Source organism: Canis lupus, chromosome X, assembly GCF_003254725.2.
Source record: "Canis lupus dingo isolate Sandy chromosome X, ASM325472v2, whole genome shotgun sequence".
NCBI classification, from domain to species: Eukaryota; Metazoa; Chordata; class Mammalia; order Carnivora; family Canidae; genus Canis; species Canis lupus.
In genome coordinates, this window is record NC_064281.1 from 20,711,932 (window position 1) to 20,856,110 (window position 144,179).

Here is a 144,179-nt window from a genome sequence, read left to right on the forward strand (position 1 = left end):
TTGGTTTTGTCTTTGGCCTTTAGAAGTCCGAATAGCCAAATACTTACTTCATGTTCATTTCTTGCATTCATGGACTTGTGTGAGATCACTGATTATCTGTTTGTATAGATTCCCATTAAAAACAATGAACATATAGCATCAGTAAAAGAAAAAAAGGATATCATTTGGGTTAATTATTAATATCTAGTGTTCTGTTTAATTTAGAGTATAGAATCTCGTTATATTGGATTGTTTTAGTTTCTTGGGGCTGTCCATAAAAAGTATACTGCATTGGGTGGCTTCAACAACAGATATTTATTGTGTTACAGTTTTGGAGGCTAGAAGTGTGAAATTAAGAGCTTGACAGGCATGGTTCTTTCTAAGGGCTGTGAGGGAGAATCTGTTTTATGGCTCTCTCCTGACTTCTGGAAGCCTTCAGCATGTAGATGGCATTTTTCCTAAGTCTTTACATTGTCTTCTCCCTGTGCCTGTCTCTGTGTCCAAAATTTTCCTTTTTTAGAAAAATAGCAGTTACATTGGATTAGGGCCCACTCTAATGAACTCATCTTAGTTTGATTATCTGTAAAGACCCTATTTCTTTTTTCCCCCAGTGTTTTATACATTTATTTGTGAGAGAGAGAGAGAGAGAGAGTGAGAGAGCGAGCATGAGCAAGGTGAAGGGCAGAGAAAGAAGCAGGCACCCCGCTGAGCAGGGAGCCCAATGTGGGGCTCAATCCCCAGACTCCAGGATCATGACCTGAGCCAAAGGCCGATGCCTAACCCACTGAACCACCCAGGTGCCCATGCCCCTATTTCTAAATAAGCTCACATTCACAGGTCATGAATTTTAGGACTGTAACACTTTTTGGGGGGCACAATTCAATTCATAACAGATATATTGACATATTTAAATTATATGATCAGTTGAAACTTAAATGTGTATTTGGTATAGCAAGAGTAAGATGTTACAATAATTAGTGATGGATGTAAATGATTAAGTTTTTTTTAAAGATTTGATTTATTCATTCATGACAGACAGCGAGAGAGAGAGGCAGAGACACAAGCAGAGAGAGAAGCAGGCTCCATGCAGGGAGCCCGATGTGGGACTTGATTCCGGGACTCCAGGATCACGCCCTGAGCCAAAGGCAGTGCTAAACTGCTGAGCCACCCAGGATCCCCGATGATTAAGTTTTTTTAAAAAATGATGAATTTTTGAACAAATGAACTATTAAGATCTTTCAAATAGTTAAACAGGGATATTGATAGATAATAGGAATAGTAAGAGTGTGAATCAGTAATTTTAGAGAGATTATTAAATACTTTTTGGAACAGTAGTATTTATAAACATGTAAATAAAAATACAAAGCAAAATAATAGAGATAAAATTATACCATCATGGTAATTTTATTGAAATGTTTGATCTACTAACACTCATGGCACTGAACAAAGTAATCTTTAAGAGTGACATAGGATATCATGGTCTTGTGGTTTCCTGGTGGACAAAGTACTTTCAAGGAATAGGTCTTTATTTGCTGTGTATTCCAAAAAGAGTATATCTTGTTCAGTACTATAAAATTTTTTAAAAAGATTTTATTTATTTATTCATGAGAGACACACAGAGAGAGGCAGAGACACAGGCAGAGGGAGAAGCAGGCTCCATGCAGGGACCCTGATGCGGAACTCGATCCGGGGACTCCAGGATCAGGACCTGAGCCAAAGTCAGACACTTAACCACTGAGCCACCCAGGCGTCCCCAGTACTATAAAATTTATATGCTGTTTGTGGTAGATTGAATAATTGGTCTTAGTTCTTCAGTATCTTTGCCATGGCCTCATGGAAGATTTCTTTCCTGCCCTTTGACTAGGTTTCACTATGTGACTTGTGTAAGTGAATGGGATGATATGATACAAGCAAAGATTTGAAATATGCTCCTATAATATAACTTTATCTCCCTTGACCTCTTGCTTTTAACCTTGAGAAGGATATGGTATGGAGCTTCTTGTCCAAGAAGGAAGAGGGGCGTGTGGAGCAGACCTGGACCTCACTCATAGCTTTGATTCACAGCTGAACCAAGTCCATATCAGTAAAACCAACCACCCTATAGATACATGAGCAAGAAATAAATGCTTATTGTTGAATGCCATTGAGATTTGTGTAGATGTCTGTTATGCAGCCTTGTCGTGGCAGTGGCTAATAGATATGTTATTATTGTAGAATATTTAAGTCTCAGTGATTGTATCTCTCATTGAAATAATCCAGCAAGATGAAGTCTTACCAGTTAGACCTGCCCTAGGATTGAACTTCTCAACCACTTGGTATTATCACTTACAGGTCACCACGGCCATCATGAGAAAACTTTATCTTTTGGAAAAAGGGAATGGTAACCTTACTTTTGAAACAGTATGACAATTTTTTTATTCTGGCTTTTTATACTTTTTCAAATGGTATCTCTTTAATAGGGGTGTCACTCTTTCAGAGAATGATCATCAGCTGTACATGAAAAGGTACATTTTCAAAAGATTGCTCAAATATACTTAGAAGTTGTTCAGAGTGTGGTGGATCTGCTGCTTTTTAGACTTTAGTAGCTTTTTGCTCTTCAAGAGCTCATCTTGATTACTTAAGGGTTGTGGTTTCCTTTTTTTTTTTTTTGCAAGAAACTGTTTCTGAGTAGAGCATAAAAGAAAAAAATGTGTTTTATTTCTTGTGATGCTTTAGTATGGGTTTGAACAACAAAATCTAGTCCTGCTAAAAGAAGGAAAAATGTTTTTAAAATCTATTTCAAATTCACAAGGAGTTGCATTATGAAATGTTCAGTCTCCCAAGTGACACAGGAGCTGTATCTTTTCCTGACAGGGCATTGATAAATGGTTCAAATACATGCAAACTGTTTAGTTTGCAAACTCATTCTGTATAGATGATAATTTTCCAATGTATTATGTTAAGATGATGAATCATACTGTTGTAGCAACACTTTTGGAATGGTGTTCTGAGCTGTTTAGACTTATTCAAGTATTTTAGTATATTAATTTTTTTAAAGATTTTATTTACATATTTGAGAGAAAGAGTGTGAAGTCATGGGCAGAGGAAGAAGCAGACTCCTCGCTGAGCAGGGAGCCTAATGTGGAGCTCTGTCCCTGGACTCTGGGATCATGACCCAAGCTGAAGGCAGACACCCAACTGACTGAGCCACCCAGGTGCCCCAGATCTATTATATTAATGTTTGAAAAGCAAGACATAAAAAAATGAAGGATGTAATTTATTTAACATGGGTGGGTTGTAGAATAAAAATTAAAAACAAAATTCCTTCATTGAAAGTATTATGTGTTGAATTGTGCCCCTCAAAAACATATGTTGAAGTCCGAATACTCAGTTCCTCAGAATGTGACCTTATTTGGAAGTAAGGTTGTTGCAGTTATAATTAGGGCCCTTCATCCAATATCACAGGTATTTTTAAAGAAGACAATATGAAGACACAGAGGAAGAATGGCATAGGATGTTAGAGGCAGGGATTGGAGTTATACAACTCAAATCAATGAGTGCCAAAGATTGCTGGTGACACTAGAAGCAAAGAGAAAGGCATGATAGAGCTTTCAAAAGAACACTGTCCTAATGACACCTTGATTTCAGACTTCCAGCCTCTGGAGCTGTGAGACAATAACTTCCCATTGTGTTAAGGCACCCAGTTTGGGATTTGTTAAGATAGCCTGAGGAAACTAATTCAATCAGTGTTTAGAATTAAAAAATAATCTCCAGGGGCATCTGGGTGGCTCAGTAGGTTAAGTCTCTGCCTTCAGCTCAGGTCGTGATCCCGGGGTCCAGGAATCGAGCCCCTCATCGGGCTCCCTGCTTAGTGGGGAGTCTGCTTCTCTCCCTCCATCTACTCCTTCCCCCGGGCTTGTGTTCTCTCTCTCTCTCAAATAAGTAATTAAAAATCTTTGAAAAAAAAAATAATCTCCCTTTTTGATAGGTGTCAGAGTACAAGGATAAAATAAAGACAGGATATAATACATATACTTATAAAAACAAATGAAAGCATCACAAAACCATATTTAGATAATACTTCTGAAGAATTTCTGTATACAAATAACACATAGCTATGAAATAGCTGATTCTCAAGCTTTAGAACAGAGGAGGAAGTAGGTAACACTAAATAAAGGTTCAATTCTTCTTCCTACTCCTCAGTTTAACCCAACAGGTAAGTAGCTTTTTTTTCCCCCTAGAATTTGACTTCCCTGCTTATGGCAAACAAGCCAGACACTACTCTTCTCTAGCTGTCTTCATTCACGTTCCTTCCTTATGCAAAGAAGTGATGACTATGAAAGCATGGTGCAGACTACCTAGTGATACAGGACTGGAAGCATAAGTAATTGATTTTCCATTCATTTTAATGGCATATTTAAGATACAGTGCTAAACATAAGAACTGCTTACAGAGCCAAAGCGTATAGTATAATCTTATTTGGGGGTAAATTATCTATTTTAGATAGATTTGGCAGGCCTGTGCCATAAAATGTAACAGTGATTATCTCCGTGTTTAGAACATGTGGTGATCTCAAGTTTCTTTTTTTGGCTTTGCTTCCCTGTAATTTCTCCCATAGCTATGTATGTGTTTTTAAATTTTTTGGTTTTAAATTTTAATTCTGGGTATAGTTAACATAGAGCATGGTATTAGTTTCAGTTGTACAATATAGTGATTCAACTTCATACAACACCCGGTGCTCATCATGACAAGTGCCCGCCTTCATCCCCAATACCAGTTTCACCCATTCCCCCACCCACACCCCCTCCGGTAACCAGCAATGTGTTCTCTATAGTTACGAGTCTATTTCTTGGTTTGTCTCCCTCTTTTTACCCCTTTGCTTGTTTGTTTTGTTTCTTAAATTCCACATATGAGTGAGATCATACGGCATTTGTCTTCTGACTTAATTTATCATTATACTCTCTGGCTCTATCCACGTCACTGCAAATAGCAAGATTCCTTTCTTTTTATGGCTGAATAATATTCCATTACTATATTCCAATTATATTTCATTGTTATATTCCAATTACACACACACACACACACACATAAAACTTCTTTATCCATTCATCTATCATTGGACACATAGGCAACTTCCATAATTTGGCTATTGTAAATAATTCAGTAATAACATAGGGTGCATGTATTTCTTTCAATTAGTGTTTTTGGGTAAATATGCAGTAGTGCAATTGCTGGATTGTAGAGTTGTTATATTTTTTTTTGTTTTTTTTTAAATTTTTTTTATTTATTTATGATAGTCACGGAGAGAGAGAGGCAGAGACATAGGCAGAGGGAGAAGCAGGCTCCATGCACCGGGAGCCCGATGTGGGATTCGATCCTGGGTCTCCAGGATCGCGCCCTGGGCCAAAAGCAGGTGCTAAACCACTGCGCCACCCAGGGATCCCTATTTTTGTTTTTTTGATGAAACTCCATACTGTTTTCCACAATGGCTGCACCAATTTGCATTTCCACCAACAGTTCGAGAGGGTTCCTTCTTCTCTATATCCTCGCTGACACTTGTTTCTTGTGTTATGGATTTTAGCCACTCTGACAGGTGTGAGGTGATATCTCATTGTAGTTTGATTTGCATTTCCCTGATGATGAGTGATATTGAGCATCTTTTAATGTCTGATGGCCATCTGTATGTCTTCTTGGGAGAAATGTCTGTCCATCTCTTCTGTCCATTTTTAATTGGATTGTTTGTTTTTTGAGTATTGAGTTATATCAGTTCTTTATATGTCTTGGATATTAACTCTTGATCAGATATGTCATTTGCAAATACCTTCTCCCATTCAATAGGTTGCTTTTTAGGTTTTGTTGGTTGTTTCCTTTGCTGTGCAGCTACTTTTTATTTTGATGTAGTCCCAATAGTTTATTTTTCCTTTTATTTCCCTTGCCTTAGAAGACATCTCTGGAAAAATGTTACTATGGCCAATGTCAGAGAGATTACTGCCCATGCTGTCTTCAAGAATTTTATGGGTTTCAGATCTCGCATTTAGGTCTTTAATCCATTTTTAGTTTATTTTTGTGTATGGTGAAAGAAAATAGTCCAGCTTCATTCTTTTGTATATGACTATCTAGTTTTTGCAACACCATTTGTTGAAGAGACTTTTTACCCATTGGATATTCATTCCTTTTTCAGTGATTAATTGGCCATATAATTGTGGGTTTATTTCTGTTTTTTTTTTGTTCTATTCCACTGATTTATGTGTCTATTTTTTAAAAAGACATTATTTATCTGAGAGAGAGGGGAAGAGAGAGAGAGAGAGAGAGAGAGAGAGAGAGAGAGAGAGAGAAGGGGCAGGGCAGAAGGAGAGGGAGAAGGAGGGAATATCAAGCAGATTCCCCACTGACCATGGAGCATGACATGGGGCTTAATCTCACAACACTGATATCATGACCTGAGCTGAAACCAAGAGTTGAACACTTAACTGACTGAACCACCCAGGTGCTCCTCTATGTGCCTATTTTTATGCCAGTACCATACTGTTTTAATTACTACCACTTTGTAATAAACTTAAAATCTGGAATTGTGATATCTCCAGTTTTGTTTTTCTTTTTCAAGATTGCTTTGAGTAGTCAAGGTCTTTTGTGGTTCTGTACAAATTTTAGAATTGTTCCAGTTCTGTGAAAAATGCTGTTGGTATTTTATAGGGATTGCGTTAAAAGTGTATATTGCTTTGGGCTGTATAGATGTTTTAACAATATTTGTTCTTCTAACCCATGAGCATGGAATGTCTTTCCATTTCTTTTCATCATCTTGAATTTCTTTCATCAGCGTTCTATGGTTTTCAGAGTATAGGTATTTCACCTCTTTGGTTAAGTTTATACCTAGGTATTTTATTGTTTTGGTGCAATTGTAAATGGGATTGTTTTCTTAATTTCACTTTCTGCTGCTTCACTATTAGTATATAGGAATGCAACAGATTTCCATACATTGATTTTGTATCCTGTGACTGTACTGAATTCATTTATCAGTTCTAGTAGTTTTTTGGTGGAGTCTTTGAGGTATTCTATATACAGTATTATGTCATCTGCAAATAGTGAGAGTTTTACTTCTTCCTTACCAATTTCAATGCTTTTTATTTCCTTATGTTGTTTGATTGCAGTGGCTAGGACTTCCAGTACTATGCTGAAGAGAAGTGATGAGAGTGGACATTCTTGTCTTGTTCCTGACCTTAGGGAGAAAGCTCTCAGTTTTTCATCTTTGAATATGTTGTTGGCTGTGGGGTTTTCATATAAGGTTTTTATTACATTGAGATATGGTCCCTCTAGATCTACTTTGTTGAGGGTTTTTATCATGAATGGATGTTGTGCTTTGTCAAATGCTTTTTCTGTACTTATTGAAATGACTGTGGTTTTTATCCTTTCTCTTATTGATGTGACATATCACGTTGATTGTTTTATGTATATTAAACCACTCTTGAAATCCAGGAATAAATCCCACTTGATTATGGTGTATAAGTTTTTAAATATATTGTCAGATTCAGTTTGCTAATTTTTTTTTCAGTTTGCTAATATTTTGTTGAAAATTTCTGCATCCATCTTCATGAGAGATATTGGCCTTTAGTTCTCTTTTTTTGCGGTGTCATTATCTGGGTTTGGTATCAAGTGATACTGGCCTCATAGAATGAATTTGGAAGTTTTCCTTCCTCTTGTATTTTTTGGAATAGTTTGAGAAGAAAGGCTATTAACCCTTCTTTATTTTTTTTCTTTTTTTTTAATTTATTTTTTATTGGTGTTCAATTTACTAACATATAGAATAACCCCCAGTGCCCGTCACCCATTCACTCCCACCCCCCGCCCTTCTCCCCTTCTACCACCCCTAGTTCGTTTCCCGGAGTTAGCAGTCTTTACGTTCTGTCTCCCTTTCTGATATTTCCCACACATTTCTTCTCCCTTCCCTTATATTCCCTTTCACTATTATTTAACTATAACAAAACACAAATCTAGCAAAAGGAAGAAAATAATAAAGATTAGACCAGAAATAAATAATATAGAAACTAAACACATGCACATACACACACAACAATAGAACAGATTGATGAAACCAAGAGTTTGTTCTTTGAAAAGATCAACAAAATTGATAAACCTCTAGCAAGACTCCTTAAGAAAAAAAGGAGAGAACCCAAATAAACAAAATTACAAATGAAAGAGGAGAAATAACTATCAATACCACAGAGATACAATTTTAACAGAATATTATGAGAACCTATATATCTCCAACAAATTGGACAACTTAGAATAAATGGATAAATTCCTAGAAACATATAACCTCTCAAAACTGAAGCAGAAAGAAATAGAAAATTCGAACAGACCAATCACCACCAATGAAACTGAATCAGTAATCAAAAAACTCCCAAAACACAAAAGTCCAGGACAAGCTGGCTTCACAGGCAAATTCCACCAAACATTTAAAGAAGGGTAACCCTTGTGTTTTGGGAGTTTTTTGATTACTGATTCAGTTTCATTGGTGGTGATTGGTCTGTTCGAATTTTCTATTTCTTTCTGCTTCAGTTTTGAGAGGTTATATGTTTCTAGGAATTTATCCATTTATTCTAAGTTGTCCAATTTGTTGGAGATATATAGGTTCTCATAATATTCTGTTAAAATTGTATCTCTGTGGTATTGATAGTTATTTCTCCTCTTTCATTTGTAATTTTGTTTATTTGGGTTCTCTCCTTTTTTTCTTAAGGAGTCTTGCTAGAGGTTTATCAATTTTGTTGATCTTTTCAAAGAACAAACTCTTGGTTTCATCAATCTGTTCTATTGTTGTGTGTGTATGTGCATGTGTTTAGTTTCTATATTATTTATTTCTGGTCTAATCTTTATTATTTTCTTCCTTTTGCTAGGTTTGTGTTTTGTTATAGTTAGTTCTTAATAAGTTATATAAGAAAAGGACCTTGGCGGAAAGTTGCTGAATTCTAAAGAGAAGATGTTTCAAGAATGGACCAAAGGAGGAGGAGGGGCAAGATGGCTGAAGAGTAGGGTCCCCAAATCACCTGTCCCCACCAAATTACCTAGATAACCTTCAAATCATCCTGAAAATCTACGAATTCGGCCTGAGGTTTAAAGAGAGACCAGCTGGAACGCTACAGTGAGAAGAGTTCGCGCTTCTATCAAGGTAGGAAGACGGGGGGAAAAGAAATAAAGAAACAAAAGGCATCCGAGGGGGAGGGGCCCCGCGAGGAGCCGGGCTGAGGCCGGGGCGAGTGTCCCCAGGACAGGAGAGCCCCGTCCCCGAGGAGCAGGAGCTGCACCGACCTTCCCGGGCGGAAAGGGGCTCGCGGGGAGTTAGAGCAGGACCCAGGAGGGCGGGGATGCCCTCGGGTTCCCTGGGACACTAACAGACACCTGCGCCCAGGAGAGTGCGCCATACCCCAAGGCCGAGCTCCCTAAAAGACTGTAGCGCGCACGGCGGGACCCGGAGCAGCTCGGAGGGGCTCGGGCAGAGGAAGAGGCTCCGCGGAGGGGGCTGCGCGGCCCGGGAGCGCGAATCCCACAGCGCAGGCCCCGGAGCACAGGGCGCTGGGACACAGCCCAGGATCCGGCCTCCCCCGGGACAGGCAGAGGCCGGGAGGGCCCAGGACAGCAAGGACGCTCCTGCCCCAGCTGAGCAGATCAGCGGCCCCGCCCGGAGCCTCCAGGCCCTGCAGACGGAGAGCTCCGGAGTTCCTGCGGGGGCTGAATCCAGGTTTCCAGAGCTGGCCCCGCCACTGGGGTTGTTCCTCCTGGGGCTTCATGGGGTACACAACCCCCACTGAGCCCTGCACCAGGCAGGGGCACAGCAGCTCCCCCAAGTGCTAACACCTGAAAATCAGCACAACAGGCCCCTCCCCCAGAAGACCAGCTAGACGGACAAGTTCCAGGGGAAGTCAAGGGACTTAAAGTATACAGAATCAGAAGATACTCCCCCGTGGTTTTTTTTTTTTCTTTTTGATTTCTGATTGCTTCCCCCACCCTTTTTTTCCCTTTCTTTCTTTTTCTTTCTCTTTTTCTTCTCTTTTTTCCTTTTTTTCCTTTTTTCTTTTTTCTTTTTCTCTTTTCTTTCCTTCTTTCTCTCCTCTCTTTTTCTCCTTTTCCCAATACAACTTGTTTTTGGCCACTCTGCACTGAGCAAAATGACTAGAAGGAAAACCTCACCTCAAAAGAAAGAATCAGAAACAGTCCTCTCTCCCACAGAGTTACAAAATCTGGATTACAATTCAGTGTCAGAAAGCCAATTCAGAAGCACTATTATACAGCTACTGGTGGCTCTAGAAAAAAGCATAAAGGACTCAAGAGACTTCATGACTGCAGAATTTAGATCCAATCAGGCAGAAATTAAAAATCAATTGAATGAGATGCAATCCAAACTAGAAGTCCTAACGACGAGGGTTAACGAGGTGGAAGAACGAGTGAGTGACATAGAAGACAAGTTGATGGCAAAGAGGGAAACTGAGGAAAAAAGAGACAAACAATTAAAAGATCATGAAGACAGATTAAGGGAAATAAACGACAGCCTGAGGAAGAAAAGCCTACGTTTAATTGGGGTTCCCGAGGGCGCCGAAAGGGCCAGAGGGCCAGAATATGTATTTGAACAAATCCTAGCTGAAAACTTTCCTAATCTGGGAAGGGAAACAGGCATTCAGATCCAGGAAATAGAGAGATCCCCCCCTAAAATCAATAAAAACTGTTCAACACCTCGACATTTAATAGTGAAGCTTGCAAATTCCAAAGATAAAGAGAAGATCCTTAAAGCAGCAAGAGACAAGAAATCCTGACTTTTATGGGGAGGAGTATTAGGGTAACAGCAGACCTCTCCACAGAGACCTGGCAGGCCAGAAAGGGCTGGCAGGATATATTCAGGGTCCTAAATGAGAAGAACATGCAACCAAGAATACTTTATCCAGCAAGGCTCTCATTCAAAATGGAAGGAGAGATAAAGAGCTTCCAAGACAGGAAGGAACTGAAAGAATATGTGACCTCCAAACCAGCTCTGCAAGAAATTTTAAGGGGGACTCTTAAAATTCCCCTTTAAGAAGAAGTTCAGTGGAACAATCCACAAAAACAAGGACTGAATAGATATCATGATGACACTAAACTCCTATCTGTCAATAGTAACTCTGAACGTGAACGGGCTTAATGACCCCATCAAAAGGCGCAGGGTTTCAGACTGGATAAAAAAGCAGGACCCATCTATTTGCTGTCTACAAGAGACTCATTTTAGACAGAAGGACACCTACAACCTGAAAATAAAAGGTTGGAGAACCATTTACCATTCCAGTGGTCTTCAAAAGAAAGCAGGGGTAGCCATCCTTATATCAGAAAAACTAAAATTTACCCCGAAGACTTTAGTGAGAGATGAAGAGGGACACTATCTCATACTTAGAGGATCTATCCAACAAGAGGACTTAACAATCCTCAATATATATGCCCCGAATGTGGGAGCTGCCAAATATTTAAACCAATTAATAGCCAAAGTGAAGAAATACTTAGATAATAATACACTTAGACTTGGTGACTTCAATTTAGCTCTTTCTACCCTCGATAGGTCTTCTAAGCACAACATCTCCAAAGAAATGAGAGCTTTATTTATTTTTTTTTATATTTTTTTATTTATTTATGACAGATACAGAGAGAGAGAGAGGCAGAGACACAGGCAGAGGGAGAAGCAGGCTCCATGCACCGGGAGCCCGATGTGGGATTCGATCCCGGGTCTCCAGGATCGCGCCCTGGGCCAAAGGCAGGCGCCAAACCGCTGCGCCACCCAGGGATCCAAGAAATGAGAGCTTTAAATGATACACTGGACCAGATGGATTTCACAGATACCTACAGAACTTTACATCCAAACTCAACTGAATACACATTCTTCTCAAGTGCACATGGAACTTTCTCCAGAATAGACCATATACTGGGTCACAAATCGGGTCAGAACCGATACCAAAAGATTGGGATCGTCCCCTGCATATTCTCAGACCATAATGCCTTGAAATTAGAACTAAATCACAACAAGAAGTTTGGAAGGACCTCAAACACGTGGAGGTTAAGGACCATCCTGCTAAAAGATGAAAGGGTCAACCAGGAAATTAAGGAAGAATTAAAAAGATTCATGGAAACTAATGAGAATGAAGATACAACCGTTCAAAATCTTTGGGATGCAGCAAAAGCAGTCCTAAGGGGGAAATACATCGCAATATAAGCATCCATTCAAAAACTGGAAAGAACTCAAATACAAAAGCTAACCTTACACATAAAGGAGCTAGAGAAAAAACAGCAGATAGATCCTACACCCAGCAGAAGAAGAGAGTTAATTAAAATTTGAGCAGAACTCAACGAAATCGAGACCAGAAGAACTGTGGAACAGATCTACAGAACCAGGAGTTGGTTCTTTGAAAGAATTAATAAGATAGATAAACCATTAGCCAACCTTATTAAAAAGAAGAGAGAGAAGACTCAAATTAATAAAATCATGAATGAGAAAGGAGAGATCACTACCAACACCAAGGAAATACAAACGATTTTAAAAACATATTATGAACAGCTATACGCCAATAAATTAGGCAATCTAGAAGAAATGGACACATTCCTGGAAAGCCACAAACTACCAAAACTGGAACAGGAAGAAATAGAAAACCTGATCAGGCCAATAACCAGGGAGGAAATTGAAGCAGTCATCAAAAACCTCCCAAGACACAAGAGCCCAGGGCCAGATGGCTTCCCAGGGGAATTCTATCAAACGTTTAAAGAAGAAATCATACCTATTCTACTAAAGCTGTTTGGAAAGATAGAAAGAGATGGAGTACTTCCAAATTCGTTCTATGAGGCCAGCATCACCTTAATTCCAAAACCAGACAAAGACCCCACCAAAAAGGAGAATTACAGACCAATATCCCTGATGAACATGGATGCAAAAATTCTCAACAAGATACTAGCCAATAGGATCCAACAGCACATTAAGAAAATTATTCACCATGACCAAGTAGGATTTATCCCCGGGACACAAGGCTGGTTCAACACTTGTAAAACAATCAATGTGATTCATCATATCAGCAAGAGAAAAACCAAGAACCATATGATCCTCTCATTAGATGCAGAGAAAGCATTTGACAAAATACAGCATCCATTCCTGATCAGAACTCTTCAGAGTGTAGGGATAGAGGGAACATTCCTCGACATCTTAAAAGCCATCTACGAAAAGCCCACAGCAAATATCATTCTCAATGGGGAAGCACTGGGAGCCTTTCCCCTAAGATCAGGAACAAGACAGGGATGTCCGCTCTCACCACTGCTGTTCAACATAGTACTGGAAGTCCTAGCCTCAGCAATCAGACAACAAAAAGACATTAAAGGCATTCAAATTGGCAAAGAAGAAGTCAAACTCTCCCTCTTCGCCGATGACATGATACTCTACATAGAAAACCCAAAAGCCTCCACCCCAAGATTGCTAGAACTCATACAGCAATTTGGTAGCGTGGCAGGATATGAAATCAATGCCCAGAAATCAGTGGCATTTCTATACACTAACAATGAGACTGAAGAAAGAGAAATGAAGGAGTCAATCCCATTTACAATTGCACCCAAAAGCATAAGATACCTAGGAATAAACCTCACCAAAGAGGTAAAGGATCTATACCCTAAAAACTGTAGAACACTTCTGAAAGAAATTGAGGAAGACACAAAGAGATGGAAAAATATTCCATGCTCATGGATTGGCAGAATTAATATTGTAAAAATGGCAATGTTACCCAGGGCAATTTACACGTTTAATGCAATCCCTATCAAAATACTATGGACTTTCTTCAGAGAGTTAGAACAAATTATTTTAAGATTTGTGTGGAATCAGAAAAGACCCCTAATAGCCAGGGGAATTTTAAAAAAGAAAACCATATCTGGGGGCATCACAATGCCAGATTTCAGGTTGTACTACAAAGCTGTGGTCATCAAGACAGTGTGGTACTGGCACAAAAACAGACACATAGATCAATGGAACAGAATAAAGAACCCAGAAGTGGACCCTGAACTTTATGGTCAACTAATATTCGATAAAGGAGGAAAGACTATCCATTGGAAGAAAGACAGTCTCTTCAATAAATGGTGCTGGGAAAATTGGACATCCACATGCAGAAGAATGAAACTAGACCACTCTTTCACCATACACAAAGATAAACTCAAAATGGATGAAAGATCTAAATGTGAGACAAGATTCCATCAAAATCCTAGAGGAGAACACAGGCAACACCCTATTTGAACTTGGCCACAGTAACTTCTTGCAAGATACATCCAGAAGGCAAAAGAAACAAAAGCAAAAATGAACTATTGGGACTTCATCAAGATAAGAAGCTTTTGCACAGCAAAGGATACAGTCAACAAAACTAAAAGACAACCTACAGAATGGGAGAAGATATTTGCAAATGACGTATCAGATAAAGGGCTAGTTTCCAAGATCTATAAAGAACTCATTAAACTCAACACCAAAGAAATAAACAATCCAATCATGAAATGGGCAAAAGACATGAAGAGAAATCTCACAGAGGAAGACATAGACATGGCCAACATGCACATGAGAAAATGCTCCACATCACTTGCCATCAGGGAAATACAAATCAAAACCACAATGAGATACCACCTCACACCAGTGAGAATGGGGAAAATTAACAAGGCAGGAAACAACAACTGTTGGAGAGGATGTGGAGAAAGGGGAACCCTCTTACACTGTTGGTGGGAATGTGAACTGGTGCAGCCACTCTGGAAAACCGTGTGGAGGTTCCTCAAAGAGTTAAAAATAGACCTGCCCTACGACCCAGCAATTGCACTGCTGGGGATTTACCCCAAAGATTCAGATGCAATGAAACGCCGGGACACCTGCACCCCAATGTTTCTAGCAGCAATGTCCACAGTAGCCAAACTGTGGAAGGAGCCTCGGTGTCCATCGAAAGATGAATGGATAAAGCAGATGTGGTTTATGTATACAATGGAATATTCCTCAGCCATTAGAAACGACAAATACCCACCATTTGCTTCAACGTGGATGGAACTGGAGGGTATTATGCTGAGTGAAGTAAGTCAATCGGAGAAGGACAAACAGTGTATGTTCTCATTCATTTGGGGAATATAAATAATAGTGAAAGGGAATATAAGGGAAGGGAGAAGAAATGTGTGGGAAATATCAGAAAGGGAGACAGAACGTAAAGACTCCTAACTCTGGGAAACGAACTAGGGGTGGTGGAAGGGGAGGAGGGCGGGGGGTGGGGTGAATGGGTGACGGGCACTGAAGGGGGCACTTGACGGGATGAGCACTGGGTGTTATTCTGTATGTTGGTAAATTGAACAGCAATACAAAATTAATTTATTTAAAAAAAAGAATGGACCAAAAATATCAGTATCTTATATTTGCAAAATACATTGGCTAACAGATGTAAATATACAGTTGATGAGTTTGGGTGCTGGCATGTAACTTAGGTCATCTGAGTAGAGTGATATCCTCTATGCCATGCAATAATAAAGGGCAAAAGTTGAGCCTTAGGGAGTCACATGGTAGGTCATGTGAAAGAAAGAAATAGGGTCTGAATAATATTATTTATATTTCTTTGTTCATCCAATATTTACACTTCCGTTATGTTGCTGTACTGGATGCTGGAGGTATTTTTAAGGAAATTAAAGATACAGTGGTTTGCAGTCTGGTTAGGGAAGCTAACATGGGCATGTGAATAAATTAGTCTCCTAGCTCCCTGTCTAATATCTCAGGACAGTCATCTCTCTTATGACGATTTACTTGTTATCTGTCTTCCCATTTGCACTGTAATTTCCATGAGGAATACATATGTGTTTCATTTATTTTGGTGTTCCTGGAGCTTGACTCTGATGTAGGCAGGCAGTAAACATTAGTTGTATGAATGAATGTGAGAGTTTAGGGAGGAAACTAATGCAGGCTGACATGATGGAGAACGCAGAAGGTCTTCTGAGGTCAGAAAAATGGCAGATGTTTCAACATAGACTTGACTCCCTTAAACCCAGAGACCTGTTGGAACCTGACCCCATGAAATGGTTCCCAGTATGTCAGGCAATCTGGACTTTACAGTGTCACCACTGAGATGGCGTCCCTCAAAAGAGTTCCTTTTTTTAGCTTGTGGATCTTCAGTTTGATAATTCTGCCATTTTCATTTCATTTCCTGAAAGTCAGGGTTGGCTTGTGAAAAGTTGTTAAAACAACATGCTAAATGTGAACTGTCAACCCTCACTCTAAACTTTCCCTGTTCAGAGCATCACATGAAGACTTCATTGGGTTTTATAGTGGCTTCTGATTTTGGTAGTCCATTGAAGAAGGGAGTTTGAAAGTTGTTGTATACTGTTAATGATCGTCCACCCATGTCCTGCCTGAAATACCATGATTGTTTATGAAAAGTATCTTTAATAAAGCTGGATACAGTTTGGCTTGGAAAAAATAAAAGAAAAAGAAAAATGGCAGATGTGATTAGGAAAGAGGGGTTTTAGGAATGGAAGGGGAAGAATAGAAGGAAACTGCTCTCTAGTTCCAAATAGAAGAATGAAGAGTCCAAATGATGGGGCTTTGAATTCTGGGTAATGGGGAGAGAAAACATGATTACAAAAAATACATTATGGGTTTTCTTAAAAAGGAGAAAAGGGAAGAAATAACCAATATTGTAAGTGACTAATTTCTTTAGGAGAGATTACTGTATGAATCATATTTGAAGAGTATGGTGAAATTTTAGATGCATATATAGTTAATGCTTCTTTAAAGTTCCAAGAATACTTGAAGGTATCAGATGTTCAGGATTCTATTGTAAACCGTTAATTAAAAAGAGTAAATCATGGGGATCCCTGGGTGGCTCAGCGGTTTGGCGCCTGTCTTTGGCCCAGGTCATGATCCTGGGGTCCTGCATCGGGCTCCTTGCGTGGAGCCTGCTTCTCCCTCTGCCTGTGTCCCTGTCTCTCTCTCTCTCTCTCTCATGAATAAATGAATAAAATCTTTAAAAAAATAAAAAAAATAAAAAGAGTAAATCAACTATATAATTAATAATGTGTTCTAATAGCTGGGAAATGTTGGGAAAGATTTAATATTTTAACTTGTTTTATCCCCTCAATAATCCTATTGTTATTCTCATTTTACATTTGAAGAAAGTGAGACACAAGGTTTGGATAACTTGCTCATAGTTATACAGGTAGTAAGAGATAGACCTGGGATTTCAATTTGGCCAGTTTGGCTTCAGAATCTGCAGATTTAACTAGTGAATTATGCCTCTCTATTTATACTGTACCTATAAGACCAATGGGTAGCAGCTGAAAATGTAATCATTAATTTAAACTATTATTTAAATCATGTATGTGAATTTGAGAAGGCCAGGACAGTCAAGGAGTGGATAAATACATTAAGATGATACTGTATATAAAATGATAGAGATTTTTACGTGAAGTAACATGTTCATTCTTACATATTTGCTTAGAGAAGCACTAATAGAAACATAATACAAACTATATATATACTTTTAATCTTTTTAATAGCCAGATTAAAAAAGGAACAGGTAAAATAATTTTGATATTTTATTTAACTAGATACATCCAATGTTTTATAATTTTCATATGTAAGCATACACAAATTATCAGTTATTTTATATTATTTTTTTCATACTAAGTCTTCAAAATCCAGTATGTACTTTATCCTTATAGCACATCTCAATTTGGACTGGCCATGTTTCACATGCCCAGTAGCCACAGGTAGCTGATGGCTGCTGTGTTGGACAATGTAAACTTAACAGGCTAAATGTCTTAGGAGTGGTGCTCTTTTTTTTTCTTTTTTTTTTAAATTCAATTAGCCAACATATAGTACATCACCAGTTTCAGATGTAGTGTTCAATAATTCATCAGTTGCATATAACACCCAGTGCTCATCACATCACATGCCCTCCTTAATGCCCATCACCAAGTTACCCTATCCCCCCACCCGCCTCCCCTCCAGCAACCCTCAGTTTGTTTCCCAGGAATCAAACTGGGTTTGATGGTTTTTCTCCCTCTCATGTTTTTCTCATGGTTTTTCTCCCTCTCTGATTTCTTCCTAGTTTCCCCTCCTTCCCTTATGATCCTCTGTGCTGTTTCTTATATTCCTCATGTGAGTGAAACCACATGATAAACTGTCTTTCTCTGATTGACTTATTTCACTCAGCATAATACCCTCAGGAGTATTATGTTTTTATTTCCACACACTGTTCTGACTTTCTTTGATTTTTGTTTGTTTGTTGTTGTTGTTTTGGTCTTTGGCATGTGCATCATATACTGTCATTTAGTTTGTGTAAAAGATTTGGTGGGCCTATTCCAATACCCTATGAAACCTCTTGTGTTAATAGCAGAGCCCAGGAATTCTGTGCTTCCTGCTGCTTTTGAAACTGTATAGATTTTGATTTTTTCTGTACAATGAATCTAATCTTGTTTTTTGATGGATCACTTTTTGGGGGTATACACAGATGAATCCCTAAGTACTCTCTTTTGTTTTGTGGCCTGGTTTTCTTTCTTGCAAGGGAGCCCATTTGGGGTAATGGATCACATTCACTGGTTTCTTTTTTTCCTTTCCAAAACACCTTAAAATCTAGTTCTACTTTCAGAGGGATTTCAGCAATATCAGTGTCTCTTCTGAAAGGTCCTTGGGGTCTAGGTACTTAAATTCTTTCCACTAGGCCCAAGGGACCAAACCCGAGGAGCAATTATTTTCTTCAAAACTGTTAACACTTCTGTGGTATCTATTTGCCAGAAGTTAGATTGAAGAACATTTAATGACTTAAAGCTGAACCATGAACAATGGTATGCAATCGTGATAGTAACAAATTACTAAAATAAAATCTGGCATTCCATGAACATTGTATTTGTATTGTATAGTTCTATTAGCCATCTACTAAACAAGAGATGTGGATTTATTTTAAATATATGTATTTAAAATATATATCATATTTTTATAAATATATTTATAAGTATATATATTGTGTATATAAAATATACAGAAAATATACACAAAGAAAACCTGGTAATTACATTTCTTCACTTAAATTTTATGAAATTTTTGGTAATTGGAAGCATTTCAGGTGATAAACTACATTAAATTAAGTAACAGAGAATTTAAGCAAATGTGGAAAGAATATTATTTGTAAAATTAATTTAATAAGACTTTTCTGGCCAGTTTCTTTTGCTGCAATGAGTGGCATTGACCTGGGAAGAAACTGTAGCAATGTCTTGGTCCATTAGAGGAGATAGGACTTTGCTTTGCCTGTTAACTACTGTAACAACTAAACAGAGTGTTGTCCCAAGGGAGTTAAAAGTGTATGATTTTCATACCAAATGACCACAAGTAACTGAAAACATTTCTTGGGATATCCTAACCCTCAGCTTTATTGAGTTTACACAGAATTTCGGGGTTAATCTTGCTACCCACTGGATGTCACTGTTGCTGCAGCAAAAATGTCAAGTATTCCAGCATTTTTTCAGTCCCCCAAAAGGCACAGAAGGAAGTGTCAATTAGAGATATCAGTGATAATGCTGTGAGATGGAATAGAGAAGACCAATAACTAGGTTTCAGGTTGATAATTAAAACGTTAGTTTGTATTATTCTTGACTTTCGCCACAATGACAGTCGATAAAACACTTTCATGTTGCTACTGGAGACTTTCGTGGAGTGACCCGGCGCGGTCTTTGATATCACGGTAGTGTTTTCATCATTTTGAAGCAGGGCAGATGTTTTTACATCTGTTCCTTACTGTCCCAGTGAGGGTTGAAAGGAGTCTTGCTTGATTGAGTCCCCTTAGATAAGGAATATGGAAATTATATTTTTAACCTCGCTGTGACTGGACTGCTAAATACCAAGTAGGAGAAAACATCTTTCTTTTGATTGTTTGTTTGTGAAAGCTTTCCACTCCGGTAGTGTAGAATTCATTCATATTACAGCTGTCAGATCTTCTTAGGAATTAAGAATACCTTCTGTTGTTATTTCCATTTTTCTCATTTGTTTACCTCTGGTCAGTTGAAATGCTGTCACTTAGTGGTGTACAAAAGACACAAAAGAGCATTGGTTCACAGAGAAGTTTTGGGTCTTGAAGTTTATGTATAGTTTTCAAAGAATGAGAAGAGTTCTATGGAGTTCACACACAGGAGAAGACTTGGATTTAAAATATTAGAATTGGAAACGAATATATTTGCCTTTATACCAGATGACGATCTTAACTGTGTGGTATTGACTTCAGCTCGCTTTCTAACCATGCCATATTGAAGTGATTCAGGGAGAGTATCACAATTACTGCTGAACTCCTTGGGAGCACGTTGTTTTCTGCTTCCTTTCAACATATCCAGTTCTCAGTCCGGTGCTGATTGTGTAAAAGGTCTTCAGTAACATTAGTTGCATTGCATTTGACAGCATGCTAAGGGAGGGGCTGTGAAGATAGACTAGTGGATGTTGCTTGCGGTATTGGGAGTTTACCATCCAGGTGAGAAGGCGTACTGACAAAAAACAGGAGACAAATCCTTTTATAGCAAGAGCATGTTATTTACTCGATTTGTTTGTAGGACTTATCTGTGTGTCCAGTCAGGGAGTGTTATAATTTAGAGAAACAACATGTGGAGAGGCAATTCTGGATGAAAACATCAAATTCATCTATTTAAAAATATATAATGTATTTTAAAATGCTGTCTTTGTTTATGCGGGCTTCTTAATTTATTGTCCTTGCTTGACTCTTGGAAGTGCTAAAGGGAGAGATGGATTGTTGAGAGTCTTACTTTTTGAAGGGAGGTCTGCAGACAGCAGCGCTGGCATCAGTCGAGAGCTTGTTAGAAAGGCACAGTATCAGGTCCTACTCAGACCTACTGAATCTGAATCTGCATTTTAACAAGATCCCTCTGCAGTTCATATGCTCATTAAAGTCTGAGAAGCACGGTTTGTGGGGATCCTTTATGTTAGCAATAGGTCAAGGAAGTGTGGAAGCCTTTTTCTAGAAGAGAATAGAGGTAGAGAAGAGTAAATACAGTGCTGTTTACTAGAGAATGATTAATGAGGGGAAAGTATGGGAATGTTGTTAGTGAAATTTTTACGAAACAATTTGGAAAAGGCTCACCAGTGCATTGAGGAAACTGTTCTAAATTGGCCAAGAAATGGAAAAAGTGAACAAGTTCAGACTGATCCTTGCCCCTCTCCAGCTGCTTGATTTCCATAGGGAGGCTGCTCTGTTGATTCTCCATTATCAAATGAGCCTTGGTTTTTCCCTTTTTCCCCTCTCAACCTTGGAGCAATCCTAGCTAGAATTTTGCTTCACTGCCAGATATTCTTTGGGAGCAGAGGTTGCTCACTTTATATAATAATATTTTACAACTTAACTTGCCTCTTCCCACAGATTACTTCCATAATGAGAAGACCAAGGACCTGTGGATTCTGCAGAACCTTCGTTTGACAAGGTACTGGTGAATGGTGATGCACAGATGGGCTGGGATGAGCTTAATTCATTATTACACACACACTACAGCTTTGTTTATTATTAATGACATGGCAGACATTTTCCTTAGCTCTGGAACTGAAAAAAGCAATAACCCCACCATAAGGGAGACAGGAATGGGAAGATAATAAATATTTATCACCAAATCTCTCTTTCCTAGCAACCACAAATGGAGGAGGAAATGAGCATCTAATTTTTTTGAGAGCCAGTGCCAGGAAAACAAAAGCTTTAAAAAAATTTCATTAATCAAGCAGATTGATTGCTGTGGGTTCTAGAAATCTCAATACAGTTTTTTAATGGAGGGAGATGCAATGATTGAGCACAGTTGAGACACTCTTGGATACCTGCAATCTTGGCCAGATGCCACTTGCAAAAATGACTGTCATCTATCAAGAGTATTAAATAATACAATCTGGTGGCTCTGTTCACAGAATAGTATTATTTTGTTTGTTTTTCTGAGCTAAATACACAGTATAGCAACAGAGTTATAAAATTGCATTGTCTCACACAGCATATGAGTTTGCATTTCAGAGAATTTACTAATACACTGGAATTGTGTTTTAAAGATTATGTCTAAGTCGAGATGTGTTATGCACTTTTTTTTTTTTGGCTTTTTTAAGTATGGTATAGTGTCCTTGAAAGAGTACAAGGTCTTCAAACTCTGTGAGGAGGACAACTCAGCTTCTCTAGGACCGGAAACCAATTTCCTCCATGTATGCATTTCACTGCCATTGTTTAATGCTAAATAGGAAAAGACAGAGCTAATATACGCTTCTAGTCCTATCACTGTAAGTAGTGATCCATGTGACTGAATAGATTCAAAGTCTGAGCCTCTGGGCCTCAGCTTCTTTGTTTGATAAATAAAGGGATTGAAAGAGAAACTTCTGGGGCACCTGGATGGCTCAGACAGTTAAGTGTCTGCCTTTGGCTTAAGTCATGATCCCAGGATCCTGGGATCTAGCCCCGCGTTGGCAGGGAGCCTGCTTCTCCCTCTCCCTCCACCCCGCACCTCGTGTGTGCATGTGTGCACTCTCTCTTTCTCTTTCTCTCTTAAGTAAATAAATAAAATCTTAAAAAAAAAAAACTCCTTGAGACCCCTTCTTGTAGTAGAACTCTGACCTTACAACTCCATGGCTAGCCTTGGTTTTCTTATCTGAATTCCGAGCCTTGGCCACCCATATAACTCCAGCATCAAGACCGTCACAAATATATATATATATATATATATATATATATATATATATATATATATATATGTTTTGTATTTGTGATGTATTTGTGATCTTACTCCTTTTTATCTTCTTTTTTATTCACCTGAGCTATATTTTATCTTTCTTTGATATTATTTGACTGATAAACCATGAAATGACTCTGGTTTGGCACGTCTCAGTGGATACATAACTTTAATGAAGCAAGCAGCACAAGTGTCCACTGACTTTGTTTTGTGGCCATTGTCTGTTGGGTGATGTTTATACCTGGTTCAGCCTGTGGAGCTACATCCTCCCTGAATGAGGAAGGAATCCTGAGGAAGTCATCTTACAGCTGCCTTCACAAAGGAGTAGGAAGACAAAAGGAACAATTGATAGAGAGGAGGGTGAAAACAAAATTCATTAGTTCTAACCATCTCTTGTTCAGCCTCTGTGACCTAATGCCCTTCCTAGGTGTTATATGTAGAAATGTCTTAACCTTGTGCAGTATTTGTCTTGGTGCACCGAAGACAAAGGTATATACTGCACACATTTTGTGTACCAGATTAGACATTCTCAGTATCTTGGATTCAATAATCATTGGGCCAGATTTCATGGGGTGAATGAACTACTCAGCACAGCAGATAATGCATTTCCCATTTTCCTAACTTTGTTCCTGACCATGATGATGCTATTTAATGCCCCGGAGATACAATTTACTAAATGATACACTAGTAGCCAGAACAAGTTAATAAACTTCTCCAAATGTCTACCTTCTACCCAGGAAGCAACTAATTCCTCATATTATCACCTCCAATATATTATAGAAATGTCAGTATGAGCATCACTATCAACACTTTGCTCTTACAGCTTCTTTGTTACACTATTGAGATAGGACTTCCTCTATCTGCAAAAGGGGCTCATTTGTAGAAAGAAGGCATATCTGCCTCTATGGATTGAGCTAGATTTCTAATTTGTAATAATGCATTTTTAAATGTCCTAACTCTTCTTGAATTTAGTACCATGAGAGAGTACTTAATGATATTATCCATGACGATCATTGGACCAAAATGCGCATCTTTAATAGTACATTTTCGTAGTTGGTAAATTTAAATGAGTTTATTCTCTAGCATTCATTCAAATACCTGTACAATTCTGGACCAGTATTCTGTGCAGCTCTTGCATTTTCAAGATTCATTTTCTAATCAGTGAAATCATTTACCTCTCTCAGATGCTAGGCTAGCAGTAATGGAGCTGAGAGAGTTGTTAACTATGACACTCTGCCTTTTATCTCATCTTTCTGGGAAAGGCAGGAAAAAAAATTGCCTTAGCCTCATCTTTTTTCACCCAAAGAGGAAACAGACACTAATCAACATTCATTTCTGCCCCCAAATTCAGCAACTCAGTCGTCCACAGTGTCATAGTGCTGTCTGTCACATGGGCTTCTAATCACGAAGTCTTCTTAAAAGAATGACCAGGAGCTTTGGTGTGTATAACAGGTGTGATCTGGTGCACTGCCCAGGACCATTTCACTTCTTCCTAAGGGAGGAATGATAACGATGGGCAAAGTGGTGGCATCTCTCTTTAAAATTCCCATCATACAGTGTGACTTAGAGCCTTGCAAAATACTAGACAGTATGCTCTGCTTTTACAGCGATAAAATCAATATGTTTGGAAAGATTTACATTTTCATCAAGGAAAGGAACATGGCAGATTTAGGCTTCCAGCAATTTATTGCATGTGACAATGTTGGCAGGAATGATTTAAGGAATTGAGAAATCACTGACCCTCTAAAATGCTTTAGGAGAGCAATATTAGAAAACTAGATGAGGTGATAATCTGTATTAATTTATAGTTGTCTAGCATTTTTTGAGAGTGCCATATAGAAGCCAAATTTTTATGCATGTCTCTTTTAAGTTATTTGCGCATTTGTGAAATGTAGAAATTGGGAAAGGCAGGACCATGAAATTGACAGTGTCTGTCTAACTCTATCTGAAGTCAGTTCCATCTTGTCTTGTCACATCTTTCACATTAAATCTGACTGTTCCCAAATATCTTTCACCAATTTCTAGTGGTAACCAAGGAAACACAGTAAAGGGGACCCATCTCTCTAAGGATTGGCTCACTAGAATTTCTACTTCTGTTAGAATTTCTGTCTTCTCATAATTTCTTATGGTTAGATTAAAAGTTTACTTTTGATTTTTACCTTTGGAAAGGCCACGAGAGGGTGTAAAAAATTATTGTTTTAAAATAATTTGATTTTGCCAAAGGGCTCCATGATCAGATTGATCATTATCTGACACTTTGAGAAGTTCAAGCAGTTGTTTATTATTCATCCTAATAGAAGGGACTAGAGACATGACTAATAGAAATCCACATATAGCCCACAGATTATTACAGTTTGTTTTTTCATGAAAAATTACAGCATTTCCATTTAAAATGTCTATTAATTAATTCTTTATTTGAGAGGGAGAGAGACAGAGACAGGGAACATGCAAGCCTGCAGGCATGAACAAAAGGGAGGGGCAAAGGGAGAGGGAGAGAATCTTAAGTGGAAAATATGCCCAGTGTGGAGCCTGATGTGGAGCTTGATCTTACGACCCCAAGGTCATCACCTCAGCTGAAAGATCAAGAGTCAGAGGCTTAACTGAGCCAGCCAGGTGCCCCTCATTTAAAATGTTTTAAATAAGAGGTCTGGACATCTACCCATACTTGCAACATCTTCTTTTTCCTCTGTTCTAGGTGAGGTGTCCCCTTTTGGAGTTTTATAGTGCTATATCCTCTCTGTTCCTAGTTCTTACTGTTGCTGTGTTTTTCATCTATTGATTATTGTCTGTCTATGCTTCATGAGGACAGGAACAGAGTCTGTTCCTGTTCATCATTGTGTTCCCTGTGGTCTTAAGCAGTGCGTGGTACTGAGTGGGCTATCACTCTTTTGACAAATGAATGGAATGAACATGGTACAGTCATCATATTTCATAACAGTCTTGTTTATGAAATAACAAGTTAAGACATCCTTTTTAGTAAAAAAATGTAATATGTCTTCCTTTGATTACAATATGATTACAGACATTTTGGAAAATATGAAAAAAGAAAACATGCAGGGATGGAGAAATTAATGTTTTGGTGTATATGCTTCTAGTAACTTTTCTTTATCTGTATTCACCCATATATAAGCATATTTCTTCGGTCCCACCACTATGCAAAATACTGTTGTAAACTGCTTTTCATTCTAATGGTATATTGTTTTCCCATTTTGAATTCTTTTTCTATCACATTATTTTATTGACTGTAAAGTGTTCCTTTAAATGGCTTTGCTATGATATATTTCATGAATTTCTCCATAATGGAATGTGGGTACCACAAAGTGTGGTGTGGAATGAACATTTAGTTTCTAATCCTGCTTGCTTTTTATATAAGAAAGAAATTAGACTTTGTTATTATTCAGTATACAAGTTGACATAGCTGCCTCCAATCAGTTCACATATGGGACGATTCTGAGTTCTGTTTGGCTAAGGGGATCCAGGAGGAAGGGAGAATCCCAAAGGGGCTTGATGGTGACTCACTCATTTGTTGTTTGAGTCTTTCATGGATTTCACTTGATTTGTGTCTTGTTCAGGGAATTATAGATTATATGTTAACCATATTATATATTAGCTTGTCTGTTGGCCTCCAAATGGACCAGTAGATTAGAAGAAATTTTACTAAGAAACTGAGGATTAAGAGACTACTCTGAAGGCAAGACTAAGCAAACCATAAGAAAATGGCAGAGTTGACTCTTATTTTTTGTGTGACTTCTTCCTTAGCCTCATTGTAGAGTGTGAACAATGATTCCTAATTAGATCTGACAGTAGACTACTTCCTACTATTTAAGTGCATGCACCCATTCACACACACACACACACACACACCCTATATCTTCAATATAAAGTCAATGGTTTGTTACCCAAAGGATGCAAAAATATAGATTTGAACGGGTACATGAACCCCGATGTTTATAACAGCATTATCAATAATAGCCAAACTATGGAGAAAGCCCAAATGTCCATCAACTGATGAATGGATAAAGAAGATGTGGGGTGTATATATATATATATACACACACACACATTTATATGCAGCATATAAATATACATAATGGAATATTACTAAGCCATCAAAAACAATGAAATCTTGCCATTTGCAACAACATGGATGGAGCTAGAGGGTATTATGCTAAGTGAAGTAAGTCAGTCAGAGAAAGACAAATACCATATGACCTTACTCATATGAGAAATTTAAGAAAGAAAACAGATGAACATATGGGAAGGGGGAAAAGATATAAAGGAGAGCGGGTAACAAGCCCTAAGAGACTCTTAACAATAGAGAACAAATTGAGGGTTGATGGGAAGGATGTGGGTGGGGAATGGGCTTGATAGGAGTTGGGTATTTTTAAAACGAATCTTTAGTTTTTTAAAGATTTAATATTCATTTTTAGAGAGAGAGAGAGAGCAGCAGAGGGAGAGAGAGAGAAAAATCCTCAAGCAGACTCCCTGCTGAGCATGGAGCTTGATGTGGAACTTGATTCCAGGATCCTGAGATCATGACCTGAGCTGAAATCAAAAGTCCGATGCTTAACCAACTGAACCACCCCGGCGCCCTGGGTGATGGGAATTAAAGAGAGTACTTGTTGTGATGAGCAATGGGTATTGTATGTAGGTGATGAATCACCGAATTTACTTCAGAAACCAATATTGCACTGTATGTTAACTACTAAAATTTAAATAAAGCCAATAACATCATCGTCTGAACACTATGTGAGAAAGTAACTGCTTTTTAAAAAACACATTTGTGTAATGGAGAGTGCATTTGGGAATGTTTCCTTCCTCATTGAGATTTTTGTCACTGAAAAGTAATTTCACACACATACACGCACACACACATTGGGGACAGAATTTTTCAACACCTTCAAAATTTTTTCAGAAGAGAATTTTGGTGGGACTTATAATAATAGTTTGCGAAAGATATAAAGATTTGGCACATCCTGAATAGTTTGCAAGAATAAGTGAATATCATTAAGGAAGGTAGAAATTTACTGGTCTATTTGCCCCTGAAGCCATTGTATATAATTGGTTATTGGGAATAGAAAGCAAGTATAATGATTTGGTAAGCATGGGCAATGATGCATTTCTTTCATTTCTAAGTACATATATGTATGATATGTCTTTAAAGTTTGGCTATTAAAACTAAGAATTATAATAAACTGAACTTAGAATCAGAACTTCATATTGCTACATTAGAGGGTGTTAAACTAAGACTTAAAAAGATGAAGCATATTCAATCATATCGCTTTTCCCAGAACAGTTATAGTATGATAATATTTTGGAGAGAGAAACAAGTTTTTGGTACCATTAAGAAATGACATAAAAATTACTTCAAAATATTGCTTTTACAATGTTTATCCCTTTTAAAATAATTTCTCTTTTGGAGAAAGCCATGATGTATATGACATTTTCAGTTCTACACATATGTTTATTATAAGTAAATTAAATTAACTTCAACCTACTGAAGATACTATATTATTTAATGATGAGTCTGCAATAAATATTTGGGATCACTTCCCTACACAAAATAGAAATAGAGTAGGCAAGAAATGGGATAAAGACTGCCAAAGAGATTATAATTTGTAATTATATGCAGAACTAATCACACCAATTCTAATAAAATGTCCTGCTCAGCAACTTGAAGCCTTCACAATTTATAGCAAAACACATTATCTCTTTGGGCATTGGAATTAAAGCCAGATACACCTTGGATCTTTCCATCGTAAGATCCAGTCAACTCAAGGTCTTGATTTTTGATCCCTGAGACATTGCCTCTTTAACTGTAAATTCCTTCACTTTCCTATATGTGTGGAATGTGGTCTTCACGTGGTCTCTTATTCCCTTCTGTTTACACCTGTTTACACTTGTTCGTCTACACTCAGCAGCTTCGAAGCCTCCATAAACATCCTAAACTTTCTGGCCTCTTTGACCAGTGCAAGGTTGTGTGTTTTTCCAAGCCTCACTCACCCCGACTCCTGCTTTCTACCTAGAAAAGTTATGGTAAGCATCTGTTTATTCGAAGCTGCCAAACTGCCTTTCAGAGTGCTTGTGCCATTTTGCATTCTCACCAGCAGTGTGTGAGTTTCAGTTGCCTTGCATCCTTATCAGCACTTGAATATTTTCAGGTGTTTTGTTTTAGTCATTGCTTACCCCCCCCCCCGCCACCCCCCCAGCTTTATTGAGTTATAATTGACACATAACACCTACAAATGTAAGGTGTACATGGTACATGCTGATGACTTGGTATATGTATATATTGCAAAATCATGACCTCAATAAGGTTAGTTAATGCATCCATCACTTCACATAACTGCTATTTTTTTTTATAATGGAAAAATTTAAGATCTACTGTCTCAGCAACTTCCAATCATATAATATTTTATTGTTAATAGTAGTCACCATGTTGTATATTAGGTCCCCAGAAGTTATTTATGTTGAAACTGGAAGTTTGTTTCCTTTGACCAACATCTCCCTATTTCCCAGCCCCTGGCAACCACCGGTGTACTCTCTGCTCTTGAGTTCAGCTTTTTAAATTCTTTTTATTTTTTTTAAAGATTTTATTTATTTACTCATGAGAGACACAGAGAGATAGAGGCTGAGACACAGGCAGAGGGAGAAGCAGGCTCCTCGCAGGGAGCCTGATGTGGGACTCGATCCCCAGACCCCAGATCAGTCTGCCCTCAGTCGAAGGCAGACACTCAACTGCTGAGCCACCCAGGTGTCCCTGAGTTCAGCTTTGTTTTTAGATTCCACATGGAAGTGGAGGTATACAGTATAGGTCTTCCTGTGTCTGACTTATTTCACTTAGCATAATGCCCCCAGGGTCCGTTCATGTTGTCGTAAATGGTAGGATTTCCTTCTTTTTATGGATGAATATTTTTTATTGCATATACAGACCACATTTTCTTTTTTTTAAGATTTTATTTATTTATTCATGAGAATACACAGAGAGGAGATCGAGAGAGAGGCAGAGACACAGGCAGAGGGAGAAGCAGGCTCCATGCAGGGAGCCAGACGCGGGACTCGATCCCGGGTCTCCAGGATCACGCCCTGGGCTGAAGGCAGCGCTAAACCACTGTGCCACCTGGGCTGCCCCAGACCACATTTTCTTTATCCACTCATCCATCCATGGAAACTTAGGTTGTTTCCATGTCTTGGCTCTTTTTTGAATATTAATACTGCAGTGAACATAGGGGTACAAATATCTCTTTGAGTCAGTGATTTAATTTCCTTCAGATAATATACCCAGAAGTGGGATGTTGGATCATATGGCAGTTCTATCTTTAATTTTTTGAGGACTCTCCATACTGTTTTACACAGTGGTTACACCAATTTCCATTCCCATCAACAGTTCACAAGTGTTCCCTTTTACTCACATCCTCATGAGCATGTGTTAAGGCTTATCTTTTTGGTCATAACTTTCCTAATTGGTGTGAGGTGATAACTCGTGGTTTTGCCTTGCATTTCTGTAATGACTAGTGATATTGAGCATCTTTTTATGTGTTGTTGGCTATTTGTCTGTCTTCCTTAGAAAGATGTCTATTCAGGTCCTCTGCCTATTTTTAAAATCAGGTTCTATCTTTTTGCTATGGAGCTGTAGGAGTTCCTTATGTATTTTGGATTTTAACCCCCATCCGATACATGGTTTTATAAATATTTTCTCCCCCTTTGTAGGTTGCCTCCTTCTTTTGTTGACTGTTACTGCTTTGCAGAAGCTTTCTTGTTTGATGTCATCTTATTTGTTTATTTTTGCTTTTGATGTCACATCTGAAAAATCATTGTCTAGACCAAATGTCAAGGAGTGTTTCTGAGAGGTGTACTATAGTGTCTGCTGTTTTGGGGTGGAGTGCTTTATAAATGTTAATTAGGTCAAGTTGGTTGATAATGTTGTTCAGGTCCTCTACATCTTAGCTGCTTTGGGTCAGTCCCACACAGGTACAGAGGAGGAATTTGTACACAAAGGATCCCCTTTCCAAAGTTAAGGGAAAGCATCTCTCCTTACCAGGATTCTTCCCATACCCTATGGATCTCAGACGCCCCTCATTATGGCCATTTGGCCAGAAAGACAGCATTTTTCTTCAAGTTTTAATTTCCTGTGCTGCTGCCTTAGAGAGAGAGGAGGAGGGGGCAGAGAAACCAAGAATTTTTCCACAGGATGCACACCATAGATTTCTTTTTTTAAGATTCTTTTGTCGAGAAACATTCTCTTGGAGTTTTGGCTATCGTGCTGATGCATAGGTCCATGACTGAGGTCCTCCACAGAGAAAGGCAAGGAGAGAAAGAAGGAAAAAACCCCAAGAGTTCTTCTCTACTCTTCCACTTGCAAACACCCTTTCCCTGGTTCTCTGATCAGGAATATGGAATTTCTCTTAGAGGTTTGGCTGAAGGATCCGCTGCATGGTTTTGTAACTGGTGTCAAAGCTGAGGGAGATAAGAGGGGGAAATAAGTGGAAAGTCATTACCATATGGGTTGATTTTTAAAATTTGGACTTCTTTCCCTAATTTTCTTGCTGTTGTTTACTTTGCAGAGCTCTCAGGAGGTTGCCTTTTATATTGAAAGTATTTAGTTGTCATTGTTGGGGGAGAGAGACTATGATAGGCTTATTTCAACTTGGCTCACACTACAAGTCCTGATTTGTGTTTTGAAAAGATGATTCTCTGGAGCAAGCTAAGAGGGGATGTAGTGGGGTTAATGCGTAGATCACTCTAATAGTCTAGTTAACAGATGGTGATAGCTTGGATTAGGAAGGTAGCAGCTGAATTGATGAGAAAAGTATGGTTTCAAGAGACATGTAAGAGGCAAAATTAATTGGATTCAGTAAAAAGTTTAAAGCAGGGAATTGAAAGGGAAGTGTAAAAGATGATGCCATAATTCTGGCTTGAGAAAATGGATGGTGGTGGTACCATTTGCTGAGGTAGGAAATACTTGAAGAGGACCACATTTGTGTGTGGAAGGAAGGGCACGGGAGGTGCTGAGTTCAGTTTTGGACATGTAGAGCTTGAGGTGCCCTTGAGACAGCTAGGCCAAATGTCAGGTAGGCAGACGTATGGATACACAGCTTGGAACCTGCAGTGGCTTTGGACCAGAGATTGAAATCTATGAACTATTTGTATAAAGGTGGTAATCAAAATCACAGCTATGATTTTACACCGAGAGAACTGAGAATAAAAGAGGGCCCAATACCACATCTGGAAGAATCCAGATGTTTAATGGCTTAGTAGAGGATAAACTACGAAAAGGAGATTTAGAAGGAACCAACAGAGATCTAAGAAGAAAACAGGAGAAGGGTATGCATCGTAGAAGCCATTGACAGAGTATTAAAAGTTGATTGGATCACAGTGTCTCATGTTCTTGAGATATCAAAGAAGCTGAAGACTGAAAAATGTTCCCTTTGAGTTTAGCAACGTGGATGTCACTAGTGCCTTTAGTAGGAGTAGGAGCAGGAGCCAGATTAGAATGAATTGGAGAAGGAGCAGGAAGTGAACAGATGGATGTCACATGTACAGACGACTCCTGGGGGAAGTTTTGCTCTGAAGCAGAAGATGAAGATAGGGCTCTATTTACTCGGAGGATATGGGTTAGAAGGAGGTTTTTTTTTTTTTAAATGGGAGAAATTTGAGCATGTTGGAGACTTATGGGAATTGTCTTTTTGAGGAAGGGGATTGGATATATCAGAGGAAGAGGGAAGAATTGAGAAGTAAGTTTCAGGGGTGGGTGGCAGAGGAAAATGGGATCCAAAGCATCAAGGGATTGGCCTTATATGGAAGGCAGGCCTCAGTCCTACAGTAAAGGGTCAGGTTGAGGAAAATGCTCAGAATGGGCACGGATGTCCATAGGTTTCCATGTTTGGCCAGAAAGTTGAGGGAGTTCCTGCCTGGTGTCCTCTATGTCATCTGTAAAACAGCGGGTATTGATATCATGTTCTGCAAGTTGAGGGAGAGGTAATGAGTGTTGCATTGGGGGCCACTCTGAAGTTTGAGGGGACAGATGCTATGGTGACTAGGAGAATAAGCTGTTGAAGGAAGTGTGTTAAGGCCCAAATCCTTTTCACTCCATGTTCGGAATACTGAATTTTCAGCCACTGCTCCATACTGGAACTCCTTTTTCCCTGCACGTTCACCTGTGTCATCACCCCTGCGAGGCATGCTTCTGGCGCCTTTGTCTAATGACTTGTCCTCATCCTCCGGGTCTCAGTTTGGATGCCTTTCCTCTGACAAACCTCTGCTGTGGTTAGGTAGAAGAGGTTAGCTGTTCTGGATGTGTGCTTCCAGGGCCACCCTTACCTTGTTTCCCACAGTCCATGTGGGTGCAGTTGCTTGTCTGACTGGTCACCTCTCCTACTCTGAAGTCAGCTCTCCGAGGTTGAGGGCCCACACGATTAGGGGCAATGATAACATGGTTAGCTCTAACCTATAGTACATGGCCTGTCTCAGAATAGGCACACAAGATTCAGTTTCAGAATGAACGTGGAAAATTGACTATGATGAGAGAACTGATCACAGGGCTAGAAGGAGGGTGGCACCTGTCCAGGTGAAAGAGTCTGTACGAAGTGCTATTTTGTGAACTCAGGTACTGGCCCCTTGGCAGCAGAAGCAGGAGGGAAACCATCAGGGAGATGTGAGATTAAGACTCTTCTCTACTGGGGTTAAGGGCCGGGGGTAGTGGGGTGGGGGACACAGACCCATGCTGCCCCCTGATGGTGTGATAGTGCTGGACGGGAGCTGTTGGAGGCGCTCACGGCTGAGGGCACCGCCTTTCTGGACAAGGCTTCTATTTGCACGGGACCAAATGTGGTTGTGAGTGTTGGTGGTTGATATCAACTCTCTTATTTAATATTGCTCATTATTTCAGCAACCTGCGAATAACAGCTGGACTGTGTGGGATGAAAGCAACTTTTCAGTGCAGGCAAACAGATCATGGCAGTTCTCTTGGAGAAATAGCACTTGTTAGTTTTCAAAAATAAATCTGCTTTTTTGTCCTCGTTCTTAAAAAATGCCAAATTGCAAGATGTGCATGTGTGCGTGCATGTGCGTGCGTGTGTGTGTGTGTGTGTGTGTGTGTGTGTGTGTGTAAGATGAGGCCAGGACAAATTTAAACCAAAGGAAATGCTTTAGAGCTAGGCTGCCTCCTCCTCCTTCAAAGGCTGATAAGCACAAATGCCATTTCGGCACTGGATTTACAGTTCCTCTCGTGTATGCCCGGCAAACTCACTTATCTTCAGGGGATACTAGTTCATGGAGAAAACAAGTTCGTACCGGGAAGTTCAATTATTCTCCTAAAATATCAATAGCTTAGCGGTAAGAAAGCCAAAACAACAGGCCCTTTTCTAGATTGGATGGATTCTCAAGACATCTATAAAGGCTTGCTCCAAACAGCAAGAAAGTAATAGCTATAAATGTTACCCAGTGGGCAGGGTTGGGAATGGAGATCGCTCCTCCTGGTCTCCAGTTAGAAAGTGTGACTGGTGCTCCATCACTCACGGCAGGAGCTCCTCTGCCTCAGTTTTCCTTTCCCTTTATTTTAGTTATCACTCTTGCTCTTCATGGCGGTGGGTGCATTTTCCAGGTCTTTGGTCTAGGATTTCTCTTTTGGGTTGTCTCTGGAGTGACTGTCTTCGTTTAGGAGAGCAGCTTGGCGTTTCCCTGGGGAGCCCCTGCCAAACTGGGGAGTTTAGTGTTGCCTGCTCTGCGCCAGTCCTCAGCAGCCCAGTAATGTGATTGGCTGCAAATCCTTGAGGTGAATGGCATTTTGAGGGTTTCTCTTTCATTCTAGACTGCCTAATCAATGTGTTTTGGGGGGACAGGGGGTTGATAATTGAAATCCTTTCTATGAAGCTAGCTGCCTCCATTGGTAGCGCTGCAGGGAGTGTAGTATATGGTGAGGACTTGTGTCTGCCATCACTTTGTCATAGGAGGGCAAAGTGTCTGAAAAAGAGCTTGGCTTTGGAGGAGCCCTGACTTCGCCTTTGAGACTACATGGCTCATTGGGTCTTTCTCCATGGCTATAAGAAATTCGTTTTTAGTATAAGAGGTACACTAAGCGCTTTCATTAATTCCTTTCATATTTGAAAACAGAAAACTGGGAGGGCTTTGGTAAGCCATACATGTATCTGATATGCAGTTACACAGAACTCTTACAAATGAAAGAAATTGTTGATCGCCTCCCCCCACCCGCCCACTCCACAGCAGTTCTATATAACAAGCCCTTATTTATAACCTGTACCTAAAGAGGAAATGGTGTGCCATAGTGGTTGAGAAGGGGGCTTAGGGGTTAGAGGATCTAGGTTCTAGCTATTTGGACTTGGGCAAACCATTTAACCCTTTTCAGCCTTTGTTTTCCCATCTGTAAAATGGAGAAAATAACAGTACTCACAGGACTGTTATAAGGATCAAATGAGATCATGCAAGTAGAGTTTGGCACACTGCCTGATGGTGCTGAATAATTAATCGTTCGTGTGATTTAACAGAGCTTTTCACTATTTTTTTCTAATCCTCTTCCAAGGAAAATAGATCAGTTATATAAAGAGCTCATTGTTCTGCTGCACACCTTGGTAGTTTTAAGTAAGCAAGTTTGGGATTAGACATGAGGGTGAACTGAATTCCTCTACCCACTCCTCACTCTCTTACTCCTTTATTTTATTGGTTTTCATAGCACATATCACAATACCTGTTGTGGGTTGAGTTGTGCTCTCCCAAAAGGTATGCTGAGATCTATGCTAGTTGCTAGGGCTGCCATAACAAATACCATAGACTGCAGGGCTTGGATGACAGACATTTATTTCCTCACAGTTCTTAAGGCTGGAAATCCAACCTCAAGGTGTAGGCAGAGTTAGTTTCTTCTGAAGAGTTTCTCCTTGGCCTTTAGATGGCTCTCTTCTTCCCCTTTCTTCCCACCATCATTCCTCTGCATGTGTCTGTGTCCTAATTCCCTCTTCTTTTAAGGCCACCAGTCCCATTGGATTAGGGCCCCACTCCAGTGACTTCATTTAAACTTAATTGCTTCTTTAAAGGCCCTTTCTCCAAATACAGTTACATTCTGAGATACTAGGGGTTAGGACTTTATTTTTTTATTTTTTTATTTTTTTGGGGTTAGGACTTTAATGTGAATTTGGGGGGAGGGTGCAATTCAGCCCATAACAAAGTCCTAACCTCTGGTATCCATGAATATGACCTTATTTGGAAATAGGACCTTTGCAGATGTAATCAAATTAAGATGAGGTCATGCTGGATAGAGTAGACCCTAAATCCAATGACTGGTGTCCTCAGAAAAAGTGATCCAGAAACATGGAAGAGACATCCAGAGAAGAAGGCCGTGTAAAGATGGAGGCAGAGATTGTAGATATGTTGCCACGAGGCAAGGAATGTGAAGGACTGCTGACCACTGCCAAAAGCTAGAAGAAATCAGGAAGAATTCTTCCTTAGAGCCTCCAGAGGGAACATGGCCTTGCTGACTTCTTGATTTCAGACTTCTGGCTGCCAGAACTGTGAAAGGATAAATTTCTGTTGTTTTAAGCTATGCATTTTGTGGCAATTTAATATGGAAGCCGTGGCCAGCTAATACATTATCTGACATTATATATTTGTTACTTGTCTTCTCTATCTTCTACTGGAATATAAGTTCCATGAGGTCAGGGATTTGCCTGTCTTGTATTGCTAGCCTAATGGATATTGAATGAATGAATGAATGAATGAATGAGGGGAATTTACAAGAAGAGAGTGAGGAACAGGGATGGAGAAAGAAAAAGGAGTGGAAAGCCCTGAAAAGGCAAATGATCATGAGTCTCAAACATAGTTGACCCTTGAACAACATGGATTTGAATTGCACAAGTCCACTTAAATGTGGATTTTTTTTCAATAAATATATTGGGCGTTTTTTTGAAGATTTGCTGCAATTTAAAAAAACTCACAGATGAACCACACAGCCTAGAAAAATAGAAAAATTTAGGAAAAAGGCATTATTTTAAGAATATAGTATATAACACATATACAAAATATGTGTTAATTCACTGTGTTATCAGTAAGCCTTCTGGTCAACAGTAGGCTATTAGTACTTTAGTTTTTGGGGAGTCAAAAATTATATTTGGATTTTCCACTGTGAGGGACGTTGGTGCCCCTAAACCTTGCGTGTTCAGGGGTCAACTGTGTACTAGTCTACTATTGAGTGGAATTCTGGTGGAGCTGGGAAAGGAATTGAGTCCAGTTTGATGTGGCAAGAAATAGAGACAAAATATGGAAATTGGGGCCAGAGGAATACTGGGAACTTAAACCCCTACTGAACAGAAATTGAGGGGATTGCATTGGACTTTCATGGGTCATGGAAATAGCAAGGCCCAAACCAATTACACCTCAATCCCCAAGGAACAAGAGGGCCACCTGACTTCTGGTTAACAGATAAGACAGGGATCCCTGGGTGGCACAGCAGTTTAGCGCCTGCCTTTGGCCCAGGGCGCGATCCTGGAGACCCGGGATCGAATCCCACGTCGGGCTCCTGGTGCATGGAGCCTGCTTCTCCCTCTGTCTGTGTCTCTGCCTGTCTCTCTCTCTCTCTGATGTGACTATCATAAATAAATAAAAATTAAAAAAAAAAGAAAACAGATAAGACATGTCGTCTCCTAGATCTATCCTCCATGTCCCCTACATTTTCCCATGACATTTATCTTTTTGTCAATTTTCTCTGAGTTTGTGTAAGATTTCTCAAACTCATTCTAATCCTCTAGTTTAGTTCTCTGCAGTAGTCTACCTAGCTCTCCACTATATATATATATTTTTTTTCATCTGCAAGCAATCTTTCTTGACCTTAGGTGGTTCTGTTTTTAGAAATGAAATGTCATTTCAAATGTTAGTATAGTTCCAAAAGATAGATTTTTTTTATATTGTTCTCCTTTACTTTTTTTTTTTTTTTTTACTTTTTATTTATGATAGTCACAGAGAGAGCAAGAGAGAGAGAGGCAGAGACATAGGCAGAGGGAGAAGTAGGCTCCATGCACCGGGAGCCCGACATGGGATTCGATCCCGGGTCTCCAGGATCGCGCCCTGGACCAAAGGCAGGCGCTAAACCGCTGCGCCACCCAGGGATCCCGTTCTCCTTTACTTTTGAAAGAAGTTCCTTAAAACTTTTTTGTTCCCAATCTGTACAAGGTCTTCGTATTTTGATCTCTTGACTCTCTCTCTCTCCATTCAGTAAGATTTTTCTACTTGTTCTTCCTGATATCTATGCTTAACAATTACTGAGATTGACATGTTTGTGTCCCAGTTAAAATGTTTTAATCTAAGGCACAAAGAAAAGCTTGTATTGTCTATTGTTTTCCTTTGATAAATTGGGGTTTCATTTTAGTGTGAGGAATAGGAAGAATGTTTTACAAAGGAGACAGACATGGGGCAGGGAACCTGCAACATAATGATGTATAAGAAGTATATATTTGGTCATCTGAATGGTTTGTTTGGTTTTTATCCCCAGTTCCTGAAAATGCTTCAGAGCCATGAAGGTAAAACAGGTGTCTTTTTATTAATGAAAGTGCTTGTGGACCCCACCCAAGGTGGGGGCTGGTTACTAGGAGAACCAACCATGTGATCAGGGGGTTGAAAGTTTTCAGTTCCAACCTCCACTTCCACCTTTGGGGAAGGGAGAGGGGCCTGAGGTTGAATCAGCCACTGCATAATAACTTAGTCAGTCATAACTGTGTAATGAAGCCTCCATAAGAACTCAAGAGGGCAGCTTTTTGGGCCTTTCTTCAGACAGTTTTGCATGAACATTTGCACATGTTATTGAGCTGGGTTCCAAGGTCTTCAAGGACAGAAGTCCTTTGCGACCTTTGCCCTATGTATCTCTTCATCTGGCTGTTGAATGGTATCCTTTGTCTTATGCTTTAAAAAACTGGTAAACATAAGTGTTGCCTTTAGTTCTGTGAGCTGTTCCAGTAAATTAACAGAACCTAAGGAGGAGGTCACTGGAACCTCCAATCTGTAGCTGATTGGTCAAACAACCTAGGGTTTGTGCCTGGCATCTGAAGTGGAAGATAGGGGGCAATCTTATAGGATCGAATGTTTGACCAGTGGGATCTGATGGTGTCTCTTGGTAGGTAGTATCAGAGTTGCAATGAGTTCTCAGACTCCCTGTTGGTGTTTGAGAATTGCTTGGTATTGTGTGGGAGCAAAGCCCGCCCCCCCTCAAGTTGGAATTGGCTCCGGGCACCCTAAAAGAAAAGCAACCTGCTAGGCCAAGTATTTTATCTTCCACGTTTGTTGTAGCAAATGGTAGGTCCTGACCCAATTCTTCCAATCATGATTGTCCTTGTTAACAGTCTTCTAGCATAATGCCTTTGCTTTTCTCAGTCCCTTTGTCTAACCTTGCTGAGCCTGATGGTGATATCCACTGGTTTCTTTCTGCCCCATATACAAGTACTTGTATACTTCTGGAAATATTTGGGTTTTCTCTTTCTCATGTGGCCCATAGCTTACTTGTTCCTATTTAGAGCTGCTCTGACTTCAGGAGCTTTTTTTAAAAAATATTTTATTTATTTATATTCATGAGAGACACACAGAGAGAGGCAAGGAAATAGGCAGAGGGAGAAGCAGGCTCCCTGCAGGAAGCCTGGTGCAGGACTTGATCCCAGAACCCCAGGATCATGACCTGAGCCAAAGGCAGACACTCGACCACTGAGCCACCTAGGTGTCCTGACTTTGGGAGCTTCTGTGAAATTGTATCCAGTATTCTTCATGTGTTGGCCCGCTGATGAATCGTCTCCTTAACCCAGTCATCTACATAACATGCCACCTTCTCATGTTTCCCAGGGTTGATACAGATTTTCCCATATTTTCTATTTCTTTGGATATCATGGTAGGAACTTGGGAGAGAAAGAAATGAATTGCATGGCATCAAATTGCCATCTTGAAATAAAATTGAGAAAATGATATGGCAGCTGGGACTTTTCTAGAGGAGGTAGGTCTGAGAGGGTATAAAGGATACACATGGTCTGGCATTAGAAAGTTATGGGTTTTAATCCCAGTTTGGCCTTCTTCTGGCTATATGTCCTTGGCTGTTTGATCTTTCTTTCTTACATCTCTGCTCTTCAGGAATGGAAAGCATCTGTCTAGATGGAAAAAATGAGAGAGGGCATAAGATGCTGAACTCAAGAACAGAGGCACATTAGAATGAAGGTGATCTGAATAGGGATGAGAACAAGGTGAGATACCGCAAATGTCATGGTTGCCTTTTTTACAGCCACTTCCTCTTTTTCTTGGTGAGAAGAGCCCAAATTTTTTCAGATATTTATGCCCCTTTATACAGATATGGTGGTCCTTCTTCTCTTGCAAAGTTTGGACATGAGTATGTGACACAGTGGCCAGAGAGTCATGAAGGAGACATTGTGGGGACTTCTGCAAAAGCTCTTCTTATTGTTGAAAAGAGAACAAGAGGTAGAAATGTCTCCTCTTCTTGCACTGGATGATTTTGCATGTGGCGTCATGAGCACAGGAGTGTGATTCTGAGGACAAGCTCCCTCCCAAGGATGAGCTTTTGGTCTTGGGATATTAGAGAGGAGAGGAGAAAACCAAAGTACTAGATGATGTTGCAAAGACCCTGAACTAATCAATCTTAAAATTTCTGTCTCTCTAGACTTCTTCAGTTAATAAACAATGGAACTGTGTGGATTTTCTTTTTTTATTTGCAACCCAGAGCATATGAAATGATACAAGAGAGACCAGTGTGAGTTTGGCTGGCCTGGGAAATAGATGTGGTTAGTCAGAGGGAGGAATACCATTAAAAGCTTTACAAAGCAGATAGCAGAGTTGAGGTTTGGTGTGGTGGAACACAGAGAGCTGCAGAAAATCTTAATAAACTGAAGTTGATGGATGTAGCCTTTTAAGCAAGAGTCACTTGAGAATGATAGGATGGCTGAGAAAATGAGTGGAAGAGTATGGACATAAAACTAGCTAAAGAATTTGGCAGTGGTCCAGGTATGAAACAATAGGCACTGGACCAGAGTCTTTTTATTAGAAGAAATCACTGGGTACTTTTGCTTTTGTTTCTCCTTCTTTTCTCCTGTAAGGCCTGGCGAGAAAGAACTTCCTTTTAGTGAGACAGGATGTCTATCTTTGGGCAAAGTCTTCAGTATAAGAGATGTTATCAAGGAGCAGATTGCTGGCTTACCAAGAAGAGAGATGAATGCCCAGCAAGTGGGAGATGGAGGAATAAAGATGAATTCTTTGTGAGATACCATGGTGATAGCAGTATCCCCATGTGCACTGTCCATACCCGTTCTGTGTGTTGCATTCCCGAAGGGGAGGGAGGAATCCATACTCTCCAGTGGCAGTTAGGGGCATCCAGCAGCACATGACATCTGCTTCTTCACTTGGGAAGCTTCTCAGGTGGGATTTATAAAGAAAACATATTTCTATGTAATTCTTAGCTCAGTGTGAAAAGCTATAAAATAGTGTCTTATATTCAGGTCCCATGTTAAGCGAGTCTGATATTTGCATATTTGGATTTAAGATAAAATAGTGTTCCATTGTAAAAATGTTCACCAACAGGTTACTTTAAATAGTAACTGTTTCTCGTGTACATTAGAATATAATTAAATTTTCAGTTGACTTTACTAGCAACATGTCTCTTTTGTAAAGTAAACTCCAACTGCAAAGAAAGTTATTTTCATGCTTGGTAAAGACACATTGTTCTAAATAATGATTACAATGGAGAAATTAGAAGACACACACAGCTTTTACCCAGCAGGAAGTGTATTTTGAGACTCAATAAATTTAAGCTAATCTGTTTTTTTTAAAAAAAAAAAAAAAGCACAATTTCTTCTCTATACAAATTGTATCAGTTAGAGATTTCATTTGGCAGAAAATCCCAGAAAAGCTGACAAACAGTGGTTTAAAAATTAATGGGATTATTTGTCTAACGCTTCAGAAGTCTGAGAGAAAACAGCTTGAGGATGCCATCAAGGAAAAAAATTCTTCCTCTCCTCCTGCTGTGCCCTCATAGCCAATGGCTGTTTCACTTTGAACCCTACCAAAGATACAGATAAATGGAGGAAGGAAGAGATAAAGGAGCACCAGTTGACTTTTACTTGTGTTTCATTGCACAGGCCTGAGTCCCATGGTCACTCCTAGAGGCGACATAGCCTGAGAAGGTGAGCTTTCAGCTGTCCTGCCTTTATAATAACAGAAGACAGGTAAGAAGGGGTTGGAATGATATTGAGCTGGATAATTTATAGTATATGCTTCAATGATGTTAGTTACTTTGAGAGAAGAAGGAATGTCATATAAGGACATGTCAAATGGCACATCAGACGGCAGACTGGCTAGATTTTGACACCACTACCTTAAAATACACTTATATGGTGTATTAGTCTGGTGTTGGCCAATGAAACAGCTATTCTAAATAATTTGCGAATACAGTGGTTTACTATAGGAATAAGAGCTTAGATGACTATTGACAAGCTGGGAGTACAAACGTAAGGAAAGCTGCAGCCCCTAGGAGGCCAAGGAAGCACACGTTGGAGACTTCAGCCAGAAGCACCAGAGCTCGAAAGCTTTTAGTAATTAGTGTGATCTTCAAAGTCTCTGAGAAGCTCCCACCTCCTGGCAAGAGCAATGAGGGAAGGCTTTTCCAGTGCAACAGGAGCCATGAGAACATAGTTTGGTCCTGCAGCAAAAAGCCAATGGGGCAGAAGTACCTTGGATTTTCTCTTTCCCCTACCCTTCAGTCTTGGGCCCGTACCTGCCATTGGCTGAACCAAGCCAGAAAAGCCAGTTAACTGCACACTGTTTTGGTCCATTTTGAGTTCCTTTATAAATTAGGAGAAAAGTGGGATAATTTGCAGAGATGAGGAACGATATTTAAGATCTAGAGATGAGGGTTAGTTCACTTTTCCTTTAGAAAATACCAAGGTTGGGATCCCTGGGTGGCGCAGCGGTTTGGCGCCTGCCTTTGGCCCAGGGCGTGATCCTGGAGACCCGGGATTGGATCCCACGTCGGGCTCCCGGTGCATGGAGCCTGCTTCTCCCTCTGCCTGTGTCTCTGCGCCTCTCTCTCTCTCTCTGTGACTATCATAAATAAATAAAAAAAAAATTTAAAAAATAAAAAATAAATAAATAAAAATAAAATACCAAGGTTGATGTAAAAGTTGTGGTGTTGGTTGGGGAACAGGTCCTTAGTTTAAGAGTTCTTTGATCCTCTGAAGAATTTATTATAAGCTTTAGAATACTGTCCTAAGTTTACTCAGGAATTTAGAGGCTAGAGTCCTGTATGTGCCTGGGGAAGTTGATATCTGTGACCATGCTAAGATAAGAGCTTCATACTGGTTTTCATCATTTATTTTAACATCTATAACTGGCAAGGTGATTTTATTGACTGTCTTCATGCTAGGTTATCTAAGGCAGCAATATCTGATTTTCCTGGTGAGCATTCTTAATGTTCAACTTGTCTTTGGGACATGTATGGAATGTGAAATTGGAATGCTGAGCCTTTTTGGGAAGTTAATTCATTTATAGCATGTTGCAAACTGCACACTCAAGTTCAGCTTTATTTTATTTTATTTTTAAAAGATTTTATTTATTTATTCATAGACACACACACACACACACACAGAGAGAGAGAGAGAGAGAGAGAGAGAGGCAGAGACACAGGCAGAGGGAGAAGCAGGCTCCATGCAGGGAGCCTGACATGGGACTCGATCCTGGGTCTCCAGGACCACACCCTGGGCTTCAGGTAGCACTAAACCGTTGCACCACCAGGGCTGCCCTCAAGTTCAGCTTTAAACATGGATCTGTACATTTGACAGACTCATAAAAATATCCTATAGTGCATTATGGTACATGAGATAAATCAGATGGAGAAAGACAAGTACTGTGTAATCTCACTCACATGTGGAACCTAAAAAAGCCGAACTCTGTGCTTGCTTCGGCAGCACATATACTAAAAAAAGCCAAACTCATAGAAACAGAGAGTAGAATGGTAGCTACCAGAGGCTTGGGGGCAGGGTCGGCCAGTTGGGGAGATGGTGCTTAAGCATACGAACTTGCAACCAGTAGATAAATAAGTCATGGAGAGCTAATGCACAGCATGGTGATTATAGACAATAATACTGTAATATAACTTTCAAAGTTGCCAAGAGGCTAGATCTTAATTGTTCCCACCACAAAAAAAAAAAAAAAAAGAGATGACAATTATGCGATGTGATAGAGGTGTTAGTTAACTCCACGGTGGTAATCATATTATAGTATCCAAATCTGTCAGATCAACATGTCACACACCTCAACTTACACAGTGTTATGTGTCAATTGTATCTCAGTTTCAAAAAATGGCCTATAGTGGACAATGTCAGTGCTGTATCCAGATCCAAAGAAGTTTTTTTAAACATTTGGCTTCCAACCGCCAGCACCTGTGGCTCACTCTCTGCAGCCTGCCCCCATTCTTGTCCCTCACATGTAAAGAGAGAACTGCCTAGGAATTTGTGTTCCCCTGGTGTGCCTCTCAGCTAATGAGGGCTACAGTGTGAATAGTCCAGCTCCCTTATCTCTCTGGTCAGGGTAACTCAGGAGGAACTTAAACCCCAGAGCCCCACCTTGGGACTCTGTCATGTCAAGCTGACATGACACTATGGAACTGGGCCGGCTGGAGACCACTTCCTTGTTTGGCCTTGGAATTCTGATTACTATATGATAGATTACTGCAAAACTTAGCAGCATAAAACAACAGTGGTGTCTTAATGCAGTTTCTGAGGATCAGGAATATGGGAGTGGTCAGCCTGATGGTTCTGGTTTAGGGCCTCTCATGGAGTTGTAGTTGAGCTGTCAGCTGGGAATGTCCTCATCTGAAGCTGGAGAATCTACTTCCAAGGTCATTGACATAGCTATTGGCTGGAGACCTCAAGTCCTTGCCATGTGTGTCTTTATGTGGGACTGCTTGAGTGCCTTTAAGACATGGCAGCTGGACCCTCTCAGAGCTAGTGAGAGAGAGCGAGCAAGCCAGTGAGCGTGAGCACGCCCAAGATAAAAGTGGCAGTCTTTTATAACCTAGTCTTAGAAATGATGTACCGTCACTGCTGTCGTGTTCTGTTGCACATAGAATCCAACCCTGGTACTCTACGGGAGAGGACCGCACAAGGGCATGCATAACAGGTGGTGGGAACCCCTGGGGACCATCTTGAGGGCTGACTGTCACACTTGCTCTTTCTTCCCTGTTTCTTGCTCCCTCCTCTCCCTGACTAGTTTCCTATGGCAGAACTTCCTTAAGCAATTACCTATAGACTAAATCTTGCCTTAGAATCTGTTTCTGAGGAGCCTGGCCTAAATTTATGCTAATTCTTTGTCTAAAACAGGTCAGCAAGCTACAGTCAGTTTATTGAATCCAGTGTGTGGCCTGTTCCTCTATAGCTTGCAAGCTAAGACTGGCTTTAATATTTTTAAATGAAATCAACAGAAGAATAATTTTTGAAATTCTGAAAAAAAATCAGAAGAAGAATAATTCTTCATAATGTAGGAAAATTTTTATAATACATGAAAAGTATATGAGATTCAAATTTTATCATCCATAAATAAAGTTTTATTGGAACATATTTCTTTATGTTTTGCCTATGGCTGCGCTCACACTTCAATAACAGAGTTAAATAGTTGAGCCAGTTGCCACATGGCCCACTGGGCCTTAAATATTTATTATCTGGCTATTTACAGACAAAGTTCGCTGAACCCTGGTGTGAACATCATTCTTCCCAGTGTCCTGATGCCACTCTTAATTTTTTGTACTGTCCTTTTTGTCACTCCAGGTAGAAATGAAAATGAATTATTTAGGATTTTCCAGCCCCACTCTTCTGTAAGGCAAGGGGGGGGCTATATCTTTCTGCCGTGGGAGTCTGGTAGACAAAACGAAGCTCTTGCTTGGTTCTGTGTGTGCGCGCCAGTTGTCAGAACCATAAATGACTGTGGCTTGATTCTGAGAGGAGGGAATTTTTAAAATTATATTAAATAGGAATTTCAAATGACTTGGAGAGCAGCCCTTCAAATAGCTTTGATGCTTTATTAACACCCTGCTGTTTCATGTCCTGAAGTTTATTTCCAGAAGCAGGTAGAATTTGATTTTTGTTGGATCTTGGGGGAATTTAGTGATAATAAGATGCCATTCTATAACAAAGTGTTTCTTTGCCTATCAGGACGATATAAAAGGGGTAAATTAGTCAACTGAAAAATGCTTTGTAATCTCAATAAAATGTTTCTGCGTGTTCATGCTCTCATTATCTTCACCCAGGCCTCTGAGGCAGACGAGGTAGATTCAATTCCTGGTTTACTGATGAGGGAATGGATAAAATGCTGGATTATAACTCAGCTAATCACGTGGTGGTGAAGCTAGAGCGAGGATCTAGGCCTCTTGATTTGTAATCCAGTGTTCTTTCTACTCAACCACTTGACTGTTAGCCATGTACTGAGTATTTTTTGAAGCACAGTGGGAACTTACAGTGAAATAGTACTTACATTTAAATGCCACTTTAAACTTTCCCCTCCCACAAACATTTATTTTCTCCACTGAAATTAGTATATATTAGATTACTCTTGTTCATGCTGTCTTGTTTAGTAGCTGTCAAGTGAATTTCTATACACTTGAATTTTACATTATAATCGATGTAACACAATTGGTATCTAGAGGGAAAAACCTTTTATCTATGAACTCCTCCTTTATTGGTTCCAGGTTCCCTATGAAATTGAGCTAAAGCAGGAAACCCATTGTAATTTTGGGCTTTGACTAATAACTCTATATGCAAAGGATATTTTAGACATTTTCAAAGTTAAACGGGGAAGCGTCTTCTTGGTTTGGCAGGTCATTTGGGTTTTAAAAGGATGAGAAGCAGCACTTTTAGTGACACTGGAAAAAGTGTTTCACGGAAGAGTCTCAGGGTAGAAGCTGGCCTCATTTACTAACCTGGAAAATAGGGAAAACAATTTAAAGAATTTATCTCTATAATTTGTCTTACCATTTTGAGGATGTGTGAAGTCTCTTTTTCTGATTATAAACTTAGTATGTGCTCATTATAAAAAATATGGAAACTGCAGAGAGTTAACCTACCCAAGGGCATTTACTATAAATTAATATTTTCATGTATTTCCTTCTAGGTAATTTTTCTTTTCAGACTATCTTGCACACACTCAGGTGAGTCGTTTCGGTTGTTTTTCCTAGATTTTAGCACAGAGTCAACCTGGATACCGGGCTATAATGCCTTTCTCTCTTCTACAAGAATTTCACTTCTTGTCTAACTGGAAGTGCTTTTTCCCCCGAAGACAGCTTCTCATCATGTGTCAATATTTTATGCTGACAAATCCTCATATTTCTTCTCATTAGGATTATGAGTTCTGTAAGATGACTTAGAGAGGTCATTCTTTTCCCAGGCCCACGGGAATAATTTTGACTGACAGCCCTAAAAAGAGAATAAAGCGGTTTTGAAATTTTTTTAAGTATTAATTTTAATTCTGGTGCAGTTAACATACAGTGTTATATTAGTGTCGGGTGTACAAAACACTGATTCAGTAATTCCATACATCACCTGGTGCTCATCACAAGTGCCCTCCTTCATCCCCATGACCTGTTTCACCCATCCCCCACCCACCTCCTCTCTGGTAATCAGCAGTTTGTTCCCTGGAGTTAAGAATCTGTTTCTTGGTTTGTCTCTCCCTCCTTTTTTTTTTTTTTTTTTTTTTAAGATTTGTTTACTTATTTGAGAGCATGAGAGAGAGTGCACATGCACGAGCAGGGGGAGGAGCAGAGGGAGAGGGAGAGTGGGAATCTCAAGCAGATTCCCTGCTGAACACGGAGCCTGACTTGGGGCTCCATCTCACGACCCTGAGATCATGACCTGAGCTCTGAGATCATGACCCCAGCCGAACTCAAGTATCAGATGCTCAACCGATGGAGCCACCCAGGCACCCCCCCTCTTATTTTTTCCCTTCGCTCATTTGTTTTGTTTCTTAAATTCCACATATGAGCAAAATCATATGGTATTTGTCTTTCTTTGACTGACTTATTTTGCCTAGCCTATTCTCTCTAGCTCCATCCATTGTTGTTGCAAGTGGCAACATTTCATTCTTTTTATTAAAGCTGTTTTTTAAAATTTGCCTTTAATCCTGTGCACATATTCTGTTGATGCATTTTGAACATCTTTTATTTTCATAATGAATCATTTAAAGGAGAGATCATCATGGACTTTTCCAGAGTGAATGACAAATTCTTTCCTTTGTAGTGGCTTCTTTTTTTAACTACTAATTTTCTTCTATAGTCTCATAAATATTCAATGTGTTGAAATTTTTAGTTTTTGACTAAAAAATCTAAGTCAATCTTGTGGGACGCATACATACACTCACATGCAGGCACACGCATCTTCAGTATAGTCTTTGCATGGTTTGGTGACCATGATTTGATATTCGTAAGTGTAAAACTCTTTAAGCCTTGTGTTTTTTAATAAGACCATGTCCCTCATTTTATGTATGAAGTTAGCAAGAGATTTTCTCCCCTCAACCCCCACCCCTCTATAAACTTACACAGAGGGTAAGATTCTATCTTTCCTGTTTGTGAGTATGTATATCATTGAAGATCAATTCACCAGTAGCATGGCAAGGATTCTACTGCAATGCACAAAGAATGTGGTGGCAAAGTTTGAAAAACTTGGGGCAATAATTATGGATAATTACACATGAGGGAAGAACTCAAATGTGTCCTTAGGCCTTTGAGGTATAGATGGAGGGTCTCCAATAGTTTCTATTATACCCCCGTAAGGCTTAGTGTCAGCATGACTTACAAGTGCCATTTTCTTTGGCTAGCATTTCCTCCTCCTCTTGCTAGTGGTCTTTACTCACATAGTTCCCATCATTGGGAAAGAAATATCGAAAGACAAATGTTTGAATTCACATACTAATTTAGTGAAGCTAGATGAAGACTCAAATGAATGTTTGTTTGATGTTAGTCTTTTAGGGTTGCCAAGCCATCTGCCTCATTCAGCAATGGTCTCATTATTTTTCCAGCTTATTCTGCATTTTGTTGATAGATTTATTTAATGGATTTTTCAGTTGCTGTTTGCCAATCTTGCTCCCTCTTTCAAAAAGCACCCAACACAACAAGAAATTATCTGTGATGGTCTTCCTGCATTCTGATACTGTTAGTAGGAGCCAGGTGGAGTCAGTTAGGAAGTTGAGATACCACTTTAGATGGAGACATCTTGCAACCAAGAGAGTTGACAGTTTAGTCTGGGAAAAAGCTTTCCAGAGGTCATTCTGCTTCACATATGTGAGATGTTTTACTAGCTGGTGAGTCTAATTCTATGGAGTAAGTTGCTAACATCTTACTAGCTTTTTTAGCCCTGGGTCCTTTTAAAATTTTGTTATGGGGCAGAGGGAGAGGAAGAGCTGAAATCAAGAGTCAGTCGCTTAACTGACTGAGCTCCAACCTCTCCCCTTCCCCCCCCCCCCCCCGGGTGCCCCTAGCCCTGGGTCCTCTTACAGTTCGGGAGTTAATATCTTACCCCCACATGAGCATGTGCTGGTTGCTAGAATCAGGATAATTATATTTGTCATCTACAGAGGTTTTAAAAATACATCTGTATTGATATATACTTATAGCCCATTTACTTCCAAAAAGTATTAAGATAGGTCACATGGAATAAAACTGAAAGTAGGATAATTATAAGGAAAAGATAAAATTCCCCAAGTTAGAGAGGTTAATTAAAAGAACAGTAATTTAAAGTTGTTATTAGTGGCATAAATTTGGAAGTTAGGGATCTGTGATGAACATTGGATAAGCTTCTTTTCAAAAAGGATATTTTACTATCAATTGTTAAAATAGATTTAATGACCTCATTAAAATATTATTTATAGGGTAGAAATGGGGTATCATAAAGTGGGTGATGGAGGGAGAGGTGTTCCTTTCTACTTCCCTCCTGGAAGAGGCCAGACCGGAAGTTATTTCTCCTTTTGGGGAAGGAGGGCTGAAATGGTGGGTTCCCCACCCTCTCCACTGTCTTCCCTTTGGACAGCCGAGGGAGGCAAAGCTAAGTGAAAATGGAGAAGCCCATTTGCTAGTTCTTTTATTTGAGAGTGATATTGTTTCGGTTTAACAATTCTACCTCAGAACTCACATATGTCTAGAGATTGTTCAGTTCTCTGTCACGTAGGTCCTATGGGGCACTAGTGAAGGAGAAGTGATTTTGAGTGGAGGGACTTCTGGGGGCAAGGATAACCACTGTTGGGTGTCCTGGAGATTGGGGCTTTGGAGAGTCACAGATCATTATGACAGGAAATGGGGGAAAAGGGTTGGCTTTCTATAAGGGCAGAGTGCGGAACAGAGGAAAGGAAAGGTGATCAGAAAGAAGGAAAGGCTTCCTGAAGAGTCCACTTTGCGCTTTTGCCTCAGGCCTTGGAGGGAGATAGGTCTGAGCTGCAGTTACCCTTGTGTGATACCGAGAATGTGCTCAGTGAGGCCCTTTGAATACTGCCAGGGGGCCTCCACCTTTACAGCAGGAGGCCAATTAGCCAGGTGGTTGGTCACTCTACCCAGAACTACTCAGAAAATGAGGTGGCTCAGACCCAGCCACGGGTTGTCTGACTGGATTTCCTGGGCCTAGATTCTGGCAGGCTTTAAATTGGACCAAGCCCCTTAATTGGAGAGACGTCAGCAATTGCATGCATGCTGCTTAGCCCTTTCCCTTCAATTTGGGAGTCCCAGATGACCTGCCCAATATATTATTACCCTGGGGCATCAGTCCAACAATGCAACACCCAATGGATGAAGAGCCTTAGGGTTTGGGCAGAGTAGAAGCAGCCCCAGTAGCACTTACATCCTTTGGAGAAGTGGCCTGGACTCAACCAGCCCCGATTGCTCAGTGGGGCAGCCGAAGGCTTAGGATTTGTTGCCTGGCGGCACCAGTGCCTTACTGCATGCTGTCTGTGGACTTCCCAGCACCACGGAGGTGGTACTGCTTAAGGCTATTCTTGGCTCACCTCCCTGTGTAGCTCTCTTTCTCATGTTGCAGAGTTGTTTTTATTCCCACTACAGCCAGAAACACAGAGATTTAAATTTTTTTTTCCCTTGAGTTTAAAGGAAGAATGAAGAGTGTCATTTGGGGGCAATTGTGAAAAAAATACCAAAGTAAAGCAGGTCTCATAACTTGTAAGTCCTAAGCAGTGCTTTAAGGACTGAAAGCAGACCATGTTTATCTTCAAGTGACCCAATTTTCCATGTAGTTTGTGTTTTAGTTCTGGTCCTTAATATACATTTAAGAAGAACAAGAGAAAGAATGAATGAACAAATGAAAGGAAGAAGGAAGGAAAGAAAGTGGTATATATCTATATATCTATATCTGTGTATATATAGACTCCTATGCCTAATAGAGTTATGGAATCAGGATCAATATACATTACACATAGAATAAAAACTAAATATAAAATCAGAGGATTTCAGACTATTTCTACTTCATGTCTATATTATATTCATATGAGTTGGTAGAGTGAGGTATGTAATGTCTGGGATGATAGAGTGAGGAAGGAAGCCCTACCAGAGGCTGCACCCTCATCTAGAACAAATCTCTAGGATCCTTAAGTCTCTAATGGGAAAATGTCAGAATTTAGTCATATACTTATTCCTTATTCCTTTAAGCTAAGTTTTGATAGGCAACTAAGAATTTTTGATAGCCAACTAAGAATTTTTCTAAAGAGGTTCTGTGTAACTAAGGATATTGACACCATTGGGCAAAGTTTAACTTGGTTGGATGAAAAACAGGTTTAGCCCAATGGCTGAAGGTAATTGCATTCTTCAGGAAATATGAATTATTCTATGTGAAAATGTAGTTCCTAGGGAATGGAGAGAGAGGCTTCCAAAGTTGACTGTTAAATAGATTCATAGACTGTTTACTCATCCAGGATTTTATAAGTGGTCAAACTACATAACTTTACTAAATAATGTGGTCCTCGTTGTTCTTAGTTTGTTTTCTCCATTCTACTTGCTCTGGGATCTATTTTCTGCCCCTCTCTGCCCTGACCTGAGTCCTGAAAGCTGACCACTAAGGCTTATATCACTTAAGCTCCCTTTCTAGCTGGCCTCTTGGGTTTAGCCAATGGGAGACACCAGTAGGAAAATAGAGAGGGGAGGAGAGAAATGATGTTTCCATGTTTTGAGCTGTGACACTGGCTTTGGGTCATTCTTTCATGACCACAGTTCCTCAGGTAAAGTCCATCCTTCACAGCTTCGTATCTCACTAGGTCCCTCTGACACCATCACTTCTTCTTCCAGCACCTTTGGGATAAGGGTAGAAACAGCTTCACATTATTGTTAAAGTCTGGGTGTTCAAATACTCTTAGTGATTCCCTTCACCATTTAATGCTTTTTGAAGTCTCTTGAGCTACGTGACTTAACTTTTTTCCTGTTGGGACCTTGACAGATATAAATGTGAAGTAACTTGTTGAAGACCACAATGCAAATTAATGGCAGGTTTGGTAAAACTCCTCCCAAGGACTCCAGATTTTTTTGGTCAGATGTTCTATGTATTTGACATCTTTGCCTGTTTGTTTCCTTTTAGGAAGCTTTTGAAGGAAAGGCTCTGAGATTGAGCAGCCATAAGTGCATTTTTTAAAAAATCGGGGCTGGCCTTGGGGAGGACTTCTGTCCAAGTACTAGAGCCTATGCAAGAAGGATTATGTTCTGCTGAGTCCTGTTTGCTCTATCTCCAAGCTGCATCGCAGATCTAGCCCGGATGTAAAAGAAGACAGTACGGCACAAGCAAGGATGGTGAAACCGAAGGCAAATGTTTTGAAATGAGAGACAAAGTGGTTTACCATTGTAGAGGAATTCCTTGAGTTCTTTGTCCTACTGAAATTTTTCAAGTTTAAGGCACGATTTACATCTGGTAAACTTCACTGCTGTGGTTCGAGTTGTGACTCTAGTCTGTGAGTTTGGACAAACGCAGGCAGCCGTGTAACCTCCTACACAACCGAGACACAAACAGTTCTGTCACTCCGAATATTTCTGTCCAGCTGTCCATTTGTCACTAGTCCCTCCCTGCCCCTCGGCCCCTGTCAGCCCCTCATCGTTTTAACATCCTTATAGTTTTGCCTTATCCAGGATGTAATTATAAATGAAGTCATACAGTATGTGGTCTTTGAGTCAGGCTTTTTTCACTTAGAATAAAACTGACTGACGAGGGTCATGTTTGGTTTTGCAAATCTCAGTAGTTTGTTTCATCACCTTCCTGACCGGTATTCCTCTCCGTTTAGGTGCCCCCGTATGTTTACTAGCCATTCCCCATCTCTCAGGGAGGGAAATTTTAGTTGTTTCCAGTTTGGGGATATTATGAATAAAGCTGCGGTCAAGTAGTCACACACAGGATTTTGTGTGAACATGGATTTCCATTTCAGCCAAGAGTGGGATTGCTGGGTCTTATGCTAAGTCCATACCTAACTTTATCCGAAACCTCCAGACTATTGCCCACAGTGTCTACCATTTTGCACCTCCGCCCTCAGTCCTGTTAACTTTTATTTTTAAAGAGTGGCGGACATCAGAACCATATGGATTGATATTTTCTTAAAATCTATTTTAAACAGAAATGATTTGATGGAACAAGTTTTCTTTTTTTTTTTCTTTTTTTTTTGGAACAAGTTTTATATTTTATTTCACAGTGCTTGGCAAATACCAAAATGTGTTTTCCAAGCTTAATCTGCCTAGGCTCTGCTCTTTCAAAAGGCGAGCCCATGTACGTAAAGAGAACTTTTTGGGCCATCCGGACATAAGGCGAGTGATGAGGATGACAAACAGCTGAGGAGCCTTTGAAAGCGAATCCCAGCTTCCCGCTTTGGTGAAGGTGTCCTAATCGTTAGGGATACATAGAACTTCGGGGCTCTCCTTCTTCCTGTGGAAATAGGATGGCCACAGAATATGGAGAACAATGATGCCGGGACGAGGACTCTTCCCTTGTCATTCGTCCGTGGCAGAGCTGTTAGGAGATTTCCAGGTGCTTGGAATGCAGTTGGTGCCCAGCTAGTCTGTTTCTTAGTTTGAAGCAGCCTATTGATTTTGCTATTGTTGAGCTCCACGGCCAGAGAGATGGATGGTGCATGTTAACAACAAAGCACAACAGCCTCCCCTTCCTGCGACCTGCCGCTGCTGGCTGCGTAGGGGGTAGCTGCCTAGTAGATGTGAATAATTGATTTTTCAGCTGGCACCCCAGCGCCAGCCATTTTCATCAGTCAGCAGGTGAGGACACTCTGCAGCTTCTGACCGTCCCTGGCTCTGAGCATGTGACAGCTTTGCTTAAGAAGGCCTGCGATGCCGTGACTGTTAATTGCTTGCACTTACGAAGTGAGTTTTCCTGGGCTCTCATCCTCTCTCCTCAAACCCATTTGAAAGTATGTATTATTGGGCTGCCTTTTTCCCCCTTGAATTGGATTGGCTGATGAGCTCTGGGGAGCAGTGATTTGTCATCTCTGTCATTATTTTCAGCTCTCAGACGATGGGGATTAGGCAGCCAACCAGGCTGGGGATATGGTGTTGGAGGCCATGAAGCGCTGACCACTGGGTCATTCCGAGTATCAAATAGCCCTTACTGTGTAACAGTAAATGTTCTCCTTGTGTTTCTGGCAAAATCAATCACATAGGTGTTCACTGAGATGAGGAACAGAAGAGTCTTCTTGCTTGTAGTTTTTTTTTTTTTTTAAAGGGAATCATTTTAGGGCTTGGAAAGAGTTTAGTGCTCTAAACTTCTAGAAGTAAGGGGATTGGCTTTTTTTTTCTCTAATTATAGAAGTAATGCGTTAAGAGTTCTACAAAAGCTAAAGTAGGGGCACCCGGGTGGCTCAGTGGTTGAATGTCTGCCTTCGGCTCAGGTCCTGATCCCAGGGTCCTGGGATCAAGTTCTGCATCAGGCTCCCCACAGGAAGTCTGCTTCTCCCTCTGCCTATGTCTCTGCCTCTCTCTCTGTGTCTCTCATGAATAAATAAATAAAATCTTTAAAAAAAAGAAAGTTAAAGTATAACATTATAATGATTTAAAAAATCCTCCATGACTCTATGTATACACAGATTTAAAAAACAGGATTATTATCTTTAAACAGTTTTGGAAACTTACTGTTTTTCTTAACAGTATTTCATAACCTTCTTTTTATGTCAGATAATGGAAATATACATCATTACTTTTAAAAACAAAATAATATTCCTTATATTGAGGAATCATAGCATATTTACTCAATCTTCCATTTTCCCCATATTTTAATAAATATTATAAACAATGCAATAATAATTTTCTTTAACCTGCATTTTCATGTGCTTGTCTGATTATATCTTCGGGAAAGTGACTAGAAGTAAAATTGCTGGATCAAACTCTATGCATATTTGAGTGGTTGAATGGTATATCTATATCAAAATGGTCCTCCAGGAATATTTTATCACTTCATCTTCTTACCAGCAAGGAGATAATATCTATGGGTATTATCATTCTTTTCATCTTTGCTAAACTGGCCAGGAGACAAATGATATCTCATTAGAGTTCTTATGATTCATAGTGAAGATGAACACTTTTCATATTTTATAGGCCATTTACATTTCCCTTTTGTGAACTGTTGGTTCATAGCCCTTGTCCATAGCAAATGGTATATTTTTCTGCTTCTTTTTTATTTGCAAGAGTTTTTAACATACCAATGATATTAAGCCTTTGTCACATTTATTTTGCGTATGTCTTCCAGGTTTTTTTTTTTTTTTTTTTTTTTTTGTCTTCCAGGTTTTCTATAGAGCTTAGTAATTTAGAATTTAGACCCCAGAACCATTACTGTTGTGGATTCAAATACAGGCTATGGTACTTACCACTCTACCTTGGTATCTTATACAACCATTCTGTGCCTTAGTTTGCTCACCCTCAAGTAGGGAAAATAATGGTATCTATTTCATAGCGCTATTAAGATCAAATGAGTTAAAATCTGCAAAGTGCTTAAAATGGTATACTTGGTGCTTAATAAGCACTGTCCATACTTTTTATTACTTTTTAATGTGATGTATTTCTTTGTTATACAAGTCTCTTAAATTTGTATATATTCAAAGTGATCAGTCTTTCCATCTATGATTTCTGCCTGTGGATCATGCTTAAAAAGATCTTCACCTGGGGATCCCTGGGTGGTTCAGCGGTTGGCCCCTGCCTTTGGCCTAGGGTGTAATCCTAGAGTCCTGTGATCGAGTCCCGTGTTGGGCTCCTTGCGTGGAGCCTGCTTTTCCCTTTGCCTGTGTCTCTGCTTCTCTCTCTCTCTCTCTCTCTCTCTGTGTCTCATGAATAAATAAATAAAATCTTTTTTTAAAAAAAGATCCTCACCTAAATATCATTAAAAAAGAAAAACTTCACCTGTATTTCCTATTCGTACACCTTTTAACATTCAAATCTTAAATCCATTTGACCGAAAAAAACTCTAGCCCTTCCTTTTGTGGCCTTGTGTATTGGCAAAGCTGAATTTATAATCATCTTGGATATGACTTATGGTGATAGCTGTTCAGTATAATTCCTAATGCAGCATTTCGTTCAGGGAGATTATTAATGTATTTGACAATCACAGTAAGGCAAGTACCACAGTGTCTCTCCATGGAAAAATTTGAGTTTGGTGCAGTTGAAAGATTGAGGTGTGCAATTCTAGAGAATTTCATTTCAGCAGTGTCATTTTTCATTAGGTTTAAATGATACAGAAGTAGATATTTGATCTGAGTGTAGGATGAAAAGTATGGCCACAGGGCTTTGCACTTTAACCTATTACAGAGTGGAATCTATTGTCCCACCCCTTGAGTCTGAGTTGGCCATGGCCCAGAGCCTTTCTTTGTCTTCTTGAGTACTGCCGTGGGATCACCATTCCATGAAGAAGTCTTGGATGAAGGACGACATGGAGAGAGAGGCCCAGCTATGGTATCAGTCCCATCTGAGCACAACTCATCTGCTAGCCAAACACGGTTGCACAACAGAGTCCAGGAGAGATACCAGAAGCACTACCTAGTCAAGCTGCAGAATTGTGAAACATAACTCATTGTTGTTTTAAGCCTCTGAGGTTATGAGGTAGTTGGTTTCTGTTAATACATTGAATGTGTGATTCTAGAAGTTTTCAATTTCAGCTGTGCATGTTTGTCTCAGTTCAGACTGCTATAACAGGAACACCATAGCCTGGGTGGCTTAAACAGAAAACATTTATTTCTCATAGTTCTGGAGGCTGGGAAGTCTAAGATCAAGGCAGTGGCAGATTCAGTGGTTTGGTAAGAACCTGCTTCCAGATTCATAGATGGTCAGATTTACACCATGTCCTCATGTGGTAGAAGAGATGAGGGAATTCTCTGGGGTCTCTATAAGCGCAGTAGTCACCTCTGGAACTTCCCAAAGGCCTGCCTCCTACTGTTATCACACTGGGATTAAGTTTCAACTCAATTCAACTTCAGTTTTGAGGAGACACAAACATTGAATCCATAGCAAAATTTTCATCAAGAGTTTATGGCAGACAAACTGGAAAGAGCCAAGATGTCCATCGACAGATGAATAGATGAAGAAGATGTGGTATATACATACACTGGAGCGTTACTCAGCTATCAGAAAGGATGAATACTTACCATTTATAGCAACGTGGAATTGGAGGGTATTGTGCTGAGTGAAATAAGTCAATCAGAGAAAGATAATTATCATGTGGTTTCATTCATGTGGAATATAAGAAACAGTGCAGAGGATCATAGGGGGAGAGAGGAAAACTGGGAAGAAATTAGGGAGATAAACCATGAGAGTCTCTTAACTATAGGAAACAAACTGAGGGTCACTGGAGGGGAGTCAGGTGGGGGGATGGGGTAACTGGGTGATGGGCATTAAGGAGGGCACGTGATGTGATGAGCACTGGGTGTTCTATGCAACTGATGAATTATTGAACTCTACATCTGAAACTAATGATATGTTGGCTAATTGAATTTAAAAAAAGTTTGTGACAGAAGAGAAATCTAAGGCTTTAACAAAATTCTCATCTCTAATTGCCAGTCAAAATCTATCTTAAAATTGTCTAGCCTCAATTGTGGGGGGCTGTATTTTGGAGGAAGAGTACAAGGGTGCTATTAGAACCAAGCCAATGCTTATGGAGAGCTCCTTGGACTAGCTGTGACCTTCTTACATCCATAAGTTGCTTGTTGTGATTTCTTTTTTTTAAGGTTTTATTTATTTATTCATAGACAGAGAGAGAGAGAGAGAGAGAGAGAGAGAGATAGGCAGAGACACAGGGAGAGGGAGAAGCAGGCTCCATGCAGGGAGCCTGACATGGGACTCCATCCTGGGTCTCCGGATCACGCCCTGGACTGAAGGTGGCGCTAAACCACTGAGCCACCCAGGCTGCCCACTTGTGATTCCTTACGTTGGGCTCTTACCAAGTGTCAGGTAGTGTTCTGATTCAAAATTCCTAAACCTGTTGTCTCTTGAGGTTCTGAAATTGCCCAATGATTTGAAGTTTGAATCAAGAAACCTTTCCAATGCAGTGCAGCATTTTTTGGAGTTGGCATCAGTTGTGTAAAGCATGGGTAAACCAGTTTACCTTTCTGAGTCTCAGTGTTCATAACTGTAAAGCAAAGTGCATGAATCTCATGAACCATAAATTCCTTTCCAAATCAAAACATCTATGATTCTCCTACCCATTACATTTCTCCTGAGAATTTTACAAGAGTGAAAAATATCATATAGTGCTACTTGAACCTCGTAACTTTAAAAATGCCTTATTCATTACAGCTTTTATATATTGCTTTCAATTTTTAATTTCTGGCTTTAGTCATTTTTTCCCCTCTGCTTTAGGCCAAATGCAACTCAAATTATGATATGTATTCAGTGATAAATTCCTCATTTTTATCAATAGAATCTGTACAACAGATCCTTTACTCTTTATAAAATGATTTAGTTAGAGGACAGCCTGTATTTAAGGGAATATATAACAATCAACCACCAAACTTGTGGCTCTAAACAAATGGGATCATTTCTCATGATGCTGTGGATCATCTGGCAGGCCCTTCTAGTCTGGGTCATTATGGCCGGGGCTGCATGGTTTAGTGTGACCTCATTCTCCTGTCTGGTGATTGGCTTGATGTCATTTAGGGTAACAGGGTTAACTTGGGTACATGTCATCATCCAGCAGACTAGCCTGACTTTGTTTTACAGGTGGTGTTTTCAGGATTCCCAAGCAGCAAGTTTCAGTGCACAAGTACTTTTCAAGTCTTAGCTTCCATCACATTTACCTGTGACTTATTGACCAAAGCAGATCATCACATGGCCAGGCTCAGATTTCAAGGGGTGGAGGAATAGATGCCATCTCTTGTTGGAGAGAACGGCACAGCCCTGTTGCAAAAAGGTATAGATGCAGAAATGGAAAGAATTTGTGGCCATTTTTGCAACCTGCCACAGTATCTGAGATTATATACTCAGTTCTTGGCCATTGCTGTATCATCTCTCACTGAGCAGTAAATATATCTTAATTTCCTGAACAGAATTCCCTTGGAAAAGCCATTTCATTCCCTTTTATAAGATTGATAATAACCTGTATTTTACTTCAAACATATTATAAGCTAATTTTAGAAAATTTACAAAATGAGGACAAGCATGAAGAAGAGAGTAAAAATAATGTCTAATTCTACCACTCAGAGATAACTATTGTTATTCTTGTAAGGATCTAATGTTAGAAAGATTAAGAAATATGCTATTAATATATATCTTAGTATTGTGGTTATATAAAGTGATACATATATGTAATAAAAAGTGCTCATAAACTCTATAGGTCCATTATTTGAAAATACTTTGGCCATTTCCCCCTAGAACTTGGCTATAGTGAGTCTTATATTAGTTAGGGTATAGGGTAAATAAGAAGATCTCAAAAATACTGTGGGTTAAATAAGACATATAAGATAGATGGGTAAGATGCTTACTTCTAGGTAGATGGGTAGTTTAGGTTGGGTAGATATTTCTGTTCTACCCGGTCATTCAGTGATCCAGGCTAGTGCATCAACTTTGTCATCTTCATTATGTGGCTTCTAGATCTTAGTCCAGGGTAGCAGCTATAGTTGTGGCTGTTTCTCAGATAGCAAGAAGGGAGAAAGAAGTTCCTGGAAACATCTTCATCTCTGAGATGCTCTGAAAATTGCACATGACTTTCTCTCACACCCATCCCACCAGCCTAAACTTAGACAGCTATACCTAACTGAAAGGGTGGTGGTGTACCAGAAAAGACTTGGGGGAATTTATTACCAATAGAAAGAAAGAGAAAATGAGGGACATTTAGCAATTTCTGTTATGCTAACCCAACTGTACATACCTAGACTACACTCCCTCCTTCAGCATGAAGCCCTAACGTGGTGGGTATCTTTTGCCCTGTGTCCATTTCTCTCTGTTGGGGTAATAGCATGTCAATTTTCCTTTGGAAAACTCTCAGACCATGAACTTCAGGTTGGGCCAATATGCCCCTTCTCGCTATACTTCCCCTCACTGCATGGATGGGTATATGAGCTTGTATTGATCAGTGGAATTCAAACCTGGGTGTTGTTTTAGGACATAGTGAGAAGGCGAAGCTCTTTTGTTTTGTTTTCTACTGGGACAATTGAGTCATTGGGATGAAAGACAGGAAAGGACTAACTGAGAGAAATAGAGCTACACAATCGAGAGATAGAGGGAAATGGTATTTGGAAGACATCATTTGAGTCCCTGGTTCAAACCATTCCTGAAGCTAGAATCTCCTTGGACTTTTATTTATTTAAAGACTTATTTATTTGAGAGAGGGGGGGGGCGAACAAGGGGGAGGGACAGAGGGAGAAGCAGACTCCCCGCTGAGCAGAGAGCCATATGTGGGACTCGATCTCAGGACCCTGGGATCATGACTTGAGCTGAAGACTCATGACTGAGCCACCCAGGTATCCCTCCCTGGACTTCTAATTGCATAATTCAAAAATCCTATTTATTTTTGTTATCTTGTGTTAGATTTCTGTCAATCACAACTGAAAGAATTTCAATTAATCCACCACCATAATCCTTACTAAACTTTATTTCCTTTAGGTCTCATTGCTTTTCCATCTGAAATTGCTTGAATTCAAATTCTGTCATCTAAGGTCAAGACTGTTCCCCAACATGGTCTCACTGCCAAATTTATTTCTGAGTCTTTTCCTATCTTCGTGTTTTTGATGGAATGATATTACAGGTTCTGGTATTGGGCCTTAGAGCCCTGAATGGTTACTGAATTTCTCTCCTCCTCTCAATTCTTCTGTTTCTCTTTACCTTTTGTTTGCTTAAAACACAAATATAGAAAGGAGGATCAGACCTGGGGAGGGCAGAGGGGAAGTCATGGTGGCAGAGGAGAAATTATTTTGAGCCATTAACTTACCTTTGTTCCAACATTTCAATTGCAGTGATTGGATGGTGGAATTGGTCCAAAGAGTCACTGCAAATTGAAAATTGTCAGTAAAAGTGATGTTGCCAGTATTGTGAGTGGCATTGAACAGGATGTTTAAAGGGAGGCCAGTGGCATCCAGCAGAGACCAAGCCATTTGAGTATCATTAAATTCATTATATGGCTTTTTGTGTTGCTTTCACTAGTATTTCATCTGTTAACAGTTTGGGGGTTAAGGCCAGACGTTTCCCTATGCCTATTTCTTTTTGTAATGTACTTACTACCAGTACCATGGCATACAGACATGCTGTTGATGCACTACTGAAATGTTAGAACAGATTGCTGCAATATCTGCTGTGCCTTCCATTGTGGTAACTGATTTTGAGGCTCTAATGTAAGATTATTTATGGAAATATAGAATATTATACCTAATTAAGGGAATCCCAGATTAAGTTTCTTCTTCCTAAAGTTTATGGAACTTAATCTCTGGTAAATGCTCACACAAAATGAATATTCCTTGGGATGGGAAGTCCAGTTAGATGCATGGTATTGATTCCAGTCTTCTGATAGGAAATCTCATAAATGAATAAAAAATTATTATTTCCTAAAAATGGAGGGCATGGTGGTGAAGCTCACAGTTCATAAAATCACTCTATTCGTGTTAGGTATGACACATCTGTTGTGAACGGTGTCCATTTCTGGCCGCATGACCTACTATCGGCTGCCTCCAACAATACCCTCGAGTAGGATGGTGAAAAGGGCAGGGAGAAGGAGTGGCATAGGTAGTGAACATTTTCCTTTAGACAGGCTAGCACCCTTGGACTCTGTTATTTGACGTGCACCAGTAGAGCTCCTTATGGCAATATTTTGAATAGACTTGAAACTTCATCTTTATGAATCATTTTGGCCAGAGTGGGTGAATTTCAGCACTATATGACCATATTATAGTCTTATTTTTAAAAGACGCTTCTCCTCATCCCCACAGCAGATCTTTTAGCTGACTTTTTGTTATTTTCCCTTGTTATTGTGTCTCGGCAGGAACCATATTGGAGAAAATCAGCAGATCAAGAGAATGCTGCCGGTGTGCCGGAGCTTTTGTTTGTGCCGGTGTGCCAGCATTTCATTCACCCCCACCAGTGCTCATTATATGGAGCCATTTCCGCAGCATGGTATCCCACAATACCGAGGAAAAGTTGAGTCCACTATTACTTGAATGAAACTGACAATAAAAGAACCCATTCTTCGTAGAGAGAAAATTTGTTCATGCTCGAACTGAAGGAAATCACCACAAATAGGCCATCTGTATGTATGTGTATATATATATTTTATTGTTGTTAAACCCAAGTAGACCAATTCATTGGACTATAATATGCGCTCAATCTTTGATTATTTTTTTCTGCATTTCTCTTGATTATTTTCTGTGGATTTCCTTTTGATATATTTTTATTGCTGTGAGATTTTTTTTAGAATTAAAAGATCTCATTAGCATTCTCCAAGCCCTTAAATGTACACGAGCATCCCATTTTCTTTTTTTTTTTAAGATTTTATTTATTTATTCATGAGAGACACGGAGAGGGGCAAAGACACAGGCAGAGGGAGAAGCAGGCTCCCTGTGGGGAGCCCGATGCGACTCTATCCCTGGATCACGCCCTGAGCTGAAGGCAGATGCTCAACTGCTGAGCCACCCAGGCATCCCTAGCATCCCTAGCATCCTGTTTTCATTTCATTTGCACGAAGTATTATTCCTTGTGGCCCTAAAGAAATACAATAGGATGAAGATGAATAATGTGATCGCAAAAACGACTTTCTCCTCTCATTTAGAGACAATAGTCTTTTCTTAAAATGCCTTTTTTTTTAAAAAATGAGTTTTTATAGGTCAACCCACAGATAGCTGTTTTCTTGTTTCCACTCAGCCAACGAGCATCACAGCAGGCAGGAAATCTTTTTGAGTTATCCAATCAGAACCTTTAAATTTTGATAAAATTATAACTCTTTAAAGGAGAGACTGATGTGGTTTCAATCTACTTGTGGTTGAGTGTGAGTGCTAAAAAAGGGAGATCCTTGTTTGAAAGCTGTTAGTGCCAAGAATAGTCCCAGTAGAAGGTAACTACATCCTTTTCAGGAAAATAATAGCTATTATCTTTGCAATGATGATATTCTCCTTTAGAGATATGATCCGAGATTGACATTTTTACTATATATGCTGCTCAACAAACTTTTATTGTGAATATACTATGCTCTAGCACTGTAATGGGCTTTATAAATATTTACAAAATTTTCTATTCTCCCTAACAATCTTGCATATTATTGTCCCCATTTTATAGAGGAAAAAAGAAACCCCTGAGACCTGGAGGAATTAAATAAGTTAGCATCACAAGTTGGTAAGTGACAAAACCAGAATTTGTACCCATGTGTACCAAATATTAAAAGCTATTTTTTCAGCATCAAATTGCCTCTCTAACCATACAAAATATGCATTATTCCCAGAGAGAAGCTCTTCATTTTGGCAGTGGCTCAAATATCCATTTTAGTGGAAAATATTCTGTGGGAGTCAAAAGAAGGTAAGAGAAACATAAGCTACTCTGCCATTGGTATTCTGCAGAGTTTCTCCGTTGATTTCACTCCCATTTTAGAATATTGCATTTAATTACCTGTCAAACATATATCTTAACTTTCTGGAGGCAGGAGGGTCAGCCCAATTAGTGTTGTTATTTTTCCATTTAGTTTTCTGAATATACCTAATGCATTTTAAATCTGTCCTCAACAATAACAATTTTAAGCAGAGAGCTTCTTAAGAGTACATCTTTTAACCCTGAGAATCTTGAAATAAATTAACTTAAATTTGTAACCAAATTGTAGAATCACTAAACTAAGAACACCTGAAGTTGGGATGTTTTGATCCTCTTTGTTTATCTTTTAGGGTAAATAAATATAATTTCCCAGATCCCTTAGACCATGTGCTTCCTTAGTAGAGTCTGGGGATATCTTTTTTTTCTCCTAGAAATTGATCAAGTCTAAGAGCTTTGTAATTTTCTTTTTCAAAGTTGAAATTTTTATTCTATGGGCTGTTTCCTTTTGGCTCTGTTCTTGCATCTCTATGTCATGCTCTCATAAAAGAGGAGCCCTTACTTATATTCTTGAAGGTCAGTGGAGAAGTAAAGAAGACCCCCAGTGTAGTTGGCTAGAACATAATATTGATGAGGCTAAGGCGATATGATTATGTTAGGAACCAGTTAAGATTTTTGGCTTAGTTAGCGGAAATCATTTCCAATTGGAACATTCAGATTTCTAATAAGCATGACCTTTACTGAAGTATCTACATTCCACCAAAGAGAAAGATCTCATTAGATATTAGCTGTCTATACTAGGGACACCATGCAGTTTACAAGCTTATATACAACTTATTTGATGACTTCTTTATTTCACGCTTTGTTTTTTTTTTTTTTTAATGAGGGTTTTTGCTTTATCTCTGGAAAATTATGAACCTCTTATCTGCTGAATACGTTAAACACTCTCTTCAAACACTCCCAAACCAAATGTCGGTTACTTCAGTGAATTTTTTGAATAAGCCCTGGGAATTGGTCCAGACACGTGGTCCCATTTACCATCCTATTAATTAATGCCCTGGAATCTAACATATTTTCTGAAACATGAATTCAGTTTCCTAAGGATTTGACATCATGTTGGACTTTTTAGTGCGAAAGTTTTTCTGACAGTTCAGCTCCATGTCTGTGGTTGGGATAAGTTCAGTTTCACTCCTGAAATTTGTAATGTCAACATGATATTGTGTAGTACTTTATAGGTTCCAAATGTGTGTTCAAGGTTGCTGTCTCATTTGGTTGTCAGAACAACCTTGTGGAGCAGATACTTTTAAATCCTTTTCAGGTGCATGGAAACTGAGAAATTAGTGGGTAGAGACTTGCTTAGTGCTTAAACATAATTTTCTGACAATTCATCCACTGTTTGTGCCCTTGTCAGGACAGTTAGACAAATCCTTCTTGTAAGTTATGTTCGTAGTAGTTGTGCTAGGGATACTGTTAGTAGATTTCAGATGAAATATAATAAATATATATCATTGGTTTCTTATTATAGCCTTCATCTGACGTCAGGTTCACAAAGGAGTGAGGATTTATTTTTTAAATACTTAAAAGATCAATGTTGTCAAGAATGTTGCACGTCGTATTTCCTGGGTTCAAAGTTCTTGTTAAATTCTTTTGGTAGACCTTGATTTCTTACGTATTTGATGTAGAAATTGTTTATTGCCCTGTAGACTACCACTGTGATAGCAGCAAGCAAGTTAACAAGGCTTGCCTGGGGCTTTGTGTGTGACATGGACTTCATGAAACTAGTTTAATACAGTGTCTTAAAATCTGTTTGAATAGTAAAACTCGGTCCGGAGTAGCCACTCAGAAGTCATAATGAAAATCATTGGCAAAAATATTCAATGTGTGGAAAGCTCCCAACATAAGCGAATTTATGCTCACCAAAAAGAAATACATGGCCAAAGGCATTAGATATTTTAAGAAGTAACCTTGGGAGCACCTGGGTGGCTCAGTCACTTAAGCATTGGACTCTTGATTTTGGCTCAGGTCATGATCTCTTGTAAGATTGAGCCCAGTATCAGGCTCCACACTCAGCGGGAGTCTGCTTGAGATTCTCTCTCCCTCTGCCCCTCCCCCTGCTCACACATGCCTGTGCGTGCTCTCTCTCAAATAAAGATAAATATATCTTTTTAAAAGAAGGAACTTTCAACATCTGCTATTTGTATTACACTGAGGAGGATATATAGAAGCATGATTTAGTAACAAGTGCTTATGATCTAGTTATATATCTCCACGCAAATCATTGAAAAATAATGTAGTAGCCCTTAGTTGGTATTTATCCCTTACTAGCTTGAAAAAAATTTCTCCAGGCAATGGCAAAGGGCCTCAAGGATTCTCTTTTCTTAAAATGTACATTAACTTTTTTAGTGTGGTAAAGTATACATAAGATTTACCCTTTCAGTCCTTTTAGGTGTGCAGTTCAGTGGCATAAATACAGTTACACTGTCATGCAACCATCTCCACTATTCATTTCTAGAACTTTTTATCCTCCCAAACAGAAATTCTTTTTTTTTCCAAATGGAAACTCTTTACCTGTTAAACAACAGCTTCCTATTTCCCCCTCCATCCAGCTCCTGGTAAACTCTGTTCTACTTTCTGTCTCTATGAATTTGTTCTAGGTATTCTGTGTAAGTGAAACCATACAGTAGTTGTCCTTTTGGGGTCTAGCTGATTTCACTTAGCATAACATTTTCAAGGTTTGTCCATTCTGTCAGAATTTCATTCCTTTTTAAGGCTGTGTAAAATTCTACTGTGATTATATACTACATTTTGTTTAGCTGTTCATCTGTTAATGAAAAATACGTTTTGGGATATCCCTTCTCTGCTGCCCCTTTCTTGACCAGTGGCTGCCTGAGGCCACCCCATCACTGTTCCTTCTTATAGGCTCAATTCTGGACAAGAGTGAAGGAGAAGGAGAGTCATCCAGCTCTCACAAATAAAAGTACAGGATGATGACTCAAATTTTAATTTCAGATAAACAACAAATACTTTTTAAATTTTTAAAAAAGATTTTATTTATTTGAGAGGGAGAGAGAGAGCCTGAACAGGAGGAGGGGAAGGGGAGAGGAGAGAGAATCTCAAGCAGATTCCCTGCTGAATATGGAGCCTAACACGTGGCTCCATCTTCTGACACTGAGATCATGACCTGAGCTGAAGTTAAGAGTCAGCCACTTAACTGATTGAGCCACCCAGGTACCCCAACAAATACTTTCTTAGTATGAGAATGTTGCATGCAGTATTTGAGATATACTTTTACTTAAATAGTTGTTTATCTGAAATTTTAATTTACCTGGGTGTCCTATGTTTTATCTAATAAACTGCCAAGTTCTTCAAACATTCCCCTTGGATAGCTAGCTCTGGCAACCTTCCCTATGCTCTGCCCTATTGATTGACCAGTGTCTGGAGAGTTCCCCATTCTCCACCTCTGGGCTCATGACTGAGTTATACTTGGGAGTTTGAGCCTGAGGAGAAATAGGTATGGTAGGAACAGAGATCTTAATTCCTCTGTGCCACAGGGGGTCTGTTCCTGGCCATCCACTGTCTACCCATTATCCAATTCCAAAGCCACTTCTACATTTTTAGATATTTGTTACAGAAGTATCTTATCTCCATACCAAAATCTTTGTTTACTAGGGCTGCCATAACAAATACCACCGAATGGGCGGATTAAACAACAGAAATTTGTTTTCTCACAGTCCTGGAAGCTAGAAGCCTGATATTAAAGTGTCAGTAGAGTTGGTTTCTCCTGAGCCCTTTCTCCTTGGCTTGTAGATAGCTGTCTTATCCCTGTGTCTTCACATTGTCTCTTCTATGTTTATGTCTGTATCCTAATATCTTCTTATAGGGACATCAGTCATTTTGGGTTAGAGCTCACCCTAATTCCACCATGTTTCCAAATACAGTCACATTCTGAGGTATAGAGGTACTGAAGGTTAGGACTTCAACATATGAATTTTGAGGAGACACAATTCAGCCCACAACAGTTACCTCTAAATAACATCTGATGTGTATTTTGAGGCATTAATTTTTAATTGTGAAATAAAACACTTTGCCCTTTTAAAAAAGAACTCAAGGTATCAGGTAAATAGGTAAAGTTGTAAATAGGTATAGTTGGTAATAGGTAGGTTTTTTATAGGTAAATAGGTATAGGTAAAGTTGTTTTTTATGTGAGAATGAATATAAAAATGCGATGAAACCATATTTTATATCTGTTTCTAGGATTAATGAGATGTATGAGTTAGCTGTTGCCACAGTGATGCTGCCCAACAAATTACCTCCAAACTCAGTGGCTTAAAACAACAATTTATCATTGCTCACACATCTGTGTACTAGCAGAGGGCCTTCTGATCTAGGCTTGGCTTGGCTGGCCTTGACTCAGAGTGCCAGTTAGATCCAGGTTTCCACATGTCTCTCATCTTTCTTGGGCCAGTGGGTTAGCTGGGGCATGTTCTTATGGATATGGCAGAAATGCAAGAGAAGTGAGCCAAAATAGTCACTTCTATCCTCATTCCTTTGGAAAAACCAAGGCTTATGGCCAGGCCAACGGTAATGACCTGGGGAAACTTGCTGTGCCTCTAGTGGGAGGGACTGTTGAACAATTCAGCCAAGGTGTATAAGATATAGGGAGGAGTGAAATTTAGGACCAATAATGTGGTATGTCACATGCTGAAGTAATGGGGTTTACAGAGACTATCTAAGGCTCTTCACTTTAAGATCTTTCCTAAGTAGAAGTGAGTCCAAGTCCAATAGAGAAGATGTAGGCTTAATATGACCCACTAGTTAATGTTGTTGGAGAATGTTTGGGCCATTGTCACAAATATCCAGGAACCTGGATCTGCTGTGTCCTGATACAGGCTTATCCAAGGAGAACCCTTCTTCTAAACACTCCTTTCCCTAGCTAGATTGGCTCTGTCTCCTCTTCCGAACTTCTAACCCCTTTTCTTTTCTCGGTGCTCTGAGATTCTTTCACATGTTAATAGTTGGTACCCTGGCTGGAAGGAAGGATACATTTGGGGAAATAGAACTGGGTAAACAGTTTGGGGCCAACTTGTAGGAAAGGCAGAGGGGTTTGGAATCTCACTATGCTAAGGGAGCTCCTGAAATGTGTTTCTAAAAGATTTTGGGGGGAAATTAAATAAAAATTTTTACTTAAGGTACTGAATTATCTTTTGTAAGCTAATTAAAGTTCATAAAATATAAAACCAAAGAAATCTTTCACATCATTTGAAAAGTTAGTAAATATTGTTTAATTTTATTATTTAAGATTCTATACATTCCCATGGTTCATATTCAGAACAGCATTAAAAAAGTACATGTTCAGAAGCTGTGTTCTCACCACTGGCCTTGTCCTCCCTGGTCCCCACCTTGCTCTTATGAATGTCCATTTTTAAAGTTTATTTGCTTTCCAGTTTTTATGCTGATACAAATAGACATTTTTTCTCCTTTCTCACACAGAAGGTAGTATGCTGCATGCATAGCGGGGAGTCCGACTTGGCGCTCAATCCCAGGACCCTGGGATCATGACCTGAGCTGAAGGCAGATGCGTAACTGACTGAGCCACCTAGGTGCCCCTACCAAGGCATCTTGTGGCACCAGTTCCTCTTCATTCTTATTTTCTTGAGTTTTTCGAGTTATTTTTCCACATAGACTTTTGAATCAGCTTGTCTCCTATTAAAAAATCTATTAGCATTTTCATGAGGATTACATTCAACTTATAATTAGAGTAATTGACGCATCTGTGATGCTGACTTTTCCCTTCCAGTGGTCAGTCTTTCCATTTTTCAAGTCTACTTTGGTGTCCTTTGTGATTATTTCATAGTTTTTCTCATATAGGTTTTGCTCATTTCTTGGTAAGTTAATTCCCATTTTATCTTCCTTACTGCTTTTGTATAGAGGATATTTTCTTCCATTCTGTTGGTTTATGTTTGTTGTTTGAGTGTGGGATGACTCTTGGTTTATGTGTATTAATTTTGTATCTCACTTTCCTTCTATTTGTTTTCCTGTTGATTCTCTTTGGCTATCCAGGGATATAATTGTATGAGCTGCAAACAGGGATAGTTTTGCCTTTCCTTTCCAAGAGTTACAGCTCACATTTCTTTCTAGTGTTTAATTTCATTGTCAAAAGCCCAAACTAAAATCGATTAGCTAATTTTAATCTGTTGATATGATCATGCTGAGACTTAAATTATGATTTAAAAGCTGCCAATTTCATATCTTTTCTTATTCATATCATAGCGAGGTTCCAAATGGCAGCAATCTCAACTGCCGTGCTGCTGTGCCCTTATACATACATGCTAGACTTGAAGGTCTGCCTTGGATACTTGGGGTTTCTGGCTGGTGGGCCAGCAGAGGGCCCCCAAGGCAGGATAGATGTCAGAGGCACTGACCTGATGCAGAGATGACTCTGTAGCTATCCGTGGGCTGGCAAGGCACAAGTAGAGTTAACGGTACTATTAGAATCACATTTCACTCTTTGACTTACACCATGTTTGCATTTCTCTAAGTATCACTTCATCCCCTTTTCCTTCTTCTTTCTTTTTAAAGATTTTATTAATTTATTCATGAGAGACACAGAGAGAAAGAGAGGCAGAGACATAGGCAGAGGGAGAAACCCCTGTGGGGAGCCTGATGTGAGACTTGATCCCAGGACTCCGGGATCACGACCTGAGCCAAAGGCAGACACTCAATCACTGAGCCACCCCGGTGTCCCTTCCTTCTTCTTTCTGCACTACAGCTTGCCCTCTTCCTTCTTCTCCTTACTTCTTCCCTGTTTTGTAATGAACAGAGTTTAAGGAGGTTTTCTGACATTCCCCGTAGATTTAAATCTTATGCCGTCTTGAAGATTATTTAAAGTAGGAGCCCACGGGGGGCCAAGAATGGAAATCCAAAAGATAATGGAAATGTTTTCAAAATTACAAATGTGGGTAGCTCTGCTACATAGGAGGTTACAGCCTTGTGTGTGTGGTCTGACCCCGTGACAGAGCAGCTTTCATGTTGGACCCATGTCAGGAAGCTCCTGTTCCCTGGAGAAAACCAGAACCCACCCCCACCCCCCACACTGCTGGCTGCCAGGCAGAGTGCCGAGGACACTGGAGATCAGAGGACCTAAAGTAAAGCCAACTTGGGTGAAGTGGTAGGAATACATTAATTAGTGGCAGGCTGTCTTTGAAGAGCAGAGTGAAGGTACCACTGATCAGGATTCAGTACTTCCAGTGATCTCTGAGTAACTCCGGCCAGAGATCGAGCACATCTGTATTGTTACTGCGAGTTCCCAGGAAATAAAATCTCACCACAGTGAAAACAGGTCTGACCCAGAAATGTGTAAGCCACACCAAAGGAGATCCACAGAACCCATGTCACATGGGAAGAGACTGACGGACAGGATCTAAGCAGAGAGTTTTCTTACCCACGCTTGCTAATGGTTTGAAAAACCTGGAAATTAAGAACCATAACAGATTCTATTTGTGCTTTGTTAAATAATTTTGCCTGCTCAACTGGCTGTTGATGAGCTGTTTCGTTCCACTGTAGGGATCCAGTCTTTATGGTTGTTTTCAACGAAGTTCAGCTTTATCAAGTCCTCTGGAAGTTGTTGCAGTCATTTAGAGTAGGAGGAACTAACAGCCCACACAGACGGAAGTTCTTGGGCACAGAATGGATAAAAATGGGTGGCAGAGAAAACCCCCTTTACAGAGTGTTGCTTTTGTTCATTTCTGTCTTTTTGGGTATTTCAGTGCCAGGTAGGCCTTCATACGTGTTAGCCAGAAGGACAACAGGATAGAACTGGGAGGTCATAGGTAGATGTGCAACTTCTGCTTACTTAATGGTTGTGGGTTTTTTAAAGATTTGATTGTTTCTTGGTTTATTTGAGAGAGAGCGCGCACATGCATGAGCAGGGAGGGGCAGAGGGAGAGAGAGAACCTTAAGCGGCTCCTCGCCAAGGGTGGAGCCTGACGCCGGGCTGGATCTCATGACCCGGAGATCCTGAGTTGAGCAGAAATCCAGAGTTGGCCGCTTAGCTGACTGAGCCACCCAGGTGCCCCATGTGCTTTTTCAAAAGTTTGGAAAACAGGAGTAATATCTATCTCTCTGAAGTGTTATGAGAGAATAAATAAATGCCGTATGTAGATGGCTGAGCCCCACACAGCTCCCCATACCTGGAGCAGGTGGAGTGTTCTATAAATGGTAATTAGGATTACTAGTATCACAACTGCATTGATAATCAAGGCCCGGCCTGACCCCTCATTAAACTTCATTTCATTTTTCTCAACTGCTCAAACTAAGACACAGAACAAAGTTAATTACAGCCCTGGGTTCCTAAAATTCCCAGAGATTTACAGAACAAAATCGCAATATTATATTCTGGTATGAATTGAACGACTTGACCTGCTCCAGTTCGGGCGTTTAACACCGCAGGACTGTCTTTCCCTCTGGGGCCTGAATTGAAGCAAGGAAGAACAGCTGCATTTCTTTTTTTCCCCTGTAGCTGTGAAACCTGTAGATTATAGGTCTGCCTTTGAGGAGTCTTTCAGACTATCGCTATTTTGAAAACAGAGGAGTCCCTTCTGATGCTCCTATTATGATAAAAAACAAAAACCCACTCCATCCTCTTAAATGCTCTCTCTCTGTGTGTGATATGTTTTGCTGGTTTTGTACCCCTCCCCCTTCTAGCTGTATTTAGCCAATGACTTCTTTACTCAACTGGCAAGGAGATTCTCTCCTCCAGCGAGCTAATAGTGGAGACTTTTAACCCTAAAGCAGCCTTATCTAATCTGTAAATTATTTTTCTTCTCACTTATTTTATGTATCCTTCTATTTGCTTGGTTTGTTTCCTGGTTCTGTTATCAGAAATCTATGACTCCTAGTCTTCTTCTTGTCACAATAACATTAGAAGCCATAAAGAACAGTCTTGCAGTGATTAATTTAGCGGGGATTCTTCAGGTTGATTTAATCAGCACTAGACAGGAAGAAGCGAAACTTTTCTAATTCTTCTACTTGTAGCACATAAATTAAACTGAAAATAGTTAGACCACCATGTAAATGCCTTCTCTTATCTTCCTGGCTTTTAGCAAAATTTACAACCTATAACATCTGTTGTCTTTGCCTGAATAAATCAAATTTACCCTCTTTTATCTTCAAGTTTATCAATAGAAGGTAGAGGAGAAGTAACAAGCAATTAAGATACTTCCAGCTCTTTGCCTCAAGGCTAATCAAACACATACTCTGTAGCTTGGTAATAATACCTTATAATTTGGTGAATGCAAACCTTTTATTATATGCCTTTAGTCATTTGTAAGATGACTACAGTGTTTCATTTTTCAAAAAGGTTAAAGAGCTAATTTAGTTTAGTTAATTTCTTAACCCAGAAAAGAAATTTCCCTGCTTTTAAATGTTTTTATTATCTGCTCACACAGTATAGAAATGGTTTTATGAATTTTAGATCACCTTGATGACAACAGAACCAACAATGATGGCACAATCTATCTCAATAAATTGTGATTTTTGACGCAAGTAATGCAGTTGAAAAATAACAATAGCTAACACTTAGTTTCAGCTGCGTTTCAGCTGCAGCTCTAAGTGCTTTATAGACTTTGAGCACTTAACTGTGTCCTCATAACAATACATTTATGTTGCCAGTTTTTCAGAAAAAGAAATGGAAGCGCACATTAAATGACTTGTCAAGGTCTCACTGGCATTAAGTCCTGGAGCTGGGATATGAATTCATGTTCAGCTTCCCATCGCACTGGCTTTCAAGGACCCAAGTGCTTCCCAACCCCACCCTCCTTCAGGTTCCCTGATCGCTCTCTGCAAAATGTAGCAGATTAAAATGACTTTGATTTTTAAACGAATTTGTTGCTCTTCTTAATGATAACTGTCCGCGAGGCCTCCTAAATCTGGCCCCAAGAATGTCTTCTGTAAAGTTGCTGTTAAACATTGCTATCTGTGGAGACTGTGGCCCAGATGGTTTCAGGTGAGTGGATCTGAATGAAATAAAAACCTTCAACGGACCATGATCCGTGTGAGGATGGGGGTGGTATTTATTCTGTTTGCTCATCTGTTCCCAAAGCCTAACGTGTTAAGACTTAGTACATAGTAAAAGCTCATGAAAATATGCGTAGAGCTGAATTGAAAGGCAATTTGGCCTATGTGCAACTTGGTTTATATTTATATTTTTCATATCACTTGTTTTGGTAAAATTAATTCTTGCTGATTATAAAGCATTTAAATAATAGAGGAAAAGAAGCTACTACCCAAAAAAAGTCAATATTAACATTAGGGACCATCATCCAGGTATTATAATGTGCACATATGTAGAAAGAAGGACAAGTAGATAACATACTTTATTTTTTTTTAATTTTTTTTTAAATTTTTATTTATTTATGATAGTCTCACAGAGAGAGAGGCAGAGACACAGGTAGAGGGAGAAGCAGGCTCCATGCACCGGGAGCCCGACGTGGGATTCGATCCCGGGTCTCCAGGATCGCGCCCTGGGCCAAAGGCAGGCGCCAAACCGCTGCGCCACCCAGGGATCCCCATACTTTATTTTTTTAAAAGATTTCATTAATTTGAGAGAAAGAGAGAGAAGTAGACTCCCCACTGAGCGGAGGGCCTGACATAGGGCTTGATCCTGGGACCCCAATATGATACGAGCCAAAGGCAGATGGTTAACCAGTTGAGCCACTTGGGCACCCCTGGTTGGTGTACTTGAAAATAAGGTTATATTACCCAAGCCATTTGTTAAGTATAATTAATTCTAGTTTCACCTGCATTTAAGAAAATTAGAATACAATGAAATAAACCTAAAGGAATCATTATAATTTAAGTCACCATTTCTCTACCCCAGAGCTATTCTTTCCTAAATGATCCCATGGTCCCTCTTAGGTAAGATGAAAGACAATATGAAACATTAAGGGTGTGTTCATATGCTTTGATTTCTTACAGTATTAACCTAAATTCCTGATATGAAATATAAAGACGTTAACATTTTATTCTTCCATTTCCCCACCTCCTTTTCATCTTATTATTTTTGAACTGTTAAGGTTTATGTTTGTTTTATTCTATTTTGATAGTTCACACAGTTCTCTAGAATTAATCTGTTTTTACTTATTTGAGAGAGAAAGAGAGAACACACACAAGTAGGGGGTGGGGCAGAGGGAAAAGCAGACTCCCTACTGAGCAGAGAGCCTATGTGGGCTCGATCCTAGGACCCTGCAATCTGTGACCTGAGCTGAAGGCAGACTCTTAACTGACTGAGCCACCCAGGTGCCCCAAATTAATCTATTTTTAAATGGTATTTTTACTACCAGTTTTCTAACCATGTGTTCTTCATCCCCAAGTTTTCATTTTAATACATATCTAAATTGGATAGATTAGGTATTCAAATAGCCTTGTTTTCTTTTTTTTAAAGATTTTATTTATTTATTCATGAGAAAGAGAGGCAGAGACATAGGCAGAGGGAGAAGCAGGCTCCATGAGGGGAGCCTGATGCGGGACTTGATCCTAGGACCCCAGGATCACGCCCTGAGCCGAAGGCAGATGCTCAATCACTGAGCCACCCAGGTGTCCCTGTAGTCTTGTTTTCTAGGAAAGGCTTATGTGTGTTTCATTCCCTGAGTTTTTCATGGTTAAGAATGTCTGCCTATTGCCTTTTTATTTGAATGTCATCATGATTGGGTATAATATTCTTGGGTAAACTTTCCTTTAGAATGTGGTAGACAGGGACGCCTGGGTGGCTTAGTGGTTGAGCGTCTACCTTTGGCTCAGGGTGTGATTCCAGAGTCCCAGGATCGAGTCCCACATCCAGCTCCCTGCATAGAGCCTGCTTCTGCCTCTGCCTGTCTCTGTGTCTCTCATGAATAAATAAAATCTTAAAAAAGAGTGTTGTAGACACATTCCCACTTTTCTGTCTTGGAATGTTATTATGAGAAGGCTCATTATAGCTTGATCCAACCCCCTTGCCATACCTCCTTGCTTTCTTTCCCTAGAATGCCTGAAGAATTCTTTCCTAATCTTTGACATGGAATAACCCCTAACCAGAATCTGAGGAGTATTCTGTATAAGTCTTCCCTGAACCTGTGTGCTTTTTTATTTTGTTATGGCTTTCTGATATCTTTGATGAGTTCTTTGTGTTAAGGACTCTAGTTATCTTTCTTTTGGATTTTTAAAAAATTCTTTCCTTCATTATATTGTTAGCTTTTCTCCTTTAGCTTTGACTTTCTTATTTATGATCAATGTGATACCTCGGGGTTTTTTTCCTCCCTTGTCAGTTGGGTGAATCTCAGCTTTATAATTCTGTGCCTTCTTCTCTCCATTTTATCTATTAAGCCCGTGTTGCATGGTTTTGACCTTAGGTTTGTTTCTTAGATCTGCAATCTCTTTTCATCTCCATTTATCATCTTGCTTTTGAGCTTCTGTTCTTTTCTGTTAACCAGAATTTATCTTTTGCTTAGTTTAAAAAAATAAGTAATATTTGCATAGTTCATAAATGAAAGAACAAATCTATGGGAAAATATCCACTCTCCTCTTCCATCCATCCAGTTAATCCGCCCCAGACATAACAAGTGTTATTAGTGACTTCAGTGCCCTTTTGGAGATTATGAATATTTAAGCAAAAATAAAAACCTAGTCTTTTTTTAAAAAGGTCTTTTTGTATGAAGCTCCTATTATATGGTTTAATTATTTGTGGAGTTATTTCTTTCCCTTCCCTGGATAATATATTTCCTTAGACTGATTTTTTTTCCCCTTTCCTTCTCTTTGCATTTTTGGTGTGATGTGCTTGCATATTTTCCTTGCTGCTTTTATTTTTCTCATACTTTACTCAGAGAGCTCTGTCTGGTGTGCAGAGCCCCATATGCTGGATAACAACATATCCAACTGGCAAGGGGGGGAAAAACCCCGAGGTATCACATTGATCGTAAATAAGAAAGTCAAAGCTAAAGGAGAAAAGCTAACAATAATGAAGGAAAGATTTAAAAAAAAATCCAAAAGAAAGATAACTGGAGTCCTTAAATCAGAGAACTCATCAAAGATACCAGAAAGCCATAACATACTGTTTCCTTCCTTTGTTATCAATTTATGAAGTTTATGGCATTACAATGTAATAGTTTCCTCATTTGGTTTAGACTAGTAGTTTTTTCTGTTTTTCCCCTTCTAAATGATTTCTCAGAAATATTTGTTTTTCACCAAGGTATTTGCCTTATATGGCTTCCTCTATTCTCTGCCTATAGCCAAATCTCAACATTTTATGGGAATTTATAATATATGCAAATACATAATTCCTTTGTGAGACTGGGAAATATGAGTGAGCTGTTCTACTTTGAAGTTAGTCTGCTTATTTTTACTGAATTTTAGGGGTTTTGGCAGATTGGGATGACATTTTGGGTTTCTTTCAGTTGGGAGTCGAGTTGTTGGTGTTTGTGTGGCTGTGACGTCTGTGGTCCATTGCTCCAAATGGCCCAAATCCAGAAGAAACTGGAAGATATGATAATACTCTTGGTCAAAGGATAAAGGGAGGCCTTTCCGAAGAGATTACATGATGGCACATCATTGCCTAGCCCTGTTTGGCTTCGCTGCTGAATTCACAGCTTTCATCTCAGACCCGGCAGGGTCCCAACTACTGTCTTCCCACTGCTCATGAAGGAGCAGGTTGCTGCTGCTGCTGCTGCTGAGTTAGAGCCAAGGTAGTTGATAGAAGGTGCTTACAAAACCGGTAGCCAGGGGAGCGAGAATTGGAAGCATTTGAGAAAGGGAGTGGAGGAATGCAGGACCATTCCCGGAGCCCTGCCAAGCTTTCCAGGCGCTCAAAGCCTTCTACATATTGCTGTGACATGCCAAGTTTTGCCAACTGTAAAATTCACATTTCTACATCACAATATGCCTTTTTTTCCCCAAAGGAGGATTAAGACAATAAATGTAAGTTTAAAAGACTCCAGAAAGAAATCCAACTAAGCTGGGACCTGAGTCCTGTGATTCAGAAACCAGTTGTGTTTTGGGGCAGGATTGAAGTCTTTTTGGTTTCTTAAGACCAATTATTTTGAGATACTTAAAAAAAAATTCTTGACAGCGGAATAAAATGACTCCTAGGCCTCTAGGGCCCAGAACTGCTGGAACTTGCTCTGGGTGCACAGTTCCAAAGGAGCAATAGGTTGAGATTCCCTTCCTCTCTTTTCAGGTTTTGAATTTGCCTGACAGATGGTCAAATGTTGTTATTCAGCACGTGGGGCTCTGCACACTAAGACCGAATGTCCTTTCCCTGTCCAAGAAATTTGAAAGTTCCTGTCACCTTCCTATCTACCAAGAAAATGCATACGAGCCAACACAGGTACTACCTCACTGTGACTGAGCTGTTAGGGATGCGTGGCTGACAAGGTTTCCATAGGTAGAACTTGAGGCTAACAGTAGCCACTGCTGGGTGCTTCCTCTTCTCTAGGAAATGAAGATGGCCCAAAGGCTTCAATTATAAAAGAAACATAATAGATCCTAGCATCGTGATGCAGAAATACCTTACAGATGCGGTGTGTTACCTTTTTATTGAGGCCAGACATTAGGCCATCTAATGAAATACTGGGTCCCTGGGGCTGGGATTGAGAGTAGGGGAGGGCTAACTCAGTTATACAATATAGAAAACAGTCCTGAAGAGAGATAATGACTGTCTTTTGCAGGTCATTGAGGAGAGGGCGCCCTGAGCAGAGGGGACCCTGGCTCAGTGCCTGTTCTGAGAAACAGGTGTATCTCATCCCATTGTATTTATCTTCTAAACTGGGACATTGTTATAGAGAGTGAAGTGTGTACGTGGCGGGGGGTGGGGTGGGATGGCTATTCATAATTAATTCCAGACATCAGTGAGAGTAGGACTGTTTTGGGCAAGTATTAACCCATTTCCCCTAACTCTGATGTTATATTTACTAAGCAAGCTTTTGATTACAGTTGGCCTTCCTATAGAGCTGCAGCTACAGAGAGAAAGCGATGGCCATGGGGGAGTTAGCTATCTTTCATTACTACCCTCTTCCCTCACATTATACACATGTATTCATCTTCCCTCCCTCTTCTCAATAGAATTGTATTGCAGTTTGTTAAGTCAGTATTCCATGTTTACATTATTATGTCTATGTAAACAGATTTGTAGCTAAGCAAGTTGTTATTTCCTTGCATTTCTTCTTACTCATCTTGGCGTTAATAATTGCTTCGTTTTCTCTGTACCTTCACTAATTCTGCCCCAAACTTTTGAAAATGATGGTTGATAAGGTCAATGAAAAAAATCTGTCAGGTGCATTTTTTTTTTCTTTTACACTATTGTTTCTGAGATTTCATCTTCCTGTTCCAGGCTGGATGGGTTGTTCTGCAGGCCCCCTGCACAATCCGTATCTCTGTGCAGCCCCTCATGGTCACTCTGGGACTTCCTTTGGCTTCTGTCCTGTGTTAAAATTCCTTGTGCATGCCTCTTTCCTGATTTAGACTGGACCTTCTCTGCTTCTCAAAAAGGCTGAGAGATCATCTAGGGGTAGAAACAGGAGATTGACCCAACAAAAAGGAGGCCTGAAAGTAATGGTGGGAGAAGAAATTGCTTCTTGCTTTCACCTTAGCAAATCCAGTTTCTTCAATAAACTAGTTCTCTGAGGGGATATACGTGTGGATTGTGTTTTAGAAGCATTCATCTGACATCTTATGTTCATGGGCGTATGTTCTGCAGTAGAGACATGACAGGCACAGGACATGCCCTCTTACATCTGCTCTACCAGAGTACAGACAAGTGAGCATGTGGACTACAGCATGCACACAAGTACAGGGTGCTACGGCTGTGCATTAGAGGAGCGCTTAATTCTGGACCAAAGTGTGGACTGGAGGAGCGAACATCAAAGGTCACGTATTTTACATGATTCTGTGGATATGAAATGTCCAGAATGAACAAATCCATAGGGACCATATCAGGTTGGTGGTTGCCATGTGGAGTGACCCATGCATGGGTTATGGGGCTTCCTTTTGGGGTGAGGAAATGTCCCAGAGCTAGATAGTTGTGATAGTTGCAGAACATTAGGAGAGTACTCAAATGCATTGAATTGTACGCTTTAAAATAGTTGATTTTATGTTATATGGATTCCACTTCATTATAAAAAATAGAGTGGAGAGAGCAGTTAGGAGACTTGTCTGGCGATAGTCCTGATATGAGCTACATTATAAAGGTATTTTCTTTATTCTAAAAGCATTACATCTATGTAGTTTGTGAATAGTCATGTGCGTGATACAGGTTTCAAAAAGGACAGAGTGTCACAAAAATGTAAGTCTCCTTCCTTCCCCGTCTCCCAGTCACCCAGTTCCTTTCCCTGTGAGGAAAGTGTTATCACATTTTAGATACATTTTGAGCCTGTGCGTAAGTGTGCGTATTGTGTGTGTACATGTATAAAATAGTGTGCATATACAATATATGTATAATAGTGTGTGCACATATATATATGCATGTGTTTTAATATATATATATTGTCAGAAGTCTAGAAAGAGTAAAAATTAAAATAAGATGAGTAAAATTGCCTTTAGTAAGTGTTGATTATGTGTAGAAGAACAGTTCTTGAGTCTTCAGTACCAAAACTGGTATGAAGCTCAGAAGCTTGTCATTACAAACTGGCTTATAAAGTAAAAAATGTCAAAAAAAAACTCAAAAAAAAAAGTAAAAAATGATGAAATTATTAACCTCTGCCAGGATTGATCATTATAATGGGGGTTTCTAGACAGCAGGGGATTGGTTAAAAGTGATGATCTCATACAATTTTGGAAGATGACTTAATTTTCCTTTATGACTATCCGAGGCATTTGTAAGAAATAACCTAAGTTTTGGTCGTGTTCATGAAATAAACTCGATTTAGTTGCTGACGTTTCTTAAATGGGTGTGTCTGCTCAGGGGATTTTTCAAGTCCGGCCTCCGTCTTATTTGAACACTTTCACCTTGAAATCAATTGTAGCATACCATGAACAAGTTTTGCGTCTCGCTTTCTTCACTTAATATATCTTAGAGATCACTTCCCATCAGTACATAGAACGTTGCCTTGTTCTTTTTAACGGCTTCCTAGAATTTGATTTTTGAATCATAATTTATTTAACTAGTTCCCCGTTATGGGTGTTTAGATAGGCTCTTTTCAGCCTTTCGCTGCTGTAGACAATGCTATGGTGCCTCTTCCTTTTGTCTATGTGTTGTTTGGCCCAGATGTGAGCCTGTGGTAAGCTCTTGAGGGAAGGCGAGGGCGGAAGCCACCTGGAGGGAGAGATGCTAAGGGAACGTGGGAGAGCAAGCACGTAGGGAGGCAGAACCGATAAAATGTGGTGGCTGAGGGCGTAGGAGAGATGAGGCAGAGGGAGACATTTGTATCGCTGTGTCTTTCCAGTCCCTAGCAGAGGGCAGGTGCTTAACCAATATTTTCTGAATGCAGCCACAAGAGTAACTGAAAATCTTCTAGTATAAATTAGGGGTTCTAGTAAATGAGCCATTCTCACCACCCACGCTGGTTTTGATTTTCATGACCTCTCCCTCTCTGCTCTCCTGGAGACTTGACACTTTACTGACAACCAGGCAGCGACTTGTATCGAGCACCCCATTCTGTGACTTCAGGGTATTTTTCTGCGTGTTGTATGGGCAGTGCAGCGGTTAATAAATAATTGCAAATCTAATTGTGGGGTACCGGTGTTCTTGTTCTTAAGTCAAGTGAGTGTTTTATGAATCGGAACAAACATGATATTTTGGTCTCCAGTTAATATCAAGGTTAATGATATTTAACAAAATTGAAATTTATAGTAGGTAGTGCTTTTAATCAGCGTTCAGGAGTACATCTGTGGCGTTCTCCATCTCTTCCTACCAAGGAGTACTTCTATATCTTGTCTCCCTTTAGGAGCCTAAATTTGTTTCTTCTCTGAATTCTCTTAAAATCTGCTTTCCTCCCTAATTAAACTATGATTTAAAAGCATGGTAAGATTATAACTAAGCTAGTTTTGACCCCCACACAGTAAGCACTCAGAATTTCAGTATATTCCTGATTTATGATATGATTTCTCAGCATTAGTGATTACTATAATCAAATCACCGTAATAACTATGACATTTGTGTTTAGGACAATTTTCAACTGCCAGCTTAAAAGTTGTAGAGAGCCTTATTTCGTGTTGGCATGTGATTCTTTACATTCAGTAATCAGAATTAGCGGTTAGTATAAGCTTCTTGTCTGCATGCACCTAAATCTCTCTCTAGCTACCCATGTATGTACACACACACACACACACACTCTCTCTCTATCACCTCCATGATTTTGGCATCAAAGTATGAAATTTCTACTTGTGTGGTTTTTATTAACTTCACATAAGCTTTTTGAGATTATTTGATTTACACATGGTGGGCCAGATTCAATCTTAGGGGAAAAAAATTGTCTTCCAGCAACCTAGCAACTCCTTGGCTGCTATGTAAGTAGGAATACAAGTGTGAGAGCTTTTATAGGCAAACCTTATGGTTAAGGACATTTACTGTTATGAAAAACACTGAAATAAAAATTGGAAAGAGAGTGAATAAAGAAATAGGATTGCCTTGCCTCCTGGCATATTGGTTAGTAAATTAAGCATTTGATGTGCCTAGAAGTCTTTATTAATAGCACAAATAATTCCTCCAGTAGCATTACTAAAAACCCTAGTAATCTAACTTGGGCTTCTTCCTTCCTTTTTCCCCTGCCTTTCTTTCCTTCAGTAGACATCTGTATAGATTCATAGTTCTCTCTGCAGTGTGCGAGAAGTTGTTTTTCCACAGTCCCACCAACACAGCACACTATTTCATTTGCTGTTTGTAAACCTTCCTTAGCTTGACTGTATCTTTTCTAAGATGTGGTGACCAGACCTTCATCATCATTCCCATCATAGACCACTTGCTATGGAACCAGCTTTAATGTACTTAATGAGGTTGGAGAAGGAAGATAAGAAAGCTTCTAAACATTATATTTTATGTTAACATTTACAAATATATTTTGTTAAAAATATTTTAAGCATGCAAAACAGTGCAAAGAAAATTAGAATGAACGTTCTTGCTCACCACCTACTGTGCTATGATTTATCCTTTTTTGCATCATTTGCTTTAAATCCTTTTTTTAGAAGTGAAACAGTACATACAGATTTGAAGTTGCTTGTAACCTCTCCCTGATGTCATTTATCTGCCTCCTGCCCCAGAAATGTCATTCTCAGCACATTTTTACCTCTACAGTAAATATTACAGTTTTTCATATTTTGATACCATGTGAATTCTTTTGTGACTTATTTTCTCCTTAACAGCCTATGTTTGAGATTTATCCATGTTGATACATGTCATTTATTTTATTGCCTATAGTCTTATCTGAATATATCATAATTCACTTATCCATTCTTCTGTGGATGGGCATTTGAGTGGTTGACGACCTTCTACCACTACACGGGGTGCTGCAATGGATATCTTCTTTTTTTTTTTTTTTTTTGCAATGGATATCTTCTAATGGTTGTCTTCACTTCTCTTTCAACATGGATAAGGACGTGTATAGTTCCAAGAGCTACTACATCCATCTAGGAGGAGGAAATTAGAGCATCATGGGGAGAGCAGTTCTGGCAAGGGAGCATGGTATAGGGGAATGGCTCAGTGTCCCCTCCCCTCAAAAAAGAAGGTCCTTGGTATTTCTGGATGTGAATGATACAGATTCAAAGACAATAAAATGAGTTTGGAGAAGTAAATGAAGTAGAGAGCCTGGTATATTGGGCAAAGGCCACAGGGACACTTTCAGTGATTTTTAAGTAGGGGATTATTTGATCAGGTTTTCATTTTAAAGGCATTGTTCTAGTGGGTTATGTGGAGGTGGAACTGGAACTGGGATTGGAATGAGGAGTGTTTCAATTAGCATTCTTTGTATTATAAGTAATAGAAAGTCAAATTCAAATCGGATTCAATAACAAGGGAATTTATTGACACATGTAAGTGGAATGTTTAGAGGTAGCAAGGTAGGTTTGACTCCACAGCTGAATGACATCACCAAGGAAAAAATTTTTTCCAACTCTGCCTTCCAGGGTGTTTGCACTACTTCCTGGCTGCAGGATGGCTGCCAACAGCTCACAGGACTATCTACTTCATTTCCTATGATCAGAGTGAGAAAATAGAGATATAAAGAGCACCTCTCACTGAAACCAAAATTTTGATTGTCCATGCCCACTGAACCAGCCACTGGATGGAAGAAGATAGAACTATTCTGATTGACCAATTCCATCTAGATTTCTCAGAGGCTAGGAGATGGTGTTACTTCAACCTAGGTAGTAGGGCTTCTCAGTCACTGGGGAAGAGGTGGTTATCCAAAAGACAACTTCCCCAGAGGCTATTAGGAAGGTGGAATGGAGAAATGTAGACTTGTAAGGAACTTAACAGATATCCTTTACAGCATCGAAATGAGTAAGCCTGGAGTGACAGACATCTAAAGAGGTGCTGGACCAGTGAAGAGATTAGGGGTTTTGGCTCTGAAAGTAGGGAGAGACAGGAGGAGGTCAACTTGAGAACTATGTAAGAAGCAGGACTTGGTGATTTATGATTATGAGGAGACAAGAATGGTGTATGAAGTAGGCTAGGCTAAACTACCATAACAAAGAGAGCCCAAATGTAATAGCTTCAACAATCAAAGTTAATTTCTTTTTCAGGTTCATGATGTGTTGTCTGTTGCTAGTGTTGATGGTGGGTTGATCTGTTCATTTTCAGGGGTCCCAGTTCCTCACACCTGGACCATCTTCAACATATATCTTCCAAGATGGCTTTGATTTTTGCCATTCTCATCCTTAGGAAGGGAGAATGCATGCATTTCCCTGTGTGAGCACAGGACAGCTTATTGGCCAGCCCAGAAAGTAAGCCCCTCTCACTTCTGTTCTCATTTCACTGCAGAGAACCGTGTCATAAGAATGCTCTTAGAGTGCAAGGGATATGTGTTGGAGGGGAGCACAGACTTTGGTAGACAGTTGGCCATCTCTGCTACAGGTGGAATGTGGTGACTTCCACGTTTCTGGCTTGAGCATTGGATGCTTGATGGCACTAGCAGATGTGTGGGAAACTATAGGAGACAGATTTGAAGTGGGGGAAAAGGGCAGATGGACAGTTCATGGTGGGATGTCTTGAGTTTGAGGTGCACGTGGGCCATATTGGGGCGGGGAATAATGTCATTGGCAGATGGCTCTACAAGCCTGGTCTGCAGGAAGGGAGGTTGGGATTAAAGATCTAGATTTGAGAGTCATCCATGATTAAGTGACTGGTTCTTGGGCTAATTCTTGCTTTAGAACACTACCTGGCATTCAGCTTGAAGCCTGCTACCTTTTTTCTGCTGTCCACTCCTTTAGTCATGTGACCTTTTTTTTTTTAAATTATTTATTCATGAGAGAGAGAGAGAGAGAGAGAGAGAGAGAGAGGCAGGGACACAGGCAGAGGGAGAAGCAGGCTCCATGCAGGGAGCCTGACGTGGGACTTGATCCCGGAACTCCAGGATCACACCCCCGGCCGAAGGCAGGCGCCAAACCACTGAGCCACCCAGGGATCCCCATCATGTGACCTTTTAAAGCAGTTTATCCCTAACAGTTTGACAGCTCAGTACTTAGAAAAACTAAATTTATTCTTCAAATCTGGAGATGTCTCCTTTTCACAGATTGTTTATAAAAATGTCAAAATAATATCAGTGCTAGCGTGATGGCTAGGGGATCCCATTGTTAGCATGACTCCAACTGGATAAGTGCTTTATAATCACTGCCTTTGATTGCCTGTCTTTAATTCAGCTCTCTGTGCTCGACAAAACAATTAAGATTTTAAACAAATGATCTACGGGTTGCCCCTTATTCAAATGCTTATTTGTGTAGTTGTGTAGGATTTTTCCTGAGAGAAACTGTGTCCTTGTTCTTCCAGTAACTTGAGTGATAGTATTTCCCATGATCTTAGATGGAGTCTAAGAATTTTACATGTAGGGAGTAGGACCCACAGTTGTTGAGGTTAACTCTACTACACTCCTTGTGAAAGGGATTGTGTTACTAGAAAACTTCAGAAAGAGAGAAGATCATTGCTATATATATATATTTTTACTTTGGAAAATACTTGCTTGGAATCAAAGAATGGTCAGGTGGTTTCCAGATATTTTCTTCTATTCTGTTGCATGGAGTTGCAGTGTTAAAAGGGGCTTCAGAGATTATGACCTTGTTTACTCCAGTGACCCCTATTATAACCATTCAGATAATCCTGAGACTCTGCTTGGATACTTTTGGTATTGGGCAGCTCAGTACTTTTCTAGAAAGATTATTTCCTTGGTGAAACAAGGTTATTTTTTTGGTTGAGCTTAAATGTGCCTGCTTCTAATTTTCATTAGCTCTAGAGTAGCAGATGTCAGCTCTTTTGTATTATGGTGCTTGACCGTTAGGGAGTTACTGTCTGACACATGTATGGGAACATAGTATAGGTAACTGGCCTTACATATAACCACACTTCTGGACCATTTAAGAAAACACTGAAGTGCAAATGAGGGAGAGTGAGTATCTTGGTGACAGTGACCTCTTTCTAGTCTATGCAAAAGTAAATTTCCTGCTAAGTCCACACTCTATTATAAACAACAGATTTTTTTGGCCACCCACCTCCGGAACAAAACATGAGTCTATCAAATATTGAAGGCACCTCCAATATCCATCCTTAGTCTTCTTATCATTCATACCCATTTATCCCATCCATTTCACATAAACTATGATTTCTAGAGCCTCACTGTCTTGGTCACTCTCCTTTAAACAAGTAAATATCAATGTCTTTCTTAAATTGCTACATGTCCAAAATTGGACATGATATTCCAAATATCATCTGTACAATGCATGGCTCATTGCTTCATGGAAATAGTATGTTCTAAAGCACTGGAAGGCTGGGGGAATAAGATGGTGGAAATAAGGATATTTTCTTCCAATTTTTAAGTGTTAGATGCAATAAATTCTGTGTGTGTGTGTGTATGTGTTTGTATACATACAAAGCATGTATGCATGCTTTGATCCACAAAGCATTTGCTGTTAGCAAGGGCACACTATAAATCTTTGCAGTCAGAGTGTTTACTAATTACTGCCAAAGGCTTTGAATGGTCAAATCCATTACAGGGAATCATAGAATTTTTTTTAAATTTTTATTTATTTATTCATGATAGACAGAGAGAGAGAGGCAGAGACACAGGCAGAGGGAGAAGCAGGCTCCATGCACCGGGAGCCCGATGTGTGACTCGATCCTGGGTCTCCAGGATTGCGCCCTGGGCCAAAGGCAGGCGCCAAACCGCTGCGCCACCCAGGGATCCCGGGAATCATAGAATTAATCATTATTATTCTCTTTACCTTCTATTTTGAAAAAAAATAAAATGTTACTTTCAGTTAGTTCTTATATATTTGTTACAAATATCAGTAACTCAATATGTTCAAATTGGAACAGTTGAATATATTATAAGAAATGGTGTCCTAGTTGTGAAATGTGCTCTTGTCTTTCCATACATCTCTGGAGATTGAAGGCCTCTTGACATGCTACTGCCATTCTACCTTACTCTTTCACCTGGAAGTGATTTCTTCCTTATTTGAAATCTCTCAGTTCTTTCTTGACACTTGTCCCACCCTACATCATATTACGGGTGCTTGGTATGTATTTAATGTCCTTTGAGAGAGTACAGGTTTTTAAAGATCTAATATGTTTTGTTCATGTCTGAGTACCTCAGACAGCCTAACCCAGTCTCATCTGTGCTCAGTAGTCACTGAAAGAATGCATAAGTGCAAGAAGGCTAAATGTTTAAAAATACACTTAGTGTATTTATGGCCAGTAGCAGATTTAATTAGAAGTAAAGACATGTAATCTGAAACCAAAAAAAAAAAATTGACAATAAAGTGCAAAAATACTCAATTACACAGGAAGATATAACAGCATCATCCACTATAATGTATACAGAATCTAGCTATTTCAGATTTGCTGATGCCCATTGGACGTATTATTTTTTTTAATTATTTTTTTAAATTTTGTTTGTTTTTTAGAGAGAGAGTGTGAGAGAGTGAGCATGAGCAGGGGGAGGAGAAGAAGGGGAGGGAGAGAGAGGAGGAAGGGATCTCAAGCTGACTTTGCACTGAGCACAGAGCCAGTGTATGGCTCCATATTATGAGATTGTGACCTGAGCTGAAACCAAGAGTTAGCTGCCTAACAGACTGAACCGCCCAGGCATCCCTGGACATTTTAAATAGTGGGTTGAAATTTGACTTCTGCAAACCCATTTGTACATGGGGGATGAGGTATCACTCCAGTAAGAGTCACTCTTATTGTGTAAATGAAGTGTCTTCTCATCTTGAAGAGCTAGTACAATTGTTCGGCAGAAAGAAACATCCTTCTGGATCCTATGGATGATAATCTTAAAAAAAGTCTATCAGTTTTTGAGGTTTACTATATGCTCAGCCACTGTGAAATAATAGAAAATATGTATATTGGTCTCTGCCCCCAGTTCCAGGCATAGAGCTCCTAAAATCCTTGTCATTTTCTAAGTGACAAGAGCATGAGGAACATCTTTTGTTGTCCTGTTTGGTCTTTGACTCCAGTTACTGACACAGAGCTCCTAAATCCCTGAGAATTTCTTGCGTGATAGGAGTGTTTTTTGTTTTACTGAAGCGATGCCTGGTAGGTTCCTGGATAGCTTCAGGATAGGAGCATTTGTGTGGTGGGAGGGTAGTGCACCTCAACTCCATGGCACAGAAGCTCCTGTGCTTGGGACACTTCCATATCTCACCCCATGTATCTCTTCATCTGGTTATTCATCTGTATTCTTTACCATAGCCTTTTTTTTTTTTTACCATAGCCTTTTTTTTAAACACTACTTTTTTTTTTTAAAGATTTTATTTATTTATTCGCGAGAGACACACACAGACAGAGGGGGAGAGAGAGAGAGAGAGAGAGAGAGAAAGAGAGACAGAGACACAGGCAGAGGGAGAAGCAGGCTCCATGCAGGGAGCCCGATGTGGGACTCGATCCTGGGACTCCAGGATCACGTCCCAGGCCAAAGGCAGGCGCTAAACTGCTGAGCCAACCAGGGATCCCCTACCACAGCCTTTTTTATATGACACACCAACAAATGTTAAGTATTGCTCTGATTTATGTGAGTTGTTCTAGCAAATTATTATACCTGAGGAAGGAGGGGGGGTCATGGGAACCCTGACTTATAGCAGGTCAGGAAGAAGTACAGGTGACAACCTGGGACTTGCCATTGGCTTTGAAAGTGCAGGTAGTCTTTTGGGACTGAGCCCTTAACATGCAGAATCTGGTGCTAACCCCAGGTAGATGCTGTCAGAACGGAGTTGAACTGTACGCCACCCAGCTGATATCACACAATTGCTTGATGTGTGAAAAACCTGCACATCTGGTATCAGAAGTATTGGGAATGTGAGAATAAAGGTGAAACACAGGGAGTTATTCCCACAGCTGCCTGACATTTCCTCGTTTCCTCTCTGCAAATCATTATAGTAGTCCAGCGGGGTCAGTTCTGTACTTACCCTTATTTTGTTAATGAGAAAATGGAGTCAGAGAGGTTAAGTGAATTGTCCATAGTAAGCAGTACAACCAGTACATGATCCAGAGCGCAGACTCTTGTGTACAGTGTTCTCCTTATCAAGCTGATCCATAAATACTCAGCCAGCTCTTAATAAATGTGCAAGGCCGTTCTTAGGCATTGCCCACAAAGTAATGATACACAAAGCAAGACAAATCGAACAAGATTCCTGTTCTTACAGAACTTAACAATTTTCTGGAAGAACCATAGGTCTGTCTGATAGAATATTAGTGTTAGCCACACCAAGTGCCAACTGAGTAACACTAGCCCAACGTTCTCTGGGAATTAATTTACAGGAAGGCTTTGGAACAGGCCAGGAAGACTTTAACGGAGGAGGCCAGACATCAGCTAACTGTTGAAGGAGAAGAAGAATACATATCAAGAGAGATATGCAGGGGGACATTTCAGACAGGAGCAGAAGGCAAAGGAGGAACACGACATGAACCAAATGCAGGCTGCGAGAACATTGAGGCATGGCCTGGGGCTCTCATTGCACATTGTCAAGATTATTTTTTTCAGGCTTTCATCTGACCAAATAATGATTCAATCATGAATGTAAATTATGGTCGCTGAAAGAATTATACAAAAAACCAATTTTCACACATGGAGATGTCAGAAGCAAGGTTTCTCATACAAACATTTTGTTAGGGGAAAGGATATTCATTTAGGTCTTCCAAAATAAAAAAAAAATGCTATAAATGGGCAAGGAGGAGAATTTGTCATTATCACCCATACTGTCTACTTCTGTTTCATATGAACTGTATGCAGTTTTAATTAGTTTTGATTGTAAGGGATGAGAAAACTTTGAAGGCCCTTTTCTAAAAGGCATGTGAAAACAGTACATTTTTTCCACCAAGAATAAATGTAATTCGGTTCTATGAAAATAGACCAGATATCACTGAAGGTATCTATACGGTTGGAAATTGAAAGGACTGACAAGGCCCTACTCACCGAAAGGCTTCAAGGAATGTCAAGGATACAAGACATGGAAGGAAGGCCAGACAGTCATTGAGAGGGCTGAGCGGCCCACGTGCAGCTTCCAAGAGGCTTTCCTGGTTGTGTGGGATAAGCTTCGTCTTTTGATGATAGACCACTATGATATGTGTGAGGTCCTTGGGTCTCGGGAGCTGAGGCCCAAATTTACTCAAGGGTCTATGATACCCTCCTGGTCACATAGCTGAAGCCAGGCAGTATAACTGCTTGGAAAGTATGAAAAAATGTGTTTTTTTTAAAAGATTTTATTTATTCATGACACACACACACACACACACACACACACACACACACACACACAGAGGCACAGAGAGAAGTAGGCTCCATGCAGGGAGCCTGATGTGGGACTCAATCCCGGGACTCCAGAATCATGCCCTGGGCTGAAGGGAGGCACTTAACCGCTGAGCCACCCAGGCATCCCGGAAAGTATGAAGAAAGGTATAGGGATGGTCATTTGGGACGGTGATTCTTTTTTGGGGAGATGGAATTGTGATGGACAGGCAGCATGGGAGTTGTATGTATGAGGTTTTATTCTGCTGCTCTGGTGGCTAGAACATGGTTGTGACATCATTGTGCGTCTGAAATATTTCATAATGAAAAGGACTGGGTGCAAAACTTTGCCTCATGTTATAGAGAAATAAGATTCTTACCAAGTTAAAAATCACCTTCATTGTCAGCTGTAGGAGCCTCAGTAACCTCTTCATGGGCCCCAAGCTAATGGGACGCAGTGTATTTGATGTCAGTAAATCCGCGAATCCCCCCTTCTGGAGGCTTTTAGGTCCAGAATGTTGATTAATCAGACAGTTGTAAGAAAGTGAAAACAAGAAAATGTATTACGAGTACTATTACAGTCTTAGTTGTACAACATTTACTGTCATAAACTCTACCTTTTTATAATTGTTTGGTTTGGATAAGCATAGAGCCTTTCACGGAGGCCTTAAGTTTGGAAATGCAAGTAGAGCACTCAGTCTTTTCTCCCCTCATCAGACTCTGTTGAAGATCAGATCTTTCTTCTAAAAGCTAGCAGTTCTCAATTGCAAATGATTTTGTCTCCTAGATGACACTTCACAATATCTGGAGGTATTTTTGGTTGTCACAACTTGGGTGGAGGCTGCTACTAGTATCTAGTGAATAGAGACAGGGTGCTGCTAAACTTCCTACAGTATGTGGGACAGCCAGAATTATCTGGCTCAAAATGTCAACTGTGCTGAGGTTGAGAGCTCTGATCTAAGCTAAAAATATTTTAACATTTTCCTGATTAGTAAAGTAATTCCTATTCATTGTAGAAAATCTGGAACATACTAAAAGCACACACACACACACACACACACACACACACACACACACACAAAGAAATTAGTTGCCCATAAGCCCATCCCTCAGAAAGAATTACTATTTAACATCTTATTGCAGTAAGTCTCAAGCCTGGCTGTGTCTATGGAGCTTTGAAAAAACTTGGAGCTCCCATCCTGGATGTTCTGATTCTAGTCTTTTTCTATGTGTTGATACTCTTATTAATGGACTCTAATCCCTTAACAATATTTTCTGAGCCTTTTCCTCTGCCAGGAATTGGCAAACCACAACTGCTGGCCGATTCCAACCTGCCACCTGTTTCTGTACAGCCTGCCGGGTAAGGACGGGTTTTACATTTTAAATGGTTGGGGAAAAAAATCAAAGGAGGAAATGATATGAAATTTAAATTACAGTATCCTTAAATAAACTTTTGTCAGACTACAACCATGCCCTTTCCTTTACATATTGTCTGTGGCTGCTTTTGCGTTACCCTGCCAGAGTCAAGTAGTTGTGACAGACTCTAGCCCTGTAAAGAAAAAAGTTTGCAGACCTCTGTCCTATGCCTTCAGGTGCTTCTACAGTACTTTCCTGGACTTCACAGCATTTTGTCCCCTCCTCTTGGTCAGGTAAGCTGTTTTTAATTTTTGGCTATTATAAATTATTCTTTGAAAAATACCCTAATTGACTCACCCACAATATGTACATGATTACTTCTGTAAGCACATTTTGTAGTGGAAGCTCCCCCCCTCCTTTTTTTTTTTTTTACAGTGGAACATTGGTTTATTGGTTTTTGGAGTAGAATTCATCACTTACATATAACAGTGCTCATCACAAGTGCCCTCCTTAATACTCATCACCCATCTAGCCCATCCCCCACTCACCTCCCTCCATCAACCAACCCTCGGTTCATTCTCTATCTTTAAGAGTCTCTTATGGCTTATTTCCCCTCTCTCCTGGTTTTCCTTTCCCTCTTTCCCTGTGTTTATCTGTTTGGTTTCTTTAATTCTATGTATCAATGAGATCATATGGTATTTATCTTTCTCTAACTTATTTCACTTAGCATAATACACTCTAGCTCTATCCACGGCATTGCAGATGGCAAGATCTCATTCTTTTTCATGGCTGAGTAATCCACTGTGTGTGTGTGTGTGTGTGTGTGTGTGTGTGTGTATACATATATACACACACACCCCACATCTTCTTTATTCATTCATTAATTGATGGACATTTCGGCTCTTTCCATAGTTTGACTATTGTTGATAATGCTGCTCTAAACATTGGGGGTGCATGTATTAGAATCTGTGTTTTTGTCTCCTTTGGTTAAATACCTAGTAGTGCAATTGCTGGCACATAGGGTCGTTCTATTTTTAACATTTTGAGGAACCTCCAAACTATTCTCCAGAGCAGCTGCAACAGTTTACATTCCCACCAACAGTGCAGGAGAGTTCCCCTTTCTCCACATCTATAGGAAATCACTTTTGAAGCACTGGTTCATATAGCCAAATGAATATCTTGAAAGTTTATATCAACTTTTACTGCAAATCAGAACTGTGTATGAACGCCTGTTTCCCCACCCACCTTGCCGTCCATGGGTGCTTTGCGTTTTTGTCTCTGCCACCCTGAGAAGTCCTTTTAACTTGCCACCTTTGTTAGCTAATGAAGTTGAATATTTTCTCCCATATGCTTATTGGCTGTTGATGTTTCTTACGTCCATTGCCTCTTTTTCTCTTTTGCCTGTTCTGTGTTCTGGCTTTTGCTATTTTCTTGCTGTCTGATAACCCATTTTTTTTTTAACTGAAGGGTAACAACTTTTGCTGAAATGTAAGCTGCTGTTTCCCCTGATGTTAAATTTTTCCTTTTAATTTTCTAAATATATGGACATTAAAAATGTGACACTTCAGAAAAAACATTTCCTACTTTTGGTGTCCTTATTTTATTTGTTGTTTATTATGGGTGGACATACACTGAGGAAACATGTGACGAGAGCTAACGGGGTGCTGAAGGTCAAGAGGATGTCATGTGCATGGAACTTGGTAAGAAACTGCCAAACCGTTTTTCCAAGTGGCTCTACCATTTTGCATTCCCACTAGCAGTGAATAGGGCTCCTGTCGCTCCACATCCTTGTCAGGATGCGGTGTTGTCAGTGTTTTGGATTTCAGCCATTCTAGTAGGTGTGTTGTGGTGCCTCGTTGTTGTTATAATTTGCAATTTCCTAGTGACATATGATGTTAAGCATTCTTTCATATGCTTCTTTGCCATTTGTATATCTATGTCTTCTTTGGTGACATTTTTGTTCACACCTTTTGTTTTCTTTTTTAATTGGGTTGTTTCTCTTACTCTTGAGTTTTAAGATAAGAGTTCTTTGTATATTTTAGATACATGTCCCTACCAGATATATGTTTTGCAAATATTTTCTCCCAGTCTATAGTTTGTGTTTTGCTTTTAACATTGTCTTTTGCAGAACAGGGGTGTCTTTTTTTTTTTTTTTTTGGAACAGAGGTTTTTAATTGCAGTGAAGCCCAACATACCTTTTCTTTTCTTTTCTTTTCTTTTCTTTCTTTTCTTTTCTTTTCTTTTCTTTTCTTTTCTTTTCTTTCTTTCTTTTCTTTTCTTTTCTTTTTTCTTTCTTTTCTTTTCTTTTCTTTTCTTTTTTCTTTTTTTCTTTTCTTTTCTTTTCTTCTTTTCTTTCTCTTTTCTTTTCCTTTCCTTTCCTTTCCTTTCCTTTCCTTTCCTTTCCTTTCCTTTCCTTTCCTTTCCTTTCCTTTCCTTTCCTTTCTTTTCTTTTCTCGGATTGCGCTTTTCATGTTGTATCTAAAGACTCATTGCCAAACCCAGGATCTTCTGGATTTTATCCCATGTCGTCTTATATATGTTTCGCAGTTTTGCATTTTACATTTAGATCGATGATTCATTTTGAGTTAATTTTTGTGAATGTAAGGTTGTATCCAGTCATTTTTTTCTTGCTTATAGATGTCCAGTTTTTCCAGCACCATTTGTTAGACAGACTGTCCTTTGTCCATTGAAGTGCCTTTGGTCCTTTGTTGACATGAGTTGACTATACTTCTGTAGATCTGTTTCTGGGCTCCCTGTCCTGACCTACTGAGTGTACTTGTTTCTTCTTTGCCAATACCACATTGTCTTGATTACTGTAGCTCTATAGTAAGTCTTGAAATCAGGTAGTGTCAGTCCTTTAACTGTGTTCTTTTTCTTCAATATTGTGTTGGACACTCTAGGTCTTTTGCCTTTCCATATAAATTTTTGAGTTAGTTCGTCAATATCCACACAAAAATTTGCCTGGATTTCTACTTAGATCACATTGCATTTATAAATCATGTTGGAAAGAACTGATAACAATATTCAGTCTTCCTATCTAGAAACATGGACTATCTCTCTCTTTACTTAGATCATCACTGACTTCTTCCATCAGAGTTTTATAGTTTTTCTCATATAGATCTTGTACATATGTCAGATTTATATATAAGTACTGTGGTTTTAACTTGAAATTAGTTATTTCTTGCTGGTGTATGGGGGGCCAATTGAATTTATATCTTAACTTTGTATCCTGTACTTTGCTACAATTGCTTAATTAGTTCCAGGAGGCTTTTTTTGCGGGGGGGTGGGGTTGTTTGTTTTTTTGTTTGTTTGTTTGCTTGTTTTGGTCAATTCTTAGATATTTTCAACATAGACAATCATGTTCAATACGTGATTCAACAGTTTACTATCTTCCGTCTTGATCCATATGCATTTTCTTTCCTTTCATTTCCTTATTATGTTAGTTTGGACTGCTGGTATGATGTTGAATAGGAGTGGTGAGGGGATGCCCAGCTCTGATACCAGAGCTTGATCCAGTAAACATTTGCTTTGCCAGGTGGCACAATGTTAAACCTCGTCAGTAGAGGGTGCTGTAGGGATAGTACAAGGCATAGCAGAGGAAGGGTTTTTGTTTTTGTTTTTTTGTTTTTTGCTGGTTTAGGATGCTTTACCCTTTGTTCTCATGACCTGGTTGCTAGTGGTGTATGTGAGACCAGGTGGTCCTCATCATCCAGGCAGTTTCTCCAGTATCCTGTTGGCTGATTTCTTGCCCATCATTATGGACCACTGACTGTGAACCAGCTCTGTCTATGGTGCTCCCGTGATCTTCCCTGCCATCCAGTAAAGCTACAGTCATACCCTTTCCAATGGTATCAAAATCTCAATCTTGGATGGGAGTGGGGTCTCTTCCAAGTTTGCTCCTTCCTTGGATTATCTCCCTTAGCCCTAGAAGGAGTCAGTGTTCCCTACATTTGCTATGCCTGTTTTCTTAGAGTTCTCTTTTACCCTATTAGTAATTAGCCACCTTTTGCTAGTTAATTATTTTTCCTGAATTTTCCCTACTCACATTCCTGGTTTGGTTTCTGTCCTCTGACTGGAATGAAACAGCCTCTTTGAAATTTTTGGTTAATTTCAACCCTCAAGTAGGTTTTTTCCTCCCAACTGTACTGCTCTTATTGGGTTTGAGGGGAGGGGGTATGGAGTAGAGGAAAGGGCACCTGGCCATGCTGGCAGACGTGTCAGTCTCTGGCTCCGTGACGGGCTCAGGTGTCTTGGTTGGCTAGGGGAGTGTGATGTGAGCAGGACAAACTGGCATGTGGAGTGAATGGGACCCAGCATTCTTGAGACTGCTTTTGTCAAGATTCTGTTCAAGAGATGTGGCTGGGGGGACAGGGAGGTTGGTTATGCATGGTGAGATGTGGTGGGCTCTAAATCATAAGGAGGAAGAGACTTCTTGATTACTATCCAAAAGAAAATGGAACAGAGATTAGAGAGTCCAGATGGGGTCAGGGCCTCTGGTTAAATCCTGAGCAGCACCCAGAGCAGCTATGATATTCCATCTGCTCTGGCACACGAGCAACTGGTTGCCTTCGTGGTTGCCTCGGAAAGAGAAACTCTGCAGCCCTGAAGGATTTTATCCTTTTGATCAGCAGACAAGGTGCAGATACTTACACGATATTGTTTAAGCATTATAACAAGATATGACATTTTAGGGAATGGTTTGCATGAACTGTACATATTGATTAATAGAAATAATTTGCATTATAAGTTTGTTTTCCTTGGTGTGTATACTCTCGTCCCAGGAGAGGTGGATGAGCAGACTGTTAGGTTACACTGCCTCCCTCCTGCTGGCAGTGACACAGGTGCAAAACTGTGGGCACGATGACTCAAACGCCAGTTGCATTACTGCTGCCTGTGCTTAGCTCGAATTGTTGTCAGTGGAGGAAATAGAATTCATTAGTTTTCTTTCAGAGTATGTGTAAACACATGGCAGCAAGGAGAAATAGGCAGAGCCCGACCTTTCCTTCTCTGAGGAGCTCTGACCACAGATGAACTGATGAGCCCTTGGGCATACTGTCTCTGTCAGTAGACGTTTGAGAAGGTGGTATCCCCGTAGCAGAATGCTCTGTGGATAGCTGATCAATTTTTTACTCTCTCCCAGAGCTATTGAGAAATCATATTGATTTGTGAAAGAATCTGAAACGTGACAGATGCTCACGGAAAATATAACCAAACACTCAAACAACTATTGTAAAGGATTCAGATAAAGATGAAATGCATGAAATTCACTTGCCTGGCTTTTGTCATGAGTTATCTAGTATGGTGAGTGCAGAGCTTTTTCTTTCATTTTTCTTTTCCTTTCGGCTTCAGCTCTGCTAGTACCATTTGACAACAAGTGTGAGACTGTGGCACTATGCTAGAACATTGCATTGGGGGAAATCATGTTGCCCAAACTAAACTGAGCTTGGAGATTTTTGACTGGAATCCTGTAGCAGGACCCAGGAGCCCGTATTTGTCACAAGTACCCAAGTTGCAAACTTGATACTGTCCGTTGGCAAAATATCATTCTTATGGATCTGTTCAAAAATGGATTTTGTTTTTAAATGTCCTTAGATTTCCTGTTGGTCCGGCCAGATTTAGGTTGGCATGACTCACCTACATAAAAATATTTTTTTAAGGGCAGCCCCAGTGGCGCAGCGGTTTGGCGCCGCCTGCAGCCTGGGGTGTGATCCTGGAGACGTGGGATAAAGTCCCACGTCGGGCTCCCTGCGTGGAGCCTGTTTCTTCCTCTGCCTGTGTCTCTGCCTCTCTTTCTCTGTGTCTATGAATAAATATATAAAATCTTTAAAAAATATTTTTTTAAGGTTTGGGAACACTGCTCTCAGCATTTGGAAGAACACATTAGAAACAACCACCACCACCACCACACACCGGCTTGCTGTATTGAATGGAGCAGCTGAAAGGCAAACACCTGGTCTTTTCTTTGCAATTACGCTGCTGGACGATTAGACCTTGGGATGAAACATATTCACATTAAAGATCATCTTTCCTGCTCCTTCCTGACCTATACTTCTTTTTTCTCTTTCAAACATAACATTTGTTGCCTTTTTCTAATTACAAAAAAAAAAAAAATTCCTGTTTAATGCCAAAACTTCCAAAGAGATATCAAAAGAAAAATCTATAATTTTACCACCCAGTGATAACCTTTCTATATATTTTCTGAAGACACGGTGATGTGTGCTTCTTGGTGCTTATAATTGCAATACATCATGACCATTTTGTGAGAAATTGTACGCACGGTGAGATGTGGTGGGCTCGAATGTGGTGGGCTCGAACTAGAATGTTAAAGGTAACCTATAGAAGTTGGAATTTCATTTCTGCTACATTTTCATGTCTTAAGAAATGCTGATCTTTCAAACTGTCCTTAGAATTCTAAGAGAATCCATATTTTTAGAATTTGTAAATACTGTTTTCTAAAGTTGTCATATCACAGATATATTTTTTCTCTAAAGAGTTTAGATATCTATCATTCATTCTTTAATTATATAATTATTGAATATTTATTATGGAGAGGCAGCATTTAACAAGACTGGCAAAGTCTCTGCCTCAGGTAAGCTTATTTTCTGGGGTAGGGGCCAGAAAAAATAAATAAGCAATGAACAAAACATTGACCAATTCTTTGTATTGAGTGATCAAGGAAAGTCATGTCTACACTCTGACATCAGAGTTAACACCTAAAAGATGGAAAGGAGTCCGGCCTTGGGAAAAGGAGAGGGTTCTGTTTCTCCACAAACTTAACAAAATGTGTTACAAAGTGGTTTTGGCTTGATTTGGTTTAATTTGCTAGGTGACAATTGGTGTAGATTTAATATGATTTTCCATCAGCTTGAGTGAAGTTAAATATCTCATTGTATATTTAAGGGCTATTTTTGTGTTTTTTTTGTTTGTTTGTTTGTTTTTGCTTTTGTTTTTGTTTTTAGGGAACTATCTCTTATTTTTTGCTTATTTTTTTGAGCAAAAGAATTTTGCCCACAGAGGTTTTTTTATTTTTTTCCCTCAAAAAATTTTTTAAATAACAAAGCTTTCTTTTTCTTTTTCTTTTTTTAAAAGGTTTTATTTATTTATTCATGAGAGACAGAGAATGGGGCAGAGACATAGGCAGAGGGAGAAGCAGGCTCCCTTTGGGGATCCCAATGCAGGACTCAATCCCAGGACCCCAGGATCACGACCTGAGCCAAAGGCAGACACTCAACCACTGAGCCACTCAGGCGTCCCCAAAGCTTTATTTTTCATTCGCATTACTTGTCTATCAAGGGTTGGAGTTCTATTCCACATGATCTTTGCTCATTCTAGGATTCAGACTGATTGAGAAACCTCTCTGGAATATTGCCTGCTTTTAAATAATTTTTTTTTTATTGTGGTAAGAACATTTACCCTCTTAACAAATTTTCAGGTAGACAATATAGTCTTGTTACCTATGGGCATGATATTGTATAGCAGATCTCTAGAACTTACTCATCTTGCTTGATTGAAATTTTATACCCTTGGAGCAGCCACATCCATTCCTCACAAGCCCCCAGCCTCTGGACACTACCATTCTATTCTCTGTTTTTTGAGTTCAGCTTGCTTAGATTCCACGTAGAAGTGAGATCATACAGTATTTATCTTTCTGTGTCTGGCTTGTTTCACTTAGCATGATGTCCTTCAGGCTTAGTATTGCAACAAATGGCAGGATTTCTTTCTTCAATTAAAAAAAATTTTTTTTTAGAGGCAGGGTAGGGCCAGAGAGACCATCTTAAGCTGGGCATGGAGTGTGACCTGGGGCTTGATCTCACATCCCTGATATCATGACCTGAGTGGAAATCAAGAGTCAGCCGCTTAATGAACTGAGCCACCCAGGTGCCCCAGAATTTCCTTCTTTTAAAAGGCTGTATAAGATTCTGTGTGTGTGTGTTACATTTTATTTATCCCTTCATCTATGGACAGACACTTCGGTTATTTCTATATTTTGGCTACTGTGAACAGTACTGCAATGAACATGATAATGCAGATATCTCTTTGAGATAATGAGTTTATTCCCTTTGGATATATATCCAGAACTGAGATTGCTGGATCATATGCTAGTTTGGTTTTTAACTTTTTGAGGAAACTACAAAATGTTTTACATACTGGCTGTCCCAAATTACATTCCTATCTACAGTGCACAGGGGTTCCCTTTTCTCCACATCCTCACTAACACCTGTTATTTCTTATCTTTTAAATAACACCCATTTTAACAGATGTGACGTGACACACTTTTATGGTTTTGATGTGCATTTTCCTGATGATTAGTGATATTAAGTACCTTTTGACATATGTGCTGGCCATTTGTATGTCTTTGGAGAGATACCTATTTAAGTCCTTTGCTCATCTTCAATTGGACTCTTTGATTTTTTGCTATTGAATCACAGGAACTTCTTATCTATTTTGGATATTCACTGCTTTTGGTAATACGGTCTACAAATGTTTTTGCCATTTCATAGGTTACGTTTTCACTATATTGATTGTTTCTTTGCTGTGAAGAGGAGGGGGTTTTTGTTTTTGTTTTTGTTTTTTTTTTACTTTGATGTAGTCTTGCTTGACTATTTTTGCTTTTGTTGCTTGTCTTTGGGTGTTATGTCAAAGAAATCATTGCCCAGATCAATGTCGTGAAGCTTTTGTCCTGTGCTTATTCTAGGAGTCTTATGTTTAAGTATTTAATCCATTTTGAGCTGATTGTTGTGTATGGTATTAGGGTCTTTCTGAGAGTATTTTAGTTCAGTGATAGGGCCTTTGTTGTCCTTTTTTTTCCACCACAGTTTTTCTGGGTCACCCTAGCTTTCCGCAGATGAATGAGGAGGGGTTTGGGAGATAGCTCTACCAGAAATTGGTGTTTATTTTTCCACTTAAAGGTAATTTGATGTGTGTTTTTTTTTTTTTGTCTTCTAGTTATGATGATATCATGGAGCTTTTGTGGTTTTCTATTTCTTGTTGGTCTGTACAGTTTTCTGGAGGATATGCAAAAAAACCCACAAAAAACCACAAAAAACTAGAAACCTCTTATTTACGTTGTTATTGTTACCTTACTGAATTGCCATTCTTTTAAATCAGAAATTTCAGCTCATGTCAGAAATGCTATTGTTCTCATAGAAAAGCTCCTTCTAGTATTCAAAAATGCTTTAACTTTTTGCCACCCTAGTCAGAGCAGTAGCTGATAGAAAAAAAGAGGAGTAGAAAATAGGGATCTAAGACCAATACAAAAGCTATTACAGTTTCTCAGAAATGCATTCATTTGTCAAAAATGAGTAATAGTAGTAAGTTTTTCCTATAATGGGATTAACATTTTCTAGCAGGACTTTTAATACCATTTTAAAATATACTTTCAAAGAGCTTTGGTATCAGTTGAGTTATTTACTTATGATTTAGGAATTAGCCTTTAAAAATAGGCCTTCTGGCTATCACTTAGTGCAAAGACAAAGCATGTAATTCAGGCAGTGTCGCTCTATTCTTACAGGCTTGTTTGCAGCCCCTGTAAATACTGGCCAGAAATGATTTACCCTGCCTTATTACTAACACTGTGACTTTAACATGTACTTTTTTTTTTTTTTTTTTTTAACATGTACTTTTAAATGAGAAAAGTAATTGCTTGAACTATATAATGTCTCAGGGGAAGTGACTTCATATTACCAGCTGTGTTTGGGAGTTTGAAAATAATAGGAGGTATTGGCATCCTAGTGTTTTGAAGTTATACTTCACTGTCCTTAAAAACAGTATTTTTGGTGACATTACTCTGATAATTTTGCTTATCAGAATATTATTAAGTAGACTAATTAATTGCCTTTGTAAAGGATTAGTGTGATAACATTAGATCCTTGATGTGATCAACTTGAACTTAAAAAAGCTTGACTATTTCTTTTTCTTAGTGGAAGGCGAAAAATTTGTTGAGACAGAAGAGCAGCCACGTATCATCCTAACCATTTTTAACTGAATAGTTCAGCAATGTTAAGTGTATTCACATTGTTGTGAAAAAGATCTCCAGAAGTTTTTCATCTTTCAAATCTGAAACTCTGTACCCACTAAACTGCCTTCCCCTCCTTTCTCCTGGCCCTTGGTATCCATCATTTTGCTTTATATTTCTATGAATTTGACTACTTTAAATACCACATACAAGTAGAATCATACAGTATATGTTTTTTCGTGGCTGGCTTATTTCACTTAGCATGATATAAGATCTTAAAATTTTAAGAAAGGCTCTTTTATATTATCTAAGCTTATAAACCATGGGGCATAGTAGATGACTGTGCTAAGTCAATTAATAATGTGAGAGTAAGCCCATAAATTTTACAATAACAGTTTAATTCTGATTCAGTTTGGATGGACCAAAAATTATTTCCAGTTTACTGGCTTTTGTGTCTATTTCACAAAGTTGAGATACCTCATCATAATTAATATTAAAGGTCAATGAATGGATGGGAGAGCTACATTCTAAACTTATCTGGAAGAAGTAATGGAGTGTTATGAAAGGAAATGAATAATTTTTAAATCAAAATACTTTAAAATAGTATATATATTTTTATATTTATCTACAGGATGAGAGACTATTTGCTTCTGGGAATTCTGACATTTTGCAGATATTCTTGACTCAAATTTTTCTGTTTTTTTATTTATGCATTATTAGTCATAGATTTTTTTTTGGACCCACTTAGGTTATAGCAAAGTTGCTTCTTTAGGATCCTATGGGATTAATTTGAATTTATTAATCCCCTTTCCAAATGTGTTTAAGTAATAGCAATGTCAGTTTGGTATTGAATGATTTATATATTATAGTTATTCTCATAATGGAAGCCAGACTTAAATTTTGAAATAGTTACATAACTAGAAGAATTGGAAAATGGGAAATATGTATCTAAGACAAATGGATTTAGTGGCTTCACAAATCTTGTCATGAGAAGATTCAACATCTGAGATATTTTTTCTTAATTTTTAAAAGATTGTATTTATTTATTTATTTATTTATTTGAGAGAGAGAGAGAGAGAGAGAGAGAGGAGCAGAGAGGGAGGGAGAAGGAGAGAATCTCAAGCAGACCCTGTGCTGAGTGTGGAGCTAGATGTGGGGCTCAATCTCATGACCCTGAGATCATGACCTGATCTGAAACCAAGAGTCGGTTACTTAACTGACTGAGCCACCCAGGCACCCCAACACCTGAGATCTTTTAAAAATACCTGCTTAGTATCTTTCTTTTTGCAAGCTCCTCTTTCCTTTTACGTTTAAAAGGAATGGTGTGGAGACACCTGGGGGGCTCAGTCAGTTAAGGCCAAGGGTCTGACTTTTGATTTTAGCCCAGGTCATGACCTAGGGTTGTGAGATCAAGCCTCTTGTTGGGCTCAGAGGTGGGCACGGGAAGCTGCTTAAGATTCCCTCTCTCCCTCTCTGTCCCTCCCCCTTCTCTAAAAAAAGAAAATTAAAAAATAAAAAGAAAGATTTGGAGGAAGAGAATAACAAGTTGGAGAACTATTGTTTTTTCTTGGTTAATTAGAGAGGGAAATATGTGATTTCTCAGATAAAGAGGATATTATTTTTTCAGAAATCTAGGACTGTCAGTCACTTGTAAGCTAAGTAAAAACTCCCAATGATTTCAGGTATGTACAGAGTAGCAGGACTGGACAAAAGGTTTCCCTTTTCCTCTGTAATTATTAGTCACTCTGTTACTTAAATGTGCTTATATATTTTCAATGAATGGTTTTAAGTCACCAATTATATGAATATTGATCATGCATTCAGTTAGTACTTCAGAATAGATAGCTTGAGAATTTTAAGATGAAGCTCTATGTGGGAATAATATTAAAGAGAAACAAATGGGAGCCACTTTAAAAAACATTAAAATGACAGCTTAATGTTTTCAAAGAAATAAAAGACAAGATTGATAATCCCAGGAGCGATTTAGAATCTCTAGAGAAGAACCCAAATAGGAATATTAGAAATGAAAAATACAGTGATTGATATTGATAATTCAGTGGATAAGTTTTCTAGCAGATTAGATAGTGTGAAATAAAAAATTAGTTAACTGGAACATAGGTCAGAAGAAAATATCCAAACTGAAACATCAAGACACAAAGGAATAGAAAAATGCATAAAAGAGCATAAGACACCAAGATTCAATAAAAATTTCTTACATACACGTAATTGGAGTCCCAGAAGGAGAGAAGATGCATAATAACATTTGAAGAGATATTGGCTAAGAATTTTAAAAAATTAATGAGTGACATTAATCCATATACTCAAGAAGTACTACAAAACTCAATAAGGATAAATATAAAGAAAACCACCCTGAGGTGCATCATAGCAGACTTTGCGATGACCAAAACCAGCGAGGAAATGTCAAAAACGTGCAGAGAAAAGAGATATATGATTTTCAAAAACAGCGTTAATAACACAACTAGTTTGTCAAACAAAAAAAAGTAAGCCAAAATATAATGGAATGATGTCTTTAAAGTGCAGAAAGAAATTAACTGCTTATCCAAGATCCTATATTAAGTAAAAATGTCCTTCAAAAATATAGATATAATAAGATCATTTTCAGAAAAGCAGATACCAAGAGAATATGATACCAGCAGACCCACAAAGAAGGAAGTATTAAATGATCTTCTTTGAGTGGATAGAAAATAACCCCAGAAGTTAGGTTGAAAATGCAGTAAGAAATTAAGAGTAATGGAAAAGGTAAATATTTTGAAAAATCAAAATGAATATTAGATGTATAAAATCATCATCATAATAATGTATAATGAGGCTTAAAAGATAGGTAGTGTTAAAATATACAATAGAGTTTATGTTAGTAGTAAATAAATGTAGTAAAATATTCCTTGGTTTTCTCATTGTCTGAGGAGTGGCAAATATATAAATTTATATTCAATTTAGTAAGTTAAGGAAACATGTTATAATGTATGGGCTAACTACTAAAGCAATGTAAAAGAATGAGCAACTACCAAACTAACAGAGGAGTAAAGTAACAAAAAAAAATCTCATTCTATTCAAACAAAAGCAAGAAAAAATTTTTAAAAAGGGAATTCAGACGTAGTGGGAGAAATACAAATCAAATAGTATAATGGTATATTTACACCCAAATATATAAACAACTGCTTTGAATTTAAAGAATTAAACTCTCCAATTAAAGCAAAACATTCTCAGACTGGAGAAGAAAGAACAGAACTCAGCTCTCCAATGCTTTCAAGAGATAAACCTAAAATAACAAAGATATAGAAAGGTTGACAGTTAATGAATGAAAAAATCCACCTTGAAAATGCTAATGCTCTTTCTTGCATATGCACACACAAAAGCTAGTATAACTATAATAATAGCAGAGAAAGTAGAATTTAAGGGGAAAAAGTGTTACTAGGCAATGTAGAAGGATATTGTATAATGACAAAAGTCCAATATTGAGGAAGATTAAAAAAAAGTCTAAACCTTTGTTCACCTAATAATGTATGTTCAAAATACATAAAGCCAAAAAATTGTCAGAATAACAAGGAGAACTAGATAAATCCACAATAATGATGGGAGAATTTATTTTAATTTTTTATTAAGACTATGCTTTTAGAGCAGTTTTAGGTTCACAGCAAAATTGAGAGGAAGGTAAAAAGATTTCCCATATATCCCCTCTTCGTATACATGCATAACCTCCCCAATTATCACCATCCTCCATCAGAATGATGCACTTGTTACAACTGATGAAGCTACATTGACACATCATAATCACCCAAAGCATGTAGTTGACATTATTGTGTACTTTTGTTGTACATACATCCTGTGGAGTTGGAAAAATATGAATATCCACCATTATGGTATTTTTCATGACCCCCAAATCCTTTGTGCTCTGCATATTCATCCTTCTACCTCTAATCCATGGAAACCACTGAATTTTTTACTGTCTCCATAGTTTTCCCTTTTCCAGAATATCATATAGTTTGGATCATACAATAATAATAATACAAGAAGCTTGTCAGATTGGCTTCTTTCACTTAGTAATATGCATTTAGGTTTCCTTTGTGTTTTTTCATAGCTTGTTAGCTCATTTCTTTTTAGTGCTGAATAATATTCTGTACTTTGTATGTACCACAGTTTATCCTTTTGCCTACTGAAGGACATTTAGTTTTTTTCCAAATTTTGGCAGTTATGAATAAAGCTTCTATAAATATCTATGTGCAGGTTTTTGTGTGGACATAGTTTTCATTTCCTTTGGGTAGATACTAAGGAATGTGATTGCTGGATTGTATGGAAAGAATATGTGTAGTTTTTAAAGAAATTGCTAAACTATTTTCCAAAGTGGCTGTACCATTTTGCATTCCCACCAGCAGTCAATGAGGGTTCCTTTTGCTCCACATCCTCATTAATATTTAATGTATCAGTATTCTGGATTTTGGCCATTCTCACAGGTGTGTGGTGGTACTTCATTATTTTAATTTGAATTTTCCTGATGACATATGATATGGAGCATTTTTTCATATGCTTATTTGCTATATGTATAGCTTCTTTGGTGAGGAGTCTCCTAAGATCTTTGGCCCATATTTTAATTGGTTATTTTCATATTGTTGAGTCTTAAGTGTTCTTTGTATATTTTGATAATAGTCTTTTATCAGACATGTCTTTTACAAATATATTTTTCCTGGTCTTTGGCTTGTCTTTTTGGTTTCACTACATTGTCTTTTGCAGAGCAGAAGTTTCAAATTGTTTTAAAGATTTTATTTATTTATTCATGAGAGAGAGAGAGAGAGACAGACAGAGAGAGAAGGAGGCTCCCTGCAGGGAGCCCGATGTGGGACTCTATCCAGGTACTCCAGGATCACGCCCTGGCCTGAGGGCAGGCTCTAAACCGCTGAGCCATCCAGGTTTCCCCCAAGTTTCAAATTTCAGTGACGTCTTACTTATCAGTGATTTCTCATGGGTCATGTCTTTGGTGTTATATTTAAAAGGCATCACTAAATTCAAGGTCATTTAGAATTTTTCCTATGTTATTTTCTATGAGTTTTGTAGTTTTGCATTTGCATTTTATGTTTAGGTCTATGATCAATTTTGAGTTAATTTTGTGAAGGGGGAAAGGACCATGTCTAGATTTTTTTTTCCTTACATGTGTATCTCCCGTTGTTCTGGTAACATTTACTGAAGAGACTCTTTGTTCTTTTATATTGCCTTGACTCTTTTGTCAAAGATCAGTTGACTCTATTTATGGTGATCCATTTCAATGCTCTCTATTTTTTGTCATCTGTTTATTCCTTTTCCGGTACCATAATGTTTTGATTCCTGCAGCTTTATCGTAAATCTTGAAGTTGGGAAGTGTTTGTCCTCCAAGTTTGTTCTTTTTCAATATTGTGTTGGCTATTCTGAGTCTTTTGGCTCTCCATGCAAACTTTAGAATCAATTTGTCAATATTGATAAGATAACTTGCTTGGATTTTGATTAGCATTGCATTGAATCTATTAATCAGGTTGGGAAGAATTGACATCTTAACAGTATTGATTCTTCCTATTCATGGAACATGGAGTATTTTTCCACTTATTTAGTTCTTCTTTGATTTTATTCCTCAGAATTTTATACTTCCTTATGTAGATCTTGTATGTATTTCGTTATATTATACCTAAGTGTTTGGGTTCAAATGTAAATAGTGTTGCATTCTTAATGTCAAATTCCACTGGTTCGTTGTTGGTATATAGGAAAGCAATTGACTTTTGTATATTAACCTGTATCCTACAACTTTACTATAATAGCTTATTAGTTTCAGAAGTTTTTATGTTTATTCTTTCAAATTTTCTATATAGACAATCATGTCATCTGGGAACAAATGCCAGTTTTATGTCCTCTTCCCAGTCTATGTATCTTTTTTCTTTTCGATTCTTGCCTTACTTTATTAGCAAGGACTTCTATTACAGTATTGAAAAGGAGTGGTGAGAGGGGACATCCTTGCTTTGTACCTGATCTTAGAAAGCTTTGTGCTTTTCACCATTAAGTATGATGTCAGCTATAGGTTTTTGTAGATGATCTTAATGAGGTTGAGAAAGTTCCTTTTTTTTTTGTTTTTTAAGATTTTATTTATTTATGAGAGAGAGAGAGAGAGACAGAGAGAGATAAAACAAACACAAGCGGGGGAAGGGGCAGAGGGAGAAGCAGACTCCCTGCTGAACAGAGATCCAGATGTGGGGCACTATCCCAGAACTCTGAGATTATGACCCTAGCCGAAGGCAGACGCTTAACTGACCAAGGCACCCAACAAACAAAAAACTAGGATCCCTATTCCTAATTTACTGAGAGTTGTTGTTGTTGTTGTTGTTGTTGTTGTTGTTGTTTTTAAATCATGAATTGGGGGCACCTGGTGGCTTGGTCGGTTGAGCCTCTGCCTTTGGCTCAGGTCATAATCCTAGGGTTCTGGGATTGAGTTCCACATCCGGCTCCCTGCTCAGCAGGAAGCCTGCTTCTCCCTCTGCCTATGTCTCTGCCTCTCTCTCTGTGTCTCTCATGAATTAATAAATAAAATCTTTAAAAAAAATCAGGATTCAATGCAATCCCTATCAAAATACCACAGACTTTCTTCAGAGTTGGAACAAATAATCTTAAGATTTGTGTGGAATCAGAAAAGACCCCGAATAGCCAGGGGAATATTGAAAAAGAAAACCAGAGCCAGGGGCATCACAATGCTGGATTTCAAGTTATACTACAAAGCTGTGATCATCAAGACAGTGTGGTACTGGCACAGAAACAGACACATAGATTAATAGAACAAAATAGAGAACCCAGAAATGGGCCCTCAACTCTATGGTCAACTAATATTCAACAAAGCAGGAAAGACTATCCACTGGAAAAAGGACAGTCTCTTCAATAAATGGTGCTGGGAAAATTGGACAGCCACATGCAGAAGAATGAAACTAGACCATTCTCTTACACCATACACAAAGATAAACTCAAAATGGATGGAAGATCTAAATGTGAGACAAGAATCCATCAAAATCCTAGAGGAGAGCACAGGCAACACCCTTTTTGAACTTGGTCACAGCAACTTCGTGCAAGATACATCTATGAAGGCAAGGGAAACAAAAGCAAAAATGAACTATTGGGACTTCATCAAGAAAAAGCTTCTGCACAGCAAAAGAAACAGTCAAGAAAACTAAAAGACAGCCTACAGAATGGGAGAAGTTATTTGCAAATTACATATCAGATAAAGGGCTAGTATCCAAGATCTCTACAGAACTTATTAAACTCAACAGCAAAGAAACAAACAATCCAATCATGAAATGGGCAAAAGACATGAACAGACATTTCACCAAAGAAGACATACAGATGGCCAACAAACACATGAGAAAATGCTCCACATCACTGGCCATCAGGGAAATACAAATCAAAACCACAATAAGATCCCACCTCACACCAGTGAGAATGGGGAAAATTAACAAGACGGGAAACAACAAATGATGGAGAGGATGTGGAGAAAGGGGAACCCTCTTGCACTGTTGGTGGGAAGGTGAACTGGTACAACCACTCTGGAAAACTGTGGAGGTTCCTCAAAGAGTTAAAAATAGAGCTACCCTACGACCCAGCTGTTGCACTACTGGGGATTTACCCCAAAGATATTGATGTAGTGAAATGGTGGGACACCTGCACCCCAATGTTCATAGCAATGTCCACAATAGCCAAACTGTGGAAGGAGCCTCAGTGCCCATCTAAAGATGAATGGATAAAGAAGATATGGTGTATGTATACAATGGAATATTACTCAGCCATTAGAAACGATGAATACCCACCATTTGCTTCAATGTGGATGGAACTGGAGGGTATTATGCTGAGTGAAGTGAGTCAATCGGAAAAGGACAAACATTATATGGTCTCATTCATTTGGGGAATATAAAAAACAGTGAAAGGGATTAAAGGGGAAAGGAGAGAAAATGAGTGGGAAATATCAGAGAGGGTGACAGAACATGAGAGACACCTAACTCTGGGAAACGAACAGGGGGTGGTGGAAGGGAGGTGGGCGGAGGGTGGGGGTGACTGGGTGACGGGCACTGAGGAGGACACTTGACCGGATGAGCACGGGTGTTATGCTATATGTTGGCAAATCGAACTCCAATAAATAACATACAAAAAAAAGTTAACAGTGAATAAAAATTAAAAAAATCATGAATTGGTGTCAGATTTTGTTGAATGCTTTTTTGGTATCTATTGATATAATCATACGATTTTTCTTTTTTAAATATGTTTATATGATGGATTACATTAATTGATTTTCAAAAAATAATTTCTTCTAACAAATATGTATTTTAATATATCCAAGTTTGGCTTAAAGTGGAAAAATACAGTTTTCCCTTTACATGATTTCTATTTTTTTAAAAAAATATTTTATTTATTCATTCATGAGAGACAGAGAGAGAGAGAGAGAGAGAGGCAGAGACACAGGCAGAGACACAGGCAGAGGGAGAAGCAGGCTCCATGCAGGGAGCCCGACGTGGGACTTGATCCCAGGACTCCAGGATCATGCCCCGGGCTGAAGGCAGGTGCCAAACCGCTGAGCCACCCAGGGATTCCCCCTTTACATGATTTCTAAGGAGAAATCCCAAATGATGAAATATATCCTAAAAGTACTGAGAGACTTAAGCTACTTTTCCCTGGGTATGTTCCACTTACACCCCTGTTTAAAAAAAGCTGATAGGTATTGCACCGTTAGGATAATTGTAGCACTTTATCAAATTGGCAGATGCTCAGTAATCATTTTTGTCCCCATTAGGCAACAATAGATACAAAATAAAAGGACACCTGTTGGTGTCCTTACAGCTGTGTCTAATTTTGGAAGGCACTAGCACTCGTCATTCCAGACGGAGGGTGAACCAAAGGAGCTCTGACATTTTTCATGATGATAGCTGCATATAAGTACTTGGATCATCCTGGAGACTCCTACTGCCCAGCCAAGTGATTCTGTTTAGGCAATTCCTTCTCCTGCTGTATTTATAAGCTCCAGATTATTTATAAAGCTGTGGTACAAAGATTAAAATTCAAGAACTACAAGGCCCTCCAGTATTCTGCAATTGTGAGACAAGGCATAAGAAGGAAGTGTTTTTAAACTTGGGAATGTATTATTTCAGCTTTAGTACATGTAGATGCACAATATGTTAAGTGCCTTTTTCAGGCCAATAGTTAATTGTCCAGTGACCCAGTTATGAAAAATCCACTCATGAGGAAATAGTAAGAATCCTTACCATTATGAGCATTGATTTGTTTTTCAACTTTACATAGATTTGTGTACCCACACTGGAGGTGATAAAAAGGAATTATTCCATTTCATTTTTATTAGATTTTACTGCATGGAATGTAGCTATAAAGAAATAAGATGTTTAAAAATATTCTGTGCCTTCAATATTCAAATGAACTCATCGTTCAAAAGTAGCACCCTGGGAGAAGGTACTTATTACACGGATGTTACCTTTGCTCAAACATTTTTGAAAATCAATCCTGGAACTTCGTTGAAGCTAGTTTATGTGTCATGCAAGAAACTAGTGAAAGAAGGTACTGATGTCTATTACCAAACTCAAGCATAGTTTTCTAATCTTTGGAAGCAAAAACAAAGTCTCTGGAAACAATCTTGTATTTTAAGCATAATAAGTGTAAGTTGAAAGTAGTAAAATCATATTAGGTTAAAAGTCTCTGTTTTGAACTGGTTTCTGGAGATGTCTATGTAAAATGGTGAAAGATTTGAATTGTTGCCATTAAAAAATGACATTTGAGAATATTGATGTGTTCTAGACCTAGGACAAAACAGCAATCTAATATATGTCTTAATTTAATGAAGAGTCAGTTTTTGTGTTGACTATTAGATAATTGCCTTGTGTGCTAGTGAATACTCAGAGGTTTCTGGAATTAATTAATTTTAAGAAGTTAAGAATTCACTTAAATTGATACCATAAAGTTGCTTAGTAAGGCCCTCTTTTTATAATCAGTACCAAGTGATACTTCAGCTTAGCTCCTGCCCAAACGATTAAAAATATGGAATACAGACTAGATGATACAAATTATTCTCATTATAAATTCTTATCTTAGTTTGAAAATTCTCCAATGGAAATGAACTGGGGGTGGTGGAAGGGGAGGAGGGCGGGGGGTGGGGGTGAGTGGGTGACGGGCACTGAGGGGGACACTTGACGGGATGAACACTGGGTGTTATTCTGTATGTTGGTAAATTGAACACCAATAAAAATTATTTTATTAAAAAAAAGAAAATTCTCCCATGTATTTATTTCCTACTATGTATCTACATGTTTTACATATATGTGTATAAAACCATATATAACCTGTAATACATAAGTTACATATCTTGAACCATACAACCGTATTACTATGTGTGTGTATGTGTGTGTATACAAAACTATATAGAACCATGTATGTAAATTGCATATATAGAACTACATAGCCATATAACTATATGTATATATATATATGTATTGTTATATGGTTAGACACATGTATATATGTATATACATATAGTTATATGGTTATATATGTCATCTGTGGGTATATTATAACTATATATATGTGTATGTGTACATATATATATATATATATATATATATATATATATATGTAGTTCTTGGCATGTGCCAGAATTACAAAATGGTGGTCTTTAGTCCAGATTTGCTTTTGTTTGTTCTTCACAATGTTGGCTTACACAGTATTTTAAGTTTGAATTATTTAAAAACCTCGTGCGCTGTTGATGCGAATTCAAACTGGTGCAGCCACTGTGGAAAACAGTATAGAGGATTCTCAAAAGGTTAAAAATAGAACTACCTTATGATCCAGCAATTACCCTGCTGGGTGTTTCCCCAAAAATACAAGAACAGTAACTCAAAGGGTTACGTGCACACCTATGTTTATAGCAGCATTATTTACCATACCCAAGATAAAAAAGCAGCCCAAGTGTCCATTGATAGGTGAATGGAAGAAGGAGATATGGTATATATACACAATGGAATATTATTGAGCTGCCATAAGCAAGAATGAAATCTTGCCATTTGCAATGACAAACTTACTAGGGAGTATAATGCTAGGTAAAATAAGTCAGAGAAAGACAGAAACTATGATTTCATTTATATGTGGAATTTAAGAAACAAAACAAGCAAAGGGAAAAAAGAGAGAAATCAAGGAATAGACTCTTAATTATAGAGAACACACTGATAGTCACTAGAGGGGAGGGGAGGGAGAATGGGGGGGAAAAAGGGATGGAGATTAAGGAGAGCACTTGTCCTGATGAGTACAGGGAGATGTTTGGAAATGTGGAATTACTTTACTGTACATTTGAAATTAATATAACATTGTATATTAACTAACTGGAATTAAAATAAAAACTTTAAAAATAAATAAAAATAAAAAGCAGATTTTAAAATCTAGTTTTCTGGCTTCTCTTAATCAGTCAGAAGGTCTGACATTACTATCCTCCTGACAATAGTAAGTGAGGTAGCATGACCCTTGTGCCCTGCCATCTGACAGTCCCCATGACTTCCTATACCTTCCTGACACATGGGCCTAGGGTCAGTTGTCATTTATCATCTAATACTGGAGTTTGAAATCCTTGAATAAGTTCTACTAAGGATTTTTATTTTACCCTTAAGGTAATTGGGTTAGGGTTTTAAGCAGGGGAGCAATATGGTGTGGGGTCATGGAAATTTGACTGACTTATTTGAGGGAGATTATTCTGATCCTGGAAGGGTAAGTCTTTGCACATGGTGGATTCTTCCAAGTAAGATATGATGGTTGTTTGCTATCTGGTAGGTTTGTAATTCTCCCCTTCACTTTTTGACCAGAAAGGAGTCACACTGTCTCTGATTGCTCTTAACCAGCTTGTTTTGTGTATTTGTCTACTGAGTGTGATTTTCCTGTCTCCCGAGGCTATATACTACATTGCGGCAGACTGTGAAGTTGGACCCCTGCGGCTATGTCAGTACCAGAGCTTAGTTCAGGAAGCCCCTCATATTGCCAGCAAGAATGGATTGAATGATGATACTGTTCACAACGCCTGCCTCACTGTTCTCCTGCGTGGCCAAGCATCTCAGCTTTTTAGACCCAGCCATTAAACATTAAAGTGACAGAAATAAAATTAATATGACAGAATGACAGTGTTGCTTTTGCTAGAACTAAATGATGCAAATGCCCTTAATTAGATTCAATTCCATATGCCTAGAGAGTAAACTCTTCTAAAAAGATAGAATACTAATGTCTTGCATTGATGAAGAGCCTTTCATCTGGCAGTTTTCCCACATGGTTTATTAACCAATATGGCACAGTAAAAGCAAAGCAGAGAGAACTTCAACCACAAATGGAATGTAACAACTGCTTAATGGTCTATAACAAAACAGTAGGGCAGGAACTATAAAAAGCTATTTAAAACATCATTAATATGTATCCCAAATAGGCAGTATTATTTTGTACATGAAGTTAAGTTTCAAGAAAAGCAAGTTTTTGAAAAGTGAGAGCTAGCTGTTTTAAGTTCTGAAGCCAGAACAAGAAGTAGTTCTTCCAATGTGTAAGATGTTGTTATGCTCGATTGACAAGGGTGATTCAAGTGGGGGAGGGGAAGAAGAACAAGAGAAGGAAGAACTAAGATCTTTTGTACCTCCGCATGCCAGTCCTCACCATGGTATTGCTGGAGGTATTATTAGTGGCACCGCAGCATGAGAAAACGGAAGCTCACAGAAAGTGAAGAATTTACCCAAGATAACCTTTACTTAGTGAAGCTAGAATCGAAATTAGATCCGTTTGATTTTCAAGCTCGTATTTTTTCCTACTTGCCAGACTGTTTTTCACTGCAGCTGTTGACACCTCTTATGTTCAGGCATAGACACTCTGTCTTCTATGTAACAGATCTTTTGTCTCCTCAAAAATTTAGATGAAATGTTCCAGAAGCATATGGAGGAGCTGGTCTTGTGACACCTCCATATGCTTCCTTAGGCAACGCTGGCTTGTGTCTCCCAAATAGTGCGCATATGGTTTCTGGCTTCTTCTTGCTGCAGGGTAAGATCCTTGCCTTTCCAAGGGGGCACTTCTCCTAAGTTGTTTGAAGGTTTGGGAATGTGGCTCAGTGTCTGGGAGTGTGACTTACAGTTCCAGAGTTGTTCTTATCATTTTTGAAGAGGCTCTGGGGTCCTAGTGCAAAAACATTTCCTACCTCCATATCTCAGAGGCGCTGAGGTTCTTGACTACTGTCTACTGTGTGTCTGCCACACACTGCCTCCTCACACTTTCCCAGAATGTCTATTCTTCAGTCATTTCCTTTTATTTTTATAAGGCAACCAGTAAGGTTATTCTTCTTTCCTTGCTGTCTCCCCTTCTCCCTCCAATTTTGACAGTTGTATTATACCTGCATTGCTAGAGCTGTAATAATTACATGCTACCCTTGTCCCCATGAAGAGAAGAAAAAAATTTAAAGCCCTGATATTTTCACATATTGAATCGCATGCTCTCCTTTTCTGCTTACTCCTGTTTAAGTAAGATGAGTTTCCCTGTACTTTCTGAGGAAGTTCGTGAGGTTTGGGCCACAGTAGCTTTCTGAGCTGCAAAGCTCTTGGGCTCCCTTTTCTCCTGTTACTCAATGTTAATAAAGAAACATGGTTTCTCAGTGTAACCATCTGTCCAGTTATTTGTGAAAATTGCCTCCATTGGCTCTCCCCCCAGATCTGGATTATCTCTTTTATCTGTCCTCCCTCAAGTTCTTGCCCCTCAGTGTGGAACTCTACTTTCTCAGAAGCCTGTGGGATCAAGGTGGCCCGGCCTGAGCCCTCCCTGTGGTGCTCTTGCACTCACCTCAAGTGTGCAAGTGTGTGTCTGAGAAACCACTTCCTGTTCCTGTTGTTTTTTTCAGATTATCCCACTGAGCCCTCTGCCCCAGGAGGGACTCCTCTTCTTCATGGCAATTTGCTGGCAATTTCTAGGTTCCCTGGCTCTTAAGACCATCAGAAATCCCTTTGTCTTTCCTTCTTTTCTGCAGAGCTGCTGTTCCCACGTTCCTCTTGTGTCCACTTTGTATTCAGGTTCATGGAGATTCATTTGAATTAATTTTTTTCCCTATGCTACCCTACTTGATTTTTCTGTTTTCAGGAGGAGCATAGGGCAATTATAAGTCTATGCTCCCTCCACCAGTGTTTTGCCGAAGGACAGCAGCCTTTTAACTTGTCTCCCTGCTCCTGCTCAGCCTCCTCCCCTAAGTCTGTTCTCAACCTAGAATGAGCTTTAAGTTAGACCATGCTTGCTTTAGACTCTTTAGTGGCTTCCCATCTTACTCAGAAAAAGCCAACGTCCTTATCAGGATCACTGAGGCCCTTCATGATCTGGCCTGTCATTTCCCCGCTCACTTCCTCTCCTTTGACTCTCTTTCTTGTTCTCTTTGCCTCTTCATTATTCCACCAAAGCTCTGACCTGCCTCAGACTTGGGGACTTTACATTTGTTGTTCCCTCTGTCTTGAATGATCTCAGATACCTACTTGGTCCCCTTGCTCACTTGTTTCTGGTCTTTTCTCAAATGTCACCTTTTCTGAGATCTTCTCTGCCCATCTTATCTAAAATGATACACTTCATGACATTTGCACACCTCTTCTCTGTTTAGTTTTTCTCCAACACTCACTCACCTGCTATACATTTTATGACTTTGTTTATTTTCTTTTTCTTTTCTTTTTTTTAAAAAAAGATTTTATTTATTTGAGAGAGAGCATGAGCAGAGGGAGGCTCGGAGGCAGAGGGAGAAGCAGGCTCCCCACTGAGTAGAGAGCCCTATGTGAGGCTTGATCCCAGGACTGTGGGATCATGACCTGAGCCAAAGGCAGACAATCAACTGAGCCACCCAGGTGCCCCGATTTTGTTTATTTTCTGTCTTCCCACTACAAAAGGATTGGTGTCTATTTGGTTTATTGCTGTATTTCCAGCCCTTTGAACAATACCTGATGCAGAGTAGGTTCACATTAAAGATTAGTCGAATACGGTAATAAGGGCAGGAAAATAGGGAAATTGTGCTAGAAAAGTTCAGGTTGAAGAGCGGTTATATCCAGTTAGGCATAGGAGGCAGGGGTAAGGAAAAGCTGACTTTGAACTAGTTCTCAAGGGATGATTAAGATTTAAGCAGGTTTGTCTGCTGCTGTGATTTCACAGAGGTCTGCATTTATTTTAGACAGATGTGTGACATGTTAAGGAGGTAGAAATGACAGGGTGGTAAGGCAGATGAAGTTGTTAAAGTGATGCCAGGTTTGAGTGGGAATGATTTGGAAGGTGATGGCTCTACATGTATTGAAGGCAGATGTTAAGTTTAGATTGGGCTTTGAACCCTTCAGAGTTCTTGATTGCAAGAAACATAAACCAGGTCAGGCCAGCATAAGAGAAAAGGAAATTTGCTGGAAGAATTGGGGCTTACAGAGTTGATAGGAAGGATCTTAGTGCTGCATCAAAAATACCACAGACTGGTGGCTTATAAACAGCAGACATCTATTTCTTACACTCCTGGAGGCTGGGAAGTCCAAAATCCTGGCATTGGCAGATTTGGTGTCTGCCAAGAGCCAGCTCCCTCATTGATGACCATCTTCTCCCTGTAACTTTACATGGCAAAAGGGGCAAGCTCGCTCTCTTGCTTCTTTCTTACGGGCACTAAACGCAGTCTGATCAGCTTCCAAAGGCCCCACCTCCTAGTAAATATCGCGGGTTAGGATTTCAACATCTGAATTTCGGGGGGATAGAAACATTCAGGCCATGTCAGGAGGTTTGCAGAATCAAGAGCTGGCCAACAGGAACTGCTACAAAGGTCATGTAGCAGGTGCTACCGATAGCTCACCCTGAGCTGAATATTACCCCTCAGGTTTTCCCCATATATTCATCCATTGACCTGCTAGTGGACATTTGGGTTGTTTTCAGATTTTTTATTATTAAGTGCTGTTATGGGGCATAAATAAATAAATCTATCTATCTATTATCTATCTATCTATCTATCTATCTATATCTATCTATCTATCTATCTATCTATCTATATCTATCTATCTATCTATCTATCTATCTATCTATCTATCTATCTATCTATCTATTCTCAGGTACAGATGCACCAGCTTCTCCATGGGGTGAAATTACCAGACCATCTGGTATGTCCATACTCAACTCTATGAGATAATACCAAATTGTTTTCCAAAGTGATTCTACCAATTTACACCCTTACAAAATTGTATAAATGTTCATTTGCTGTATATCCTCACCTGCACTTCATATTTTTAAAAATTTTAAAATTTGCATATCATAGAATTCCCTCTTGTAAATTCCGATAGTGGTAAATGGCAAGATTTTTTTTTTTTTTTTGGCTGAGCAGTATTCCATTGTATGTTGCCATTTCCCTGATGACAAGTAATTTCAGGCATCTTTTCATATGCTTTTTTTTTGCCATTCCTATTTCTTCTTATGCCAAGAGTTCTTAAATATGAACCATAAAAGAACAAATGTGGTAAACTGGACTTACTAAAAATTGGTCATGTTTAGGTAGATATGACAGGTGTATAATAGAGTGAGGAAATTTAGATTCTATTATCTGTATCAGTTGAACATTTTGATAGCATCACATGTCACCAGAACGAACATGTCCTCCTTTTCTTCTTGGAGGATAGCAAAACATTAGAGTCTACAGAAGCAGTTAAGGAAAAGGAAAGGGAGGTAGAACTGAGAGATGTCACAGGTTGAAGGAGAGACAAGTGTGGCTTGAGAACATAGTCACAGGGCTAGAATCAGTGAGCTGGAGCTGAGTTTCAGGTAATTCCAGTGCCTGTGAGGTGGCCATGCTGGGGAGTGAAGATGAAGATGCTTAAGGCTTAGAAGATTTGGGACTCTAAGGCCAGAGGGTAAGAAGGTGAATGAGTAGGAAGATGAAGGAACCAAAGGCATGGGCAGAAAATGAAATGGGCAGATTCTGAAGCAGATGTTGGAACCACTGAAGAACATAGGTGTGTCTGCCATATGCGGAGGTGAACCCCAGATAATCTAGTCTGTGTACCCTGCCTAACTCATTCTGGTCTTCCTCCTCAAATGTTCTCTCTCTCTTTTTAAAGATTTTACTTATTTATTTTACAAACAGAGATTGAGAGAGAGCACGCACAAGCAAGGGGAAGGAGAGGGAGAAGCAGGCCTCCCGCTGAGTGGGGAGCCTGATGTGGGACTTGATCCCAGGACTCTGGCATCATGACCTGAAGCTGAAGGCAGACGTTTAAGTGACTGAGCCACCCAGCCTCCCCAAATGTTCTCATTTTGTTTAGAAATGTATTTTCATGGAATAAGTGACATTTGAAGCAACAACCCTAGGCAGCACTAATCCTTTTCTCAGTTTGGGCAGTATTCTGTAGGATGGAAATTTAAATCCCTCCCAAGACTGACTGTAGGGAACATACAAAAAAATTGAGTATTGATATCCAGATAATAGAACATAGTCATTGTGTTGTAGTTGACACCACTTTGCTCCCATTCTTCCTGCCTTAGGCTGCCCTGTTTAATATTTTTCTTAAGAGCTGGATGTCTATACATAAAATGCTATTTATCACTATAATGTGATAAACTGTGATCCTCAGAAATACAAACACTTAAATGAATCAATCCAAAGATGCATTTAAAGATGTGTATTTTATAAAATATGTCTGAGAGGTTCTTTTTTTCCCCCATTTTCTGCTTTATCACCCTGAAGTAATATGTCAGAATGCATCTGTAAACTGATTCCGCATTATATTCATGTGTTGTTTTATAAAGTGAAGTTTACGTTGTAGGATTGTATTTGATAATCATTATTTTTATTAGGGAGAGATGTCATCTCTCACATATGTTTGTCTGTGGTTTGTCTAGGTCTCTGCCAGGTAGTGTGATGGGGGACAGTACATCATCCTTGGGGGATTACAGCCTAGTTGAAGAGAAAGAAGATATGCTTGTAGCAGCCAGATTTAGTACCATTGGGTTTAGACATTAATTATACACTGTCATATTGTTTCTAATCATTTTGTGGGTGTTGGAGGCAGTTTATGAGCTGGAGAATCACTGAAGTATTTGTGGAGGTTCTGTTATAGAACTGTGCTTTTTAAATAACTTGGGAGGGGTGCCTGGGAGGCTCAGTTCAGTTAACCATCCATCTCTTGATTTTGGCTCAGGTCATGATCTCAGGGTCTTGAGATTGAGCCCCGTCTCAGGCTCTCCCTAGGTATGGAGCCTGCTTAAGATTCACTCTCTCTCTCTCTGCCTCTCTGCTCCTCTCCCCACCTCTCTCTCCCTTTCTTAAAAAAAAAAAGACAAAAAAAAAAAAACTTGAGAAAAGGGAGAAGAACACTCTAGGATGGAAAAACTGAAAAGGAAACACAAGGACACGTGTGTGTGTGTGTGTGTGTGTGTGTGTGTGTGTAGGAAACAAGTGAGGAAATAATGATAGAAGGAGTCATTGACTCAGGATTTGTGAGGCTGGGTGTCATAAAGAGTTGAAATACAAGTTCAGTGGGAAAGAAGGTGAGGGGAGAGAAAGCTGGATTCACAGGATATATTCTGTTGCTCAGGATTTTAGGGAAACAGTGATTTGTGTTGAAGAAGTCCCATTATGAGGTCACATTTCCTTCATGGCTAACTCAAAAATTTACTTCTTTTAGAATATCTTTCAGATTACACTTTGCATTTTCCCTTTTTCTGAATGGTGTTGGTGTTTCAGTGTACACTGACTTAGCATCTAGTGATTTAATGTGTGTTTCTTTCATCTCCTCAAATAGATTTAAGGATTATATCTTCTATATTAAATACAATAGACTATTGTTGACATCGGACTCAGAAAACTTATTTAGAGGTCACCTAGTCCAGAACCCTCTGTAGTGGCCACTGAGCTCTATGAAGAATGCCTTGCCTCTACCTATGGATTTCTTCTGAAGAATGACCAGGCCTTGGGCTACTGGAGCCATTTTGCCCAGACACAGAGAGCTGGAAGTGCCTGGAAATTTAATGTTCCATCCCCACCCCTAATCCCATCCCTGCATCAAGACATCTTGGCAAGTGCATGACAAGTGTTGAGGATGAAAGTCCACCCTGCTGTGAGTCAAGTAGGGCAGTGTTGGGTCTTCATATATGTGATTTGGAGCATCTTGGTCAGACTTAGGCTGGGACTTCACTGTGAACATGCCCTTTATGGTTTTTTACTTTCCTGTCTGACACTCCCCACCCTTATCTTTCTTGGGAGCACTTAATAAATCACTTGCACATACATCTGCAGTTCAAGGCATTCTGACCTAAGGCATTCTCATTTTGCTGTGGGGAAACGGGCCTAATGTTGTTAATCCTTTTGCCTAGAGTCATACAAATTAAGACCCAAGTGTCTTGATTCCACATCTATGCTCTTTGAACTTCTGAGTAGGACTAGGTGTGCCATAGGCATAGAATAATTTTCTATTGAATTTACAAATAAATGATGTGTGTTCTGTGTGCAAGGCATTTTAATGGATACTAAAGGAGGCATGAATTTAAGATGGAATTCTTGCTTTCCAGAAGCTTAAAGACAGGAGGAAGGATAAGATGAACATTTGCTAAGCAGACTAGAAGGGCAGTCAGAGTGCTGTCAGAATCCAGAAGAACAAGGGATAGAGGGAACATGAATGATTAGAGCAGGCAAAGAGAGGGAGACAGACTCAAAAGCAGTGTGGCATCTGGATTGGGGCAGAGGGTTAGATCTAAACCAAAGTGTATTTCAAAGTTGTTGACATTTTCAAACTTGATATGGTTTACTCATTTTTGTGACCTAATGTTTTCATCCATCATTGGGAACATTTCCATATGATTGTGAAATGGCCTTCAAAATCACGTTTTAATTAGTTTCAGTAATATACAGAGATATATTGAATAGTTACTAAAATCCCTGTTTGTGAATATTAAGCTTTCCCTAAGTTTCTGATTTTGGAATAACACTGTACTGAAGATCTTTGCACACAAACATTTGCTTACATTTCTGAGATTATTTGCCAAGGATAAATTACTGGAAATACAATTATTGGGTTGACTTTCTTTAGCATTCCTGGGACATATTGCCAAATTGCTTTCCAGAGAAGGTTGACTCTGCCAGCATATCACTTCTCAGTGGCACGTGGCTTGTGGCTTCTCCTGAAATAAATTCTCTAGTATTTTGTTTAGTATTTATTAATGCACAAAGTGTTGGTTGAGTGCTAACAGGGTGGAAGTCCATAGACAGTACCAGGTGGCATGTCTTTATTATGTAGAATTCCTTACTGTTACCTTTTTTTTTTCTCTTCCACTCATAATATTAAAATTTTGCTTTGTCTCTGCCTTATTAGAACCATGACCACAACGGTTTCTTTTTTGTATTCTTTTCTTAGCTCTAACTGGGAATCATTTCATTCGTTGTTGATCTTTTACTCTTGTTCTTCCCCAGCGTTCCATTCTTGTTCAGGGTCACAGTATCCTCTCTGATCTCTCTGAAGATGTTGCAGATAATTTGGGGAATATTTTTCTTTTTCTCCCTTTGTGCTTTCTGTTCCCAGTGGCTTTTTTTTTCCTGTTTTTGTTTTGATTCCTATTTTTCATGGTAAAGATTTTCCTTAACTGCTTTGTTTCCCTTGTCTAATTACATTTAAGACTGGGGCAGAAATAATCACTGTAAAAACTATAAGAGGCATACTCTCTGCCGGGCCCTGTTTTTGTTTGTATTTAATTCTCCCAACAATCCCATAACATAGATTCTCTCATTATTCCCATTCTATAGATGAGGTATGAGGTTAGTAACTTACCAGAAGCCTCTTAGCCAATAACCAGCACAGTTAGGACTCTAGCCTGGAGGGTTCAGATCCCTAGTTGGTGTACATAACCAGACCATAGAATCTACTTACCACTGCTGTGCAGGAGGGCTCCAGGTCAGGCTAGTATTGGATGTCTCATGTCATGGTTTTATGAAACACTCCCCTGTGCAGATCCTACCTGCCAGCCAAGGTTCTGGGATCTGAGTGGGAAAGAAGGCTAAGTGCATGAAGTTGCCCTTACTCCAGTTCTCCTGCTTCATGACAGCTCTTGCCTTCACCTGGCCTGCTGCCACTCAGTCCAGAGGCCTAAAGGTTTACCTTCACCAGAGAACAGGTTTCTGATTTTTTTGAAGAGGTATGGGAGGGCCTGTGGCCTGACTGTGTCAAGTAGGGAGGACATCTGGGAGTGTTAGTGACTATCTTTTTTTTTCAATCAACGTATAATTAACATACAGTGTTGTATTAGTTTCAGCTGTACCATATAATGATTCAACAATTCTAAACATTACCAAGAGTCCATCAGTGGATGAATGGATAAAGAAGGTGTGGTGTACCTGTACAATGGAATATTACTCAGCCATTGAAAAGAATGAGATCTTGCCATTTACAGCAACATGGATGGCCTCGGAGGTCATTTTGCTCAGTGACATAAGTCAGAGAAAGACAGATATCATGTGATTTCATTCATGTATGGAGTTTAAGAAATAAAACAAATTACTTTTTGAATAAAAAATAGCCTTGAGATACAATTCACTCATTTATAGTATTAAGTACTTTTTAGTATGTTCAGAGTTGTACGGGTATCACCATGATACACTTTAGGACATTATTTTAGAGAATGAAATCCAGTAAGTATTAGTAGTCCCTCCCCACCCTCCACCTGCTCAGTCCCTGGCACCTGCCCATCTACTTGCTGTCTCTATGGATTTGCCTGTTCTCTACCCTGCATATTGTTGGAATCACATAGTATGTGACCTTTGGTGACTGTTGGTTGTTTTTTTTTGCTTGGGATAATGTTTTCAAGGTTCACCCTGGTTGTAGCATGTGTCCTTTTAATGACTGAATAATAATCCACTGCCTACTTATATTACATCTTGTTTACCCATTCATCAGTTGTTGGACATTTGAGTTGTTTACACTTTTTGGCTATTATGAAAATGTTTCTGTTAACACTGATAAACAAGTTTTTGTGTGGACCTAGGTTTTCAGTTCTCTGGGAGAGGAATTGCTGGGTCCCACCATAACTGGGCTTAGCTGTTTGAGGAACTGTCGGATTGTTTTTTCACAGTGTCTGCAATATTTTACCCATTGACCATGCATCAGAGTATTAACTGTTTAAAACAACTTTCTAGCAGTGTTGAAGCCCTGCCTTCTCTATCACCCTGTCACCACCTGAAGTATCTAGGAGTCCATTGTGTGTTTCAGCTTTACTCAAGTGTTGGCTTAGCACACAAGTATATGGGTTTCCCCTCACCTACGGCCTTTGTCCACTCCAGGATTTGGTGCTACAGTCTCTTCTCCATGGTCTTTTATTCTTGTGGACCTACATTGTTTTCTTCTTTTTTCATTTGTTCTCATTTTAATGAAGTTTTAGGATGTATTAGAGGTAAGCACATGTGTTCAACCTACCAGTTTAAATTATAAATCCCTTCAGTTTCTTCTCTTGCTTTTACTTTCACTTAAATTTTTAAAAAAGATTTATTTATTTTAGAGAGAGAACATGAGTGGGAGGAGCAGAGGGAGAGGGTGAGAGAATCTCAAGTAGACTCTGTGTTGAGTGTAGAGCCTGATGCAGGGCTCAGTCTCATGACACTGAGATCATGATCTGAGCCAAAACCAAGAGTCAGATGCTTAACCTACTGAGCCATCCAGGTGCCCCTCTTTCTTTTAAATTCATATAAATTTTAATGCATATTACTTAAAAAAACATTTAGAATATGGGCTCGTGGAGGATCATCACACCTCACCAGTTCTGAGTCTAAAACTTAGGAGAGCAAAATAACTTTGTCACCATCTAGCTGGAAGTCATAGATAAGAATTCATTGCCATGTATACAGGCCTGGAATCCAAATCCCTGTATTGCTCACCTTCAGTGAGAGAAGAATAGCTCCTCTACTTCTTCTTTATTTGCTTTTAATTGGGGGCTTTGTCACCTTTTCATTCTACTGTAATTCCAATTCTTTCCTAGATATCAGTAAATTGTCATCTATAATAGTGCAGAAAGGATGATCTAGGAACTACTAGCATCAGCTTCACTTGGGATCTTTTAGAAATGACTATCATTAGGCCCCACCTCAGACTTACTGAATCACAATCTCTGGAGTGGGGCCTAAGAGTATGCACATCTATTAGTTCTCCAGGTGAGAACTAAAAGTCTATGTAATATTATTTGGGATAGCTGGTAAAAATAATTTTATGCATAGTTGGGGGAGACAGTTCTCCATGGGTCACTTAGTTTTGCACATCTTGTGAGTAGAGGCACTGATTGACCTTTGTTCTCTTTCCTCTTTCTTTTCTTTAAAGATGTATTTATGAGAGAGAGAGAGAGAGAGAGAGAGAGAACAAGGGGGACAGTACAAGTAGGAGGAGTGGCAGGCAGAGGGAGAAGAAGAAGCAGGCTCCTGATAAGCAGGGAGCCCAGGATCATGGCCTGAGCTAAAGGCACACACTTAACCAACTGAGCCACCCAGGTGCCCCTGTTCTCTTTTCTAGGATGTTTCTGTGGCAAACAGCCTTGGAAGATACAGAACACATCCCTCTGGAGAAGAAGGCAGATTTGTTTACTGTCCAGTATAATAAAAATAATTTCTCCCCGTGGGGCAAAGAGCAGGCATGCTGACTGCCCATTATAAAAGATTCAGTTTCCCTACACTTGGAGTTCCTCAGCTGTGATGCACACCCTCTGCAGGCAAGGATCCATTGGAGCCCTTCTGTGTAACCTCATGGGATGTGTTGGAGTAAGAGAAATTGACATGAAAATGGCTGTACTGTGAAGTCCTTTGTACTTTGATTCCTGTCCATGATTCTTGTGCCCTCTGCCAGCGTTTGTGAAACTGGCAGGTTAATTTATCAGCTTGAAAGTGGGGTAAAATCAGGTCACATGGGTGGCTCCTTCAGTTCAGCATCTGACTCTTGGTTTCAGCTCAGGTCATAATCTCAGGGTGGAACACCACATTGGATTCTGCACTCTGCATGGAGTCTGCTGGAGATTCTTTCCCCCTCTCTTCCTCCTCTCTGCTACTCCGCCTACTTGCATGTGCTCTCTCATAAATAAATAAATAAATAAATAAATAAATAAATAAATAAATAAATGAATAAAACTTTTAAAAAAGAGAGAAAGTAGGGTAAAATCTCAGACCATTCTCAGTTCTTGATAAATGATTCTTCCCTGACCTTATGTGGTACAAGGTATTTTTTTTTGTCTTAGAAACCTATTGCTTTAGGTTAGGGCATAGATTTTCTAGACATTCCCTATTGAAATATAAGATTGTCTGGGAAGTACAATGTCAGTCATTCATTTTATCAGATGAACTCGCAGGTCTTGAGAAAATGAAAGATGGGTTTAAAGAATTAAAAAGTGGACATATCTCAAATAGATCTACAAGGGAGATGGTCAACCTTGAAGGGATTGCTCCGTAGTGAGAAAGGCCCAGAAGATATACTTTTGTGCTCTGAAATTTTGCCTGGAGCTTCCTCTGCCAGAATCCATCTCAGCTGGACACACAATGCACACTGATTTCCTCTAATTCCCTTTCTCATTCACAGTGAATCAAGGGCATCTGCTGGCAATGCTGTGGATTCTATTGTTTGCAAACAGCAAGTAAACATCATCTATTGTCTGGGCTTTTTGGAATGGAAGTTGTTATAACATGGGCACTAAGAAAGTTTACTATGCATTGAGAGAAGAAGAAGGAAAAGGGGACTGAAAAAACTGAGGAAAGGACCATAAGGGAATTTCTGTGATTACTTATTTGTGCTGAAACAAAGCTGGCCCAACTCTGTTCTTGGGAATTCCCTCAGTTTGTTGATAAGTCCATGTATGAATTGACACATGGGTGGTATAGAAATATTTCTTAGAAAGCATAAATCGAATACTTAAGTTTGGAAGCACAGTCCCAATGGCCTGGAATGGAGTTTCTGGTTCATGACACCTTCTAGTGACATGAGGGCTCACAGTGAAATATGGAGACCAGAATTTTTATACCCTAGTTGGGATATATGGTCTGACAAACACATGTCTACTTATACAACAATGGAAAATGTGAAATTGAGATGGCCTTGGAAGAGCCAGAATGGTCATGATACTGTTAAATCATACCCATTTAAACAATGTTAAAATTATTAGTTGATAAAATACAATTAATACAGATTACCTATCTGTTGATTCAGTGACCTCAGGGTCATATGAATACCAATGAAAAATTTTTTATTCTAAGCCTGTTTTAATTGTTATCTGTTTGGTACAAACTGTGCTTCAGTGGCTATAAGTTTTGGTTTTGGTTCGTCAGTTTAACTGTGGTTGTTCTTCTATCTGTATGGTTCTCTGAGAAATGATGAACCTTTTAATTTGAAAGCTTTCTGTCATGTCTGAGGGTTTAGCTACAAATTTATTTCTGATTTGGGGTCTTGTTTCATATGGATTTCCAAAGTAACGTAAATAATCCTAATAGCAAAAATAAAACAGTACCGTCAGTGAAAACAGACATGGAGCTAGTCTGTCTACATAGTCTCTCTTCATTTTGTTAGCACTTAGCATCCCAAAGCTTTCATTCCTATCAATTATACCAACATCTCACAGGGCCCTAATCTCATTAGTGAGATCACCTACATCGGTTCAAATCAACCCGGGCTTTGTTCTCTTGTGCCTGAATACCTTTTTTTTTTTTTTTTACTTCTAAAAATAGAATTTTGAATGTAAATAATCTCTTTCGCTTGCACATAGGCTGGTTATATGAACATTCTAAAATGGCCACTTTCTGTTTCCTTACTTGGTAAATTTTTTTCCCTGGAAGTCTTACATTTTTTGAAGCAATATTTCACTGTGCCTTTGGATACCTCCCATGTATCTTATTCAGCAAACATTTGTTGAACTCTTAGACCCAGTCACATCTATTGTAACATCTCTTTTAATCTTAAAATTCACTTTCTTATGTAGGTATTATTAATCTCATTTACAGATGGGAGACCTGGGCTGGGACAATTTGATATATGGTTCCAAGCCACATTTGTCCAGGTCATAGAGTCAAGGGAATCTGGATAAGAATTCAAATATTTTCTCGCTCTGTCCTCTGTTTGTTCCAAGAGATCAGAGGTTCTCAGGAACACATTAGACAATTCAAGACAGTTAATATCTGATTGTATCAAAAGATTGGCCTGTTAAGGAGGGCACATGATGTGATGAGCACTGGGTGTTCTATGCAACTGATAAATTAACCGAACGCTACATCTGAAACTAATGGCATACTATCTGGTTAATAGAATTTTTTTTAAAATATTGGCCTAGCAAGTAAGTATTATGGAGTGAAGCCCATGTAGACTGTAGTAATCAGAGATTGAGTCTGGCCCAGTGGGTAGAACAAGAGAAAAGGCTTGACTGGAAGAAAATTATCGGCAAATAGGTTGAGTTATGGCTGAGCATGTGATTTGGGGACAGATTAAAAAGTCTTCCTCATGTGAATAATTTGAATTATTTCATGAATATGTTTTTTTCAATACTTACAGCCTTGCCCTGGATTCTTCATGGACGAAGACGGTATGAAAATAAAGCCCAGAAGGAGAACCTGGAGGTAGTTCTGTTAAAGGGCAGGAAACCAGAATGGCAGTTGCTTAATCTGACAGACAGGTGACCACGTACCTATGAAAACATGGGGTTATAGACAAGGCAGGTTAAACAAGATGTGTTTGATGGCAGGTCTCCACCGTAAAAATATGATCTTTGTTTTTAATTTGATCTCATTGAATACAAGCAGATTATATATTCCACTGGCAATCATTTTCCTCAGCGGTTCATCCATTGACATGCACACACACGCATGTGAGCAGATGTTTTCTAGTACCTTTGGCAGAAGAATTTAGTGCCTTGTACACATCACACCTGCCATGTCATGCTTATTGATTGAACGATTCAGCTTGCTGAAAGGTACTGGGTGAGATATTAATTTTAAAATGAAAGCCTTCACATCTGCTAATGCCTGTCAGTCTCTGGAGTGAATGTGCCATTCGAGCCAACGGAAGTGGGCAGAAGCCGCCTTCATGGGTAGGGCTGACAAGTTATTTTGAGTCTGCTGAATTACCTTTATTGTTGCCCGGTACTTAAAGGCAGACCTCTCCTTCCATTAAACTCCAGCGCTCAAAATAGCTCTAGTGGTTTGGAACTCGTCTTCCTGGGTTTTCACATAAATGGAATATTTGTGGTAGTTGAGCGATAAATGGTGAGATAATGGTGTTTTACAGGCAGTGAAATGACAAGGTCAGTTTTAATTAAGCTGAGATCAACCTCAGTCTGTATTGCACACTTCTGATTAGGTTATTTCAAATTAACATAAGTTTTTGGAGACTTCGCTGAAGTCAGTGGTGTTAAACACCAGCTGTGCTGGCAGAGAAGCGTGGGATATGAGAAGGAGATAGCATTCACATTGAAATTAGCACTTGGCACAATATAATTCTCTGATTGCAAACTATGTGGAGTTGCCTGTGCTAATTGGTTGATTTTATTTGAAGCAGATGTTGTTAGCTTTCCCACTAATGATCTGGAGAGAAATTCTTTTGAAAGACATGCCATGTTAGGATCTCTGCAGTATAATAAGCTAATTACAACTTTAAGTACTTGCAGTAATTAGCACAATGTGTATAAAGTGTTCCTGATCTTTTCACCCTGCCGCATTATTGTCAGGGCAGCTTGAAAAACAAAAAGGAACGCTAGATGGATTGAGTCTCCCTGGTCTAGCCTCTTCGTTTCCCAGACTTCTGCACTAAAGAGATAATGAACTCAACTTAAATCCTTCTCTTTCAGGCATGTCAAAGAGGTTTACGGCCAACCCCCATCCTCCAACACCCAAAAAATGGAGAGTGAAATTTGCCAAACTAAAATGTTTCTTCGCACACATATGCCTTGAGGGCCCGTGAGGTCTTCTTCACGTTAGCAAGCCGAGGTACTGGAGGACACCATTAGCATATTTATCTCATGTTCATTTATTTTATTGTTTACCAGTTCGGTCCAGGGATCAAATCCATATTTTATTTGAGAACATTGCCCTATCACATTTCCAAGCCAAAACTCTAACCTCCCTGTGTAGAACATTTTACAGGTTTGACATTTCCGTAAGCCTAAAATCTAGTCTTGCTACATTTTTCAAAACCAAGTTGCTACAGATATATATTTTGCTGATAGTAATTATGACAGTGAAGACATAATGGTAGGTGAGGGGAATGTGAAAAAAAAGGGGAAAAACCGAATTGGGAAGAAAAGAGTTGAGAGAGACAAATTCATAATAACACAGCAAGGCACTGCTCTTAATAGGAGTGACATTGGAGGCTGGTGACTAAAATTCTCGTATCTCTAAGAAGACACTAAGTTGACCACTAGAAAATAATTTATAGTAAAATGTCACCATTTCAATAGCTCTTTGTGGTCTTACCTCTGAAAGCTTCAGAGTTTGGATTTTTAAGATTATTTTAGATGCTTAAGAGTAAAAAAAAAATGCAGCCATTCAAAATGGGGCCTTCTACTGAAACGTGTGGCTCTGTCAAAGCTTTTATGTTTTCTTATGGCTTTCTTTGATTTCAAGATACTTCTAGGGGAGGCAGAGACTGAGCAAGTGATCCTTGTAAAGTATCACTGGGGGCACCTGGGTGGTGCACTTGGTTAAACGTCCGACTCTTGGTTTCAACTCAGGTCATGATCTCAGTGTTGTGAGATCAAGCCCCATGTGAGGCTCCATGCTCAGCATGGAGTCGGCTTGAGAGTCTCTCTCCCTCTCCTTCTGCCCTTCCCATTTGTGTCCTCTCTCTCTCTCTTTCTCTGGCAAATAAATAGGTTTAAAAAAAAATAAAGTACCTCTGAACAAGTTGGCTTGCTCCCATGGCTCTAGTTTTTGGAGAGTAGGCAACTCGATACCATGTTTTGAAATTGGCTGTAGAAATAAGGCAGCAAATTCCCTTCCTCACACCTCTCATGTGGTTTTCTCACTGGTTCTGGGATTGAAAATTGTGCTTTCTGTGGTGGCTGGATTTTTATCAACCTCCAGTGATGTAGAATTTCACAAGATAAATAGTCAGGCTCCTGATAAATTCAACAGGTTATATCCTAAAGAGAGGAGTCAGAGAAAAATAGCACAGCTATTTGAGATGAGCAGAGAGAGAGAGACGGCTGGTAGAGAATCGCCCTCTCAAAATGGTAAAAGAAAGGAAGGTTGTAGGTTTAAAGGGATTCTAATACTTTAAATATTCTCCATAAATACAAAGAAATGTTTTATGGGGATGAATATGTATTGCTTTAAGTAATGCCAAAATTTAACAGAAAAGACTTTGTACTTTGTTTTTTTCCTGAGTTTCTGGAACCTCACATGCTCAGTGGAACTCAGTGAGAGAAATAATGATGCTCAAACAAAACATTCAAGGACAGAGTTGAGATTCAGTGCTCTCATTTTACACCTGGAATGGTGTCTGGCATGTCTTAGGCACATAATAAATGGCAAATGGATGAATTTTTTTTTTTTTGTGGCAAAAAGTTAGAGACTCATTCTTTGTCCCTGCCATGAGATTTGGTGAGTTTCCACACTCCTGGAAGTATTGTCATGAATTAGAACTACTCGAAATGCCATTCATATATCGTTATTTGTCTGAAGATACTCATGAGTGCTTTAGTACAAAAGGTTAAAAGCATACCCTGGGTGTTAGTTTTGACATCTAGTATCCTTAATGATAAAATTAAAAAGTCATTTTTGGCTCTGGGAGAGATCGACTTATTTAGTAATGGAGCCTCTGCTTGAGTAACAAACATTGACTGATTTGACAATAAACCAATGGATTTATATTGTTTCGTCAGTAAGGATGCTTTATTTTTGTTTACTTAAACCCAGAGCTTATATTACTTACTCCTAATATTAAACCAGGGTCATAGAAATATAAACTAGGTTTCTAACAAATTTTTTTTTGCCCTTGCTATAGTCTGTCTTTTTATGCTTGAGAAAAGGAGTTTTTCGGGCAGCCTCGTGGCTCAGTGGTTTAGCGCCGCCTTCAGCCCAGGGTGTGATCCTGGAGACCCACGTCGGGATTGAGTCCCACGTCGGGCTCCCTGCATGGAGCCTGCTTCTCCCTCTGCTTGTGTCTCTGTCTCTCTCTCTCTGTCTCTCGTGAGTAAATAAATAAAATCTCTAAAAAAAAGAAAAGAAAAGGAGTTTTTCAATTATTGCTAGATGTTTACAATATAATAGTGTAAGTACATATGATATTGTATATTTATTTTATGTTGTAGTTATAGATGTATATATAACATATTACATATATAATGCATATTATGCTATAAATGGTCTATTATATAGGTTTATGTTATAGATGTATGTATAACATTACATATACATAATGCTGCATATTGTGCTGTAAATTATCTATGATATAGATTTTTAAAATTCATCTATTTATCTATCACGTTTTAAGAGAGGTCACCATTGGAGAGACCATAATTAGGCCAAATGATTAACTTTATAATAGTATTATGTTCTGGTAATGCATATGTGGAAAGAGTTAATAGCTAATCCCTTACTTTTTTTTTATACACCTTTGCATGAAAAGAAAAGTCTGATACACAGAGGGCAAACTGACTTTTTAAACCTTTCAGCTTTCTAGGACTGAGTTTTCCTAAAGAGAAGGTCCCTAGCTTTCAGGGGAGTCAGCAGATTGAGACATGACCTGTGATAATGCATCTGCTCACTGCTGGCCCTCTGCGTTCCAACATGGCACTCCATTGTCCTGTCAGGGTCTAATGAAGCATGCAACTCTATGAGACTTATTCCTGAGATGCCAGCAGGAGTGGTCATTTCTTTTACTTCCAAATGCGCAAAGTGGGGACCAGAAACCCTTATTTGACTGTTGGGAAAAAATTAAAACCTAACTCCAGATTTTAACATCAGAGAACTGATGTTGTTTGATCTTTAGAGGATATGGCAATTACATATGAAAATCTCTTTTATGTAAGATTTTTGAAAAAGTCAGTCGCATGCCTTCATCTTTGTATGCCGTAGATTGCCTGCATAGAACTAAATAATATCATTTTGAAGAACAGATTTTCCCCATTTCTCAATACATTTTTCTTTTTTTGTCATAAAAAGCTTGAAAAACAAACTCCCTGAGGCCCCAAAAGCAGGAGTAAGCGGGGTGGTTTGGCTGCAGACCAGAGCAGCACAATGGGTTTCTGCTTCCTTTCTGTTCATCGCTTCCCCCCTTCCCTCCAAAGCACACACAAAGCTCTGCATGACTTTCTGGTTTCAGGCTCCAGTTTTGCAATTTTTTCCGCCGTGTGCTGGGAAGAAATTGAAATGCAAAATTATATCCCCTGAAACAATCATATTGTTTTGGAAGCATGGGAAGGAGAAGAGGTACAGGGATGAGGTTTTTTCCTTAAAAAAAGAGAGGGGCTGCTCTGAGCCACAATACCCATCCCTTGCTGCTCCATGAACCTCTCAGGTTTTTTTTTTTATAACTCTTATTTAATTTTGCAAAAAAGTAGCTTAACCACTGAGAAAATTGTGCAGGGGAAAGAAAATTTCTTCCTGATGAGGGATTATGCTCAGCTGAGATGCAATAATATACTGTGTCACCCTTTGTATCTGCTATTTTCTCTCCTCTGGGCATCCCCCATTTCACATATACATCCCGTAAGTCATTGCACTGAGAGTTTGGCAGACCCCGGAGTGTGGAAGGGGCAATTTTAGCTCTAGCCATAGCAGGTAATGGAGTTGGCAAAGAAGATTTCAGTATCGCTTCAAGGAAGTTGAAAATGACTAATGCGGTGACGAACAGTAACATCTAAAACAAAAATATAGTTCTGCACTACAGTAAAAATGAGTGACCTTCTTGGCTGGAAGAGGGAGGTGAGAGGGCGGAGGAATCTCTGAGAGGAAGATTTCGGAACAAATAGACCTATAATGTTGGTATTTAAGTGCAATTTACTCATTCGCTTCAGCAGATAAAGTCTTAATATGCGTGTCATCTGTGGGCAGAGCCTGAAGAATTATAAGCATTAATTTGTTTTAAATAATTTGAAAAAGAACAGTTTTATTAAACACTGCAGTCATCTAAGTAAAAATTTAAAATAAATCTCTTTATCTTTCATAAAATAATCTCTGCCTACAGGTCTTTTTTTAATGGTTAGATTTTAAAATTATAAATAATGTGTGCTTAAAAAGAATCATGCTGCATTGGTTGCCTCCACATCAACTCTACTTCCTTAAGTGCTGAAGCCAAGAAAACTGTGGTTTAAGTCTGGATATGCTCCCTACTTGGGCAGCCCCAGCCAGGTGCCTGTCCTATGGCATGGATTTGAGGGCGGACAGGGGATGAGCTAGATGAGTATGTGGTATAAACCCATGGTGGACTCACATCTTCCTGTGCTTCTGTCTAGTGCCAGGCCTTCAGTGAGATGAAATAGGCTTCCTGTTTTTTGGATTTATCCCTGTTTTGCCTTGTTTCCCTGGATACTTACTTCAGTGGAATGGTGTCCTCTCTAGTATGATGAGACGTAACATTTTAGGACTAGTAGTTTAGCACAGGGATTTTTATCAGATATTCAAGGGTGAGGACCCCCTATAATGGACAAAAATTGTGCACATCACATGTGTTTTGTGGTAATAGGGTTCATGGCTTTTATCCTGAGATTTATAAATTCAGAAGCATGGTATTTGGGCAGCCCAGGTGGCTCAGCAGTTTAGCGCTGCCTTCAGCCTAGGGCCTGATCCTGGAGACCCGGGATCGAGTCCCACATCAGGCTCCCTGCATGGAGCCTGCTTCTCCCTCTGCCTGTGTCTCTGCCTCTCTCTATGTGTGTCTCTCATGAATAAATAAATAAATAAATAAATAAATAAATAAATAAAATCTTTAAAAAAAAGAAGCATGGTATTTGATTCTGATAGTAACTCTGAGACAAAGGTAAATTACCAGTACTACTTTATACCTGACTTTGCTGAGGCTTCTGGAAGTTTAATCATGGGTTGGAAGTCCAGATAGCTAATCCTGTAATCTTTCTCTATGTGGTTAAGGTCATTACTTTCATTGGCTCTAAAACAAGTTGGTTTTAATATATGCAGGTACTGCCCCCCACCTCCTCCAGGAAGTAGAGCTTAATCTATTCCACCCAAGTTTGGGCTAGATATAGTTAGTGTCTTGATTCTAAAAACGTAGACTAGAGAAGGAGAAAAACAGTACTTTATAGTACAGAAACCTGACTAATACTACATTAACCAAATGAGGAAAGTTAATATCACCAGTGACGTTGTGTCCTCCTCTAATATGATGTAACTTGAGAAAGGTACGTCATTGCTGTGATATTCTTTCCTAAAATCCCTAACCCAGTCTAAACATGAGAGAAACATCAGAAAAAACAAGGGTTTTTTTTTAGGGGATACCAGGTCAGTAGTCCTCAAGACAGTCAAGGGCATGAGAAATAAGGAAAGACTAAGAAACTGTCAAAAACCAGAAGAGACAGAGGAGACTTGAAAACTAAATGCAATGTGGTATCATGGATTGGATCTTGGAACAGAAAGAGAGCATTAATGAAAATCTGGTGAAATTAAATAAAGTCTTGGGTTTAGTTAATAGCAGTGTACCGACATTAGTTTCTTAGTTTTGACAAATACATGATGGAAATGTAAGGTATTAGAAGAGGGGTACACTGGGTAAGGGGATATAATAGAGCTCTCTATTGTCTATATTATCTAAAACTATACCAAAATAAAAAGTTAACTTTAAAAAGTTGATTGAATCTAAAAAGATGAATACAGAGTCCGTTCGTATTTTGTTCCTGGCTTGACCAGAGTAAATGTCACCTTCCCTGGAAATCCTTCCATATGACCTAACATACTAATGACCTTACATACTAATTCACTAACAGAATTAATGGTACTCTCCTGGGGGTTGTGAGAGTCATTATTGCCTAGCGGTTACGTGTTTGGACTCCTGGGTCTGGACTACTGGGGTTTGGAGCCAGGCTCTACTTCTTACCAGTTTATGTCTTTCAGCACATCATTTGATCTTTCCAAGGATTAACCATTACCTCATAGGGCTTTTGTGAGTGTGTATTTTAAGTTACACACTAAAAATTCTTAGAAAAGTGCCTGGTACATAGTAAGTACTCAATAAGTGGGAGTGATGATGATGATGATGACACCCCTAAAGCATTGTTTTCATAACACTATCATACGACATCCAATTGTTTACCCCACTTCCTTTAGAATGTAGATGGTTGACATCCCTGAGGACAGAAACCATGTTTTATTTATCTTTGTATCCTCATGCTTGATAAATAGTAGGTACTCAATAATTGTTGATCAAATGTCTACTTGATTAGTTAAAAATAGAACTATCCTATGACCCAGCAATTGTACTACTAGGTATTTATCCAAAGGATACAAAAACAGTGATTTGAAGGAGCACGTGCACCTCAATGTTAATAGCAGCAATGTCCACAATAGCCAAAATATGGAAAAAACCCAGATGTCCATAGACAGATGAATGGATAAAGAAGATGTGGTATGTCTGTATACAATGGAACATTAACTGAGCCATCAGAAAGAATGATATCTTGCCATTTGCAATGACGGGGATGGAACAAGAGGGCATCATGCTAAGCAAAATAAGTCAGTCAGAGAAGGATTCAAATATGATCTCACTCATACATGAATTTAAGAAACAAAATGGATGAACATAGGGGAAGGGAAGGAAAAATAAAATAAGATAAAAACAGAGGGAAACAAACCATAAGAGACTCTTAAACTATAGGAAACAAATTGAGGGTTATTGGAGGAGAGGTGAGTGGGGGGGATGGGGTAACTGGGTGATGGGCATTAAGGAGGCACTTGATGTAATGAGCATCGGGTGTCCTCTGCAACTGATGAATCTCGGAACTCTGCCTCCGAAAGTAATAATACTGTATATGTTAACTAAACTGAATTTAAGTAAAAAATATTTTAAAATCTGTACTTGATTAGTTGGATTCTGACTTGCCTCATCCAGGACTTGGATGTGACCCTCTTGTCACTGCTGCCAAACTCTAGGATTAGGTGGGAGATAATTACCAATGAATCAGCACTCTCTAGTGCTCTCTTAGGTTCAGTGAGGGATGCAGAGACATATATCTGAGGTCTCTACCCCCTAGAAACTTACCAGCATATATACTTCAATAAATATATCTTAATTTATCTGAAAATGACAAAACTCTGATTAAACAATACAAAGGACAAGTCCTCAAGTTCTAAGAAGATAGAGATGACAGTAAAACATGACAATTTAAGAGAATACAGTATAGTTCACTTATATGGAACATTGAACACACCTAGCTCCCTGCAGAGTATGAGAGAAAATGAGCTAAATTTGAAAAAAGCAAGCCAAAGTTTGTAAAATGTTCTTAGACATTCTAGAAGCACAGAGGTCCTGTTTTAGATTTATTGTGGTGTTATTTCATTATTGAGAGAGAACTTAAATATTTTAAGACATTTACTTACATGTGCAAGGTCTTTTTATGATAATGTGCTCAGAAATGAGTTATAGTGATATTGATGATAATGTGTGGAACTGAGCTTGGTTCTGAAATGAATATGACATTGTCACAATAAAATGTACTGGCACAATTGTAGAAGAAAGAAAGAAAGGAAGAAAGAAAGAAAGAAAGAAAGAAAGAAAGAAAGAAAGAAAGAAAGAAAGAAGAAAGAAAAAGAAAGAAAGAAAGAAAGAAAGAAAGAAAGAAAGAAAGAAAGAAAGAAAGAAAGAAAGAAAAAAGAAAAGGAGAGAGAAGGATGAATTTCTTTGGGACTTGTGTTCTCTTTTGACAATGCCAAATAGTAACCTTTGAGTTGCCCCTTAACCAGCATCCCCAGGTGGAAAATTTTAATCAGCTTTTATTCACCGACTTTAGCAAATCTTTTTTGCAGATTTTTCTCTTGATAACCATAGGGTGCATTGAGAGTAGGGAGGGCGTTCAAAATGACTGAAGCTACCTGGCCAGAGGACACTACCATATGTTTGATGACTGTTAACCTTGCCCTGTTTCTTTATTCCAGGACAGCCAAGAGCCAAGTTCACATCCTAGCCATACATTTGGAAGTCCGGATCCTACCCACATAATTTAGGCACCTGAATGATAGTCTTATGTCTTGTAGTCTTTGAATAAAAGGGGTGCAAAAGTAGCTCTTGTAAGTACCATTATGATTCTATCCAAGGCTGTGCATCACCACATGGCCTGGAAGAGATCATCTTAATTTGGGGGACCAAGCTACTTGGCAGTAGTTGATATGGCTAATTCTTGAACCCTGCTTTTCAGATTGAATTGCCCAGGGTTGGAACTGACTAGATTTGGCTCATGGAATTCCAGATGCTCTGGTAATTATAGTGCAAGACTAAATTTTCTGTTCGTTCGCATTTGTCTTTTAAAAATACTTTCATTCCTCATTTGGTCTCTTTCACCTAGTATTTAGGGGTTATAACTTCTATGAGTAAAATTTAGTTTTAAATGGAAGAAAATGTAGCTCCTGCTACTATGGTACTAGTTAATCATAAGTTCATAAAAAAGCTAACATACTGGGTCAGAGAGCCAGCATTAAAATTTGATGCGTTTGGGGAAAATAAATTAAAAAGGTCTGGTAGAAAGCTTGCACTCTAGAGCTTTTTATCTGCCGTCTGTCGTCGGAGGCATAAACCTGTGCCCTCGTGTGCATCCAATTGCAATGTATCTCTTCTATCTAAAGCCAGATAATTACAAGGTTCCATAGTGTCTTGGCAGATTGAATAAAGAGTTACTTTAATTTCTTAGGCTCTAGATGTAGATTGTGTTCTGTAAAGATACTGTACACAGTTCTGAAGCAAGGCTGATTATAAGCATTGAATAAATTAATATTTCTGTTTAGCTAATACTAACCCAAGACTGGCTCAAGAGCACATAGGATGTGGAGTGGCTATGTTGGTTTTGTTCATTATCATCTTCATTTAAGAAATATCACGTACAAATCAAGTAGTAGATGCTCTTTAGATGTTTCTGGCCCAACATAAGGGACATGTAGTCATCTAAACAACCATTCAATGAGAAAACCAATAACTCATTGCCATTATTTATCAGCAAAAGAGAAATATGTTGTAGAGCAGTGATAAATGTAGCGGCAAGTATAGAAAATTGCTTCTTTACCTAAGGGACATTTAATATCACTGTTCTAACTAATCAGGGAATCATTAGGGAAAGGTTTGAGTTTCAAAAGGGAAGACGGCTTTGTGAGCAAGTGTTTTAAAAGCAGAGATAGGAAGGAAGGGGCTGTTCAGCAAGTTTCTGTGGTGGAGGCGGGGAAGTAAGTGCCAGGCTATTTTGAAAGAACTGTGAGGTTTAACTTGGAGGTAAATCAATACATTTTAAAGATATGACAAAGAACAATATCTCACCTGCTTTTTGGTCTTTTTACATATAATTCACGATCAGTTTTTAAGAGCTGAGTAATGTATAGAATTGTCAAATCATTATATTGTACCCTTGAAACTAATATAACACTGTATGTTCGGGATCCCTGGGTGGCGCAGCGGTTTGGCGCCTGCCTTTGGCCCAGGGCGTGATCCTGGAGACCCGGGATCGAGTCCCACGTCGGGCTCTAGGTGCATGGAGCCTGCTTCTCCCTCTGCCTATGTCTCTGCCTCTCTCTCTCTCTCTCTCTCTCTCTGACTATCATAAATAAATAAAAAAAAATTAAAAAAAGATAGATGAACTGAACAAAATTATAAAAAAAAACACTGTATGTTCATTATGCTTTAATTAAAAAATAAATTATAGTAATTTCTTTATTTAAGTAATTAAATAATTTAAAATAACATTATGGAGAGCGTTAAATGTACTCAACTGGCATGTGAACGAATAAAGAGGAGTTGCACAGCACCCTATGGGTGTTCAGTAAGTACTGCTTCATGGTGGTAAATGCAATCAGAATAATTTACGGGTGGGTAAATACAAGAGATGACAAAAGAGTAATGTAATTCCCATTGTTTCTCTTCCAGAAGAGAAGCCCGTGGGATGACAGGGCCACTAGCTTCAAGTTAGAGATGAGTCAGGTGAGCATTGATGAGGGGTATGTTTTTAGTTCTGCCGAAGAAGGATCAAGATGAAATATTCTTACCATGTAGGCTAGACAGTTTTAAAGGTGTAGTTTTAAAAAATTTGGCACCCGAACACACCTATTTTAAGTGTTCATTTTTGATGAGTTTTGACATATATATATATATATATATATATATATATATATATATATATATACACCCATATATCTGCCACTGAAATCAAGATGCAGAACATTTCCATGGCCCCAAATTGTCTCCTGGTACTTTTTTCTAGTCAGTCCCCTATCTACCTCTGCCCCCAAGCAACTACTTACCTACTTTCTGTCACTCTAGATTAGATTTGCCTTTTAAAAAAGAGTTTCACATAAATGCAGTCACACAGTATGCACTCTTTTATGTATAGGTGCTTTTGCTCAGCATAAAGTTTTTGAGATTTATCCATGTTATTGCATGTATCAGTACTTACCCTTTTTACTGCTGAGTACTCTTCCATTGTATAGATAATCCACACTATATTTACCCACTCAGCTGTCGATGTGCGTGTGGGTCCTGTAGTAGTAGGAGATGGTCTCAGAATTCAGTGAGCTTGTGCCTCTGGGCTGTGAACATTACAGATTTTTCTTCAGCGATGTAGCTTTTACAAAAAATTCTACCTTAGGAGAGACAGAAATGCTATAAGGGACTGGAGGGGAAAACTTCCCTTCTGATAGTGATAAAGCACTAGAAAAGTATTTCCTCAGGAGAGTAGGCCTTCATGATAGAGAAGGCTCTGGACAGGTTTCACAGTGATTACTTTTCCCTCCTCCCTGCCGGATTCATGAGTAGATTTTTCTTGAATCTTGAATCTTTACCACGAAAACCTGAAGGTTCTTACCTGGAGGTAAGGAGTAAAGCTCAGGAGAGTATGGGGTCCTACTCAGACTTGGTGCCCAGAAATTGCTTGCTCTCATGCTAGTCCATGCTCAGCCTCCAGCAGTTTGTCAGAACTACTGTTAAGCGTTCTTTCCAGTTTATGGCTTCCATGGCTTCTGCTCCAGGTAAGCAGATCTTGGTTGTGTGTTTCTGAGTGCATCTGTCTGTCCAGATTTCGAGGAGGTTTGCCCTGTGACCTCATTTTTCCAATGGGTCTAAGAATAGTCTTGATTTTCAGTGTGTCCAGCTTATTCTTGTTGTAAGGACAAATGTGACTCCTTCCAAATTCTTTCCATGTTGGAGCTGAAACTGGAAGTCTCCCTCACTTTTCACTGAATATGTAATTCTAGGTTGGCATTTTTTTCCCTTCGGTGCTTTGAAGATGTCACTCCATCATCTTCAGACTTGAGTTGTTTCTCGCAGGAAATCTGCATTAATCCATATTCTTGTTCCTCTATGTAATACACCTTCTCTCCACCCCCAATGGCTGCATTGAATATTTTCTCTTTCTAACAATTTTTTTTAAAGATTTTATTTATTTATTCACGAGAGACACAGAGAGAGAGGCAGAGATAGGCAGAGGGAGAAGCAAGCTCCCTCCAGGGAGCCCAGTGTGGGACTGGGTCCCAGGATCCCAAGATCATGCCCTGAGCCGAAGGCAGAAGCTCAACCGCTGAGCCCCCCAAACATCCCTCTTTTTAACAATTTTATTGTGATGTGCTTTCCTGTGGTTTTCTTCTTGTTTATCCTCCTTAGGATTTGTTGATATTCTTTGTTCTGTGGGTTTATAGTTTACATAATTTTAGAAAAATTTCAGCCATTATTTCTTCAAATAATTTTTCTATTCCTCCACTATATCTTTTCTTTCTCAGACTCCAATTAGCATGTGAGACCACTTACTGTTATTCCATAGGTCACTGAGTTTCTTCTCATTTTTTCCCCAGATTTTTTTCTGCTTATGCTTCAGTATGGATGGTTTTTATCTGTGTGCCTTCAGATTTACCAGTATCTTCTTCTGCAGTATCTAATGAACTGATAAACCAATTCAGTGACTATCTTATTTCATATATTTTGTTTTCCCTTTGGCTTTTATTTACATTTTCTATTCTTTCCTCATTATGTTCATGTTGTTCTTTAAAATTTTAAGCATATTGATCATCTTTTCTGTTGCAATTTTAATGTATTTTTATGCTGTTAACATTTTATAATGTTGTTAACATTAACACTTTTAATTTTTTAAATAATTTAGTGCTATTAATTCTGCCATCTCTGTCATTTCTTGGTTGCTTTCTATTAACTGATTTTTTTTCCTGGTTATGTGTCAAATTTTCCTGCTTCTTCACAGGTCTGGTAGTTTTTCGATTGGATGCTAGACAGTGTGAAGTTTACATTGTTGATTGAGTGTTGGATCTAGTTTTATTCTTTTAAAGAGTGTTGGGCTTTGTTCTACAGGTAGTGCACTTGTGGATCAGTTTTATCATTCAGATCTTGCTTTTATTCTTTTTAACAGACAGATCTAGTTGCTGATTTGGCCTCATTTCTAACTAATCATTCTTACAATGTCCCTACTGAATGATCTTTGTAGTCTTTGAAATCTGTTTACTTTGGTTGGTGGGAGCACAGATTCCTAACCTTGTGAGTCCTAGGAGTTTTCTCTCACTGCTATCTCATAATTCCTTATAAGCAGAATGGTTGAATTCATCAATGGGGAGGAAGGTGAGTTAGAGAGGGGAAGAGAGAGAGAGAAAGAGTGACAGAAACAGACAAAGATAGAGACAGAGACTACTCAATACAGCCAGAACTAGGGTATAAAGGTAATTTGTATTGGCCTGGTTTGGGAACTCTTTTGTTTCACTTTTGGCTCTAAGAGTGCTTTAGGTGCAATCCTTACCTCACCTCCTCACTTCACAAATTTTTCTTAATTGTGAGATGAACCCAGGGCTACCTCCAATCATGAGGGCTAAATCTGTATCTAGCTTTTGTCCTCTGACTCTTGCCCTGATACAGCCCAGTCAACCAGGAAATTAGCATGGCTGTTTCAATTTAATCAGGTCTGGATAGAAGGTTCTTCGATTCTCAATCTCCTGTTCTACTGTAGAAAGAGTTGGCAATGTTGCTGATAGGAGAAAGCACTACATTAGGTAGAGGCCTCTAAATGTTAGGGTTCTACAGCTGGCTCTTTTATGCTTTGTGGGACTGAAAACCCAATCCCTTTAGTTCTCATTGAGTTAGATGATCTTCAGTCCCTTTCATCTCAGATAGCATATGATTCTAATATGGAACAGAGGTTATATTTCTGGTATCCTCTGTGACCTCAAATTGGAAGGTAATAAGAAAATATTCTGGGCATTATGAATCAGGCAAAAGACCACAATTCCTCTTTTTCTTTAGCTGCCAGTGAGCTCAAGTACAAATTGGCTTCTCTGTACTATAAACTGTAGTGTAGTCTCCCATGGGTGGCATATATGCATTCTGAATTGCTCCTTAGGGTTTATCCATCAATTCTAATTTATATTTCACCTGCTCTCATTACTGTGTTTCTGTCTTTCTCAATTTTATTTTTTGTCTTACTTTGCTGTATGGATTCCTGTATGTTACTTCAAAATCTTTGTACAATATGGTGCTATAGGTGAGAAATTTTAAAACTCATTTTTTAAAAAAAAAGATTTTATTTATTTATTCATGAGAGACAGAGACAGAGAGAGAGAGAGAGAGAGAGAGGCAGAGACACAGGCAGAGGGAGAAGCAGGCTCCATGCAGGGAGCCCAACATGGGACTTGATCCCATGACCCCAGGATCACACCCTGGGCTGAAGGCGGCACTAAACCACTGAGCCACCCAGGCTGCCCAGAAATTTAAAAACTCTTAAACAAGGAATCAAATAATGAAAACAGAATGAGTAACGACACAATAAACATCAAACATTCAGATATTTATGTATTTAAATATGCAGTTCTCAACATGTTTCCTTATATGTTGTCTCTGAAGATAGCAAATGAAAAGCCTAAACTAGAAGGTGAGTAGAAGGCTGATAAAGACAAAAAAACAAGGGACGCCTGGGTGGCTCAGCGGTTGAGAGTCTGCCTTTGGCTCAGGGCGTGATCCTGGAGTTCTGGGATCAGGTCCCGAATGGGGCTCCCTGCATGGAGCCTGCTTCTCCCTCTGCCTATGTCTCTGCCTCTGTGTGTGTGTCTCTCATGAATAAATAAATAAAATATATTTTTTAAAAAGACAGAAAAAAAATGGCAGGGGCAAGAGGTGACCATTTATTTTCT

The 144,179-nt window shown here is 39.1% G+C and overlaps 1 long non-coding RNA gene across 2 annotated transcripts; it reads left to right on the forward strand.

Annotated features, from left to right (window-relative positions):
* Nucleotides 1-21,254: 21,254 nt before the first annotated feature.
* Nucleotides 21,255-78,266, forward strand: LOC112655692 (uncharacterized). Of its 2 annotated transcripts, XR_003133840.3 has the most exons (6): nt 21,255-21,420; nt 41,814-41,900; nt 62,136-62,399; nt 63,422-63,478; nt 63,585-63,658; nt 77,868-78,266. It is a non-coding gene; the product is annotated as an uncharacterized LOC112655692 (long non-coding RNA). The 2 variants fall into 2 exon arrangements; XR_003133834.3 differs by lacking the exon at nt 21,255-21,420 and having other exon boundaries at nt 41,624-41,900.
* The last annotated feature ends 65,913 nt before the right edge of the window (nt 78,267-144,179 follow it).